Below are 130,951 nucleotides of genomic sequence, written 5' to 3'. Positions count from 1 at the left end.
AGTGGGTAGAGACTGGGAGCTGGGAAGGACTAGGAAGTGAAGGGGGTGCCTCTCCATCGTCCTTTCAATTGATGTGAGGGCAGGCAGTTTCTCCCCTCACTGTCCCTCACAGGAGGAGATTTCCCTTTTTCCTGCAGTTGTGGGATGACCAAGCAAGACTGGAGAGCCTAAAAGCAACCATGCAGATCAAAAGGTAAGGCTGGGGGCTTCCCTGGTGGTACAGTGGTTGAGAATCCGCCTGCCAATGCAGGGGACATGAGTTCGAGCCCTGGTCCAGGAAGATCCCACATGCCGTGGAGCAACTAAGCCAGTGCACCACGACTACTGAGCCTGCACTCTAGAGCCCGCGAGCCACAACTACTGAGCCTGCATGCCACAACTACTGAAGCCCGCGCGCCTAGAGCCCGTGCTCCACAACAAGAGAAGCCACTGCAATGAGAAGCCCGCACACTGCAACGAAGAGTAGCCCCCACTCGCTGCAACTAGAGAAAGCCCGTGCACAGCAATGAAGTCCCAACGCAGCCAAAAATAAATTAAATAAATAAATAAATTTTTTTTTAAAAAAAGGTAAGGCTGTCACAGGGGAGGGCGAGGAGGGATAAAGATGGTCCCTCACAGCCCACGGCTCACCGACTCTCCGTCCTGCAGACAACACAGGCATGCTCTCCTCTGCTTCAAACACAGATTTCACAAGTTCTTGAACACAGCATCACTACAGTGGCGTGTGCAAGGAGTCTGCTTCCACTGCAAAAACGAAACACAGAGGCATCCAGGTTTAGCAGAGCAGAGCCCTGGGGGAGGCCCTGACCCCTCTCTCCACCTGGGTGTTTGCCTCCACCTCTGGGCATCCCTAAGGATGAGGGACCAAAACCAAAACCAAAACATGCTTTTGTTAGTTCCCCTTGAATAAAAAGAGTCATTTGTCCAAAGCTCAGGTTGATGATCTTACAATCCAAATACAAGGAATGAAGAGCTTTACCAAGTCCCAAAACTCCCCTTGCCTAAGAAAACTAGCCTCTTCCCCAAAGGGTTTGCCGAACTGTTCAGGCACCTTCATCTGGCTCTCTTTCCTCTAAGTTCCCTGCCTCTCTCCAGCTTCTGGCTTCTGGGAACTCTCTTGTCTTTAGCTCCTCCGCCTTGTCTCCTCAAGGACACATACCAGCAATGCCTACTTGAGGAAGGAGACACCCTCAAGTGCTCCCAAAGCCATTCTGATGTCAGGCATGAGCTGCTGGCCTAGTTCACAACTCATTAATAAGGGTATTGTCACCCTTGAGCCACAGTGAATGATCTGGCCCCATGCTTCTCAGTCTTGGATGCACATTAGCTGGGGTGCTTGTGAAACCACAGATGCTCAGACCCCACTCCCAGAGATTCTTTTTTAATTGATCCAAGGTAGAACCTAGGCATCTTTGGCGGGGGTGGGGGTGGGGATAGTGAAGCCTCTCGGACGACTACGGTGTGCAGCTAGGATGGAGAACCACTAATGCAGGCCTTCTAGGTTTGAGGTACCCACTCTACCCACCTCTAGAGCATTCTATGGCAGTTAGGTTAAAGTGTTCCCTAACTATGCAATCACCGATACAAACACTGAGAATCAGCACAGTCTCACAAAATGACTTTAAGGGACAAAAATAGATTCCTGAAAAAGGTGTCTGTGAATTGAAGCTGTACAAATGGAATCATTTTAAACAAATCATTTGCTGTCTCACAGACTCCCTGACATTTGAATAGTATGCACACATGTGAAACAAATTCTTTGAAGAATGAAATAGCTGCTCACCAGGTTATCTATATAACTTTGGATTTTGGTGTCCTGAGTTCTCTAAAAAACAAAGTATCTCTATATTATATGAATATAATGTGCAGTGGTTTTTGCAGAGTACAGTATTAATGGTTATACTGAATTATAACAGCTTATATTCATGGTAACCCTATTTTATGGGCAGTACACTGGTCCTGAAAAATCACGTGATACTTCTTGATGAAGCAAATTTCATTCCCTGTTTGATTTTTACTCCCTTCCTTTTTTCCCCTGCTCCCCAGGATAGGCAAGCCAGAGGACTGTGCGGGCATCGTATCTTTCCTTTGCTCCGAAGACGCCAGCTATATCACTGGGGAGACAGTGGTGGTGGCTGGAGGGATGCCATCCCGCCTCTGAGGACCTGGAGAACATCCACGAGGGCAGAGATTGGGCTCCATCTCCTGGGTCCTGTTCCAGCATCCATCTACTGGCCTTTCGCACCTCTGCCTAGCGTACTGCTCACCTTACACCCTAACCCCACCCCCCCATATCAATTCTGCCCTGTGAAAAGCTCCAGCATTCTCTGCTGTCAAGGTGTGGTCTTATGAGGATTCTCACTGTTGCTGTGGCCTTGGATAAAGACTTCCCTTGAGAGCACAGGGCAGGCCTGCTGAGAGGGCCTAGTCTACCGCGGCAAAGACCAACTAATATTTTTTTTCTGGGCATCAGGGGAATTTGAGGGAGATGGGAGAGAAGGAACCTGGAGTGGAAGGAACAGGGTTGGAAATTAACAACTCGCAAATGAGGTCCAAATAAAATACAGATGATCATGATGCTTTGAATCAATGTGTTCGTTTTTCAGTGTACGGTGCAGAGGTGTGGTAGCCGAGCAGAAAGCATAAATCTGAGCGGACTGGATTCCCCTAAGATCCCCCCAGATACTAAGTCTGGATCCTCCTAACCCTCCTCCCTGTCTCCAGGACCTGAGCGTAATGCTGGGTGTGGAGGTGTTTGCAGAGCTGCCAGCTGGGAGGAGGCGGCACGGGAATTCCCAGGTGCTGCTCTCGGCCTCACACCCGCGGGGATAGCGCCAAGAACACCGCAGGGATCCCCGAGGCTGGGCAAGCGGAAAACGAAGGACGAACTCCCTCACATTCAACCATGTCCTCTGCCGGCATCGCCCTCGGCCTAGAGTTCCTTCCTTCGAGGATCAGCGAGGACGCGCTGGACCGGTCCCGAGCAAGCAGTGAAAAGGGAGGAGCCTTGCAAGGATGACCCGGCGAGGGGTACCCAGGCCTACGAACAAAAGAAGTGGGTTCTGCTCACGGTGTCCGAGGAGTGGGTCACACGGAAAGTGGGGACGCTGCCCCCCTTCCGGGAGATGGCCCGGGCTGCAGGCGACACGCACAGGGCGTAGCACGCTAGAGCCGGCGGGAGGGGTGGGCGCGAGCGCTCTCAGGGTCTCACGCGGCTCGGAGGCGCGGCGCGCATGCTCAGTCCGGCACCTCTCCGGGCGGGGCGGGAGACCCGGCTCTCCGAGGCGGGGTTGGGGGGGAGGAGCGCTCGCGCAGACGCCCCTCACAGGAGCGGGCTCAGCGGCTGCTGCAGCGCTCAGCGCCGGGGCCCTGCCGGAGCCGGGTCTAGCATGTGCCGCGTCTCCCCGGCGGTGGCGACGGCGGCTCCTCTGCAGCAACAGCGGCAGCAACGGCCGCCATGGCCAAGTCCAGCGCGGAGCTCACCCGCGAGCTGCAAGGTACGAGGCTGCGGTGGTCTCCGGGACGCCCCGTCCGGGAGCCTCCCAGACCCAGTGCGTTCCTCCCCGCGGTACACCCCGGTGCCTCCCGCCCCTCATGCATCCGGTTCCAAGGCAGCTCCCTGCCCCTGCATCCCAGCTCAGGGCATCACTGTCCCAGAGCATCCTCCGCTGCCCCGCTCGCCTCACCCCGTCAGGACCTACGTGTCCCAGAGCCGCCCGTCCCGATCTTCAGTGACAGGTGCAGTCCCTTCACGCTCCCTGGGGCTGACTCTCAGCGATTCTGGCCCACCCCTCGGCGAAGCATCCAGTGTCCCCTCCGGAGAATCCCCGTTTCCCCGCCGGGCGGGGCCAGGCCAACCCTGCCGGGTGATGGGAGCTGCCCCAGGTCCTGACCTCCTCTGGCCTCAACACCCTCCCTCCTCTGGGCCCGGCGCCGGAACTGGCTCGAGAGCCCCGCTAGCGCCCCGGCCACTGGGGCAAAGAAGGGAGTCAGGGAAAAGGGCCTGGACCGGAGCTAAAACCAGGAGCAGGGTCTACTGAAGCTTATCTACCACAACCCGCATCCCAGCCTGCCCCCTTCTCTCTACCCCACACCCACACCTCATGGCCTCTCCTGTTTGCCTGGTTCTCAGACTCAGACCAAACCAAGGCCCGACCCCCCAGCACTGCCAACCCTGACCCCCAGAGGCGGCAGCACAGGCTAGCCCACGCAGAGACCAGGACGCTCAAGGATACTCAGAGACATGCTGCACCGTGGCGATTTCCCACAGCTCCACAGGCACACAAGCACAATCGTGAGATGTGTGTACACACATCTTTACAGAAACTGCACACACACGCACGCACGCACACACACTGGGATATCTGGATGATTCTGCCAGCAGATGGGTATGGAACTCATTTAAACACTAACTCCTTCCTACCCCGCAGCTCCCACCCACACCAGAGCTGGCTGGCTCTGTGCCCCTTTCACAACTGCAGACACAGCATACTCATTCACACTTACCCATCCCCACCAATGCCACACACGGGCTCCCTGGCATCTTCTTTACATGCGTAGTAAAAGGTAGACACTCACACCCAGACCACCTAGAGTGCAGCCGAAGGGATACCCCCCACGCCCCTACACACTGACTCACTCTGTATGTGTTGACAGCTGCTGGAGTGCACGGGTTGGAAAAATCCTTCACACTCTCCCACGGTGTCACTCAGCTACTGTCCCCCGACTCGGGAACATCAGGAGCCAGAGTTTTCTCCACACCCCACTGCCTTTCTAATAGAAAGAGAAAAGTCACCCAAGAAGGAAAGGTCTCGGGCCCTGTCCTTCTCGGTCTCTCTCTGATTCTCTCTCCTCTCCTCTGCCCCTGCCCCTGGAGAGCCTCGGGTTTGCGGGGGCGGCCAGGGTCAGGGGAGCTCTGAGCAGCCCACCACCCACCTGCAGACAGCATCCGGAGGTGCCTGAGCCAAGCGGCTGTGCTCCAACAACATCGTGTCAAGCTGGAGACGAAGCCCAAGAAGTTCGAGGACCGAGTGCTGGTGAGGACACTGGGCTGGGGGAGGGGAGGGGGGATCAAGAGCACCTGGGCTGGTGAGGGCAAGGAGCCTGGGGGGACAGGGGAGACAGAGGCGGGGGGAGAGCTGAGAAGACATAGCCTGGGGGCAGGGGGAGGCTGAACTGCATGGATGTCTAGGAGCCTAGGGTGGGGCATGTGAGAGAGGGGGGACTTCCAGAGCAGAGGGTCAGCTGGCAGGGGGTGCACACAGGCTGAGGGGGCTAACAGAGAGCAGGGTGACTAGGGCCCAGGAAGCTGCCGTTTGTTGCTGATGTTCTTTTCCCCTCTCTGAAGGCCCTGACCTCCTGGCGCCTCCACCTTTTCCCCCTTAAAGTCCCAGCCAAGGTGAGTTGGGCCGATGATCCGGAGAGCACCTGGCGTGCTCCCCTCTGAGCCTGGCAGCCAGGCCCTGACCATGAGCTGGGCATCCCCGTGTCCCCTCCCCCCAGGTGGAGAGCTCCTTCAATGTCCTGGAGATCCGCACCTTCAACACGCTCAGTCAGAACCAGGTGAGCACCAGGGCTTGGGCCCCACTCCTGGGCCAGCGGGAGGAGGGAGCCCGCATCTGAGGCCCTGCTGCTCCCTCTCCCCCAGATCCTAGTGGAGACAGAGCGTGGCATGGTGAGCATGCGGCTGCCATCAGCTGAGAGTGTGGACCAGGTGACACGACATGTGAGCTCTGCCCTCTCCAAGGTCTGCCCTGGCCCTGGGTGAGTGGCAAAGGAGGAGTCTCTCAGGGGTCAGACAAGGAGACCTCCTTCCTCCCTCCCTCCTTCCCCTGGGCCCCCCGAGACATCAAGGAAAAGAGCTCTTGTGTCCCTATTCCTGCTTTTCCTGGGGATCCAGAAGCTATAATAGGGTAAGAATTGAGAGCCTCTTTCCACCCACCTTGGGATGGATTTGTTCATTTTCCAGGAGTCTGATCCGGCGTGGAAATGCAGACACCCCAGAAGGGCCCCGAGACACGTCCCCCAACTCTGAGACTTCCACGTCCACCGCTCACAGTGTCTGCGGTGAGCAGGGGCAGACTTGAGGAAAGTGGGGCCTACACCACCCTGCCCCTTGCTCAGAGTCCTCTGTGTACGGGGCTTTGCCTGCCCTGAGACTCCACGGCTCCCAGACCTCAGAGGTTCATGAACCCAGGACACTGGTGCATAAAGTGACCTTGACCTTTCCTTGAACTCCAAGCCTGTTCCCCACCCCCTTACCGCTCAAGGAGCCAGCCCATCTCCTGCCCCACAGGTGGCTTCTCCGAGACCTACGCCGCCCTGTGCGACTACAATGGGCTGCACTGCCGTGAGGAGGTGCAATGGGTGCGTTGGGCCAGGACCGGCAGGCGGGCAGGTGGGACCCAGAGGGATGGGGCAGAGGAGGAGGAGGAGGGAAGCAGGTGTGAGCCACTTCCACCTCTCCAAGGATGTGGACACCATCTATCATGCCGAGGATAACCGGGAGTTCAATCTTTTGGATTTCAGCCACTTGGAGAGCCAGTAAGCAGATGGGGTAGAGACTCAAGCCCCCATTCCAGCCCCAGCCCAGCCCTGGCCCTTCTAGGCTCTCCCTTCTGGTCCCACCCACAGCCCCGGCTCTGTCTCCCAGCCCCCACCACCCCTGCCTTCCACCCATCTAGGCTTTCCCCAGCCCAACCACCCCAGCCCTAGTCTCTTCTTCCCAGCCCTAGCCACCTGCTCACCACTTTCCTGCCGCCCTGAATCTCCCCACAGAGACTTGGCCCTAATGGTGGCAGCCCTGGCCTACAACCAATGGTTCACCAAACTCTACTGCAAGGACCTGCGGCTGGTAGGGTCTAGGAGGGGCAGTGGGGAGGGGAGAGTACTGCCCTCTCTGGCTCCTGATCACATGACCCCCTCTGTCCTCAGGGCTCTGAAGTGCTAGAACAGGTGCTACACACCCTGAGCAAGTCGGGGAGCCTCGAAGAGCTGGTGCTGGACAACGCCGGGCTTAAGACGTGAGGCCAGCCTCCTCCTTGGGCAGTGGTACCCCCTTGATGTAGTCTTAGGATCCCAGAGCCTCAGAGCATGATATGGGCCTCTGAACCGTCTCATCCAGCTCCTCACCGTACAGAAGAGGCCCAAAGAGGGCACAAAGCAAGTCACGCCTAAGCCTCCTGACCCCCAGCTCCACAGCCTTCCCCCGTATCTCCATGCCCCGTCCCCTTCTGCCATCAGCCACCGAGCAGGGTGCGCTGCTCCGGTCTCGAGGACCCTAAGCTGGGCTTTGTCTCAGCACAACTTCCCAGGTATTCCGGAGGGACGGCAAGCTCCCTGGCAGGCCCCGAGCTGCTCCCCACCTGCGGGGGCCTCCGACCACTGTAGCCCCAGCCAGGCAGGCAGGTGGAGGAGGAGGGGAAGCCCAGGGCCTGGGACAAACACATCCTTCCTCCCCTTCCCCAAAGGGACTTTGTCCAGAAGCTGGCCGGGGTATTTGGGGAGAACGGGAGCTGTGTGCTGCATGCCCTCACTCTGTCCCACAACCCCATCGAGGACAAGGGTGAGCCCCAGCCCTGAATCCTACCCCCCATCGCAACACAGACCCCTATCCCAGCCCAGAGCCCAACCCGGTCTGAACAGGGGCTCTCCGACCTGATGCCAGCCCCTGCCCCAATATGCCATCCTTGACCCCAGGCCCATAACCCAGTCAAGCGCCCAGTCTGACTCTGCACCACCTGCCCCCACTGCCCACCTCTCAGTGGGCCCCTTTCTCTCTCCACTCCCCAGGTTTCCTCAGCCTGAGCCAGCAGCTCCTCTGCTTCCCCACTGGCCTCACCAAACTGTGCCTGGCCAAGACTGCCATTTCCCCTCGAGGTACTTGCCCCGGGACCCCTGACCTCTGACTCTGACCCTCCCCCAGCACTGCCTGGGTGTCGAGTCCCAGAGGTGTACCCATACACTCACACAGCATCCCAGGGATCAAAGAAGGGAAAGGAGCCACATTTGGAGAGTGGGGAAGAGTTGTATGCAAGGGGAAGAGTTCGGCGGGGGGGTGGCCAACCCAGCCCAGTGCCCGCTGTGCTCAGGGCTCCAGGCGCTGGGCCAGACCTTCGGGGCCAACCCGGCCTTTGCCAGCTCCCTTCAGTACCTGGACCTGAGCAAGAACCCTGGGCTGCTCGCCACAGATGAGGCCAACGTGAGTCCACGAATATAGCCTCAGGCCCCTGCAGAGGCCCACCCGGGCTTCAGGGCCTGGGGTCTCTGCCCTTTAGCCCTGGGGAGGGGAGGGGTTCTGTCACCCCTTCACCCGCAACCCCTCTGTCCTTCCTTCCCAGGCCCTCTACAGTTTCCTGGCCCAGCCCAATGCCCTGGTGCACCTGGACCTGGCGGGGACTGACTGCGCCATCGACTTGGTGAGGGGTTGGTGATGGGGGAGCCAGCCTGTGATCTGGGGAGACTGGGGTGGGTCACCCTCTCCTTGAGTACAGCGGTGGGCAGAGCTGGCAGGATGGCTTCAGGTTCAGCTGAATTACAAATCAACGCCAAAGCTCACACCTGTGCAGCACTTTATCCGTGTGCCGCCAAGGCTGTGCTAGCTGTGCCTAAAAGCCAGCCCGGATCCGTTCCTCGGCCATGAGCCCCAGCGCAGCGCTGCGTCCACTGGAGGAAAGGACTCCTTCCCTAACTTGAACCAGGCACCTCACGAGCCTGTGGGCGCCCTGGCTTTACACATCCACTGCCTATGAGCCTCTCACCCCCTGGGGGCCAGGCAGGTGGGAGTAGACCCACTTTCCACAGAGGGGAAACTGAGGCTTGAAGAGGCTAAGTGGGCAGGCACAGCGGGACTCGCACAGACTGACTGCAGAGGGCGAAGCGCCAGGGCCTTGGTGGGGAGGGAGGAGGGAGTCCTCGTCGCCCCTCCCGGCAGCCCTCCCAGCCCCGTGAGACGCACCCTGTCTCCACCCCACAGCTTCTGGGCGCCCTGCTCCACGGCTGCTGCTCCCACCTCACCTACCTCAACCTGGCGCGCAACAGCTGCTCCCACAGGTGGGAGCACAGGGGTGCAGCGAGGGGCGGGGCAAGTCGTGGGCGCCCCCTCCCTTGCTGACCCCAGGCATCTCCGCAGGAAGGGCCGGGAGGCCCCGCCTGCCTTCAAGCAGTTCTTCAGCAGCACCTACACTCTGAGCCACATCAACCTGTCGGCCACGAGGCTGCCCCTGGAGGCCCTCAGGTCGGGTGGGTGCAGGGTTGGGGGGCGTCCGAGGGGGAACCCTGGGAGAAGGGGGTGAGGGGTAAAGGCGGGCCTGCTGACCTTCCTCCCACAGGGCGCTGCTCCAGGGCCTCTCCCTCAACAGTCACCTCAGCGATCTGCACCTGGACCTCAGCAGCTGTGAGGTGAGCCCTCAGTCCCCCACCCATCACCCCACCGTTCACTTCCCTAAGTCAAGCTCTGGCTCCGTCTTGCCTCCGCGCTACCCCTCAGCGACCCCCCGCCCTAACCTCACCCCCACTTTCCCCTCTCCGTCTGTGGTCTGCGGCCCTCTTTCTAGAGGTCATTTTCAGTCTCCAGGATCTCCTCGCTGACCGCTTTGGGGTGGGAGATACCAAGCTTTCCCACCAGATGGCAGGAGCAAGCTGTCTCCAGAGCAGCGGCCTGGAGATTTTTCTGGCTGAAGGGAGGGGAGAGAGCCCTAGGGAAGGATCTGGTATAGAGAAGGGGCCTCCAGATTTCACACCCGAGAAGACCTGGTATGACCTTGAATCCTGGCATGACTCCTCTTATCTCTAAGCATTAAAGGTGCCCTGTCTTCCACCCACACCCCGTCCCTGCAGCTCCGCTCAGCTGGAGCCCAGGCTTTGCAGGAGCAGCTGTGGGCTGTCACCTGTGTGGGCAGCCTGGATCTGTCAGACAATGGTGAGTGGGGGCACTTCCCTTCCTGGGGGCCAGGTGGGGACAGGGGCCTAGAGCACGGGGGAGAAGCCCTAAGGAGACTCCAGTGAGCCTCGGGCCTCAAGGCCAGGCCTCTCCCATCTACTGGCCAGGGTTCGACTCGGACCTCCTGACACTGGTGCCTGCACTTGGCAAGAACAAGTCCCTCAAGCACCTGTTCCTGGGCAAGAACTTCAACGTCAAGGCCAAGTGAGCCCCCCCTCCTATACCCACAGACCCTCACTCCATCATCCGCCTATCCTTGTGGCTCACTGTGTTACCCTTGACCGCCTCTCCGCTGCTCCACTAACATGACCCCAGCCCCCTCCCCTCCTACTCTGAGCCCCGACTCCCCACAGGACCCTGGAGGAGATCCTCCACAAGCTGGTGCAGCTGATCCAAGAAGAGGACTGTGTGAGTGCCGGGGCCTGGGAGGGGACCTGCAGTGACAGGGGCTGCAGGGACTGGGCCAAACCCCCCACTTGCCCACACAGTCCTTGCAGTCACTGTCAGTGGCAGACTCCCGGCTGAAGCTTCGCACCAGCATCCTCATCAACGCCCTGGGCAGCAACACCTGCCTGGCGAAGGTGGATCTGAGCGGCAATGGCATGGAGGACATCGGGGCCAAGATGCTCTCTAAGGCCCTGCAGATAAACTCCTCCCTCAGGTGGGGCCCACACCTGGACCCTCTCACCTGGAGCCCCAGCCCTCCCCCACACACATACATGCCCTCCCTGCTGCCTCACTGCTCTGTACCCCAGCTTCCAGGAGACCCTTAGTGCCAGGACCATCTCTGAGTCAGCCTCATTACCCAGGAAAGGAGGGAAGGCTCCCGAGGGGGATGTGTCCCCTCCCCCTAAGAGAGACCCCGAGGGAGGGGTAATACGCTGATGCTCACCCTTTCCCCAGAACTATCCTATGGGATCGGAACAATACATCTGCCCTAGGCTTTCTGGACATTGCAAGGGCCCTGGAGAGGTGAGTAGACCAGGGCCCTGCCCTGATCCTAGCCCCCAGCTTCCCTGTACCTGGACCAGGCCTGAACTACACCAGCCCCACCCCAGTCCACCTGACCTAGTTGCATAGAAATGTTAGGAAGGACCACAGAAGAGGGAAATGGTCAGCAAGAGGTGGGGTCTGGGGAGCAGGAGCCTCTCCTGCCCGCCTTTATCCCACCCAGCTGTGCCACTCTGTCCCACAGCAACCATACGCTGCGCTTCATGTCCTTCCCTGTGAGCGACATCTCCCAAGCCTACCGCAGCGCCCCTGAGCGTACCGAGGACGTCTGGCAGAAGGTGGCGGCCTGAGCAGGGTGGAACCCAAGGGGCAGGGGCCAGCCCACATCCCCTGGCCCTCACCCCACCCACCCATCGTCATCTCCAGATCCAGTGGTGCCTGGTGAGGAACAACCATTCTCAGACGTGCCCGCAGGAACAGGCTTTCAGGCTGCAGCAGGGCCTGGTGACCAGCAGCGCCGAGCAAGTAAACGTTTCCCTCCGAGACACAGGGGGCACACGTGGGGCACGCAGGGCACAGGGCTGATGTGATGGAGCGCAGGTCGGGGCGGGAGGGGTCATGAGAGAGGCATCGTGTGGTGCCCATAAGTGGATTGAGCATGTGGGAGAGCAAAAAGACAGGACGTGCAGAATGTGGGCCCCAAACATGAGAGGACACGTGGGCAAACAGCAGGGCTCCCAGACAAGGGGTCCCAGGACTGTGGGAGCTCCACTGAGTGTTCAAGAGGGCATCCCAAGAAGAAGAGGGAACAGGCCATCGGGAGACATCACCCTTACCCCTGTCAGTGCCAGCACCAGTAGCACTGCCCAAGGGGGCCCAGAAATGGGGTGCCTGGGGGCCCACCTGGGAAGGTGAAGATGCGAGAGTCCCCCCTAACACTCCCGCCACCTGTGCTGCAGATGCTGCAGCGGCTGTGCGGACGGGTGCAAGAGGAGGTTCGGGCCCTGAGGCTGTGCCCCCTGGAGCCCGTGCAGGATGAGTTGCTCTATGCTCGGGACCTCATCAAGGACGCCAAGAACTCCCGGGCGGTGAGCCCTCCGCAGCCCCGCCCTCCCCTGACAGTCTAGGGAGCCCAGGAAGGCCAGCGTGCCGGCCCAGGAGCGTCCAGGCCCAGGAGTGCCCACGGACGGCACTGCTTATCCCCCAACGTTTTCACAGCCTCCTAGGCCAGGGACCCAGCGAAGCCAGATTCTGACCTTCTGATCAGAACCCCTTTCTTTCCCAGCTGTTTCCCAGCCTCTATGAGCTGGGCCACATGCTGGCCAACGACGGACCCGTGAGGCAGAGGCTGGAGTCAGTAGCCAGTGAGGTGTCCAAGGCTGTGGACAAGGAGCTGCAGGCAAGTCCTGGGGAGGGAGCCCAGTGCTGACCAAGGCCCTAAGCCGAGGGCCGAGGCCAGCACGGGAAGATTACCGTGGGCAAGAAGGAGTTACAGAGCTGAGACCACCTACACTCCCACTGTGCCAAGGCATTGCTAGAGAACCGGCCTCGGATATTTGCTGCTCGTTTCAACCTTAGCCCCTGAACTCTGAGCTCTCCCTCTGGACTCTGATCCTTGGACTGACTCTCCCCTGTCCTTGTGTCCATGTGGTAGGATGAAAAGGACACTGACCAGGATGTGGGGAAGCCTGAGTGTCCAAGGCTCTGCTGCTAACCGGCCCTGTGACCTTGGCTGGCCCCTCAGTCTCCCCACGGGGGGCTGGAATAGACAGGCTGGAGTCTCTTCCGCTGTGGTGCCAGCCCTGACCCTGCCCTCCTTGGGGTTCTGGCCTCCTTTCCCCACATACTAGGTGATCCTGGAGTCCATGGTCAGCCTAACGCAAGAGTTATGCCCCGTGGCCATGCGGGTGGCTGAAGGGCACAACAAGATGCTGAGCAATGTGGCTGAGCGCGTCACTGTGCCCCGGAACTTCATCCGAGGGGCGCTGCTGGAGCAGGCGGGGCAGGACATTCAGAACAAGCTGGAGTGAGAGGCGGCGGGGGGGGGGGCTGGAGGGGGGCTGGACTTGGCCTGGAGCACTTAGGGACTCGGGTGGGGGGGGCGCCCAGCCATCAGCAATGAATAATGAATGACACAATCTACGCTACAAGGGATGAATCTTTAACCAACTGCAACCTTGCTATTTAAGGTCTGACTCGTCCTTGCCCTAGCAGTCTAAATGCTGAGCTGGGGTTAGGAGTCCGAACGGTGCACACACGTGTACACGTACACACAGCCGCGCACATACCCCCAGGAACTGACCTCTAGAAACAGAGCACAGCCTCCTCGGAGGTGTGGACAAAGAATAGGGGTGCATGGACTGCGCTGCCCATCCCCCCAAGTTTTCATGGCCCCTAGAGCTCTCCCTCATTCCAGTCTGGGTGCCACCTCTCACTAAAATGAAGGAAAATTATTACACAAACCCATGAAATGGCCAAGCTCAAGAAGTGCTGGTTCCTGCTCTTACAGCAGAGACGGGCAGAATTCACTCAACACCTCAGTTTACCTCGCTCTGTTCCACTGGAGCTCCAGGGGCCGGACCCAGAGCCCCTCTGCCCCTCCTTCCCCTCAGTTCCTCTCCGTCCCCCTCCCCCTCCACACACCCCTAGGCTGGAAGGGCTGTGGGTGGAGCTGGGTGGTGGATCCCAGGTGCCTCGTACAGCAGCTGTGTTCCCCGTGGGCAGCCAGGGCGGCCGGCCCGCTCCCTCAGGCGTCTGGGGAAGGCTGGGGCAGAGGCTCAGGGGCAGGGAAGGAGGAGCTGAGCCGCCCCCCTGTGCCCACAGTGAAGTGAAGCTCTCAGTCGTCACCTACTTGACCAACTCCATAGTAGATGAGATCCTGCAGGAGCTGTACCACTCCCACAAGAGCCTGGTAAAACTTCTGAGCCTCAGCCCGGCCCAGACCTGTCCTCCACCCCGCATCACCCGCGTCTGCCCCCACCAGCCCTCCCCGTCAAGGTCCTGGGCGGTGGGCGGCTTCCTTGGGATCCTGTTCACACCTGTCCTTCCCTAGGCCCGACACCTGGCCCAGCTAAAGACACTGTCAGATCCGCCAGGGGGGCTGTGCCAAGGACAGGATCTGTCCTCCCGGGGCCGAGGACGGAACCATGACCGTGACGAGACCACAGATGATGAACTTGGGACCAACATCGTGAGCACCCCCACTCCCCTCCTTAACCTTGGTCCTGCCCCTGACCCTGCAAAACGCTGTCCCCTTCTACGTCCCTGGACTCCACTCTCTGCCCCTCGCCGGGTCTCGTCCCCTCGCCCCGATCCCGCCCAGCCTCTTCCCTTGTCCCATTGCCTCAGCCGCCTAAGGACAGGGAAGCGGGATGCACCCTAAAGAGAAGGCTTTATGAGGAATGGGAGGCTCCAGGCGAGGCTCCTGGGGTTTGCCACCTGGCCCCACCGCATGCCTCCGTCTCTGCAGGACACCATGGCCATCAAAAAGCAGAAGCGCTGCCGCAAGATCCGGCCCGTGTCTGCCTTCATTAGTGAGTCTTCCAGCCTCCGCGCTGATGGCCCTGATTCCCTTTCTTTTATCTCTGCCTCTCCAGCCTGCTTTCTCCCTGCCCCTCATGCTGGTCCCTCTAACGCTGCTCTCCCCACAGGTGGGAGCCCTCAGGACGTGGAAAGCCAGCTGGGGAGTCTGGGGATCCCCCCTGGCTGGTTCTCAGGACTCGGGAGCAGCCAGCCCACAGCTAGTGGCTCCTGGGAAGGTCTATCTGAGCTGCCCACTTATGGCTACAAACTAAGGCATCAAACACAAGGGAGGCCCCGGCCCCCCAGGACCACCCCTCCAGGACCTGGTCGGCCCAGCGTGAGTCCCTAAGGCCTCACAAGAGGACCAACTTCACTTAGCAGTGCCAGAGCCAGAGATTCTAGCTCTAGGACACCAATGCCAGAGGTACTAGCCTTGGGGGATCGGGCAGGGGCCCAGGCAGGCCATGGAACAGAAGAGGAGTTATCCGGATTGGATGGAGCTAGACCTTGTCACAGATAGGAAATCTCTGTCTGCTAGACAGTGGCAGTTCTCATTTTGGTGACAGAGAGAGTCAAGAGCCACCAAGTTTAAGAAATGCCCAGGTATCCTGAAGTCTAAGTTTCCATGGGGCCAAGAAGAGGCAAGTCCAAGTCCAAAGGGGAAGGCCTTGAGTGGATGGGAGGAGGGCTTCCTCACCCAGATGGTATATCCTACAGGACTTTCCTCCCAGCAGGCGCCAGTACCTGGGACCCGTCAGGAGAACGGGACAGCCACCCGCCTGGATGAGGGGCTGGAGGACTTCTTCAGCCGAAGGGTTATGGATGAAAGCTCCAGGTGTGGTGCCCAGGCACACCCCCCAACTTCAGCAGGCCCCGAGGCCCTGGAGGGCTCCCGTGTCCACCCACCTCCCAGAGAGGCCTCTCCAATGGCAGTGCCCCAAAGCCAGTCTCTCTGGGAGATTTCCCCCACATTCTCTTTCCTCCACACCGAGCCCTTAGTTGCCATGTTCTCTGAATCCCCTCAGGACAGCAGGAAAGAACGGGGCCAGAGTGAACCACCACAGTGGGATTGGGGTTCGGGGGATAGCAGGCCCTGGAATGGGGTGACGGTTAGTGGTACCAGGCCTGGAGGGTGTGTTCTGTCACTGTCCTGCACAGGCTCCCCGGCATCTCTCCACAAGGAACTGGGTCACTTGGAGAGGCTGAGAGGAGATGGGGGGAGGGGTGCCTGCGAGGGAGGAGGCTGCTGGAGGGTTGTGACAGGGAAGGTGAGGACACCATCCCCTGAGAATAGGTGGAAAGGGTTATGGAACGGCAGGAAAGACTAGATGAGACAGGACAGCTGGAGGTCCCGGAGAGCCAGGACTGGCCTAACGCCAGCACCACCCTGGGCCCTGAACGACCTCGGCATCTGACCTGGGTATCTCCCCACGACTTTGTCCTAACTCACGCCGACCCTGCCCAGCTACCCCCGGACTCTGAGGACCCTGCGGCCAGGCCTCTCGGAGCCGCCACTCCCTCCACTCCAGAAGAAGAGGCGCCGAGGCTTGTTTCACTTTCGCCGGCCCCAGAGCTTCAAGGGGGACAGGGGGCCAGGGTCCCCCACCACCGGGCTCCTCCTCCCTCCGCCCCCGCCCCCGCCCCCGACTCAGGAGAGCCCCCCCAGCCCAGGTCCCCGCAGCCTCGGCAATAACTCCTCCCCCTGCTGGAGCCCAGAGGAGGAGAGCAGGCTCCTTCCTGCATTTGGCGGGGGCCGGGGGCCTTCCTTCCGCAGGAAGATGGTAAGTGAGGCAGGGGTGCCGAGTCCTGGTTTGCTGCCCCACTCGTAGCCCATCCACGCACCCCACCCTAGGCACTTAACGGGAGACTGTTAGGACTCGGGAACTTGGTCATCCCAGTTCCTCGCTCCTGGGCCCCTTGGGCTAAGCCTGGTTACCCAGCGTATGCTGGGAGTCCACCATGCAAATGAGGGCAGTGGAAGGACTCCTCAGAGGGTCTGGGTAGGGCTTCCCCAGGCAGGGGGCTCTGAGGGGTTGGGGCCCTCCCCTGCTCCCTTGCTGCCTGTGGAGCCCCTTCTCCATCGGGAACTGATTCTAAACCCGAAACCTTGTTCCAGGGCACCGACGGGGCAGAGCCTGGGGAGGGGGGCCAGGCCCCTGGGACAGCACAGCAGCCAAGGGTCCACAGTGTCGCCCTCCCTGGGTTGGGAGGAGCCAAGGGTTGGAGCTTCGATGGGAAACGAGAGGTGAGCGGAACCTGGGGAGGCGAACTGAGGGTCCCGTGGGTCCCTGCATACCACCCTCCCCTCCCCACGGCCCTGCGGTTGGTAGGTCAGTGGAGAGAGCCATGCTCTGGAGTAGAAGGTGTCAGCTGCAGTTCTGCCCCTACACTTGCTGCGCAACCCTGGACAAGTCACGCTGGAGCCTCTGCTTCCTCATAAAGTGTGTGGCCCTAAAAATACTTACCTCTAGAGCTGTTTCCCAAATTTTGGTGACTTGATTACCACCTTTATGACGGCTTTTTACCTTCTCCACATACCACGGCATTATTTACATAATATTTTTATTTAGATCAACTCACCTTTTTTTTTTTAATAAATTTATTTATTTACTTATTTATTTATAGCTGCGTTGGGTCTTCGTTGCTGCGCACGGGCTTTCTCTAGTTGTGGCGAGCATGGGCTACTCTTCGTTGCGGTGCGCGGGCTTCTCATTGCGGTGGCTTCTCTTTTTGCGGAGCACGGGCTCTAGGCGCGTGGGCTTCAGTAGTTGTGGCTCGCAGGCTCTAGAGTGCAGGCTCAGTAGTTGTGGCGCACGGGCTTAGTTTCTCCGCGGCATGTGGGATCTTCCCGGACCAGGGCTCAAACCTGTGTCCCCTGCATTGGCAGGCGGATTCTTAACCACCGCCACCAGGGAAGCCCTCAACTCACCTTTTTAAACTCAGTCTGGACCTAAGCATTATCATCTTTAGAATCACAGGCTTGTTGTACTAGTCATGTTTTTTCTACTACACATAAAATAAACACATATTAAAATAACCGTATGTTCATTCGTGTAAACCATTTCTTATGCCCCTAGGGGTGGTATGAGTGCCACTCTTTGGGGAAAACAGTCCGAATGTCTAGGGACTAATGACATGAGATGCTACAGCAGAAGCCCCTTGCTAACTGCAGTTCCCACACAGAAGGGACTTTTTTAATGACCTGACTCAGCTGTCCTTTCAGGGCCCAGGCCCAGACCTGGAGGGCAGCATCCAGCCTTGGCAGAAACGGCGCTCCTCGGACGATGCAGGTGAGAATGATCGCCCTCACGTCCTTCCTTTGCCCCGTCTCTCAGGGCCCCTGCTAACATGCCTTTTCCCTTTTCCCCTTTCCCATCTCCTCCCTCCACTCCAGGGCCTGGAGCCTGGAAGCCCCCACCACCACCCCAAAGCACCAAGCCGAGCTTCAGTGCCATGCGCCGAGCAGAGGCCACGTGGCACATAGGTATGGAAAGCCTCTTCTCTGGCAGCAGCTCTGAAGGCCCGGGTTATGTCCAAAGAGACAGAAGCCAACTAAGGCGGGGCAGTAAAATGTCAACACTGTGCAAATGCTTCAGGATAGTTACAAAACTACATCCAAAAGAAACAAACAACCCAATCCAAAGAAAGGTCCCACGGAACAGAAGTGGCTTTGCCAGGCTTAGCCTACAAGGAACAACACTTTGTGGGTGGTTTGGGGAATTCTGTAGAGCGGGGGCCATCAGCAGAATGGCACCCTCTATAAAGAAGGACTCTCTCTGCACCCCAGCTGGGGAAAGGGTGGGCAGTACCAGCCATACCAGGCCCACCTCCAACACTCCAGTCTCCCCCCAAAATAGTTCACCAGGCCATCCTCCGCTCACGCAGAAAGGTACCACACAGCAGGGGCAAGAGCCCCCTGCCTCAGAGGTCAGACACCCTGGGTGTTAGTGTCGGCTCAGTCACCACCCACAGTGTTGACAGGTTATTCACCTTCCAGAATAAAGGGCGGCGGGGGGGGGATCATAGTATGACACCGCCCTTCTGCTGGGTTCAGAGCACCTTTCACTTAGGGAGCAGCTAAAGGAAAGCCGGTCAGCTCGGCATCAGCCTCAGTTCCCCCAGGTCTGGAATGTGACCCTCCAACAACAGTGACAGGGACAAATCTCCCTGGAGAGGTTGACGCTCCCTTCCCTCCTCCACTCCCACCCCAGAGCTAGGGCATAAGGGCGCGGTGCAGAGCCAGGCTGGCCCGAGGCTTGGCAGTGCCTGTGCTCCTGCCGCGTCCTCCAAGGCCGACCCAGCGCTGGGGTCACCTTCGCTGATGATCCCATCCCACACACAGACTAGTTAAGACACCGGAAGAGGGGCTCCACCCTTCATTTAGGAGGCGGTGATTGTCGGGTGCTCCCTGCGCACACCCTAACTGCCGGCACCCTCCTGGGCTTCCTCACCCACACCTCACAGATACACACACAGGCAACCCCAAACACGTGGCACATCCTTGGGTCCAGGGTGCCTAAAGCCACGGAGGCAGGGTAGGGGGAATGGTGAGGGTGCCAGGCACTTCTCCTCCAGACTCACCATCTAAATCAGACTGGCAGAGAGTTCTAGGAGTGCCAGGTTGCAGCCTTGGCAGGGCGCCGGGGCACTGCAGCCCTGGATGGGCAGCCATGCCTGTGGACCCGGCTGGCCGCGGGCCCTGGCTCTGTCCCTGCTCTTCAAGAGGGTCAGCCAGAGCCCCCTGCAGAGGTGACAGGCTCAGGAGGATCCTGGGGACTGTGAGAGCAGAAGGGGACATCCGAGGCAGAGACATGGGAGCAAATGGGCTTGGAGGGGAAAGTCCTGGCCTCCAGGGCTTCACAGAGACAAGGGACAGGGAGGGCTGTGCAACAATGTCTTTTCCTGCAGTTTCTTCTCTCTTCCCATCCCCCAGCTGAGGAGAGCGCCCCCAACCACAGCTGCCAGAGCCCCAGCCCAGCATCCCAAGATGGGGAGGAGGAGAAGGAGGGGGCCCTATTCCCAGAGAGGACGGTTCCCGCCAGGAACGCCAAGGTGAGAGCCAGCGAGGCGGCGGGGAGGGCACTTTGAGGAGGCAAAAGGGCAAACTAACCGACTGAGCATCTTCCTTCTGTGCCAGCTGCAGGACCCTGCTTTAGCTCTGCGGCCCCCCAAGCCGGTGGCTGTGCACAGGGGCCGCTGGCTCCCTCAGGAGCCAGGGGGCAGGGAGGAGGCTGAGACCGGGGGTGCGGCCCCAGGAATGAACAAACCCCGACTGAGGCTGGGCTCCCAGCAGGACCAAGAGGAGCCTGAGGTCCAAGGTCTGCCACCTGGCTAAAGGGGGTGTGGGGCACCTCTGGGGCCTTGTTGCCCACATCGGGTCCCTTCCTGGGCACAGGATGAGTGACAGACAGCCAGAAGTCATAGCCTGGATGAGTGCGCAGCCTGTGAGCCCCACTCATGGGCCAGGCCTGCCTTGACTGTCATTTCAGGGCCCCCGGATCCGGGCCGCCGGACTGCCCCCCTGAAGCCCAAGAGGACACGGCGGGCACAGTCCTGTGACAAGCTGGAGCCTGATAGAAGACAGCCCCCTGACCCCACAGGTGCCAGAGGGGTGGGCTAGAGGGTGGTCCCCCTTCCCACCCATCCATGTGACGAGGCCGCCCACACAGCGTGGCTGGCTCTCCCTGCCTGGGAAACAGGACTCCCTGGATTTCCCCCAGCAGGAGCCAGTGAGCCAGGAACAGGGTGACAGCCGCTGCAGCACCCCGCCAGCCCTCCTCTTGACATGTGCCTCACAAGGACTCAGACCCCCACCCATCCCCGCACCTCCAGGCCCTTCTGCCAACCCCTGTCCCACGGGCGCAGTACAGCAGGACGAGGCCTGGGGGACAGGACGTGGGGGACAGGAAGGGAGGGAGCAGCCTGGAGAGAGAGGCTCTGCTTGCTCTGCAGACCTGGGGGGTGGGGGGTGTCTCCTCACCTGGGAGGGCAGATCTGTCCCTCTGTCCCCAGGGGCTCTCTCTCCACTTGTATAGAATAAAAAAACCAAAATCACCGCCTGCCCGAGTCTCTGCTGTTTTCCCCGTTCTCTGCTCCCATCCCCACCAGCTGCTCCCCTTCCCTCAAGGCCCACAGTGGGGAAAAGTGGGGAACATCCCCCCAGAGATGGGGCTAGAGCTCTAAGGGGAGAGGTAGGAAAGACTGGAGAGCTGCTGGATGGGAGGGGACTCAGAAGTCCCCAAGCAGGGTGGCTGTTATGTGCAGGGTCTTGGCTGAGCTGGCTGGAGAAGGGGGGGGAACCAACACCAGTGTGTGTTGGGCTTTGGGGAGGTGCAGTGGGATTGGAGAGATCCCAGTGTCCCAGGAAGAGACTGGGAGCAGTGTGCTCTGTGTGTGTGTGTGTGTGTGTGTGTGTGTGTGTGTGTGTTTACGCACAGACAGGCTCACTAATGGTGGAATTAAATGGTGTTGTGTCATCCTGGGGGCACCATCAGTAGTCAGAAATCTCAACAGTAGAGTGGCCTGCAGGTGAGCAGAAGTGCCTAGGGCAGGAGAAGATCAATGATTAAAATTAATCGTTTCTCATCAGTGTACTAACAAACACCAGCTTGGCATTCAAGACTGGGCTCAAGGACTTCCCTGGCGGCGCAGTGGTTAAGAATCCGCCTGCCAATGCAGGGGACACGGGTTCGAGCCCTGGTCGGGGAAGATCCCACATGCCGCGGAGCAACTAAGCCCGTGCACCACAACTACTGAGCCCGCATGCCACAACTACTGAAGCCCGCGTGCCTAGAGCCCGTGCTCCGCAAAAAGAGAAGCCACCGAAATGAGAAGCCCGCACACCGCAACGAAGAGTAGCCCCCGCTCACCGCAACAGAGAAAGCCCGCGTGCAGCAGTGAAGACCCAATGCAGCCAAAAATAAATAAATAAATAAATTTATATTAAAAAAAAAAGACTGGGCTCAATAGCCTCTTCCTCTGTGAAGCCCTTCCTGATGCCTTCCCCTGACTCATCCAAATTGAGCCCTCCCTCTTTGTGGCCCACTGCATCCTGAATAGGTCCGTATTTTGCACCTGTCATACCTCATTTCATTTGTGCATTGGCTGATCATCTCTGTCTGTGTGATTTTTGTTCCATATACACACACCTCCCCCAGGGGCAGGAGCTGGGTCTTAATTACCTGTGTAGCCCCAACCTCTGGCACAGTGCCTGGCACCCAGGAGATGCTCAGTAAATGGCTGCTACCTTAGTACACAAGCAGCTTCGGGGATGGCGGGTGAGGACGTCTTGGTGACCCCTCTGTCATACTCATCCCAGATCACCATGTACCCAAATGTCTTCATGCGTGGCGTGCAGCTTCCCGGGCAATTGCTCACTTCCCCTGGCCTCACTAGAGAATGATTGTCTTGTTTCCTCGAGATCTGTATGTGGCATGGCCCATCCCACAAGGATGTGGCCGTATGAGTTGAATCTCGGGGTTTAGGGTTGAGTTGTGGGTACCAGGAAGATACCTCAGGAATCAGTCCAGCACATCTCCCCCCTATCTTCAGGGGGCTTCGTGACCAGGATGTGACACTGTGTGCCCTTAAGCAATTGTGTCCATTTCCTCGTCTCCCTGTTAAAAGGTGGCTAGGGAACTTTGAATTCTCAAAGCTATGAGCCTTAGCCTGGTACAGGATGGTTTTTAAGAAGCACGTGAAGATCTCCATTCTGTCGTATTCGGGTTGGTTGGCGTGAATGAGTGCGTGTTGTGTGTGACAAGTATAGCCCAGTGTTCTTTTATATGTGACTGTGAATGTCCTTAACAAATGTGATACAGAGAGTGTTGTGAGACTGGGTGTGTTTCCCTGTGTGTATCCGTAAGGCTGTAACTGTCATGGTGTCACGGTGAGTTTATGTACTGGCACCTGTTTGTGTCAAGATATGTGTGAGCCTGTGAGTCGTGTGTGCATATGTCTCCATCATTTCCCGGCGTGAATGTGTGTGTGTGCACGCACCACTGCAACGTGTGCATCTCTGTGATACTGAGTGTGGGTGTGGCATGAAGGGGAGGATGTGTGTCACTGTGTCTGCAGGGGTCCTGCGTCTGAGCCACCCCCAGCCCGCCCTCCTCCTCCGGCTCTGTGGCTCCTCCTAGGCAGTGGCCCTGCCCCTCCCCTCTTCTCCCTCCCAACCGGTCTGTGCGGGGGGAGCTGGTGCTGCGGCCCCCCCCACCCCTCCCCATCCAGGCCCCATAAATAGCTGCAGAGCCGGAGTCGGAGCCTGCGCCAGCGGCTGGAACAGCAAGGGAGTCAGGGCCAGGGCCAGAGAGCTGGAGAGAGGAGCCCCCGACTAGAGCCCAGGTGAGCCCACCCTTCCTCCCTAGCCCAGCCCCAGCCCGGCCCAGCCTGGCCCAGTCTCCATAACAACATCGCCCCCAGCCTCCAGAGAGGTCTCTAGTCCTGCCCAATACCCTCGCCATCACATGCCCCTGCCCAACTCAGGGGACCTGTGAGAGCTGGGAGACTTGTGGCTGGAATGCAGAGGACCCCTTCAACTCAGACCCTCCCTCACGTATCCAGAAAGGCACACGCTGTGGGGAGGGGGTACCCAGCCAGGGAAGGGTCCCAGTTCTGAGGGAGGTACGGGAACTGTCACACCCTCCTGAAGACAGACACCCGACTAGGGGAGAGACACGGGGTGGGGGCATTCAGACACACCAACGGACACTCACTGGGGAAGCACGACATGGGATCAGACAGCCTCACCCTGAGATGTGGACAGACAAAGATAGATGGATGGCCCCGCCATGAACTCAGGCCAGCGGACCCCTGCCTGCTGCTGCCCGAAGCTTGGTGCCTCTGCTGGGGGAGGGTGGCGTGCGTGCATCCCACGGGCTGCATGGAGGGGGCCGAGGCGCCCCAAAAATCCTGTCGCTAAGAGACAGTGCCAGTGCTGCCAAGAAGTGTGAGAACAGGGGAGGTGGGGAGGAAAGCCAGCGTTGTCATAGTGGGAGCCACTGCCAGGAACCTGGAGGAGATTTCAGCAGGGACCGGGCTCTGCTTCTCACTCTGCAAGCCCACCATCCCTCCCTTTCCGTCAGCCAACCAGAAGGTGAGTCGGGGGAGGTGGATGGGGACAGCCCCGCAGGGTACCTTCCAATCTGCCTCCTCCTGCCCACTGCAGCCTCCATTCCTGACCATCCTCTTCAGACTGGCAGGGACCCCTTGCCCCAGTTCAGCTCCTTCGAGCCAGGACTGAGTGCAGCGCTGACTCAGACATCAGTCAGGAAATAGCAGAAGGTGCTGAGGTAGCAGAAAGTGTGGATCAATTGATGGCCTAGGAGCAAAGCTGCCAGGAACCCCCCAAGCCCTCTAGCCCTCTCCAGCCCCATCCACGCATATGAGGCCAGCAGGGGTGACAGGGGCACTGGGCTATGTAGGAGTGGGGGGCTCGGGTCCTCCACCCTCCCCAGCTCAGTGCTCAGGGGAAGCTGAGCGAGGTCACTGGGAAGCAGGTCCATGAGATGCCAGGACCTCAGGGAGAAGGGCAAGGGGGTGGGCCCCTGGCTCCCAGAGACAGACCCCTCCCCTGGCAGGTGTTCCCCTTCCAGCGTCCAGGCCATCTGCTCTGTCCCCACAGGGACATGTCCGGCCCGGAGATGGCATGGGTGCCTGAGCCCCCAGCCATGACGCTGGGGGCCTCGAGAGTGGAGCTGCGGGTGTCCTGCCACGGCCTCCTAGACCGAGACACGCTCACCAAGCCTCACCCCTGTGTGCTGCTCAAGCTCCACTCTGATGAGCAGTGGGTGGAGGTGAGAGCGGCTGGGATCTCCTTCACTCACCTCCGGGACTGAGAGGGAGGAGGCTGGTGGGGGCAGTGAAAGCCTCATGGGGGACTGTCAGGACTCCCAGGGGCCTCTTCCAGGCTGTGTGGGTAACCCTGCAGATGGGGGTGCCATCATTACACACACAAACCATTTTACAGATTCCAAAGCCCACAGAGTCCCGTCGGGTCCTGAGATCGCCCCCGAAGTCAGTGGCACCACTCCCAAATACGAGAGCCCCAGCAGGCTGATGGTCCTGGGGGCTGGCAGCCCCCTGAGCTTGGGGTTCAGCCCAGGGAGAGAAGAGCTAGTCGCTGGGGTGCGGAAGCCTGAGGAAGGCGGGCAAGACCGGGGCGGTCCAGGGCAAGGCAAAGCAGCCCGGGTTCCCAGAAGGCACGCTCCCCTCTGCTGCAGGTGGAGCGCACAGAGGTGTTGCGCTCCTGCTCCAGCCCTGTCTTCTCCCGGGTGCTGGCCCTCGAGTACTTCTTTGAGGAGAAGCAACCCCTGCAGTTCCACGTGTTTGACGCCGAGGACGGAGCCACCAGCCCCCGCAATGACACCTTCCTTGGCTCTACCGAGTGCACCTTGGGCCAGGTCTGCATTCCCACCCCACCCCCACCCCCATCGCTCTGCCTCTGGAAGCCAGAAGAAGACAGAGGATAAGCTCTGGAGCTAGTTCAGTCGGGGCCTGGACCCCCGTCTCCACCATCCACCAGCTGTGCAGCCTTGGGCTAGATAGTTAACCTCTCTGAGTCTTAGTTTCCTCATCTAAACAATGCGGGTCACAGTGCCTACCCGTTAAGGTTGCTGCGGAAATTAAGTCCAATCCTAGCCCAAGTGCAGCCCCTGTGAGAGCTCAAAGGGCACTTACTACCCTGTCCCTTGTACCCTGGCCAAAGCAGGTGGGGGCGTCACAGCTGGGTCCCCCTCCACCTCCATCCCCAGGTTGTGTCACAGACCAAGGTCACTAAGCCGCTGCTACTGGAGAATGGGAAGAACGCGGGCAAGTCCACTATCACGGTAGGCAAAGTCACCTGTACTCACCCTCTGGCAGGGCATTAATGCCCCTGCATGGACATCCATGGTGACATCATGCCCAGGGCTAGCTCCCATCTAAGGGAAAGGGCCTTGTGGGAGTGGGTTGGGGGAATCCTGTCATTTGTGTCCGCCTTGCAGATCGTGGCCGAAGAGGTATCTGGCACCAATGACTATGTGCAGCTCACCTTCAGAGCCCACAAGCTGGACAACAAGGTTGGAAACCCAGAGTCCAGGTCCCCATCTCTACTGTTAGGGAGCCTAGCCCCCCTACTCAGGACAAAGCCCAGGTCCCAGCGCTGCTCCCTTCTTGGTGTTAGCCACTTCCCCCTCAGACCTCACCAGACTCATGGACGCTCTCCCCCATGTCCCCAGGATCTGTTCAGCAAGTCTGACCCCTTCATGGAGATCTATAAGACCAACGGGGACCAGAGCGACCAGCTGGTCTGGAGGACAGAGGTTGGTGCCTGGGGCTGGGGGGAAGGAGGGAGGAAGGGGAGAGCAGGGGAAACTAGATCGGGGGTGACCAGCTCTCTGTGCCTCTTCAAGGTGGTGAAGAACAATCTGAACCCCAGCTGGGAGCCGTTCCGTCTGTCCCTGCACTCCCTGTGCAGCTGCGATGTCCACCGGCCTCTCAAGGTGAGGCCCCCGCAAACAAGGGCAGCCTGTTGGAGCATCCGGCCTCTGCCAGAGACCGTTCCCCCACCCACACCCCTGAGTGTGGCAAGCCCCTCCCTCTCCCCCATGTGATACCCCTTCCCACTGCGGGTAAAGAACCAGTCACAGCTCAATGTTGCTATGTGTGTGCCTTCTAGCAGAGGCCAAAGTCCCTGCCAGACTGAGCCAAAGGATGAAGTTCAACAAGTGGCTTCTCTAGGCAGGTTGAGGACATCTGTTTGGGCCTAGCGACTGTTGGGCCCCTACCACCCTGAGTCCCTCCTCCTGCCCCCAGGAACCTCTGCAAAGCCTCCCCGACCCTGACCGCCCCACCCCCCTTGCCTTCTCAGTTCCTGGTGTATGACTATGACTCCAGTGGGAAGCATGACTTCATTGGCGAGTTCACCAGCACCTTCCAGGAGATGCAGGAAGGAACAGCAAACCCTGGGCAGGAGGTACCAAAAAGACCCTCAGCCAGAATCCCACCAAGATCCCTGGGAGAATCCTGAGGGTGATGCTGAAGAGCCCCCCCACACGTGATAGGAGGTGGAGAGGGTGGAAAGCCCTGGGCTCAGCCTGAGGACTGAGCCATGGGGGTCTCACTCTGGGAGGCTCCGCTGGAAGGGGGAGGAAGGGTCACGTGATGTGACCCTGGGCTTGTGGGGTATGTGGGGTCTAGATGCAGTGGGACTGTATCAACCCCAAGTACCGGGACAAGAAGAAGAATTACAAGAGCTCAGGGACCGTAGTGCTGGCCCAATGCACGGTAAATTCCAGTGCCCGCCTCAAGCCCTGCCCCACCCCGACCCCCGAGGCAACCTCAGATTCAACCCTGCCCTCATTTCAAAGATCATTTCCCTGCTCCTGGGAACTGAGAACCCTTCCCTATCCACCACCAGCTTCAACCTCAAAAACTCCGGCCCTTCCCTTTCCCCTACAGAAGCCCCACCCAGCTTCCTCCTCAAGGGACCATCCCTCCACCTTACTCCCCCCTTCCCACCAGGTGGAGAAGGTGCACACCTTCCTGGATTACATCATGGGCGGCTGCCAGATCAACTTCACGGTAAAGGCCCAGGGGACGGGGACATGGCCAAGGGGGAGGGGCTAGGCCCATAGTGAACAGAAGAGCCCAGAATCCCCGCTGCCCCTACTTGGACCTCTCGTGAGCCTTAGCGTGGTCAGCTTGTTCCCCTCACCCGACTCTATGATGAGACTACCTGTGGGCTTGTTTAGATTCACCTTAGGCCTCCCTACAGGCCCTAGCTCTGGCCCAGCCTCTCTGTTGGCGCTCACGGATGAACCATAACACTTTCCCCATCTCCACCAGGTGGCCATTGACTTCACCGCCTCCAATGGGGACCCGAGGAGCAGCCAGTCCCTGCACTGCCTGAGCCCCCGCCAGCCCAACCACTACCTGCAGGCCCTGCGTGCAGTGGGAGGCATCTGCCAGGACTACGACAGGTAGCAGGGGGTCGGGGTGTTGGACAGGCAGGGGCACCTTGCCCAATGGGGCCCCACAGACTTTTCTTCTCCCCAGTGACAAACGGTTCCCAGCGTTTGGCTTTGGGGCTCGAATCCCCCCCAACTTTGAGGTAGGCTGGGTGCGAGCGGAAGGGAGCAGATGTTGGGAGGGTCAGACAAGAAGGAAAAACATCCCCTGGCTGGCCTCACCCTACCCTCACAGGTGTCCCATGACTTTGCTATCAACTTTGACCCGGAAAATCCTGAATGTGAAGGTAAGAGAGGAGATTCCCACCAGCCCCGCCTCCCTGCATGCAGCTTGCTGCCTACTCCTGTACACCCCATGCAGGAGCACAGACTCCATTCCCCTGGGCCCTGCTCCCTGCCCCTTCACCCATCCAACACCTGCCTTCGTTTGATAAGAGTTCCAGCCCCTGGCCCATTATCTGCCCACCCAACTCTGCCAGCACCTGGACCATCCAACTCTCCTGCTTAGTGAAGAACTTGGTGGCAGGGCAGTCCTCAGACAGAGAAGCACCTCCTGGCTTTAAGGGCGTTCAGGAAGGGCTCCCTGCTAATCTCTGCCCTCCTCACCTCTTTGCCCACAGAGATCTCGGGGGTCATCACCTCCTATCGCCGTTGCCTGCCCCAGATCCAGCTCTATGGCCCCACCAACGTGGCCCCCATCATCAACCGCGTGGCGGGGCCAGCCCAGCGGGAGCAGAGCACTGGCCAAGCCACGGTGAGGAGCCCCAGCTGAAGCGGGCAACCTGGTGTCCTCGGGTGAGGCCCGGGCCCGGGCTTGGGGCCGGTGCCAAGGCCGCAGAGCTGACCCTTCCTCCCCCTCTGCCTGCCCTCAGAAGTACTCGGTGCTGCTGGTGCTCACGGACGGTGTGGTGAGCGACATGGCCGAGACCCGCGCCGCCATCGTGCGCGCCTCCCGCCTGCCCATGTCCATCATCATCGTGGGCGTGGGCAACGCCGATTTCTCCGACATGCGGCTGCTGGACGGCGATGACGGTCCACTGCGCTGCCCCCGAGGGGTGCCCGCGGCTCGCGACATCGTCCAGTTCGTGCCCTTCCGGGACTTCAAGGACGTGAGTGCCCGGAGGCCCCTCCCGGCTGAAGGACTCCTCAGCTCCCCCTGCCGCCCAAATCTGACCCGCCTCCCTCACTTGATTGATGTCCTGCGAAGGACGCTGGAGCTCAGCTGGCCACCCGAAGCCCCGCCTCTTACCTGAGCCCCTCCTTCCCCCACTCTCCCGCCCCTAACCACATCCCCGTCCCCGTCCCCATCCCAGGCCGCACCCTCTGCGCTAGCTAAGTGCGTCCTGGCCGAGGTGCCCCGGCAGGTGGTGGAGTACTACGCCAGCCAGGGCATCAGCCCCGGGCCTCCCAGGTCCTGCACGCCAGCCACGACGCCCAGCCCTAGCCTGTGACAGCTGACAACCGGACCGACACTCCCTCAGTCTCTCAGTGAGTCCTGGGACGCTAGGGGGGTGGATCTTGGTGGAGTCCATCTCAGCTGGGTGTGGTGTAGACGAGGGTGCTTATGACTATCCCACTCTCCCCCAGGTGCCTGTCCTGACCCTTGTGACTCAAGTGACCAGTGCCTCTCCCTCTTGGACCAGCTGTGCCCCCTGGGTACTGGAAGTGAGTGGTGAGCCCTGCTCCATCTCTCCAGGCCCCGTACCCCTCAGCCTTGTGGCCCCTCGGTGACTTTCTTCAGTGATCCTGACTTTCTAGCCGTTAATAAAGGGAACCACTCCTAGCACCTCAGCCTCTACCCATCATGCCTCAGATGCCCGTTGGGCAGTCCATAGCACCACACACACACCATTAAGAAATGAGGACCAGCACCTTTTGAATTCTGAGCCAGAGCTCCCCAGACAGCCTGGTGGCTCTGCAGTTTCACCCCAACTATGTGCCAGTGAGATCTGAGGAGTCCCTACCGTCAACTCCCAACCCCAGGGGGGCCCAGGCCCCCTGGGGGTTAATTACCAGAGATAGAGGGGTAATAAGGGGCTGTCAAGGGGGCAAGTTGATGCCCTCTTAAGGTGTCTTCAGAGAAGCTCAGCTGAGCCCCCCAGGGGCTGAACTCCAGCCCTCACACAGCTGTGAGGCAGCCTGAGAAGAGGTGGGGGGGATGGGGTGCGGGACTGAAGGAGGGCAGCAGGTCTGCTAGTGAATTATGAATACAGAGGGGGTATCTAAGGTCTTTGCAGCCTGGTTTTCCTGGTGTGTGAATGTGTGTGTGTAAGTGTGTGTGTGTGTGTGTGTGTGTGTGTGTGTTCATGTTCTGCATATCCCTGACTCTCCAGAGTATGGCCTTTAGTGGTTCAGAAGTCCAGCTGTGTACTTTGTTGTTTGTTTTTTTTTTTTTGGCCGCACCTTGCGGCTTGTGGGATCTTAGTTCCCTGACCAAGGATTGAACCCGGGCCCCTGCAGTGAAAGCTCTGAGTCCTAACCACTGGACCACCAGGGAACTCCCTGTGTACTCTTAATAACATTGACAACAATAGCAAACATTGCCATTTAGCATGTGTGAAGCTTTGTACTTAGTGTGTTTTAAATGCGTTCACTCTCACTAGGTAGTTACCGTTATTTTCCCCATTTTCCTGACAAAGCAAATGAAGCTTGATTGAAGCTCACCCATGGTCAAAGAAGAACTGATAAGCCTGGAACTTGAGTCCAGGCCCATCTGACTAAAGGGCCCACATTTAATCATGAGTGTGCAACTTCTGTTTGAGGTGAATCCATGTGACCCTCAGCTTGTGACCCAAGTGTGTGTAAACATGGCCCGGTTGTGTGTACGGGTGTAGGTGGGTATGGATGGGCGTCTCTGCCCATATGTGTGCCGTGCAGAGCCTCAGCCAGTTAAGGAAGGCAGGCAAGAACAGTAGCGGGTCTGGATCACAGCTGTAGAGAGCAGGTGAAGATCTGAGGGATATCCAGAGTGAGGGAAGAAGAGCTGGGCTCCTAGAAGGACCTTCCCTGCCCCAGCCTCTCCCTTCAATGATGCACGTGGAAGGGGATGGAGGAGGAGAGGCTAAAGGTGCCGTGAGCCACTCAGAGAGAGGAGCCAGAGCCAAAGAGGGTGGCCAGTAGCCAGCAGTGGGAAAGGGAGAGGAGAAGAGAAAGAAATCCTGGTGGAGATAGAGGAGAGGACTCCCATGGCAGGCTCCTGAGGGGAGGAGGGACGAGCTCGGCTAGAGGAGGGGGAGGAGGGAACAAGAATGGGGATGGGAAGAGACAGCTGGGGAGGGGGTGGGTAGAGGGGGCAGAAAGGAAGAGAGACATATGGGAGCCTCTTCCCCCACACCCAACTCCTTCTCCCCATTTATTATTTCCCTTAGAGGACCTACAACAGAGGCTGCTCCCAGGTAACTGCTCCCAGCCCAATGCCTCTGTTCTGCCCAGAGCCCCCGCCCACTCTCTCTGTAGGCTGCTGAACTAGAGGGCTGGGTTACCATGGCAACTGTGAGCCGCCAGGATAGCCACAGGCAGGCCTGGCCGGGTCACTACTCTTCCTGGGCTTCTATGCAGTGGAGGTGGGAGGGGGAGGCTCCACCTGGCCCAATCCCCGCCCCTCCCCCCCATTTTCATTGGGGCTTCAGAACTGAGATGCTCCACTCCGCCCAGGTGGGGGCTATCCAGCCTCTCTCCTTCTCCCTCTCCCTCTCCCTCTCTCTCTCTTTCTCTCTGTCATACACACACACACACACACACACACACACACACACACACACACACACGCCTGGAGCAAGGACATAGAATAAACACTTCTTAAATTGCAAGAACATCTAGCCAATAGCGTACAGTTGTGCCTAGACTTCAAGTTTAATTCACAAAAGCTGCATTCTCTCAGCTCCTTGTCAGGCTGGGGAAAGTCTCACCTCAGCCCTCAGAGAGACAGGAGGGAGCAGGGGCACCCTATGCAGGTCTGGAGGCCAAGGCAGCATGGAGGGAGCAACAGAGGACCAGTGCATGGGCCTATGCTGCAGTCAGGAAGCTGGAGCAGGACAGAAAGTCCCTTTGGTGAGGCTGAATTCGGGGCTTCTTGGGGAGACCATTGGGGCTCCCACACTAAGGAGAGGCCAGAACTGGAAAGGTGTCAGAAGTCATCCAATCCAAATGAGGATTAGATGAGGTAATCGAGACCCAGGGAGCAAGTGATTTGCTCAAGGTGACCACGAGGTATCCTGTGGCAGAGCTGAGACTAGCACCCCTGGCTTCAGACTACTGCCCAGGGTTCTCTCCCAGCCCACACCAACCACCCCCAGAGCTCCTCAGGCCTTTGCTGCTCTGGGCCCTGCAGGCCACGGGCTTTCTTCAAGAAAGCCTCTTGAATAGAGTTCCTGGTCTGTCTTGATATGGGGAATTGAAATCTTGAAAATGCAGTAGTCCTAAAATGGGGAGGTTACAAGCCTTGGAATGAAAACATAGCCTCATTGCTAATTACCACCTTAGTGCACTACAGGTTGAAAACCTTGAATTAAAATCTAAGCTGAGCCGGGAGCTGCACCATTCCCTTACCTCCCATTCACTGTGCATCATCCACACCTCCTTGCGCCCCGCCCCCCGCCCAGTGCCTCGCACTGACTCCTGCGACTTCAGTGACCTGGTCATGTAGAGTGGGGCAGAAGGTGAAGGGTTTCTGTGCACGTCCTGCGTGAGGGAAGGGGACCCCTCTTCCAGAAAATGACCGGCATCTAACCTTGGAGCATGCCTTGAGGGTCCAGGAAGTTTGGGGATATTTGTGTGGTCATCCAAAGGAGTGCCTGGCACCAGAAGGCGCTCAGTAACCATCTAGTGAATGGTACAGCCGCCTCCCGGGTGGTGCGCGCCACCCGCCCACCGACTCCACCACTCCGCGGCCAGTGGCTCAGAGGAAGAAGTGGGCGTGGCCTCCGGCCCTGGGCCGCTCGGGGCCAGCCGGTCACAGCGAGCCTTGTAGAGGTCGCGCTCCCTGGCCAGGCGGGTCACCTCGGCCCGCAGCGCGTCCAGCTGGGCGGCCAGGCGGGCGCGCTCGGCCTCCAGCCCGCGCCGCTGTTGTAGCCGCTTGGAGCGACAGGCCTGCGCGTACCCGCGGTTCTTCAGCGTGCGGCGCCTCTGCTTCAGCCGCAGCGCCTCGTCGCGCCCACAGCCCCGCAGCTGCCGGTTTAGCTCCCGCACAGACATCGACACCAGCGCCGCGTCCGAAAACCGCTCGGTCAGCTGCAGAGGGAACGGGCAGGGCCCGAGTCAGCGCCGGCTCCCGCCCTGCTCCAAGCTCGGGTGGCCCCGCCCACCCGGCCCCGCCCTCGGGAATGCTCCGCCCCCGGCTCCCACCTTTACCTGAACGTGCGCCTTCCCCTGAATCTGTCCCACAGTCTAGATCCCGTTCCAGGTCCCAACACGCCCTCCCCTGCCCCGCACCCCCGCCATGGGTCCCTGGCCCCTTTGGGTGGTCCCCGCGTGTCCCACCCACCGTCGGGCGAACCAGTCGCGCCCCTGAACCCCACATTGACCTAGAGGGGTCATGAGCATCCAGCTCCTGGCCCACGTGTGTCCCGTGGGCTCGGGCCAGACAGACCCTTCCCCTCCAACACACCTCGCTCCCCTGTCCTGAAGGCTCCAACCCTGTGACCCTCAAAGGATTTGGATTACATCTTAATGCCCTCAACACCCCTGTCTGTGTCTATAATTAATAGGATGAGTCCCAATCCTTCCTGAGAAGGTTGGGGGCTGGGGCAGCACGAAGTCTTGAAAAGGCCAACTTCGTTCCGGTTCCCACAGTCTCAGCTCTGCTCCATTCCACGCACAACCCTTTCCGTGGTTCCCCAGACTGAGTATCTATATACCTCCCTTGATCAACCATTCCTGACGCCCTTTAATTCTCAACTCTCCCCTTTTGGTCGATCCTCTTCTAACCTTGTCTTCTCCCTCTTCCTCCTGATTCAGGCTACTCATTTCTCTCTATTTGGAAAAAAGAAAAAAAGAAGGGCCAGAAAATAGTTGTCTCTACCTGATATCTTTTAAAAGTCCTTCTTCCCTTCTCCTGTCCTCTACCCCTTTCCCAATCGGTAACCCTCTCCGGGGACTCTCCTTCCTCTCTGGGCTGGCCTCCTCCTTCACCCTGCCCTCCCTCGGACCAGCTCGCTGATCACTCACCTGGGCATGCTGGGCTCCGGTCTCCTCTGGGCTCCCTGGGTAGTAGGGGTGGGACCCTTCAACAGGGACTGGGCCTTGACCCTGCAGCAGCTCCACGGCCTCCTCAGGACTCAGCCCCAGCACCTCCCCAGCCCCCAATTGCTGTTGCAGGGTGGCCAGCCAGTACAGCTCCTCCAGGCCTGGCCGGGTGCCCTCAGTGGCCCCCACCGTGCCTGGCTCACTGAAGGTGGGTGATGGAGGCACTGAGCTGTAGGGTGTGGAGCCCAGTGAGGCTGTCGGGGGGCCAGATCGCCCCTCCAAGGGTTCCCGCTTTACCTCGAACTTCATCAAGTCAAAGTCATTGACATATTCCATGGCCAGGGGACTGGGAGGCAGTGCCATTCTGGGGCTGGATTAGGAGGGGTGCACCTGCAAAAAAGAGGACAGGTTTGGAGCACCTGGAGGCTGTCTGCCAGCCTCCTTGACCAAAATCCGCTTCCCCCAAAGCCCAAGCGCCCTGGGGACAGAGTTCTGGAAAGCTGGGGTGATGGCGCAGCCTGTTCCCTGCACAGTCACCTCCGGGCTGAGGGACAACTTCTTAGGTGGCAGGGGCTCCTGACCAGGGGGAAAGCAGCTTAAAGCCTGAGTGAAGAAGAGGATAGCAGAGGCTCTGGCCCACTGGTGCCTCTGGGATCTACGAAAAACAAGAAGACTGTGGCAGCACTCCCAACTCTAGTGCTGGGACATGCTGAGCATCTCTGTCATCTCAAGAGGCATCATTTCATTTCCAAGCAATTAAAAAGTGTTGCTTAATTAAATGTGACAGAGTATGTGTATATTTTAGGGCAATGGAAAGGCACATATGCTGTGGATTTTAAAATAGATGGATAACATGCTGTAATCTCTCTCTCAGAACACCCAGGCCAATGCCTTGCACATAGTAGACCCTCAATGCACATTCATTCTATGGATTAATCGATGAATCCCTTTTCTAGAAGCAAGAGACTTTTCAAGGAAAACAAGTAAGTCCCCAGAATCAGTTCTAGAAAGATCAGGACAGAGTGGTGACCATCTTTCCCCAAGGCTAATCTCTCCAAGGGAAACCAACCGAGACTGGTTTTCCTCCTTCCATCCAGGACCTGCGATGTTGTATGAACTTGATCAGGTCACCTTCCCCTTCTGACCCTCGTTTCCCCTTCTGTTCAAGGAAGGTAGTTGGACTTTAACATTTCTCAGAGAGTGTTCTGTGAAACATGAAGTCTGAGAAGTATCCAAGAAGGGGTCTGTGAGCAGATCATTCTGAGAAATGCTGCCTCCCATCCCTGTGAACCTCTTGCAGGTTCACAGAGCACCGCAGCATAGTAATCTGAGAAGTCCTTCGGTAAACCATCTGTTCAACTTCAAGAGTGTCCCAAACTTATGTCACCCAGGAACCCTCGTCCCTGTTATCAACCACGGAGCATGTGCCCACCTGAGTCACCTCTGGCTAGGTGACCTCGGAGAGCCTTCCCAGCCTGGAAGTCCCAAGCTTGAGCCCAGCTCCCAGTTCCAACAGCCCCAGGAGGGACAAGGCAGAAAGTGCTCATCCCCAGGGCTTAGAGTTTGGCTCCATCTCCATGTCCAAACCTAGGTAACCCACTTTCCAACCATATCTCAGGCCCCCAGGCTCTGCCCAGAGAGGTGGCAGGAGGGACAAGTCCTCTCTCTCTTCCTGTCCCAGGTGTTGCCCTATTTATTGAGCCCCTCACCCTTGAGAAGGCAGAGGGGATGGGAACAAAAACACAGATTGAAGGAATTGATCTTTGGCAGGGAGGAGAAGGTGAGACATAGAGAGAGGTGTCCAGAAAGAATTGGATGAAAAGCTAAGTGAGGAGGGCTGTTTATCTTTCTGATGTGATAGCGGTGAGGGACATAAAGCCAGTCAGGGTGGGAGTAGAGCAGGGGACAGAAGTGTGAAGATTCCTGAAAACAAACAACAGAAAGAGGACAGCAGGTGTCAGAGGAGGGGGCTCTAGGTGAGAGGCCTGGCACCCAAGTAGGCCTCAGACATACTCACTTTAGGGATGGCAGAGATGATTGGTCAGTGTCAAAGCCAGGCAGGCACAGCTTCCCCAGAGACTGGAGGCCCCATTGAGCAGGGCCTGGTGCCTCTGTGCTCAGAACAAGGGGCTGTGGGCACAGAGCCCACTGGGTACTCTTAAAGGGCCAGCTCTCTGAGGTCATCCATGGTTTTCAGGCCTCCAACCAATGAGGTAAGGGGATCATTTGCATATCTCATTGGCCTGAGGGGTTGCAGGAAATGAGAGGAGAGGACAAGTCTGCCTGTTCTCAAGGAAGGGAAGGGGGCATCTTCCCCAACAAAGCGCCTCACTGATGGTCTGACTCACTGTTCTCAGTTCCCCAGTACAGAGTGCCACGTTGGCCTCCGCCAGCACCCTCGTGAGGACACAACCCTCAGTCCTTGGTGACTGAAAGCCCGGGACTGGAAAAGAGGGCCAGACAAGCTTCCAGCACCTTTACCGTCCAAGGCTCTGCAGCATCCTGTGGGTGTTTTAGGGGAGTATAAGCTCTCCCAAGCCCACTCTCACCTGGCCTGTTGGGTCTGTTTCCTGTTTTCAGGAACGCTCACATTTCTGCTCCCTGCCTCACTCCCACCTTATTTGGCCTCATGCCCCTCACAGTTATGGCCTCAGAAAGATAAACAACCCTCCAGGACTTGCCCATCCTAGTCTCAGCCTCTCCAATTCCTGCGGACCCAGCCCCAGGACAGGCAGGCCAGCTTGGGAGCAGGAACGGAAGAGGGAATGAGGAACCCTTTTCCTTCCTTCCAGGACACCTCGGGACACTGAAATCCAATCACCACCAATCCGTCAGAGACACTTTTGTAACTGCCCTCATTTGCCCTCTGCTTCCCCTCACCTTTTCCTTGCGTGTGTCTCTGTCCCTCTTTCTTCCTCTCTCACTCCTCCTGGTTCCCAGATGGCTGGGAGGTGACCTACATTTTCAGCCTAATCCCCTAACACTTCTTAGAGCTATCATCCCCAAGTAGAAGTTGGAACAGAGATACTAGGAATTAGCCAAGGAGATGTTTAAACCTGTCTGAAGCTGTTTAAATAGGGTCTGTACTAGAATAGAACTCCAGGAGTTAAAAGCTACTTCCTACTTTCTAAGGACTTCCAAACACTCCCCTGGGGTTAACAGGTCCTCTTTCCCAACCCAGAGAGAGACCTGGGTGTCCATCAGCCCCAAGGATCAATTATAAAAATTAACCTGGTCCCAGCCTTAGGTGTTAGGTAAAGAGCTGGTAGATTCAGGTGATCTAAGACAGTGGTTCTCAGACCGGGGTCCCCAGACCAGCAGCACCACCTGGGAACTTGTTAGAAATGCAATTCTCTAGCCTCACCTCGAACTTACTGAATCAGACACTCTGGGGATGGGACCAAAAAAAATCTATGTTTTAATAAGCTCTCCAGGTAATTTGGATGAACACTGAAGTTTGAGAACCCCTGATCTACAGAGTGCCTATAGTCAACTCAGATTCCTTTGGGGTGTGTGTGTGTGTGTGTGTGTTTGGTCTCTCCTATCATGCTCTCTACACACATATAAGAAGACCAACATCAGAGGACATCTCTCTTCCCGCACTTGGCCTCCATTTTATAGAGCAGAGACCATTGTCATCATTCAAGTGGAAAGGCTTCTCGGTGTGATTGCCTGAATCTAGTGCTGTTTTCGCAGAAGAATCGAAAAGCCCAAGGCCTAGGAACAAGGCCACAAAATGGGAATGGGGACCATGGAGACCAGAGCCCAACACATGTGCATGGAATGTGGTTCTAAGGTAAATACCCAGGAAAGAGACCTCAGAATTTCCCTGGTGAAGAAGGAATAGCAAGTGTTGACTGCAGCCCCTTTTGCAGGCCTGGTCTGGTCTAGCCAGACACTTGCCCCCCAGCAGCTGTCAGGTCTGCGCTGATCCTCTTGTTTACTGGAGCGCTCAGAGGAGAGGTGGGAGGGCTAAGCTGCTAATGGGCTGAAGGAGTCAGACTAAACAAGCTCAGGCGAGTTGAGCCGCTCGGGGCTCAGACCAGGCACCACTGACCAGGGAAAGGAGTCTGAGGGGTGAGGGCTGGACCAGGGGAAAGGACCAAGGGCACAGAGAGGAGAAGCACATTGGTCAGTGAGGACCCAGGAGGTGGTTCATGGGTTTTCCTGGCAGGAGGGGGACGCAGGCTGAGACTGACTGGCTCAAGGACATTTGGGGACAGAGAAATGGGGATGAAAAAGTTGAAACCAGGTGGACTCTGCAAAGAACAAAACAGAGGAAGGGAGGCAAGAAGACTTAGCTAAGGAGGCTGTAGGTGTAGACCTAGGAGAGAGGGCAAACTAGTCAGGGGCTCCCCAGGAATCTGGATTGAGGGAGACAGAGGGCCGTAGGCACATGGAAGAGATGGGCAAAGGCCCATGGAGAACTAAAAGAGAAGAAAGCTTCTGGGAGGGGATCAGGAGGGAGTAAGAGGTGATGGGAACAAGTGACTAGAAGAGCAAAAGTGGTAGAAGAAGGGAGAGAGGAAAGTAAGATTGGGGACCGAGGGCTTCCCTGGTGGCACAGTGGTTAAGAATCCACCTGCCAGTACAGGGGACATGGGTTCGAGCCCTGGCCCGGGAAGATCCCACATACTGCAGAGCAACTAAGCCCATGCGCCACAGCTACTGAGCCTGCGTGCCAAAACTACTGAAACCCACATGCCACAACTACTGAAGCCCACGCGCCTAGAGCCTGTGCTCTGCAATAAGAGAAGCCACTGCAATGAGAAGCCGGCGCACCACAACGAAGAGTAGCCTGTGCTCGCCACAACCAGACAAAGCCCGCGTACAGCAATGAAGACCCAATGCAGCCAAAAATAAAAATAAATTAATTAAATAAATTAAAAAAAAAACAAGATTGGGGACCGAGAACTAGAAACAAATACAGAAGAACAGGCAGATAGATGGTCAGGCCATAGAGAAAGAGCAATGGACAAAGGACAAAAAAGTCAAAGGATATGGACAGAGGGATGCTGGATCATGGGGAGAGAGGGCCAGGCAGGTAAAGGGCCTGGAGAAGTGGGGTAGAAAACAAAGAGGAAGGAGAGGACGGGAGACAGAGTCAGTAATCCAGGATTCCATTCTCCTCTGTCCTGCACCCCCATTTTTGCAGCCCTGTACCACCCGTTCTCATTTCTAGTTCTGGCTTATGGAATCCAGATCTTCAGTAATGGATCCAAATCCTCAAACCTCTTCCTGGTCTACCTCATACATTCATTCATTTGACAAATATTGATTAAACACCTACTCCGCACCAGACACTGTGCTGGGCGTTAGGGACACCTCAGTAAATCAGACTGACGCCAGCCCTGTCTTCATGGAGCTTATAGACTGACAAACCAGAGAAAAGTCAATTTGTTGCCCTTAGGCCCAGGCAGGAGTGGCCCGTGCCCTAGGCCCTGTGCTTTGAAAGGCTGTGCTTTGAAAGACTCTGGCCCTCTTCTGGCTGTGTCCCTTGGAGTGAGGGGGTCCAGGCGTCCCCTGCCCACACCCCAAACCCCTTCTGGACCGCACTCCAGATACTTAGGAATTCCTTGTCCAAAGAGCCCCAAGCCCACTTCTAGGGCCCACGTGGACCTCTTTCCTGGGTTTGCCCTCCTAAGGGTAGATCACACTACTCGTGCACACATTTCTAGACCCAGTGGGTGGCCAAGGGGTGGCTGTTTGCAGGAGGCAATGGACAGAATTGGGATGTATAGACAGGAGGTCCACGTGCATGCACATGAGGTGTAGAAGTAGAATATGGTGTCAGAGGTGGGAAAAGAAGTGGGCCCAAAGGCCAGTGGCTGAAAGCTGCTTCTCTCCACACCACCACATTCTGCTGTGGAATCTTGAGGATTCCAAACAAAATCCAAATTTGAACCAAATTCCAGACCATTGTGTGTATATTTGTCAAGGTAGAAGGGTAGAATATATTTTATTTAATAGTTTGTTAGCTTGAATCATACATTTAAAATATTTAAACACAAGGTTTGTGAGCCTCTATCTGTACTCTTGCCCCAGGCCCTACATATGCTAGGGATGGGCCTACATAAAAACAAACCATTAGAACTTCCATGGTGGCGCAGTGGTAAAGAATCCACTTGCCAATGCAGGGGACATGGGTTCGAGCCCTGGTCCAGGAAGATCCCACATGTCTTGGAGCAACTAAGCCCGTGAGCCACAACTACTGAGCCTGTGTGCCTAGAGCCTGTGCTCTGCAACAAGAGAAGCCACCGCAATGAGAAGCCCTCACACCACAACGAACAGTAGCCCCCACTCCCCACAACTAGAGAAAGCCCGCATGCAGCAACGAAGACCCAACGCAGCCAATAAATAAATAAATAAATAAAATCTATTTAAAAAAACACAAAAAACCATTATAACTGTTGCAAGAAGAGGGACCCCTTCCAGGGCCCAAGAATGGGCTCTTGTCTAACACTTGGGAATGAATTGTCCAAGGAGACACACATGCTGACAAAGCAAGAGACTTTATTGGGAAGGGGTACCTGGGTGGAGAACAGGAGGGTAAGGGAACCCAGGAGGACCACTCTGCCACGTGGCTTGCAGTCTCGAGTTTTATGGTGATGGGATTAGTTTCTGGGCTGTCTCTGGCCAATCATTCTGACTCAGGGTCCTTCCTGGTGGTGCACGCATCGCTCAGCCAAGATGGATTCCAGCTAGGAGGATTCTGGGAGGTTGGTAGGACATATGGACTGGCATCACCTTTTCACCTTTCCCAAAATCTTCTGGTTGGTGATGGCTTGTTTGTTCCATGTTCCTTACCAGGACCTCCTGTCATAAAACAGCTCATGCAAATGGGTTAGTGTGGTGCCTGGCCAGGGTGGGCAGTTTCGGTCAGTGGTTCCCCTAACATAATGAGATGGGTGCTATGCAGGAGAAGGTCAGGGGGCTATGAGACTTTATTTCATGAGGACCTAATCTAACGTGGGGGCAGGGGAGAGGGTAGCATTGCAGGGACAGCTCGCCTAAGAAGTCACATTAAACTGAGACTGGTCAGGGGAGTAAGAAGTGACCATGCCTGGTGGTGTGGAGAAGATGGAGATTCCAAGCCACAGGAATAATGTATGCAAAGGCTCTGGGCAGGGAAGAGGTAGACACATTCATGAAACTGAAAAAAACCCAGTGTAACCAGAAAGCAGATACCAAGGAAAGTGGGAAGAATGGCAGTAGCTGAGGGTGGGGCCAGATCATGCAGAGCCTTGTAGGCCAAGTTTAGGACGTGAGCTCTACTCGAAGAGCAATGAGAAGCTACTAAAGGATTTTCAGCAAGGATGTGGAATGATCAGGTTGTGTCTGAAAAGATCACTTTGGATCTATGGTGGAGGATGGCGAAAATGGAATCAGAGTCAGATTAGGGGGTTAATGCAGTTATCCAAGTCAAGTTGGGGGGATATCTTAAGCTGGAAAAAAACCCAAAGAACAAAAAAAATCTCCGAGATGGAAACTTGTGTACAGGTGATTTGTTGGGAGGATTTTCCAAGTCAGTGAGAGAAGTGGGACTGGGCAGAGGGAAGAGTTGAAAACCATTACAGCTGAAACAGAGGCTTCAGCTGACCCCATAGGAGCTCTGGAGCTAGGATGGACCTTCAGAGTGTCCCAAATTGAGGCAAGGGGGCCAGGACTTTGGAGCCCTGCATCAACCAGTCATTGGACACCAGCTGCCCCAGGAAAGGGGGCATTTGGCAAGACAGCTCCCTTCAGCCATAGGTGGTGCTCGGGGAAGTGCTCAGCTTTGCACCATCAGCAGCCAACACTCAGCGGCTGGGACATGATCCTGAAGGGGGCATCTGGGCAGCACGCCACAGCACCCACTGCAGGGGGTCTGTGAGACGTCCAATGGCTGGGCCCAGAAGGCCCTGGGGAGGACAAAACGCAAACTAAGGCAAAACTGGTCACACCCTGCCCCTGTTACTGAACACACGTTCGCGTGCCCAACAACGCACAGTGAGGCCAAACAAACTGAAACGTTGGAGTTTGGAGTAGAGAAAGGTTTATTGCAGGGCCAAGCAAGGAGAACGGGTGGCTTGTGCTCAAAAACCTCAAACTTCCCAGTGGTTTTCCGGGAGTTTTTATGGGCAAAATCTGGGGTGGGAGCTGCAGGGTATGTGACTTTTCTTCTGACTGGTTGGTGGTGAGATAACCGGGCAGTGTTCCAAGGATCTTGTGCTCAGCCTGAAGTTACCATTCTCCACCTGGGTGGGGGCGTTAGTTCCTGCAGAAGAGCTCAAAGATATAGTTATGTATATCCCTTGAGGAGGAACCAGGACCCTGCTTTATCGCCGCACTATTGTTTCTTGACTGTTCCTCCTCTGTTTCTGCCTTACCTCCCCTCCCTGATTAGTAACTGTTTGAATCTGCCCTTTGGTACTCGGGGAAGGTCTACGAGGCTGAAGCCTTTTTCCTACAACTAAGAAACCGGGGACACAAAAAGGATTTGTACCTGGGAGGGCCCCACGGGGTCCTGCTCAGTTTCAATGAATGCCATGATCCTGAAGGGGGTTCTGGGCCACACTCCCCAGCATCCACTGCAGCGGGTCTGTGAGACATCCAAGGGCTGATCCAGAGGGCCCTGGGGATCAGAAAATGCAGACCAAGGCAAGGCTGGTCACACCCTGCCCCCTGGTGGTGGCCGCGGACACTAGGCCAGCTCGTGGACCAGGCTAGGAGGAGGGCTAGAGAACTGAGCGAAACTGTGAGGCGGATAAGGGGAATCGGATAAGGAAACCCTCAAGGGAGCCCCTTGCTCAGTCTGCCTAAAGCTAAGGAAGAATGGCGGGGGATTAGAAATGTGGGATTCGGGCATCCCTGGTGGCGCAGTGGTTGAGAATCTGCCTGCTAATGCAGGGGACACGGGTTCGAGCCCTGGTCTGGTAAGAGCCCACATGCCGCGGAGCAGCTAGGCCCATGAGCCACAACTACTGAGCCTGCGTGTCTGGAGCCTGTGCTCCGCAACAAAAGAGGCCACGATAGTGAGAGGCCTGCGCACCGCGATGAAGAGTGGCCCCGCTTGCCGCAACTAGAGAAAGCCCTCGCACAGAAACGAAGACCCAACAGAGCCAAAAAAATAAATTAATTAATTAATAATAATTTAAAAAAAAAAAAAAAAGAAATGTGGGATTCATTCATTCTTTCACTACACCAATGTTGATTAAGTGCCTAATTATTATGGGCCAGATTCTGCTAGGAGCTAGAATAAAAAGAAGACTAAAATTTGGGTCCTTTTGGAACTTCCCTGGTGGTCCAGTGGTTAAGAATCCGCCTTCCAATGCAGGGGATGTGGATTCGATCCCAGATCGATCGGGGAACTAAGATCCCACGTGCCGTGGGGCAACTAAGCCCTTGTGCCACAACTAGTGAGCCTGCATGCCGCAACTACAGAGCCCACACACTCTGGAGCCCGTGTGCCACAACCAAAGAGAAGCCTGCTCACCACAACGAAGAGCCCGCATGCCGCAACTAAGACCCGACACAGCCAAAAATAAATAAATAAATATTTAAAAAATAAAATGAAATTTGGGTCCTTTTTTCAAGTAGCTAACACTCCCGTGAGGATTACAGAGATACAAAAACAACTACAAAAAAGTGTGATTAATTTAAAAATATAGGTATGTACACAGTATTGAACCAACACAGATGAGACAGATGTTAATTCTAAGGGGCACACTGACCTTCACACAGAAGGTGATGTTTAATTTAAATCTGAAGGGCAGAAAGGTTCACAGAAGTGCTCTGGGAACTGCAGAGTTTGGTATATAGGAGAGAAGGCAGCAAGTAGGGAGGTGGGGGTGATACCATTGGATAAATGGGAACCAGGTTATGAAGGACATCAGTTGCCATGTAGTAGGAAGCCTTGAAGGAATTTTAAGCCTAAGAGTGATATGATCTCATTTTTTCCTTAAGGACAAATCAAGGAGACAGTATAGGATTGCAGGGGGGAAAAGAAAACTTGGTAACTAGAGTCAGAAAGACTTGGATTCAGATTCCATCTCTCCTGCTGATCAGCTGTGTGACTTTGAAGAAATGACAACCTCTAAGCCTCAGTGTCCACATTGGTAAAACAGGGCTATTGTGAAACTGAATGAGATTATGCATGTAAAGCTACTGGCTCAGAGCCTGGCACCTGGTGTCCATACAATAAATATTCCTCTCTCTTAATTTTCCAAAGTGAACTTATGCACCGAGTTTGGAGAATAACTTGGTGGGAGGGAGAGGGGGTGGCATTTGGAGAGGTGGGAGGCCAAGAAGGTGCTTGGAAGCTATTGTTTGAAGCCAAGTGAGAGATAAACCCTGAACTAAGGCAGTGGCCAGGGGAAACAGACACAGACTTGAGAGCTAATTGTGAAATACAAATCCAAAGTTCCTGGTGTCTGACTGGACGATAAGAAAGGAATAGTCTAGACTGATTCAGGTTCCTCTAGGGCAATGGCTAGATAGTGGTGCCATTTGCTGAGATAGGGAACCATGAGAGCAGGTGCAGGATCACAGAAGAGATGATGACCTTCAATAGCTTGGCCATGATGCCACCAGTGTGCACATCTTTAGGCCCAGAGAGTGACCAAAGAGGAGCTGTTTGCAGTGGAGTGGGTATGAACAGAGTTTGGATGTAGGGACTGGAGGGAAGAGTCCCAGATACATACACATGAGGTTGAGTCCAGGATGGAGCCTGGGTGGAAGAGATGAGGGTCAGCAGCAAGCCCAAGGCTGGAGGCCAGCTCTTTTGTCCCATTATGTTCCAGTAGAGAACTCTGAGAAATCTGAGAATTAGGGTTGTTTCTGTTGCAAATAGCAGAAGTCCACTTGAAATTAGCTTGAGCAAGAGAAGAAATCTATTGACTCCTATACCCAGAATTAGGAATCTGTCACTCTCCATCCCTCAGCCTGCTTCCTCTAGGCTGGTTTCCATCTCAGACAGGTTCCTGCTTTGCAGGGCCAAGCTGACACCCAGCAGCATCAGGCTTGGGTTCTACCAGCCCAGCAACCCCAGCAGGAGACCTCATTTTGAAAGTTGACAGAAAAAGCCCCAGAGAGAGACCTCATGCCCATTCCTGAACATTTCCACTGGCTGTGGCCAGAGTGACGGACACACAAATTGGCCAAGCTGAGAGCGCACTGGTAGGAGACCCACAAGACCACACAGACTGAGGAGGTGGTTCCCCAAAGGAACATCAGGGTGCTATTACCAGAAAGGGGGAGTGGATGTTGGGCCGATGCTTACCATAGCCACGTTGAGTTTGAGGTGCTATGGCCTTTGGCGTGATACCCATGGTCTCAAGCTGAAGAGAGATGTCTGGCTGGAGACGTAACTTGAGAAATTACCAGAGGACTTTGTGGTGGTGGTTGGGTGGGGCAGATGCATTCTCCAGGGGAATGTGGAGAGAATGACCAGGCCAGAGGCCCAAAGAAGAGATTCTGGGGTGGAGAGACATCACCACTTCACGGTAAGGCAGAAGAGAGCCCTCATCACGGGGAGAAGAAACAGGGATTTGGGAGTTGGGGACTGAGGGAACCATGGCATTAGGGCCCTGGACAACAGAAGAGCCTGGGCTCAGAGCGCCCAAGCCCCGGGAAGAAGGGGGAGGCAATGCCCAGCCCCCGGCTTCTAGACTTCCAGCGCCCCGTGGGCTCCAGCCCATGGCCCCTCCCCTTGTTCTTAGCTTGTTTGTCACCCAAAGTCTCCCAGTCGCTCTCTCCCGGGAGCAAGAGTCCTCAAAGTTACATCATGTGCAGGGGGGCGAGGCGTAGCGGTGGGGCGGGGCCTCGGGGAGGAGGGAGCCGAGGAGAGGACCCAATCCTCCAATGGGAGACAAGGGTTTGGGGGCTAAGATGCAGGAGGTGGGGCCATGGCTGGGCTGACCTGGGGCTGGAGCACCCGGCGGAGAGAGGGTCGCGCCGGCCCTGCTGGGTCCCGCCCCTTCGCCCGCCCTCCTCCTTTTTAAGCGCCTCCTGCCTAGCCTGAGCTCCCGCTCTCTGCGCCGCGCTCCCTCCTTCCCCGCCTCCCTTGTCTCCCCGGCTCCGCTCCGTTCGCGCGGCCACCCCGCAACCCCCGCCCAGGTGCCATGGCCGCTGTGTACCGCCCCGGCCTGCGGTGAGTGACCCCCAATCCGGGGCCGACCCGCACCTTCCGCCGCGCTTGCCCCCTCGGGGCTGCCATTTGCGTTCTCCTGCTCGCCCTCCTCTGCCTGGTTTCGCCTCCGAGGAGGAGGAGGCGGGCAGGTGGCGAGTGCGTCTGGATCCACGGCCTCTCGGGTCGTGCGTCTCGCTGGAGATCGGGGCGGCCTCAGCCGCTCCGGGTCTCTCGGTTTCCGTCCCCACCCCACCCCTACCCCCCGCTTTGCTGGTCTCTGACCACACCGTCTCTCTCTGCCACCCTCAGAACTTCCTTTCCCCTCCTCGCTCGTCCTCGCTGGGCCCGCTTTCCGTGTCTCCTCTTTTGCTTTACAGATGTAGCGCTTGTGCCCCAGGTTGCGGTGAGGAGCAGTAGGGCCTTGGGGTCAAGGGTGCATGAGCCCCTGGGGATTGAGCTCAGAGCTCCCTAAAGAAGGTAGAAGGTAAACAGCCATTCCGCAGCCTCCCCACGACTGGATCCTGGCAGACGAACCTGGCGGGAAGCCCAGCACAGCCAGAGGGGCCTGGGGCCCGGGAAAGGAGGGCGGCAAGGTGGAAGAGGGGGCCAAGTTGCCTTCATCCTTACCTGGCTGGCTTCATCCCCTGTCCAGGACGGGAACCCCTAGGTCCTGCTTGTCTGCCCTCTCCCCGTTTTCACAGCTTCCTGTCTTCCCTCTGTAGCCTCCCTTTTCAGCTTTTGTCCCAGGGTCTGAGCTGACCCTCTGTCTCTCCCACAGCTGGTTCCACTTGGCCAGCCCTTGTGGGTGGTCTCTGGAGAAGGGGAAAAGGAGAAGGTCCTACTCAGGAGGCTGGGGTGGGGGGAGTGGGGGAGGGAGCTTCCCAGGAGACTTCCTGAGCCAGCCTCCCTGCGGAGACAGGTTCTCCCCAAGGCTGTCTGCCTTTAAAATTAATGCTCGGGGGAAATTCCTCTCTGAGGGGGAACAGAACCAGGCCCCAGGAGGCTTCCACCTCTGCCCCTGGGGCCACACTGGGTTTCCACCCTGCCCTGCCCAGTGAAGCCACCCAGCTCCCACATTCACGGTCTGAGCGTCCTCCCTTCCCCAGGCTTATTCCCTGTGAGTCTGAGCGCCCTGCAGTCTAATGTTCCACCCCACCACCAAGAGCCAAAGTTCTAGGCATGTGTTCTCTAGGAAAGAGAGCCAAGGGAGGGACAGGGTCATGCAGTGCTGGGCATGTGGAGCACAGTTTCTGACCGGCAAGGCCCTGGCGTTAAGAGGAAGACAGCTTCTCTCTCTTGGCCTTTGCTCTCTCTGGGTCACTCCATCCTGGGTCCAGGCCAACTGGAGCAGACCTTACTTTTCCCTCTCCTAGGGGTGTGAAGGGACGGACTCCAGGGACCCTGTTCTAAGAATTGGGGCATGCACCCCAGCCAGTGACATTCTCCAACAGTCAGCCTTCCACACAGTTCAAAAATACCTACCCAGTGGCAGCACTTTATGCAATCCTTGTTGGCCCAGGTGGGCAACCGCAGATCCAGTGCCTGGAACCCTGACATCCAGTCACCCACTCTCTGTGCAAGGGCCCAAATCTAGAAACCTGGGACTTACCATCTCAAAGACCTAGTCCTCTGCTTGAGGCTTTCACAGTCTTAACAGCATGCACATCAGAAGAAAAGAATGAAAACAGCTGCCTTTTTGACTTATAAAAACTATACTTGAGAATGAAAAGGACACCAGACACATGAAGCTGTCAACTGGGCACAGTTTACTGACATTTGGGCCATAGGACACCAGCTCACTTCCAAACATTGACCAGACATAGTAAAAAATTGGCATGAGCTAAGCCTACAATAACATCAGCATGCCTTATACGTACAGCCACACAGCCAGGCATGTGTCGTTATGCTCATTTGGTGATACCTGTCCCTTGCTAATCAGGAGACACCCTCACTAAGCCTCATAAAGGCCACAAGACAGACATGGCCTGAACCCATCTTCCTTACCTATTCCGACCTCATCATGGTGCCTGTTCAGACCTACTTTAGCACATCCCCAGCAGCCCAGCTTTCTGTCCCCTTGACTTGCCCATCTTCCACGAGAACACCTGGCCCATTACTTCTCTGTTTCTTCTCTCGCAGGCTTAGATGGCATGGGCTGAGCCCCTGGGGCTGGCCCTCACGGCGCAGTATCCAGACCCTGCGAGTACTGAGTGGAGACCTGGGCCAGCTGCCTGCTAGGGTTCGAGACTTCGTGGAAAACAGTGCCCGCCTGTGCCAACCAGAGAGCATCCACATCTGTGATGGGACCGAGGCAGAAAACACTGCCACACTAACCCTGCTGGAACAGCAGGGACTCATCCGAAAGCTCCCAAAGTACAACAACTGGTAAGCCCTGAGCCCAGCAACCTGCGAGATGGGGGCAGCTGTGGGGACGGAGGCCACCTTGGGTTTACCGAGACGAAATCAAATTTAAGTAGACCATCCCAATGGAATGAGCGAGAATGGGAGCTTTGGAGGAAACAATCAGGAATTATTGGGATTGGCCTGTATTTTTATGTTAAGTGAATAAGCTGATACAAATAAAAGCCTTTGCTTTTTTTTTTTTTTTAACTTAAAAGTTCAGTGAGTTTTTGCCAGGACTGGGGCCAAGGGAACTACCCCTTAGACTGGGACAAAATCTGGAGGAAGCAACTGAGATGCAAATGGATGGGAAAAAATAAGGCCAACGGAAGACCTAGAGACAAAGTTGGACTTGAAAGAGTGGGTCTGGGATGAGGGAGATCTACTGGCCACTATCTTCTTGATATCCGCTCTCCCCCAGCTGGCTGGCCCGCACAGACCCCAAGGATGTGGCACGAGTAGAGAGCAAGACGGTGATTGTAACTCCTTCTCAACGGGACACGGTGCCCCTCCCGGCTGGCGGGGCCCGTGGGCAGCTGGGCAACTGGATGTCCCCAGCTGAGTTCCAGCAAGCCGTGGATGAGAGGTTTCCAGGCTGCATGCAAGGTAACCAGGGCAGGGACACAGAGGCAGGGGCACTGAAGGAATAAACAGGTTGGAACCCTTCAGCCAGGTGGCGTTTTCCTCCACAGGCCGAACCATGTATGTGCTGCCGTTCAGCATGGGTCCCGTGGGCTCCCCACTGTCCCGCATCGGAGTGCAGCTCACGGACTCCGCCTACGTGGTGGCAAGCATGCGGATTATGACCCGGCTGGGGACGCCCGTGCTTCAGGCCCTGGGAGATGGCGACTTTGTCAAGTGTCTGCACTCCGTGGGCCAGCCCCTGACTGGGCAAGGTGAGCACCTGCTCTGCCCGGGGCGGGGGTGGGGGTACACAGAGGCCTGCTTGTACTCAGAGGGAATCCCGCATCCTACCTATCCTGATTAGTGAGATACTGAATTCCCAAGAGCTAGGGCAGCAGTGCGCTGGGGGTGAGGCTGAGTTGGCAAAGCAGTTTGCTCAAGATTGAGAAGAGTGAATTATCCATGTCCAAGAATAGGGGCATGGGAGCTGATACATATTATGAGGTAGGAGGCCTTAGCTACGCATTGACACCACCACTGCTGCCGAGTGTCTTTCCTGCCACCCCCTGATCCCTCCGGCCCCTGACACCCCAGTGCCTGATGCCCCTGCCAGCAGCTCCATGACCCCATTGTCCCCAGGGGAGCCGGTGAGCCAGTGGCCATGCAACCCAGAGAAAACCCTGATTGGCCACGTGCCCGACGAGCGGGAGATCGTCTCCTTCGGCAGCGGCTATGGTGGCAACTCCCTGCTGGGCAAGAAGTGCTTTGCCCTTCGCATCGCCTCTCGGCTGGCCCGGGATGAGGGCTGGCTGGCGGAGCACATGCTGGTGAGGGCCTGGTGAGGATCTGGGCAGCTTCGGGGGGCAGGCCAAGGGCGGGGCCTGGCCAGTCAGCCTCAGCCTCGCCTCTCCACTGCCAGGTGCCCAACTGGCGGACCAGGGACTCTGCGCAAATGCCCGAAGCTTTGGCCCGAGGCTGCTGAATGTCGGGGGCGGGGGTGGGCTTCCCCTTGCTGCCACCCCAGGCCCTGTAGCAAGGCAGTGCACCTGTTTCATGAATAAACATTGGTCCTCCCTGTTGACCCCTAGCTGTCCTTCCCATGCAGACCATGCCTAACCTCTGGTGACCTCTTCTTTGCTCCCTCTCCCCACCTGGCAGATCCTGGGTATCACCAACCCCGCGGGGAAGAAGCGCTATGTGGCAGCTGCCTTCCCCAGCGCCTGTGGCAAGACAAACCTGGCCATGATGCGGCCGGCACTGCCAGGCTGGAGAGTGGAGTGTGTGGGGGATGACATCGCCTGGATGAGGTTTGACAGTGATGGTGAGAGGCCCTTGGATCGTACTCGCTGCTCTGGTTCTTACCAGAGTGTAGGATTCTCGCCTCCGCTGCTCAGGGTGCACTTTGTCAGTGAGAACCTTCTCCTGAACAACCACCCCTCCCCCATGCCTCCTGGCAGCCCAGCCGCCCTGGAGACGCCAAAACCTTTCCCCTCAGATCTAGGGTCCAGCTCAGGGCAGGGAGGGGCTGAGCAGGACCTTCCGAGGCTGAACCTCTCAACTCTTCCTGGTTAGTCCTTCCGTTTTTTCACTTTTCCTCCTGACAGGTCGACTCCGGGCCATCAACCCCGAGAATGGCTTCTTTGGGGTGGCCCCTGGCACCTCTGCCACCACCAATCCCAATGCCATGGCCACAATCCAGAGTAACACCCTTTTCACCAACGTGGCTGAGACCAGCGATGGCGGCGTATACTGGGAGGGCATTGACCAGCCTCTTTCACCCGGCGTCACCGTGACCTCCTGGCTGGGCAAACCCTGGAAACCTGGTATGGGGCCGGGGGGGGGGGGGCGGGGTGTAAGTCAGCCCCCAGGGCTCAGCACCTTGATGATGTAAAACCCTTTTCCTCAACCTGCAGCCATCTGCCAGGACCTCTGGGACTCAAAGGGAGTTATGCAACCCTAAGCAAAATCTCAGTTCACGTCCCAGTTCAGTTTGTGGCCTGGCTGAGTCGCTTAACCTCCTGAGCTTCAGTTTCCCCATCACATGAATGGGGGTAGTTATCATAGTACCTATCTCATAAGGTGTTGGAGGGTTAAATTAAATAATGCATGCAAAGGATTCAACATAGTGCCGAATACGTAGTAAATTCTCAATTAATATAAGCTGGATATTTTTAAAGGGGGAGTGTCTTGGAAATTATTACAGAAAGAATTGGACTCAAAGCACAGTCATAAAGTTTGACCCATTAGGAAGGAAGAAGCCTGCCCCTACCCCTGCCACTTGGACCCTCACCCCACCCCGACTCCCCATGTAATAACCATTGTCTAAAGGTCAGTATTGTTACCCTCACCCTTCCCCTGCCCCTCCAACACATACACCCCAATCTTTCCGAACAAAATCAGACCAGCTCTTTAGCCTCTCCTAGAAGCTAGTTTCTCAACCCTGTCATTACTCCCTTGTGCCCTGCAGCCCTGCCCCTTCCTCCAGCCCTGCACTCTGGACCTTCAGCTTTCAGTGGCCTTTGGCATTCCGCGAGCCCAGACCTAGGGGTGGAAGCAAAGAGGAGCCTAGCAGGGGAGGGTGGCCTGTGGTCACTGAAGCCTACATTCAAGTTTTTCAGGCTGGCTTAGCAGTCACCCCCCTCATTTAATCATCCTTCGTTTTCTCTAACACCATCATTAAGCCCTCCTTAGCCTCCCCACCCAACTGAGAAATCCAAGAAACTTTCGTATTTCGCCACAGGCTAGTTGCCCAACCCTTTCGTCACCTCTGGATTCAGGGGTGTAACGAGGGCATGTTGTGCCCAGCTTCAGTTCTCAGAATAATACCTTGTGCTAGGTCCTCAACTGGGGGCTGATGAAAGTGCAAGAGAGAGGCATAACGATGGTTCTCACATGAAAGTGGAGGCAGGAGCTGGGGGTCAGAGGGGGGCGGGGGCGCTGGCTCCGTGACTTCCTTGCCCTCCAGGTCCAACCAGTAACCACTGGCAGAGAAAGCACTGTGTCCATTCAGGGCCCCCGTGATGGTGCTTTATATATATGCCACTGACTCGGTCCCAACTCCTCTCCAGACACCTGAAGGGGCCAAATGACCTGGGCTCCTCAGGTTATGACTGCCCAGGTTATGTCCTCATCTGAATTCTTCAAGCCCTATCACTCCAGCCGGGTCTGAGCAGACCCAGGGAAACCACCAAAACCCCGCTAGCTTTAAAATCAGTTCCTGTTCGCATTCTGATAGCTCAGGAGATTCTGTCTTCCGCTATTTGCTGATGGAAAGTCAGTTGTCTGTAAACTGAAGAAACAACACAACGACAACAAAGACAATAGCAAAGAAGAAAGTCGGTTGTCTGAAATACTGACCTGTCTCAGTTTTTGCTTTAGGTTTGAGTGTTTATTTAAATAATAATCCCATAAATTAAAAGAAGAGTTCCTGGGGGGAAATTTCCATTATAACCCTATGCCAATATTTAACCCCATTCCCTTGAGCACTGCTCAGTGCCAAGTGGCTGTAGCTTGGCATAAACATTAGTGTCCTGCTAAACACCAATTCCTCTCTCGCTCTTTTCTCCCATAGCTCAGCTGGCAGTACCATTATGGATAAATAACCTGATCTTCAGGGGAGATGTCCTGGCTCCCTTCTCCCTGCTCCTTACCAACCTCCAACCGGAGATTGTGGGGAGCTGATGAGGCAAAAAGAAACTGTGCAAGAGTGTCTGCAAATGTCTGTGTGTATTGGGGGTGGATGTGCCCTTGGAAGTGATAGTATTTGTATTTGCTCTGCCAGGTGACAAGGAGCCCTGTGCACATCCCAATTCTCGCTTTTGTGCCCCGGCTCGCCAGTGCCCCATCATAGACCCCGCCTGGGAGGCCCCTGAGGGTGTCCCCATTGACGCCATCATCTTTGGAGGCCGCAGACCCAAAGGTAAACATCGTGTGGGCTCCATGCCATCTGGGTTAAGGGTTGGGCTCTCTGTCAGGGCCCGCCTCCCTCTTGTACTTAAAGCTCAGAGAGCCTAAGCCTGGATCGCCAACTACAGCTGTCTGCCTCTAGAGCACCCGCCTGGAGAATGCAAAATCGAGGTGGAGTGGGGAGGCATGGGGTTTGAACATGGGCAGCTGAGGTCCTAGGAGAGAGATAGTAAGAGTCAAGATCACCAGAAGGGATGGAGTGATCGTACAAAGATAATGGCTGCCTTTGACCATGTGCACTGGTGTCCCAGGAGTCCCCCTGGTATATGAGGCCTTCAACTGGCGCCATGGGGTGTTTGTGGGCAGCGCCATGCGCTCGGAGGCCACTGCCGCGGCTGAACACAAAGGTGAGTTCCACTCCTGTGTGCCCAGCTTGCCTCTTCTCTCCCTTCCTGAACCAGACCTTCCTCCTGCCCACCCCTTCCCACATGTATCTTTTCCCCATTCCCTTCCCCTCACCCTGTCTCGAGGATGTTCCAGAACCGCCAACATTTCACAGCTTCCTCCGGCTGGAGGCGGGGTACCTTTCTCTTCTCCAGTAAGAAGGGAGGTTCCTTACCCTTCCTGCTCCCCTCCCCAGGGAAGGTCATCATGCACGACCCATTTGCCATGCGGCCCTTTTTTGGCTACAACTTTGGGCGCTACCTTGAACACTGGCTGAGCATGGAGGGCCTCAAAGGGGCCCGGCTGCCCCGCATCTTCCATGTCAACTGGTTCCGGCGCAATGAGGCAGGCCACTTCCTGTGGCCAGGCTTTGGAGAGAATGCTCGGGTGCTAGACTGGATCTGCCGGCGGCTAGAGGGGGAGGACAGTGCCCAAGAAACGCCCATTGGGCTGGTGCCAAAGGAAGGTGCCTTGGATCTCAGCGGCCTGGGAGCCATAAACACCACCCAGCTGTTCTCGCTCCCCAAGGACTTCTGGGAACAGGAGGTTCGTGACATTCGGAGCTACCTGACAGAGCAGGTCAACCAGGATCTGCCCAAGGAGGTGGTGGCTGAGCTGGAGGCCCTGGAGGGACGTGTGCGCAGAATGTGACCTGAGGCTACAGCTAGCGAGAGAGCATGCCCCCCACCACCACCACACCCGCTCCAACCCTCCCAGGAATAAGCGAGCTACCAGACTTGCGGAAAATATGAGCAACTTGACATAACTATCATCTTCTGGGTGCCATGAGACCAGGCCACAGACCTTCCCCCACATGCTGCCCAATAATGAGATGCTCATTTATTTAATATAACATCTGTGCTGTTTTCATTTCCTGCCTGTCTTCACAGGCTTCCCTTTAACACCAATCTCACCATCTTCTTCCAACCCTTCCAAGTAGCTGGTGTCCCAGTGCAGCCTGGCCTGGCACAGCCTGGTGGTATGAGGACCTGTCTCACAGGCATCTCTACCACCGAGCCACTGAGTAGGAATTGCTGGGAGAAAGCAGTAACTACTCATGTCCTGAGGTCTTAAAAAGGTGGGGCCTCTGTGAGCTGCTCAGTACAGCCTCCAGGCCTAAAATTCCCAGTCTCCCATCAGAGACACAGAAGCCTCTATAACCCCACTCACCAGTGAAGCAGTTCCATTGTCAAACCTGTTCTTCCTCCTGCCTGACCTGAAATTGAGACCCACAAAGTATTCATGAAAGCTTATTCAATATTAAGGCAGCTTCCATAGTACCTTCTGTGTGCCAGGTGCTGTTCAGGGGTGTCAGCTGAGAATAACTTCACCCGTGATCTGGATCAGGCTGAGTGAATGTATAAACTGAGATGGGTACGAGGGAAGTATGTACCCAGAAAATCAGGACAAATTTTAACAAAATAAAAATTACCATTTTAAAAATGGGAATAATAAAACGGGGAATTCCCTCAGAAGAAAACACTGGAGGAGGAAACACCAAGTGTTCTCATAGAAAACAGCCAATAACCAGTTATAATGTGTAAGAGCAGAAAAGAATCTAAAGGTCAGAGTGGATCACATGCTAAAACACAGCAGTGGAGTCCACTGCACTTAAAAATATCTAGCCAAATCCTCAGCTTCATAAATAGCATGTGATAACTGAAACAATATGATCAGAGGCAGCATAGTATAGATGTTAGGCACCTAGTAGACTCAGGCCAGGGGTGCCTCTCAGTTTCTTCAGCTGTAAAATGGGGATGTGCCTACATCTAACAGTGTTGTTTGGATTAAGAGTCAGTGAAGCCAGGCACTCAGAACTATGCCTGACAAGGAATAACCATTTAATATATGTTAGCTGTCCTCACCTTTCCGCTCTACACTGATTAGAGTGGGCCCCGTAGGCATATGTTATACATTGCTGGCTCCACAGTTGAAAAGGAAAACAAGCAATGTAAATACAATTTAGAGGAGAAAGAAAAATAGGTTTGGAAATAAGTCCTTCCTGGTAAGAGGCAGGGAACTGGGGTTCCAGACACCTCTCTGGTAAGTAAATGCACAGGGGGCAGGAAGGTGTTAGCCTTAAAAATGATTTTGGGGACTTCCCTGGCGGTCCAGTCGTTAAGACTCCGCGCTTCCACGGCAGGGGGCACAGGTTCGATCCTTGGTCGGAGAACTAAGGTCCTGCATGCCGCATGGCACAACCAAAAAAAAAAAAAGAAAAGATTTTGTTTCTCCAAAGAAGACATACAGCTTACAGCTGGCCAACAGGCACATGAAAAAGTGCTCAACTTCACTAATTATTAGAGAAATGCAAACGAAACTACAATGGGGTAACACCTCATACCGGTTAGAATGGCTATTATCAAAAAGTCTACAAACAATAAATGCTGGAGAGGGTGTGGAGAAAAAAGAACCCTCCTACACTATTGGTAGGAATATAAATTGGTGCAGCCACTATGGAGAACAGTATGGAAGCTCCTTAAAAAACTAAAAATAGAGTTACCATATGATCCAGCAATCCCACTCCTGGGCATATATCCAGAGAAAACTAGAATTCAAAAAGATACAGGCACCCCAATGTTCATTGCAGCACTATTTACAATAGCCAAGACATGGAAGCAGGGGCTTCCCTGGTGGTGCAGTGGCTGAGAGTCCGCCTGCCAATGCAGGGGACACGGGTTCGAGCCCTGGTCTGGGAAGATCCCACATGCCGCGGAGCAACTAGGCCCGTGAGACACAACTACTGAGCCTGTGCATCTGGAGCCTGTGCTCCAACGAGAGGCCGCGATAGTGAGAGGCCCGCGCACCGCGATGAAGAGTGGCCCCACTTGCCGCAATTAGAGAAAGCCCTCGCACAGAAACGAAGACCCAACACAGCCAAAAATAAATAAACAAATAAATAAAAAATTTAAAAAAAAAAACAAAAACATGGAAGCAACCTAAATGTCCATCGACAGATGAATGGAGAAAAGATGTGGCACATATATACAATGGAATATTAGCCATAAAAAAGAATGAAATAATGCCATTTGCAGCAACATGGATGGACCTAGAGATTATCATACTAAGTGAAGTAAGTCAGACAGAGAAACACAAACATCGTATAATACCGCTTATATGTGGAATCTGAAAAAAAAAAAAAAAAAGATACAAATGAACTTATTTACAAAACAGAAATAGACCCACACACAGAAAACTTATGGTTACCAAAGGGTAAGGTTGGGGAGTAGGGGGGAAGGGATAAATAAGGAGGATGGGATTAACATATACACACTACTATATACAAAATACATAACCAACAAGGACCTACTGTATAGCACAGGGAACTATACTCAATATTTTGTAATAACCTATAAAAGAAAAGAGTCTGAAAAAGAATACACACACACGTATCTGAATCGCTGTGCTGTACACCTGAAACTAACACAACATTGTAAATCAACTACACCTCAATTTAAAAATTTAAAAAAAAAAAAAGTCTGGAAAAACCCCAGTAAAAATGATTCTGTCAGTTAGAATAAAACTGGGCTCCATGCCCTGCAGCTCCAGATAAATGATAAAATATAGTTAACACATTTTAGTTAACCTTTTTATTTCAAAATAAAACACAGATAAAGAAGACCATACAAAACAGAAGTATAGCTTAATAAGCTAATATAAATGGAACAACCTTGAAACCATTACCCAGAAAAAGAAACAATTTGCCAAACAAACACTAAAAGCCCCCCCCCCCCGCCCCCTTGCCATGCTCCTCATCTTCATCACAGCCCCTCCTTCCTGGTGGAAATGGACACCATGGTTCATGATAGTCACATCCTTGTTTTTTTTTTTCTTTTCCCCTGGAGTTGTATTACCCAAATCCAGATCCCTAGACGTTATAGTTTAGTCTTACACATTTAAGAAAAATTTATATGCCCTTTAAGTCACTTTCAATCTACAGGTTCCCCCTCCACTCTTTAATTTTCCTTCAGTTTAACCATTGAAGAATCCAGGCCTAGATGCTCAATGCCTAGATTCATTCATTTATTAGGGATTTCAAAACAGCTCTACTCAAACTCTGTCATAATAGTTGGAATAATTTTACAAAGGGACACTCCTTTTATCTTCTATTTCATTACTCAAAGGTACAGTTTATATAAGAACAGCAAGTAACTGCTTGATTCTTTTCCTTTATTTACCATCTTCAAAATAATGATTTGGCTTCATATCATTCTTCAAAAAGATGACCAATTAGTAACACACACACACACCCATTATGAACTCATGGCTTTAAACATACTTAATGTTTATTAAATTATCCTTATAATGCTCAAATTATCCCATCTTTGGCCATAAGCTTGGCTCCTGAGTCCTTTTGACATTACCCTGATAATGTTTACTGGCTTCTTTGCAACCTGGAATGGTAAGTTGTTCCATGCTCATCTTGTACATTTCCTACCCCAGACCTGGAATCAACCATTACCCCAAGCTCTGGTTTCTTTCCATGGGAAATGGTATTTTAAGATTTAGGTGGTAGGAGTGTTTATTGCTACTAGATTGTTTCTAGATCTTTTCAGTGAATAGGGGTAGGAAGATAAAACACCTCATGAGTTCATACTGATAGTTCCTATTCAAACTCAGGGCTAAAGGGTTTTTAAATTCTATATCACATCTGTAACTCCTATCACCACACAAAAAAATCTGGTTCCCAAGGACATAGGAGACAAGAGTATTAGAAATCCCATAATCACTCAATTTCTTTATAGTCAACACATTTTAAGTCCTGGGCAAATTAGCATACTTCCCCCGTTCCTTCTACATCGAACATGCTGCAAGAAGATAAGTTATAAACACACGTCATCCGTCACTTCGGAAGACAGAACTTTCCCTTGTGTTGCCTGAAGCTGTACACGTGTCCCAGGAGCTCTGTGCAGTCACCAGGCTGGGAGCTGGGACTGGGGAGAGAGAGCACAGGAGTAGCCAGAGAAAGAAATATTTGCTTTCCTTCTCTCCTCTCAAGCTCAGCCCGCCCCCTGGTGGAGATGCTAATGAGCTGGGAACAGCCCAAGGCAGGTCAGATGGGAAGTCAACTAGCTGACATGTACAGAGCAGTTACTAGAACCAGTCCTAAAATGGGTGCTAAAGGTAGAAAACCTCTCTGTGGCTTCAAGTGGCTTTAAGTGTAGCCGGGGAGAGTGGAGGCTGCCCAAATGAAAAGCACTTACAAACTGTCACCAAGCAACATGCCGAATTTCAAAATCATGAGAGGGAAGGCCAATAAAGTTTATCAAAATGACTTCATTATTTTTAAAGAAACGCCATTGTCTTTCAATGAAACACATAGTATAGCCTAACATATAAAAGCTCATATACATTTTTTAAATAATGTAAGTCACAAGTGATATATCAACTTCATAGGCTTAAAAATCTTTTTTACATTCAAAAATCAACCAATGGGTCCAGAGATGAAATCCTATATTCTTTAGCATTTGATGTTAAAGACTCGCTTTGGCCATAAAACCTTAGATTTTTCTTTTTAACACTTACCATGACTTTTAAATGTCTTATTCAATAGTATACAAATTCCATGTTTCAAAGGCTTGAATTTAGATTTTATTCAGTTTTAAACTGCATTTGTAAAGTAAAAGGATTTGTAAGCTAAGGAGGAGAAGAGGAAAGAGGTTAATTTAAAAATGAGTTAAGGGCTTCCATGGTGGCACAGTGGTTAAGAATCCGCCTGCCAATGCAAGGGACACGGGTTCGAGCCCTGGTCTGGGAAGATCCCACATGCTGCAGAGTAACTAAGCCCGTGTGCCACAACTACCGAGCCTGAGCTCTAGAGCCTGCAAGCCACAACGACTGAGCCCACGTGCCACAACTACTGAGCCCACTTGCCACAACGACTGAGCCCACGTGCCACAACTACTGAGCCCACTTGCCACAACTACTGAAGCCCACGCGCCTAGAGCCCGTGCTCTGCAACAAGAGAAGCCACGACAATGAGAAGCCCGCGCACTGCAACGAAGAGTAGACCCCGCTAGCCGTAACTAGCGAAAACCTGCGTGCAGCAATGAAGACCCAACGCAGCCAAAAATAAATAATTTATTTTAAAATTTTTAAAATAAATAATAAAAATGAGTTAAGATGAGTTTAACAGAAGTTTTTGTTTTCTGTGGACTTCAGGTGGTCGAATTGTGTTAACCATGATGCTTTGTTCATACTGTATCTTTGTCATTAGTTCATGCAAGGCCTTCTCCATTTTATTATTTGTTTAATGATGTAATGAGCCCAGGTATTTTTATACTTTTTAAATGCAAATTTAAACCATATTGTTTTTGCATCCACCACATGTCACCAGAAGAACTACCACCTTTTTTAAACCTAAAAATGTAACTTGCACAATTTCCCACGGTGTAAAAATAGAAGACTACATCATTTTAATGGCTACCTGGCATTTTTGTCTACCATATGGACCATCATTTATTTAACCAATCCCATCCCGTAGCAGTGTGTTTGGATCTATTTTGTTTCCAGTGTTTTACTACTATCAATAATTGCTCTGCTGAACATAAACATTTATGCTAGACTTAGCATAGAGGTCAGGGCTAGATTTCTTAGAAGTGACACCACTGGGTCATAAGGAAGGGAGTCTGACTGGTAGAGATAAAGCTTCCCCCAGATAAGAAATTCTCCTGCGAAGGTGCAGAGGGGGAAACAAGCAAGGAATTTATGGCCATATTTGCTTGGCAGAAGTAAAAAAAAATGAGGCTAGCAAAAAAGACAACCAGGTTTGGAAGTTTGTATTTGAAACAATAAACAATAGTGAACCATTTGTAGGTTCTTAAGTACTAAATGCTATTAGAGAAGAATACTTCTAGCAGATCAACTAACTAGGAGAGGCGTGAAATAATGAAAATTTGTTGTTGGGTGATGACCCTGAAAAACCACCTCAACAAATCAGCTAAGAATCCATAGGACTTGAAGAACTGAATTAAAAGGGCAAAGAGGAGGGAAAGATCATTTTGTAAAATGATTCCAGATTTTCCAGGCTGGACAACCCAGAAACCAGAGTCCTAAGATTCTGTGATTTATAATTTACAATTATTTTATAATTTATAAATTTAGAATTCATTTATTTCTAAATAAAGCTAAGATTTATTGAGACAATACTATAGGGCAGATACTAAGTAACCTGGCAATAGGAGATGGCTGACTGGCAGAGCCGGCTACATAATTAGTAGAGCCCAGAGCAAGAGGAAAATGTGGGGCGCTTGCTCAAAGACTTTTAAGAATTTCAAAGGGTGACAGCAGAATATTAAGGCAAGTGTGGGCCCCTGAAGCCGCCCTGGTGACCACAGATACTAAGGTCCGATCTAGCGATCTAGAAACCAGGAGGCATCACCCGAAGGACTAACCACAACCTCTCCCTCCGAGGGAGAGCGAGCCCCAGAAGGAGATGCCAGGGAATCCAAGGGCCCCCGCTCCCCTGCGCAGCACTTCTAGGAGAGTGCGGGCTGGGGGCGCTGAGGTGAAGCTTGGACCCTGGGCCTATGCTCCCGGCACGGTCGCTCGACCCACCCCCGCCACCCCACCCAGCACGGGCGAGGATCCCCAGGTACACAAGTCCTGGCCTTGGACTCAGCCGGGTTACTCATAAACCCGGAGGAGGGGGTAGGAGGCGCCGTGCGTGCACACCCTGGACCAGCGGCCCGGAGAGGAGAAGCACCCCAAGGACAGATGGTCTAAGAAAAGTCCGCAAATCCCTGAAGGCCCAGGAGGCGTCTGAGTGGAGCAGACGAAAGACGGGCGGAGACCCGTGGGGCTGCTAGGGAGCGTCTGCAAAGAACGCCGAGGGACGCCAGGGGTCATCTAAAAAGCTGCCAAAGCGGCTAATGGGCGGTCCCCACAAGAACAAGGCTTCCGGAAGCTAAGCCCGGAAGGGCGGGTGCGAAGGCCTGTGACTTGAGCACATTCCAAAAGCGCCGGGCACCCCTTAGGGCAAGGACGGTTGTAGCTGCAGCCGGCGAAAAGAGAAAAGCTAAAGCCGGACAGGGACCAGGGGAGGAAAGAGTACGCCCTTAGAGATCGTCTGAAAAGTGCGAAGCCCAATTAACCTAAGGGACCGACAGCAAATTGTACCCCTTGCTAAGACACCTCTCGGAAGCAAACCAACTTCTTTTGTAAGCCCCGCCCCTCGTCCATTAAGTCTAGTTCCGTTGTCTCTGATTCAGGAAGCAGCCGGTTCCCTACTTACTCCTCCCACAACAAGGAGCTACTGCCCCTACTGAGTCTCGCGCTTTCTCCTCCCCTCAAACCCCTTGCGCACTTTCTCCCGCCCATCTGTCAATCACCGCGCTCAGCTGTCCAGTGAGCGGGCCAAGAGGGCGGGGCCATCAGGGGCGTCGCGTGACGTCTGCAGTCCGCCAGCCGCGGAGCCAGGAGATGAGTGTCGAAGGAGGCGCGTGACGGAGAAGCGGTTGGCCGACGCCGCGGCGGCAGTCGTTGTAAACAAGGCCTCGCGCCGCTCGGGGCCCTGCGACCGCTCCTGGCTGGTGGGTGGTCTCGCGCGGGGCGGTAACCGCCGGCTTTGTGGGAGGTGCTTCTCGGCTTCCTCCCTGCCTACCCCCGCTTAGTGTACACACCCCCGGTACACCACGTGGGCGTGAGGCAAGGAAGGAGGGGGGTGTAGGCCGAATTTTAACCTCATTGGTTGTTGCTGCCGCCGGCTTTCGCAAGGGAGTGCTCTGATTGGCCGGTAAGGGAGGGGGGCTTCGGGGGTGGGGGGTCTCTGACTCCTAATGCTTCTGATTGGTTAGATGGGGTAAGCTAATGAGACGCTTTCTTCCGCGAGGGGTTTTGATTGGCCGGCCAGAGAGGTTACCTGGGAATCCACCCCCACCCCAGGGACTTTGATAGGTGAGTTTGAGGTAGAAAACTGAGAAATTCCTCTTCAAAGGATTCTCACTGGTGAGCTAGGGTCGTGCCCTAGGCTTCACTCTGCTTTTTTTGCTTCACAGGATCGGGAAAGGTTTGTGTTCCCGAAGCCTTAGGAGTTGTTACAGGCTAAGGAGAAGGGATCTCAGTCTCTAGGAAGGGTCGCTCTCCTAGAGACAGCTACTGTCGTATCTCAGGAGACTCTGGTGTTTCTAGAGCAGGCTTTGCTTTCACCAAATCCAAGGAGGTGACAGGAGGAGTCCCTGCACAGGACTTAAGGATGCTGTGACCAAAAGATGGGATCACGGAACAGCAGCAGCGCAGGAACTGGGTCCGGAGACCCCTCCGAGGGCTTGCCCCGAAGAGGGACTGGCCTGCGTAGGAGTGAGGAAGAGGAAGAGGAGGATGAAGATGTGGATCTGGCCCAGGTACTGGCCTATCTCCTACGCAGGTAACTTACCCCCTGGTGTGTCCCCACCAGGTGCCACCACAGCCCCTTGATCCCAGCTCCAGTCAGGGAAGTTACAGAGAATAGGGAATGAGATTAGCCCAGGACAGCTGTTCTGTTTGAGCAGAACCGCTTTCCCTGGTGGACACTCACCGCACTCAGCTTCATACCCAGTAAGAGTGGTTCTTGCCTAGGGAGGGTCAACAGGATGACTGGCTCTTGTGTTTGAGGGGACTTTTCAGGGGAGTCTCTCTATCTATGACTACACAAATGTAACCTATTTTCCAAGTAAGTAAAAAAAAAGGGGGTGGGTGGGGGGGTTCCCTGGTGGGAAGGGAGTGATGTGAAGGGTGAAGAAAAGAGTTAGGGAGGTGGGTGTTGAACTTAAGAGAAGTTATTGACACATGATATGAAGCCATGTGGATTTCCTTGAAAAACAAGTTTAAATTAACCTAACTCTAATCCTGTTCTTGAGGAAAGAATGCTTTGAGGGAAGTGACCACCAGGAATTGACTGGAAAGGGGGGCAGTTGGCTTTGGTTCTTAGCTATGGCTCCCTGGGGAGAAGACGAGCTTGGGAATCCCTTCAGAAAACCACGTTCTATGCTGGACTCCTTGGGCAGAGGCTCAGAAGGAAATGCTCTCAGAATTTTTAGCTCGCTGGGAAGTCAATTTAGTAGATCTGTCAACATCCATGCAATGTTGGGGTTTTCTACTCCTGCTGTAAGAGTGAGAATTAGTTTCCCAGTGTGTCTTATAGGAGACAAAATAACAGCCAAGGTCTAGTCAGCCTCAAACCTCAAAATGGGGACAGTATGAGGGTTTGAGGACAAGGTGGTCTAAGAACTACATAGCTATTGACTCTGAATTTGGTTGATTTGGGGAAGGGATCCTCCCCTTTATCATGGGGGGTCTCTCCACAGAGGCCAAGTGAGGTTGGTGCAGGGAGGAGGTGCAGCAAATTTACAGCTCATCCAGGCCCTCTCGGACTCGGAGGAAGAGCATGACAGTGCCTGGGATGGTCGTCTTGGAGACCGATACAACCCACCCGGTAAGAGGAAAGGCAGACTGAGACCTAATATCAGAGGACTTCCATTAGAAAGCCTTTTTTTGAAACTAACTTCGGCAAAAATTGAAAGAAAAAGATGAGATAATTCAGGGAACGAGGGAGTCTTTGCAGCCCCAGTATATTCAGCCACATTGAGTAGACTGAGCACAGCTCTGCTAACTGTCCTCTGAGGCTGGAAAAGACCTAGGATGAAACTTCTGTTTGGTACTCACAGTGGATGCAACCCCTGACACACGGGAGCTGGAATGCAATGAGATCAAGACACAAGTGGAATTGGCCACAGGGCGGCTGGGGCTTAGGCGGGCAGCCCGGGAGCACAGCTTTCCTCAAATGCTGCACCAGGTAGGCCTCTCTACTTCCAGCCAGCCTGGCAGCAGGCCTATCAATGCAGCCAGAAGCTACAATCCCAGAGAAGAGGGAAGTAAACTTCCCAAGGACGCCTCAAATGCTGGAGCTGGAGAGCTCTTAGCCAGCCTGAGCTGGAGTTTGGTGGGACATACTACTGTGTGTGGGGTTCGTTTCTGTAGCAAGAGCAATATTTTTGGAGGACGGGGGTTGGTGTGGCTGAAGTGGCCCTCTGTTTCTGCTAGCAATATTCCCCAATCCCTTCCTTTAGAGAGAACGGGGCCTCTGCCACCAGGGAAGCTTCTCCCTTGGAGAACGGTCTCGAATGATGTCTCAGTGAGTATGGGGCTTGGTGGAGAGGTTCCAAGGGCCAGATAGGTCTTATTTCCTAAACTGTGAAGGGATCGGTGTTAAAGGATCCTCAGGGATATTAATTTTAGGTTATGTGGGGTTGAGGCTTTGAGAGTGAAGAAGGTGGAAAAGTATAGCAATCGAGAGGATGATAGAATGATTCAAAGAAAGGGGTTTATACCCAAAGCTGAAGGGAAGAATGCCCTTGTACTCACATCCAGCTCTGTTAGGATTCTGCAAACTGGGACATTCCCCTTCCTGAGCTCCCCTTACCCTCACTTTTCCTCTGCTTCCCAGCTTCTTGCCCAATGATCTGGGCTTTACTGATACCTACTCTCAGAAGGCTTTCTGTGGCATCTACAGCAAAGATGGTCAAATCTTCATGTCTGCTTGCCAAGGTACCAGACCCTAGTCCTACCAACTGCCCTAGAACAACAGACATTCTCCCTGACTGAGGCTAGAAAGCCCCAGACCCAGGGAGCTCAGACCCTGGCTTAGGGATGCTTAGCGAGAACACATGTCCCATGATCAAGGGAAGATTCCACAGATCAGTGATGAGTGAGGGAGGTCTGATCTAGGGAGGATTCCAGGAGGGTGTTCCCTAATTCTGCCTGATCCCCACTCACACAGACCAGACAATCCGACTGTATGACTGCCGGTATGGCCGCTTTCATAAATTCAAGAGCATCAAGGCCCGGGATGTAGGCTGGAGCGTCTTGGATGTGGCCTTCACCCCTGATGGGAACCATTTCCTTTACTCCAGCTGGTCTGATTACAGTGAGTGTGCCCCAGACCACCATCATCTCTTCAGCCTGGGACCTGAGGTCTCCAAATGCCCATCTCCTCCATGCCATGACTCCACGCCTTCTCCTGGGCAGATCACTCCCAGGGTCCAACATCCTTCCCCTTTGTTCCGTCTCCTCCCTAGCTTCACTTTCACCCTCCTAACCTCAGCCCTGAAAGATTCTTGTTTCTCTTGCTTCTCTTAGTTCATATCTGCAACATCTACGGGGAGGGAGACACACATACTGCCCTGGATCTAAGGTACTGGCTTCCTTTCCTGGTTAGACACATCAGAAACTTCTCAAGGAAGGCTCTCCAGGAGCAAACCTCTTGAACTGGAACTCCTGCTTAGAGGGAAAAGTACACTGGTTGCAAGTTTCTCTTTGTGGATTCCTGGGAGGGGACCACCCAGCCTGTCAGCCAGAGGACCAGAGTAAAATAGATGGCTGCAGGATTCTTCCCGGCTTCTCACTGAGGTGCTCCACGTTCTGGCACGTGCTGGCACGACTTCTTTTTCTCTCAGCAGTGTGCCCCATGGCCCTCATCAGATTCTGTAGAGATTAACCAGGGCTAAAGGGAAGTCCACTTAACGCAGCTCCTCCTTTGCTCTTTTCAGGCCAGATGAGCGTCGCTTTGCTGTCTTCTCCATCGCTGTCTCCTCAGATGGGCGAGAAGTGCTAGGAGGGTGAGTGTTTGTGGGGATGCCTCTGTCACTTGATGAGATAGGAGTTCTCCCAGAGACCAGCTCTGCCATTACAGAGACTGCACTGGCCACCGTACCCAGGCAGCTGTGGAGAGCAACCAGGCCTTCTCTGGGGCCAAGGTTTATGAGTTGCTTCCCTTCTCACTCACCATTTCTGCAGCATGAGATGGGAGGTCTCAAACCTCCTTGCAAACACAGCTAACTCTTCTCCCACCTCCTGTATAAGAAGAGAGAAGGGCTCTCCCCTCAGCAGGACTTCGAGACAACAGTCGAGCAGAGCACACGTAGCATGGGTCCTCTCGGTCCTGGCTCCAGAACCCTCTTTTTCCCTTCCCTTTCAGGGCCAATGATGGCTGCCTGTACGTCTTTGATCGAGAACAGAACCGACGTACCCTTCAGGTATTGCTCCCAAGACTTCAAGCCTCTGCCTCCTGGTCCTTGACCTATTGGAAGACCTAGAAAGACCTGGCCCCCTTCTCCCCTAGATTGAGTCCCATGAGGATGATGTGAATGCGGTGGCCTTTGCTGACATCAGCTCCCAAATCCTGTTCTCCGGGGGGGACGATGCCATCTGCAAAGTGTGGGATCGACGCACCATGCGGGAGGATGACCCCAAGCCCGTGGGTGCGCTGGCTGGACATCAAGACGGCATCACCTTCATTGACAGCAAGGTGGGCGTGGAGTCAGACCGCACAGCCAGGCGACTGAGGTTGTGGTTGTCCAGGAGGGCGTCAGAGTGGACGGGTGTGGGAACTCGCCAAGCTCCTCATTAGCCAAGGTTTGCAAGAGCTGGAGTTTAGGGAAGAGGCCTAAGCCACAAGACGTGAGGTCCATCGGTACCCACCATTCCTCAAGGAGCAGGGCTTTCTGTACAAGAAAAGTAGAAGACGATCTGACCCAATATAGAACAGGAGCCCAGCCAGCGCCCTAGGCAAAGAAGGGGAAACCTAGCCAGGGTGTGGGGTCTGTGGTAGGAAACCAATGGTAAGGCCCACCTGGATGAAGAAAGAGGCAACCAAAGTCAAAGGACCAGGGTTCATACTCCTCAACTGGGGAGGGGGAGTTGGACTGACAGACCTTGACATCTGCAAGCTCTGATGCTTCATTATCCATCTTGGGATTCACAGGGAGATGCCCGGTATCTCATCTCCAACTCCAAAGACCAGACCATCAAGCTCTGGGATATCCGACGCTTTTCTAGCCGGGAAGGCATGGAAGCCTCTCGCCAGGCTGCCACACAGCAAAACTGGGACTACCGCTGGCAGCAGGTGCCCAAAAAAGGTGAGAGCAGAAGTAGAACCAGAGATCTGGAGAGTGAAGGGTTGGGGGTGATAGTTAAAACATTTAACCCCTGGCAAGGCCTGGCATGGGCACCGTGGATGGGCCAAAGCCTGGAGCCCTCCCCCTTGCCAGGCATTAACTCTTTGTTTGCTGAACCATGGGAGAGCCAGGGGTTCCCAGTGTAGGGGCTGGGGATCCCTCCAAACCTACGAATGCAAAAGTATTTCAGCGTCTTAACCATCAGCAGAGCCATATTGGTGTGTATCAGCTGACCGTTAGATGGGGAAAGAGCCACCAGTTGGGAATCAGAAAGGCGATTGTCTTTGAGCATCAGTCTTTGCTGAGGACCAGTGATACAGGGGAATCCAGACTCCCTAACCCAGGGCTCACCCTGCATCCCTCCCCAGCCTGGCGGAAGCTGAAGCTCCCAGGGGACAGCTCCTTGATGACCTACCGGGGCCATGGGGTGCTGCATACCCTCATCCGCTGCCGATTCTCCCCCACCCATAGCACCGGCCAGCGATTCATCTACAGTGGCTGCTCCACTGGCAAAGTGGTCGGTAAGGACTGTGTCCGAACAGGGGGCCTCGGGAAGGGCAGCAGTATTCCCCTGGCATTCTGCCTGTAACTACCAGTGACCACCTTAAGAAACCCAGTGACAATTACAAGTGAAATTTCATTTAGCCTGGAGCAGGGAGGCTTAAACGGAGAAAGAGAAAACATTCTATTCATCAGCATTTTAAATTAAGGAAAGGAACACAGAATTCTAGTCAGTAAATATACTAGATTACCAAAAATATACTCAGTTCTGTTTTTCAGCCAGTCAAGGGAAGAGATTGCAGATGAAAGGTAGGAGGGAGCAGAGACAAAAAGAATGACACAAAAAGACAGCAGCAAGTAGTAAAAGATGTACAGCCACTGAAGTAGGAGGAATGCACAAAAAGAAACACACAGTCACAAACACACAGTCACAGGAGCCTAAGACAGTGCCAAACCTAGGGAGGCCCTGAGATGGAGGCCTATCCAGGGAGAGAGAAAGGTGCACCCACGTCCAGAAAAGGAACAGCACGTTCACATGTCTGTGGAGACAGCCCATTGTTCACTTTTGTGGTGTCTTCCATATCTTGTGGGCTTTTAAGAAAATGGCTACTTTAAAGCCACATTTCATTTTCTTAACTGTAGACCCTGTGACATTTAGCTAAGGGCCAGAGATGCCCAAGCTCTGCTAGACCATACCCTCAACCTGAGGTAGGGAAAAGAAACTAACACCATCCTCGGGTGTGGGCTTTGCTCCCCTGGGAAAATGGGAAGTTGCCTGAGAGGCAGGTAAGTGGTGCTGCTCAGAGAGAGAGATGAGGGGTGGCTCGAAGGTCTTCTGGCAGCCGCTCTCCACTCTGGCCTTTCCTGCACAGTGTACGACCTCCTCAGCGGCCACATCGTGAAGAAGCTGACCAACCACAAGGCCTGTGTGCGTGACGTCAGCTGGCACCCCTACGAGGAGAAGATTGTCAGCAGTTCGGTGAGGATGTTGGGGTTAGGGGGGCCAGTGTGTGTCTGGGACTTGGACCCAGGAGGGGGCAGTGCCCCCTGACTACTTGCCACCTTCTGCCCCGCAGTGGGACGGGAACCTGCGTCTGTGGCAGTACCGCCAGGCTGAGTACTTCCAGGATGACATGCCAGAGTCTGAGGAACACCTGAGCACCCCTGCCCCAATGTCCCACCCCTCTACAGCCTTTTCCTCGCCCCAGTAGATCTGACTTCCAGCCCCATTCATGGGTGAGCCTCTTGACATCTCTCCGCCTCCTCCCTCTCTCCCTTCTGGGGGATCTTTGGGGAATCACTGGCATTGGGTGGGGAGAAACAGAAGCCCAGGCTTCGGCCCCCTAGCTAAGCCCCGGGAGGGAGATCCTCCCCTTGGGGCAGAGTGGTCTTCTCACATGCTCACACCCATCAGCTTGGGTCTCTGTCTCTGGTCAGGGTCTGGCAGGACTGCCATTATCTGGTCAGCAGGAGTAACGTCCTGAGTGTTTTTAATCATGTTTGGATGTTAAGTCTTAGCTCCTAGAGTAGATGCCTGGGGCCAGGTCTGAACTGAACCAGGCCCATTGCCCAGGCCTTCACGTTGAGGACTAAACTGGTCAATCAGGGCCAGGTGTCCTGGCCTTTCTTCCAGAGGTCCTAATGGCTAGAGCTCTAGCCCCTCAGGGGAGGGGGGGGGATGGGTAAGGTGTGTCCTCAGCACCCTCCCTGGCTGGGAATTACGGCTTCTCTCTCACGTGTCTGGGTCTTTGGGGTAGGCAGGCTGTGGTGTGAGAGGCTCCGTGTGACCCCACACAGGGCGGGCCCTCCCTTCCCCGAGTGTTCCCTCGTGCAGGAGGCCAGCAGCTTCGAGGAGGGATGTTGAAGTAGGACTCCGTCCTCTCACTGGCTTTGGCTCCCTCAATAAACTCTCTGTGGGAACCTAGCTCAGTGTCCGTCTGTCTCTCTCTTTTTCCTGTCTGAGATCTTCTATCCTCTCACTTCAAGAAAACAGTTTCAACAGAGCCTTCAGATATGCTCATCTGTGGGAGAAAACACTGCTTTGATGCCCCAAGATGAACGGAAATAGCAAAATCATTAGTTAACTGAGCTTTGCAACAGGGAGTCCCTCACCAACCTCAGAGACTTCCCAGCAAGTAGAAATCGAGATAACAGGAAATAAACACATTTTAGATGAGAACCTGTAACACCCACATCAGCTCTGCCCTGGAACTGGTCCAGTCTATGGAAGGAAGTAGCCCAGAGCCAGAGAGCACGTGGTGGGCAGTGATGCCAGATCCCATCTTGGCACTTCACACTTAGAACCTTATCCACCTCACAGCCACCCTTTTTTACAGGTGAGGAAATGGAGGTGTGCAGAGGTCAAGCACCATGGCCCAGGGCAGACCCATGGTATGGTCAGTAGGGGAGCAGCTCGGATTGATCTTCCCCATTATCTCTAAGGAACCTGGATGCACACCTCCAGGGGGTCTTAAAGACACAGCAAGGGGTTAAAAGATGTACCTATTCAGCAGCAAAGCAGGTAGTTTTAAAAGAATAAAGGGACTTCCCTGGCGGTCCAGTGGTTAGGACTCTGAGCTTCCACTGCAGGGGGCACGGGTTCGATCCCTTGTAGGGGAACTAAGATCCCAGATGCCTCGCGGTGTGGCCTAAATAAATACATAAATAAATTTTAAAAATTTTTAAATAAAAGAATAAATTGTCCAGATGCTTGGCCTCCGTATGCTCTCTTTCCTCCAGTTGATCCGCTTCCATGAAACTGTCCTTTTCGTTCCCCCTCTGCCTCTTCACCCAGAGATGCCAACCCGTCTCACCCAGAACTGTTTTACCTCCAGCATGACAAAGGTAGAGGCCAATTGAAATTATTAGTGTCCTCAAAGCCTCATTTAGTCAAGGCCCCAAGGGCTGTCTATTCTTCTCATTAAGAAATGCACTTCCGGGCTTCCCCGGTGGCACAGTGGTTAAGAATCCGCCTGCCAACGCAGGGGACACGGCTTCGAGCCCTGGTCCAGGAAGATCCCACATGCCATGGAGCAACTAAGCCCGTGAGCCGCAACTACTGAGCCTGTGCTCTAGAGCCCGCGAGCCACAACTGCTGAGCCCGCGAGCCACAACTACTGAAGCCCGTGCACCTAGAGCCCATGCTCCGCAACAAGAGAAGCCACCGCATTGAGAAGCCCGCGCACCGCAACGAAGAGTAGCCCCCGCTCACCACTACTAGAGAAAAGCCCGCGCGCAGCAACGAAGACCCAACGCAGCCAAAAATAAATAAATTTTTTAAAAAAGAAAACTTTATAAATTCCATTTGAAAATAAATGCATTTCCAATACAATTTTAGTTTATTATTAATTATCAAACTGTGTGAAATGTTTGTTGTACAAATAATACATTTTGTACTACTAACAATTTTGAAATTTGTACTAGTAAAAAGTAGGAAATTCAGGACAGAAAAAAAAGTTTAACCTTGTGATCACAGGAAATGTGTAAAAATTGTTTCAAATTATCTACTTTTGGCAGAGAAATGTGATCAAAGACTTTCAGGCATAAAAACATTAGGATAATTTCAGTGGGGAAAGAATGGAAATGTTATTTCTGACTCTTAAGATCTTGTCACATGTTTTTAAGTGAAAAACGGTGAGGTATATAATCACTGTAGTGTTTAGATTCCATTGGATATATTTAAAAGAGTGATAAAGATAGCTTTACTTTTGAAATGTCAACATATACGATACACTGGAAATTATGTCCTTTGCAACTATTTAAAATTACAATGAAAAATGTTGTGTCAACTTAAAAATGTGTGAGTGCTTCTGTAGGTCTTCAGGTATAGGATCCCTGAGCACAGACTATGTCAAGGTATGGGCTGTAGGATCTGGAAGGATCCTGATTGGTTAATCCATCTCGGTCAGTTTGCAGATGATGGCACTGAGGACCAAGGATGGTTAGTTGATTTTCTCAAAGTCACAGAGTTGGGCCAGAACCCAGGTGCCCTTTCTTGCTCATTCCTTTCACTACTTCATGGGCCTCCACTGTGCTCTGAGATCCCACCACCAGTTTTGAGGAATGAGGAAGGAAGACAGAAAGGGATCTCAAAACAGTTACTGAATATCAGGGACTTCCCTTGGGTAGGTTGCTCACCGCCCTATGGGTCCAGCCTCAGTGGTCAGGCTGGGAGGCCAAGTCCCAGGGTAATTGGTTGGGGGACACAACCTAAGGATTTGATGGACTCCAGGCTGGGGATCTTCCTTCTAGGGTCTCCACCACCCATCACCTGGGAGTGAACTTGATCTTCGGGGCTCTGAGAGTCCAACCTGGGCCGGGTGGGGGTGACTTTGGCTGACCAAACAGAGACAGGCAGACCCAAACAGGCCATGGCCAAAAACATCCCATGTTTTGGGCGTGGCCCTGAAACATGAACTAGGACATGGTTCCAGCCAAGAGGGTCAAGGAGGCACAGGACTAACAGGGAAGGACACAGGCTGCTGTCAGGACACACACCCAAGGCGAGAACACTGCTGACGTGGCAGCCCTCCGCCTCAGCCCCTTACTGCCCCCCGCCCCTCTCCCCCGCCTGCCAGCTGCCAACAGGGCTCTGCCCTGTGTCTGCCACACCTGTCACTGCCTGTCCTTGTCCAGGGGGAGCCCCGTCAGCCCCTCCTCAGCTGCCCAGCAGAGCAAGCGGTTAGTGGGGAGGGGAGGGAACATGGAGCGGGGGCCAGTGGTGGGGGCAGGGCGGGGGGCCGGGGCCCAGATCTGGGCACTGCTGGGCCGCTTGGTCAGGGTGCTGCTCTGGGTGGCCTCTGCTTTGCTGTACTTTGGAAGCGAACAGGCTGCCCGCCTCCTGGGCAGCCCCTGCTTACGGCGCCTCTACCATGCCTGGTTGGCAGCAGTGGTCATCTTCGGGCCCCTTCTGCAGTTCCATGTCAACCCTCGGACCATCTTTGCCAGCCATGGCAACTTCTTCAACATGTGAGTCCACTAGAGGCCGTGGGCGCTGGCGGCCTGGGCTCTGGGATCCCAGCTCCCTCCTCCAGCTTTCTGTGCTCCTGCCAGTCCAGGACACTAAAAATAGGCTAGGAGGTTGAGGAGAAGGTCAGAGGGGGAGGGGAACAGAGTCATGGGGGTACAGGAGCAGCGCCGAAGAGGAAACATGGGCCCTAGAAGGCTGAGTGGGCCGCTAAGGAGATGGCCAAGTTCAAGGGGATGGGGGGAGAGGGGGGAGAGGGCCCAGGAAACAGAGAACCGGGAACGACAGATGCGACTGGAGGCAGAGCCGTGATTGGGAACGTAGAGCAGGGTGGGGAGGTGGGGCTGAGGGGTCTCAGCAGCCTTCCCTCTTCTCTGCCACAGAAAGTTTGTGAATTCGGCGTGGGGCTGGACGTGCACCTTCCTGGGGGGCTTCGTGTTGCTGGTGGTGTTCCTGGCTACACGGCGCGTGGCAGTGACTGCCCGGCACCTGAGCCGCTTGGTGGTTGGGGCAGCCGTGTGGCGGGGTGCCGGCCGGGCCTTCCTGCTCATCGAGGACCTGACGGGCTCCTGCTTCGAGCCTCTGCCCCAGGGCCTGCTGCTCCGCGAGCTGCCGGACCGCCGCAGCTGCCTGGCAGCCGGCCACCAGTGGCGGGGCTACACCGTCTCCTCCCACACCTTCCTGCTCACCTTCTGCTGCCTGCTCATGGCCGAGGAAGCAGCAGTGTTCGCCAAGTACCTGGCCCACGGGCTGCCCGCCGGCGCACCGCTGCGCCTTGTCTTCCTGCTCAACGTGCTGCTGCTGGGCCTCTGGAACTTCTTGCTGCTCTGCACCGTCATCTATTTCCACCAATATACTCACAAGGTGGTGGGCGCCGCGGTGGGCACCTTTGCCTGGTACCTCACCTACGGCAGCTGGTATCATCAGCCCTGGTCTCCAGGGATCCCGGGCCATGGGCTCTTCCCTCACCCCCACTCCAGCCACAAGCATAACTGAAAGAAATAAAGGCACTTCGGGCCTGGATCTGGCTCCGGCTCCGCTCATCATTGGGCTGGTGGGACCTGCAAAGGGCGGGAAGGGTAAGAAAAGAGTGTGATGGTCGCCAGGTTTCCTCAGCCAGACCTTGCTGTCACTGACCTTGAATGTCCTTGTGCTTGATCACTATCCCTCCTGTTCTTTCAGTCTCCTAGTCCCTGCAGACATCAAGCTCTTTGGGGCTCTGATGTCAAGGACTGGCACTGCCAGGTCAGGTAGCAGTGCCCTTAGGTATGGGCGGCATTCCCACTGAGCAGATGCTCCATCTCCAGCCTGGTTGATTCGTTTTCCCTGCCGCCAGTCCTGAATCCCCCTCCGCCATCCTCAGGGGCCTGCCTATCTGGGCACCCTACTCACGGACCCTTCCTACCCTGTCTTCCCGTAGGGGGTCTATATGTGCTCATTTACTTAAAAGATGTTCATTAAGCCAAGCATAGTTCCTTGCCATGTGAATAAGAAAGACAAGGTTTCTGCTGTTTGGGGGCCCATGGGTTACTGCCTGATGATAAACTCACAAATAATAATAGCAAACACTTGTGCTTACTCTGTGTCGGGCACCATTCTAAGTGTCTATAAATTCACGTATTTAGCCCCCACAACAACACTATGTGCTAGGGCTGGTAGCGTTCCCATTGTACACTTGTGAAAATGGAGGCACAGAGTTTAAGTAACTTTTTCACAACTAGTAAATATCGGAGCCAGAATTATTAACCCAGGCAGTATGGGTCTGTTGTCTGTGTTCTAAGTCAGGGATCAGCAAACTACAGCCCTCCTGTGGCCAGTGTTTGAATGGCCTGAGAGCTAAGAAATGGTTTCACATTTTCTAATGGTTGAAAAAAAATCAAAGAAGAATATTTCATGACAGGTGAACATTACATGAAGTTCAAATGCCAGTGTCCATAAATAAACTTTTATGGGAACTAGCCACGCTAATCCATTTAACTGTTTACCTGCTACAATGGCAGAGTTGAGTAGTTGCTACTGGCACTACAAAGTCTAAAATATTTACTATCTGGCCTTTTACGGAAAAGGTTTGCCAGCCCCTGGTCTAAACCACACTATACCCCCAAAATAAACTGGCTAATATCAGAGAGATAGTGCTATGAAGGTACTAAAACAGGCTGCTTTCTAATAGACTTGGAGGGAGTTACTTTATAAGGAAGATAGAGTTCTCTCTGAAGAAGTGACATTTAAGCTGAGAATGGAATGACATCCTGAGGCAGGGGAAGGGGTGTGTCAGGCAAAGGGATTAGCAAGGACAAAGGCCCTGAGGCAGGAATGAACACATTGCAGACAGGTTCGAGAAACAGCTGGAAAGTCCAGGTATTTATAACTGAAATGAAAGAGGGAGAAAGCAGTGGAGAGTGAAGTTGAAGGGGAACAGGTGCCAGACAGGCCTTTTGGGCCAGGAAAGTCCTTTGGATTTCATTCTGAGGACAACAGGTAGCTGAGAAAGTTTTAAGCAAGAGCAAGGTGGAATCCTGCTGCTGTGTGGAGAGTGGGTTACAGAGGAATAGCGCCCACAAAGGTAATAAGAGAGCTGACCCTCTCTTATGACCCTGTGATGGGGCGATGCCAGAGTCTGAATGTCATTGAGCCAGACGATGCCCGTGGAGCCAGGGGTCCACGCTGCCAGGGCAAAGGAAGGGAGGCCAGGTCTTGCTCCAGCACCGAGAAAAGAAGGAAGAGAGCCAAATAAGCCTAATCACTGTCCCAGGACGAGCAGGAAAAGAAGAGAGCCAGAAGGCTGTCAGGAGGCAGTGAGATGGGAGGCGGGGAGTTCAGAGGCGGGCACTGGCCTTGGGGCCGGGGAGGCGGGGGCGTAGAAAGCAGGGCGGGGAGGGAGGAGGTGGGGTGGGCGGAGCCGGTAGGCGGGGAGTCGAAAGAGTGGCAGCGGCGGGGAGGCGGGGAGGCGGGGAGGCGGGGAGGCGGGGAGGCGGGGAGGCGGGGCGGCGGGGAGGCGGGGCGCTGGAAACGCGCCTCTCGGGCTCTAGGGCGAGCCGCGGCTGGGCCGCCTCCCTGAGCCCTTCCGCTCCTCGCCTCTTTCTGGTCTGTCCCCGCCTCCTCCAGTGCCTCCAGTCCCACTACCCAGGAGGGCAGCGCGGGGAGCGAGCGCTGCTTTCGCTTTCCCTTCCCCGTGCCCGTCCTCGCTCCGCGTGCGGCCCTAGGCCGCCGCCCCGGCTATGACCACGCTCAGGGTCCTGCCCGAAGCCCAAGCCAAGGTGAGCGCTGCGGGTTCGAGGAAGGGCCCATCAAGGAGGCGTGGCTCCGAGAGGCTGAGGGCGTCTGTGACCCGCCCCCCCCACCCAGCCCCCCGATTCGAGTCGGGGTCAGTCATCCGAACCCTCGTGAGCCTCCGTGCCCAGAGCACCTGAGCCCGGGGAGCCCGGCCAGGTCTGCCTGCCGGGAGAGAGAGAGGCGAGGCGGCCGAGGTTCAGCGGGGTGAGGTGAAGCGGAGCGCTGGCGTGGAGGGGAAGTCCGCTGGCCCCGGGCCCAGGCCCACACACAGACGGGGAGCGGACCCTGCCCTGCCACCACGGGAGGCCCCGGGGCCCACTCCACAGGGCGCTCCGACTCTTCCCCAGTCGCAGCGGCTCTCTTTACATCCCTCCTCCCACAGCCCTGGAGACCCTAGGGATCTGTTTCCGCTTGAACCCTTCGCCCTTCACCTCCAGGAATGTTCTCATTTCCCAAATCCCGCCCCACCTGGGTCCACTCCACCCTTCCCCAAGTCAGACCCTATACAACCCTAAGGGTCCTTGAATAGACTGGCCATAAAGCCAGCTGTCTGAAGGGCCGCCTGTGTCCCACAGGTGGATGTGTTCCGTGAAGACCTATGTACTAAGGTAAGACCTGCCCATTCATCACCCCACCCCTCCCTACCCAGTCCCACTGCTCAGCCCTTACTTGCTGGGCAGTGGCAGCCCTGCTTCACTGCCTAGGAGGGGCATTTGATTCTGACCGCCGTCCTCCCCTCCCCTTACCCTACGCACAGACAGAGAACCTGCTCGGGAGCTATTTCCCCAAGAAGATTTCTGAGTTGGATGCATTTTTAAAGGTACTGGGGCTGGGCAGGGAGTAGAGAGTAGGGACCAAAGGGAGAGCCTGGTGGGCCATGAGAGTGAGGAGGTGAGAGGTCGCCCCTGCCTCCAGCCCTTTCCCCCCCACTGCACCAGGAGCCAGCTCTCAATGAAGCCAACCTGAGCAATCTGAAGGCCCTGCTGGACATCCCAGTGCCTGATCCAGTCAAGGAGAAAGAGAAGGAGGAGCGGAAGAAACAACAGGAGGCAAGTTGGCAAGAGCTGGGAGGAGGGACCCAATACGGAGAAAATCAGCCTTAGGCCTGCCTAAGAGACACCCTCTCCCTACAGAAGGAAGACAAGGATGAAAAGAAGAAAGGGGAAGATGAAGACAAAGGTATCACTATGGTGAAAGGGACTTGTGTCTCACCTCCCAGGAGCTCCTCCCTAAGGACGCCTCTTCCCTGCCCTGCACAGTCCCAGTCATGTGACTGACCCATTGCCCACCTCCTAGGTCCTCCTTGTGGCCCAGTGAACTGCAATGAGAAGATCGTGGTCCTCCTGCAGCGCCTGAAGCCTGAGATCAAGGATGTCATTGAGAAGCTCAACCTGGTGAGCCCTCCCACTTCCACCCCCACCCTTTGTCCTCCTTCGTCCCTGCCAGTTGGGCATGGCATCTGCCAGGTCTTAGCAGGAGAGGGCACGGCAAGTAAAGCCAGAATTCCAGGCCCTGGGGTTCAGGACAGACGTGGCATACTTCCACCCACTGTGGGCAGGGAAACCAAGGAGGACAGGAACCTGGGAATTGGGTTGGGAGCTGATGGGGTTTCAATGCCGTTCCCTCCTCCCAGGTCACCACCTGGTTGCAACTGCAGATACCTCGGATTGAGGATGGGAACAATTTTGGAGTGGCCGTCCAGGTGAGGACACTGCTCCACTCCTGTGCCTTCCTTATTTCTCCTGTCCATGCTGCTTTTCCACTTTCCCCCTTCCTTTCTTTCCCCAGGAGAAGGTGTTTGAGCTGATGACCACCCTTCACACCAAGCTGGAAGGCTTCCACACTCAAATCTCCAAGTGAGTGATTGCCCACTGCTCTGCCTTCGGCTGGGACTGAGGCCTGTGCTCCCTCCTCCTCCTACTCCACACCCTTCTACTTCCCACAGGTATTTCTCTGAGCGAGGTGATGCTGTGACCAAAGCGGCTAAGCAGCCCCACGTGGTAGGTGAGGCCCAGGTCAGGGTGCATGTGGGAGGGGGACACCTTTGAAGTCAGGCCTGACCCGAGTCTCCCACAGGGTGATTATCGGCAGCTGGTGCACGAACTGGATGAGGCAGAGTACCGGGATATCCGGCTGATGGTCATGGAGATCCGCAACGCTTACGTGAGGAGGCGAGGGCAGGGGTGGGCAGAGGCAGCTTTCCCAGGCCACCCACTCCCTGACCCTGCGGGCTGGGGGTGAAGGGTAACAAAGCTCGACCTCTCCACAAGGCTAGAAATGGGGCACAGAGCCACTGGGGACCTGCGGCTGACCCCCACTCCTCCCTGGCCCCATAGGCTGTGTTATATGACATCATCCTGAAGAACTTCGAGAAGCTCAAGAAGCCCAGGGGAGAAACAAAGGGAATGATCTATTGAGAGCCTCCTCTCATTCTGTGATGGGTCCAGCAGAGACCTTCCTGACTTTCACAGGGGACTCCAGACTTTCCCCACCTTCTGTCTGTTGAGGTTTCTCCCTCACCTTGCCTCCCAGGCACAATAAATATAGTCATACCATCGCCCAACAGCCCAAGTTTCTTTATTGGATCCTGAGCCTCCCCTCTGGCCCTGGCTCAGGTATTTCCATTTGTGGGACCAACCCACTGGGTGATTTGGGCGTTGAGCTTCTGGTTGGTCCAGTCCTCCCGGATGTCGTCAAGGTGGCAGTCAAAGTCCACAAGGTGCTGGTGGGCCCGGCCCTCTAGTAATGCTCCCACCATCTGCCGTGACTCTTCCCAGTCCCTCCACATCACTCTGAAATAATAACCCCCATGGAGGTCAAACTCAGCAGGCAGAGGGACCAGACACTTGGCAGAGGTTAGCTTCTAGAGAAGGACGCTTAGGGCAGAACCAACAACAGAGGAGGCTCAGGAGCTGTGGGCTTCCAAGAAGAGGTGGAGGGAGTGGGGCACTCACAAGTTCTTGTCCTTGGGGACCCAGCAGAGACCATGGCTCTCCAGGACAATAACTGGGGGCACGTGAGGCTGTGGCACCAGTTTCTGATTATCCAACTGTGTGGACAAGGAAGGGCAGGTGAGGGTTTCGAGGATTCCCCCTTCCTACTTTCTTTCCAACTCCCCAGTCTGAAACACAAGCCTCACCATAATAAGTACTGCATCAGGGAAGAATTCTGCAATCCGCCCAGCGATTTTCAAGGCCAAGGGCCCAGGGCTGTGTAGAAGGAAGATCAGAGTTGTGAAGAGCCTCCTGTGGGCAGACCCCGTCCATCTGAGCTGGGCCTCCCAGGGCCCATAGACGTGGAGGCAGTGATTGCCTTTCCCTGTAGTTGGCCTGGGGGCGTCAGGCCTGCTTGACGCTTCATACAAGACTTATGCTTGAGCGCTGTGGGAAACAGGTGCTCAGACACTGCTGGTGAGAGTGGAAATCTAAGATGGTCTTTTTGGAGAGTAATTTGGCATAACCATCCAGATTTATATTGTATGTTAACCCAGAAACCCTACTTAACGAAGAATTTACTGTAATAATAGGACAGTGTCTGTAATAACAAAAAAAAAAAATTGGAAACAACCTCAATGTTTAATGTAAGGCACTAAATAAATTATGGTACCTCCATGTTCATACTATATAGCTGATAGGGTAAGGTAGATATTAGTGTAGGGATGGAAAGATGTCAAATATTTATTAAGGAGAGAAAAGCAAATTACAAAACAGTATAATTTGCTCCAAATACATGATTACTGTATAAGTAGATAACTTTTTCTGTATACAGTTGACCCTTGAACAATGAGGGGGTTAGGGGCCACAGAGCCTCCCGCAGTTGAAAATCTGCAGGTAACTTTACAGTGGGCCCTTCCTATTCTGGATTCTGCACCGGGATTCAACCAACCTCAGATCCTGTAGTACTGGAGTACCTATTCAGTGAAAAAATTTCGCCTATTTGTGGCCCCAGGTAGTTGAAACCCATGTTGTTAAAACGGTGAACTGTATATATAAAAAGAAACTTCCTTTTTTTAGAAGCTGCTGGTTGGGCTTCCTTTGTGTTTTCAGCACTTGGGGGGCATCTCAGTTACAGCAGGTGTCAGCCTGTTATTGTCCTTGCCACCCCACCGCAGCTCCTCCAGGAAAATAACATTTCTTTATATTTTCTCACTGCCTACCCAGCCTAGTAGGTACCTTAGCTCTACAGTGGCTAAGCCTTGGATGAAGGAAAGATGGAAGGAATGACCAAGAGGGGCTCTTTTGACATCCCCCACCCCATAACCCTTAGCCCTCTGCCTCTGGCTTCCCCACTCACCTCTGGTCGTCCAAAGCTGCATTGGCATGGTAGTACCCTGCCAGTACCAGCCCGGCTTGCGCGCCCCACACATCCACCTGCCATGGGAAAGCGCCATCAGTAACTAAATCGTGCCGCCCGCCCTATGGGTGCGCACTACTGCCAAGAGGCCAGGGATGGCCTTGGGCTAGGGGTGTTGGGGGGTTTCGCGGTGGTCGGTGGGCGTCCAGCGGCGGCACCTGGTTGAGGGCGACCTCCAGCATGACAGACAGGGCCAGGTGGCTGTGGAACAGGGGCACACAGTCGGTGAGGCACAGGCATTCTCTCGACCGCGGCGCTGGCGCCAGCAATAGCCCGTTGACAGCGGCGTGCGGGTAACGGGCGGCGTGCAGGCACATCTTCACGTAGGCCCGGGCCGAGATCTCCACCTCCCCCATGGCGAGCGGGGCCCCAGCTCGCGTCCGCGAAGCCCCCTCCAGGGCCCCCAAGCCCTCCTGGGCCCTTCCCCGTGCCCCCTCACTTAGGTTCGACGGTGACGCTGACTTGACTCGAAGGCAGCCCGCCGGCTCCGGCCGACCTCAGCCCGGCGCCCGGCCCCCGGCCCCCACCCGGCCCGAATGCCGGCGGCCGGGATTGCATGTTGCAGCACAGAGCTCCGCCTCCCCCGCCCCCAAGCGGTGGCAGGAGAGCTGCGCCTGCCTTGGGGACACATAACCAGGGCTCGAAGTCGGACCGGCTTCTGGAGTCCCGCCCACGTGGTGCTCTTTGATAGGCTTAGAGGGTCTCGTTTTGCCAAATCAGCATCCAATATTGTCCCGCCATTGACTGTAAAGAGAGCTACCCGCACGCTGATTGGCTAGGCTACCCCCACTTCGGCTCTTGATTGCAAGATGGCTGCGTCTGTTACCTCTGCCTCCCGCCCCTATAGGCCCCGCTGAGCCACCTGGGTGGGGCCCGCGCCCCTCATCTGGTGTCTCCTCGAGCCGCGGAGCTTCGAATGTTGGTACGTAGCGGACAGCTCGGCTCCAACTATGGAATGAGTGGATTTGTACTCTAGAGCGGCTTTGCCACTTACTAATAAGCCGTGTCACTTTTGCAACTACAGGTTATCTGGCCCTTGCCTTCCTCAGTGTAATGACTGCAGAAATAAAGATGGCATTGGCTGAAGGAGGAGGGTAAAGGTCAAAAAGAATTTTATTGAACCATCCTTCCCATAATGTCCTGTAGCATAATTTCCTTCGCCTTAGTGCCTTGGGAGCGTTTTTCCCCCTCCCAGCCCTTGAGAAGGAGTCCAACCATTTACCCATAATTTTCCCAGTGAAACCTAATTCTCCCATTCTCCCTCCAGGCTTGCTCTGAGCTGAAGAAAGGGTTGTGCCTTTCTTCATTCCCTGACCTCAGCGGCAGAGCTTTCCCCCAGTCTGTCCAAAGCCTGATTATTCCTATAAGGGCTCTGCCCAGATGCCATCTCTTCCAGGAAGCACTCATGACACCTCCAGATGGAAATAATCTTGTGAAATTCCCCAATACAGGTTATTTTCATGGCTGTCATGGCATGTAACAGTTCCCACCCTGTTCTTTAGGATGACTTCCTAAGAACAGGATGGACCTTTAATTCATCTTCGTCTTCCTGGCACCCCTCCCTTTCTCATCACCACATTCACATTTAGTCTCTGGATATAGGTGACACTCAGTAAATGTTTTTGAATGAATGACACACACCAGAGGTTATCCACACAAAGTATAGGTCATTTATTTCCCCTCTAACCCTGGGCTCAGTACATAGATGGCTTCTCTTCACCCTTTGGGTTGACAATTTTCTCCTGGTTGCTGCTTATAATATGGTAAAGCTCAGCCTGGAAGAAGGCCAGAGGGCAACAGTCAGGTTCTTGGCCTTTCCCCTGCCCCCCTCATCCACCTCCCTTAGGGGCTTACTCCACACTCACATAGAAGGCCCTGAGGTCCAGCACCATGGCCCTGAGCTCTCCATAGGCTGCCTCGTCTCGCTCGTGCACCAGGGCCCGGTAATCCATCTGGGATGTGGAAGGCAAGGCTGAGTCAGCCCCATGGGAGGTTGGGACATTAGTCTGTTCCTCATACAGGGAATAGGTAACTTGAGGAATGAGCCCCTTCTCAGCCAAGAAATGGGATCCCAGAGGATCAAACAGAGAAAGGGGTCAAGGTTTTTGAAGCCTAAATCAGTTTTCCTGGGCTTAATATTCTCCACATTGGGAAGGTCACAAATGAGACAAGGAGGACCTCTATCCCCCACTTTCTCATCACCCCCCATCCCCAGCAGCCTCAGCTAAAAGGCTGGTGGACTGTCCACTTACTACGTGGGTCTCCTTAGAGGCCTTGGCCACAGCATCCCCACGTTCTGAGAAGTACCTGCCGGAAGCAAAAGGAGTAACCACAGGAATGGATGTTCAGCGAGAGATACTCTCTCAGACCCTTCCCAAAGCCCCGCTTCATCCCGATAGGCATGCCCAGCTTTGGGAGTCCCAAAGAAATGTCCCTGCAGACCCCGGTGCTGGCCTTCCAGCTGCCCTCACTTGGAAATGGTTGTCTGGAAGGCTTCCACTTTGGTCTTGACTGCATTTACCCTCTCCAGCACCTTCTCCTGTGGTGACAAAAGAGTGGAAAGCAAAGAAAAGCCTTCCTCTCCTCCCTCCTTCACTCACCGTCTCTCTCCTCCTCCCAGTTCTCGTCTAGCTCCTATCCCTTATTCCCCAAGTCTCTCCTTGCTGTCAGCATCCTCACACACCCTTTCTCACCTGGATTGCCACCCCAAAGTCATTTCCATCCTCAATTTTGGGGATGAGATGCTGGATCCATGTGATCACCTACATTAAGAGATATCGTGTAGGAATCATTCAACAAATCCTCTATTCTGATTACTGCTACTTCCTAATAATAGCTACATTTAACTGAGTACTTATTATATGGCAGGCACTGTGCTATGTATTATATATCTCATTTAATCTTCACAACAACCTTTCAAGGTATATATTCTTTTTTTTTTTATGCTTGTTTCAAGGTATATATTCTTATTGTACCCACTTAACAGATGAAAAAACTGAGTCACAGGATGTCTAAGTTACTTACTTAAAGTAACCAGTTAGGTAAGTGATAGAGTCAGGATTTGAACCAAGGCAGTCTCCCTCTAGGGCCCAAGCTCTTAAACCAACTCACTGTATCATAGTATTTGTGCTCTGTACCTGGTACAGCAGTAGGTTCTCAGGTTACAGAAGTGGATGCAGCACAGTCTGATTTGGGGATACCATTGTGATAGAGAACAAAAGGTATCTAAACCCAAGGCACAGAAGGAAGCTTCCTATTTGGGGAATAGTTTCCTAAATGAAGGAATTGAATCTCTGAAGGAGACCAGGGCCTGGCCTTGCTCGTTTTCTCTGTCCCCCAGTACCCAAGCTTACCAGAATGCATTTTTCTTTGAGAGTCCAGACTTCTGGCTTAACCAGGGCAAGCAAGGCCAGGACCTTCTCATTCCCAGGGAGAAAGCCGCACTTAGGGACTGTGAGAAAGAGGGGACTTAGACCCTTTCTCATCCAGTAGTCAGTGTGCCATTTCCCTTTTCCTAGCCACCCCTTCCTCTCTTACCTTCTTTCTTCTCCTGCTTATCCGTTTCCATCTAAGGAAAAAAAGGGGAAAGTAGCTTTAGAAAAGTCATGGAGGTTGGAGGGCCATCATTTACACTGGGTTTATAGCCCGAGCCCTACACCATGAGTGCCTCACCTCATCATCCTTGGGTGGAGGGTCTGGGATGGGGATGTCCAGCGGGGCCCGGAGAGAAGTCATGTCAGTCACGTTGAGGGAGTCCTCCTGCACAGAGCTCACTGTCAGGGGCTGCCCAGCCTCTTCCCCTCATCCTGAATCAGAGCCTTCCCTCCACACATCCCACCCACCCTCTGCCTCCCAACCTAGGCTCAGGTCTCACACTATCCTAATGTTCCCAGTCCACCATTTGCGACTGTTCTCTGCATTCGGAACCCAGTTGTTAGCTAGAGAGGGTGGATGGAGAGCAGAGAGGCCATGGGATGGGGCAGGAGGGGTCCACACTACTCACTTGCAAGAGCTGATTCAGGTATATGATTTTCTGAGGTAAGAATCTGTAGAGGAATTCCTCAGCCTGTGGGTTACATTGCAAGGGTCGGAATCACAGAAGACGTTCAGTGAGATGTCTGAGAAGTGGGACTGGAAGGGCCCTTGGAAATCATTGACTCCAGTACTTATAAATGAGGGAACTGGAGCCCTGAAAATTGAAGGGACTTCCCCTAGCTGGGACGCAGCAGAACCAAGGTTAGAACTGTGGTATTCCTGCTTTGGGGCCATGGCTTTTCCCTCCACACCAAAAGAGGGGAGAGGAAGTGGTGGAAGTGCGGAAGGTATTAAGAGGGGTACAAGTAAAAGTAGAGATTAATTAAGAGCTTGTCTTGGGTGGAGGCTTGATAAGTGAAGTAGGGCGCAGGTGGAGGGTGGGTTTGGGGATCAGTCTGAGAAGTTGCAACCCTCAAGTATTGGCCTAAGATTCTGGGTCAAATCGCTTGAATCCAGAAGACTTACCTCCTGGAAAAGATTTTGCCTGAAGACGTCCACCTGCACAGAGAGCGGTACCCGGATGTTGGTTAAGGGTCTCAGTTGTCCAGAGTAAGATCCCACCCCCCAGTAGGATGCCCTCCAACTTGTCCCAGTCCTTTCCCACCACAAGCCAGATTTCCCTGGAAGCCCATGCTCAGTGCAGAGATTGTCCGGAGGGCAGGAATTTGGTAATCCCCGGGCAGAAGTGAAAGCACTTAGAGAGGTTGGGAGATTTCTCTGGCACGGCCTTGGTCCCTCGGAGCACCCAGTTTGGCCTCCATTCAGGAGGGCTCCTCGGCCCCTTCCTGGCCTCCCGGCCCCCCGTTACCTGTTTGCGGGCTTCCCCGCTCAGGCGCACCCCACAAGGCTTGGCCATGCTGCTCCAGTTGCTGCTAGGTCTCCGGTCTCCCTGTTCACCGCCTGGGCTTTCGCTTTCACTCCCCACGTCCAGGCCCGCCCCCCTCAGCCCCACCCCCTTCCTTCTTTTCCCCCTCCCCCTGGAAGGCCGCAAACCGTAGGGAGCCCCTCTGCCATTCTCGGCCTGTGAGACTCGGAGAGGCGGTGCTGACTTGGTCACAAACCCAGGGGCTGTCCGGGGGAGGGGCTTGGACAAGTGGGACCGGCGGAGATGGAACAGGGGCTGTCCCTCGGAGAAGGGGAGGGGCTTAGAGAGAGGGGGAAAGAACCGTCCAAGGACAGTCAGGGTTGGGGTGAGAAGGGTGGGAGAGTGGGAAAGGGGGTGTTCAGTGGTGGGGCTCCCCCAGGAAGGCTTGACTGCGGGGAAGGGCCAGAGAGGGATCAGAGTGGGCGGGAGAGGTAGTAGGAGGGAGAAGGGACAGAGAATATGGGAGGGAGAAGGGACAGAGAATATGGAAGGGAGAAGGCGCGGGGGCTTCCTCCCGGAGGGGGCCCTATCTTCAAGACTGACTGGAGAAGGGGCTTGAGTGGGGCTCAGGCCGGCCAGAGTTGAGTCCCCAGCTGACTGGGATTTCCCCTGTGGGATCCCGGATAGAGCGGAGGGCTTTGAGGGGAATAAAGTAACCCCACACCGGGGTCTATCCGGAGAGGGGTGGGACCAGCCTGGACCAAGGAGGGGAAGAGCGCCAGAACAGGGTTTGCAGCCTAGGCGCTCTGGGGGAGGAGCCATGGATTATTTATCATTATCATTGGCTGGGACCCTGGCCACGCCCACGATCACTTGGCCCCCGCCCTTCCTCAAGCTTAGACCCCGCCCCTTCCCCTGAATCTGGGTCGCAGTCCCGCCCTCTTTCCTAGTACTTCCTGTTCCCGCTAACCCTGGCGTTGGGCCCGGGGCCGAAGAGTGACCGTACCCTGAGTGACCCGGGGCGTCCGAGCCGACCGGGTCGGGCCGCGAAGCCAGACCCCAGGCGTTCCTGGCGGCGCTCGGGCCGCGCACAGCCTGAGCCGGGTCCCGTCGGGCAGCGGGCTGGGGCTGACTCTTGTCTCAGGATGCCGGGGGAGGAGGAGGAGCGGGCCTTCCTGGCGGCCCGCGAGGAGCTGGCGAGCGCCCTGAGGAGGGATTCCGGGCAGGCGTTTTCGCTGGAGCAGCTCCGGCAGCTACTGGTCACCTCTCTGCCGCCAGCAGCCCGCTACCTGCAGCTGGATGCTGCACGCCTGGTCCGCTGCAACGCTCATGGGGAGGTGAGGCCCGGCCCGGGTTGGGAGGAGGGCAGAGGACCGGAGGCCGGGCCGGGGCTCACTGCTCTCTGCTCTCTGACTGCTCCCAGCCCCGAAACTACCTCAACACCCTCTCCACGGCCCTGAACATCCTGGAGAAATATGGCCGCAACCTCCTCAGCCCTCAGCGGCCCCGGTACTGGCGCGGGGTCAAGTTTAATAACCCTGTCTTTCGCAGTACGGTGGATGCTGTTCAGGTGAAGCCCCTGGGCCCCTAATGGGAGAAGGGAACTTAGCCTGGGCTGGGGGTTGACTAGAAAGGGCCTGAGGCTGTGCTGAATGGGTTGAGGTCCAGCCCTGGTGGGAAGGGGACCTGCTGGGCGGTGACTGGTTTGAATGTGTGGCAGGGGGGCCGGGATGTTCTGCGATTGTATGGCTACACAGAGGAGCAGCCAGATGGGTTGAGCTTCCCTGAGGGCCAGAAGGAGCCGGATGAGCGACAAGTTGCTACAGTCACACTGGAAGTACTGCTGCTTCGGACAGAGCTCAGCCTGCTGTTACAGGTGAGGTATCTCTAGTCCTGAGGACTTAAGCATCAGGGCTGGGAATCCCAGCCTAACAACAAAGCCAGTGTGGGGACTCCCATGCTGCTGAACCATAGGCATAGTCCCCGCAGTAACTTAGGATCTCTCTGTACTTTTCACCATTTGAACGTTGGGGGACCAGGGCTTTGAGGGAGGGCCTTGTTCCAGGGCTCTAGGTGGGAACTCTTCTTATCTTGTTTGCAGAATACTCATCCAGAACCACAAACACTGGAGCAGCTGCTGAAAGACAAGGTTGAAGATGATGTAAGGAAGGCAGGAATGGGGCTCTGGGGCCTGGCGAACAAAGGGAACCTGTTGTGGGCCTCTGTCCCCAAGCCTTTGCTCATTCCCTGTCCTTTTTCCTCAGATACTGCAGCTCTCAGAGTTTGCCCCCTTACTGAGAGAGATTGCTCCTGACCCCCTCACCACACCCTCTGCCCCAGGTATTATTGTCCTATATTGGGGGGTGGGAGTGCTAGTAGATCATACTGATGGAAATTTCCTCTGTCTTCTTGGTTATTTTCCTTTCTTTTTAAAAAGAGATTAAAATTGTTTCCTTGGGTTGAAAAGATATGCTGAAAAGTTGTCTGTGATTTGTCCCCTTCCACAGCAGATTCAAATGTAACCTGGTCATTTTTAGAAAGATGTTCTATTTTTTCCTGTTCTCCAGCCTCCATTCCTGGTCCCTGCTTCCTCTGTGGTTCTGCCCCAGGCACATTGCACTGCTCAGCTTGTAAACAGGCCTTGTGCCCAACTTGTGATCGCCTCTTCCATGGACACCCAGACCGTGCACATCACCTCCGCCAGACCCTGCCTGGGGTCCCCCAGGCCACCCACCTGACCTCCAGGTGAGAGGCCTTTTCTTCTGAGTGGGAGCGAAATTGAGAGAACTTAAAATTATTTGAGTATCTACTATGTGCTGGATTCTGTGCTAAAGACTGTCTCATAGAGAGCAAGCAACCAGTTACTGCCCTCCAGGAGATCATAGATATACATGTCAAGCAAGTAGCAGTCATAGCAAAATAGATTATTTGAGTGTGCAAATAGGTAGTAGGAGGATGCAGCTTAGTCAGAAGGATCAGCTCAATCAGTTGGTAGTATTTTAAGCACCTAATAGGGGTCAGGCCCTATGTTAGGGATATTTACCAGCCAGCTACGGACTTTAAGCTGTCATTTAAATGTTGAACAGGCTATGGGTATGGCAGTGTTCCAGACATGTGCAAAGGCCAGAGCCATGTGTTGTCCTGCAGGGAATGAGGGATGCCCATGGGTAAGGGTCCCAGGCACCCCCTCAGCAGGCCGTGTCTGCTTTTCCATTACAGCTTACCTGCCTCAGCTCCACCACAGTCTCAGTCAACCTCCCTGCTGGCCCTGGGAGACAGCTCTCTTTCTTCCCCTGATCCTGCAAGTGCCCGTCTTCCCTGGCACTGTTCTGCCTGCGCCATGCTGAATGAACCTTGGGCAGTACTCTGTGTGGCCTGTGATCGGCCCCGAGGCTGTAAAGGGTTGGGGCTGGGGATTGAGGGTCCCCAAGGAGCTGGGGGCCTAGAACCCGAGCTTGCACGGGGTCACTGGGCCTGCCAGAGCTGCACCTTTGAGAATGAGGCTGCGGCTGTGCTGTGTGCCGTATGTGAGCGACCTCGGCTGGCTCAGCCTCCCAGCTTGGTAGTGGATTCTCAGGATGCCGGCGTTTGCCTACAGCCCCTTCAGGTAACCTGTTCCTGGCCTTCTCAGCTCTTTATTTGCACCCGTTACCACAGACCATTCTCTACTTCTTCATCCCCTATTTTCCTTCAGTTCCCCAGTATCTTCCCCCTAGCTTTCTATATTTCCATCTTGAGCCTCAACCAACCTTCAGTGGGATAATTCTTTCTGCCTTCCCAGCAGGAGGATACTTTGCTCTCCTCTGCCCAGACTCCAGTGTGGTACTGTATTCACTGTACCTTCTGCAACTCGGGCCCTGGCTGGGTGTGTGCTATGTGCAACCGGACCAGCAGCCCCATCCCAATACAGCGTACCCCCCGGCCCCTTGCCAGCTCTTTGGAAGAGCGACTCCCTGAACCAGGGCCTCCACGACGCCTCAGTGCCCCCCTGGCCAGTTCCTGTGGGGACCTTGAGAAGCAACGCCAAGACAAGATGCGGGAGGAAGGTCTCCAGCTAGTGCTCAAGATCCGGGTGAGGATTTGGGCCTGGGATAAGCTTGTGGGGGAAGGGAGAGGCTGCAGTTGATTGATGCAGGTTCTCAAAACCTGTCATTGTTAGCAGCAGCTGCCTCTTATTGAACCCTTCCCCCAGGGCAGGTATCATGCTGTGTCCTGCTCAGGTGATCCATGATCTGAGCTCCAGCACTGTCAGCATTTTGGTTCGGGCTAAGGGTGGGTGGAGTGTGCCCTTCCTGATGGGCACTCTGTCTGGGCGGGACTGTGCCTTAGGAAGGGGAAGCCGGAGGCGCCTGTCCAGAGGAGGTCTTCTCAGCTCTGCAGTACTCGGGCACCGAGGTGCCCCTGCAGTGGCTGCGCTCAGAGCTGCCCTACGTGCTGGAGATGGTGGCTGAGCTGGCTGGACAGCAGGACCCAAGGCTGGGTGCCTTTTCCTGTCAGGAGGCCCGGAATGCCTGGCTGGATCGTCACGGCAACCTGGATGAAGCTGTGGAAGAGTGTGTGAGGGCCCGGCGGAGGAAGGTAGTAGCAGCTGTGCTGGGGCGGGGTGCAGGATTGAGGGCTATGGATTTCAGAGCCTCTCACATTCTTCTTTACTTCTTCTCACCCCTCCCAACTCACAGGTGCAGGAGCTCCGGTCCCTGGGCTTTGAGCCTGAGGAGGGGTCTCTTCAAGCCTTGTTCCAACACGGGGGTGACGTGGCACGAGCCCTGACTGAGCTACAGCGCCAGCGCCTAGAGCCCTTCCATCAGCGCCTCTGGGACAGTGGTCCTGAGCCCACCCCTTCCTGGGATGGGCCAGATAAGCAGGTGCTGGAAGGAGGTGAAGAGCCCACTTAGTAGGGCTGAGGGCAGGCTGAGGGGTAGGCTCTCTGCGGTCTGACAGCCACTTCTTCCCTCTCCACCCGAATCGCCTTGCAGAGCCTGGTCAGACGGCTTTTGGCAGTCCACGCACTCCCCAGCTGGGGCCGGGCAGAGCTGGCACTGGCGCTACTGCAGGAAACACCCAGGAACTATGAGTTGGGGGACGTGGTAGAAGCTGTGAGGCAGAGCCAGGACCGGGCCTTCCTGCGCCGCTTGCTTGCCCAGGAGTGTGCCGTGTGCAGCTGGGCCCTGCCCCGCAACCGGGTAAGTCCCTCCCCACTGCCCCTGGCCTTAGAATTGCTCTGTTCCCTTTGGACCCCCACTCTACCCCAGCCCCTGTCTCCGATCTTGTCTTTTGCTCTGCAGTTGCCCATGTGCCCCTGAAGCCTTCTGGGAAGGGGAGGGCAGGAATAGGCCACCTCCCTCTCTTTTTTTAAATGTTCTATTATGGGAAATTTCGAACGTGCAATAGTAGAGAAAACTGTATTACGGATTCCACTCTCCTTCCCCGCACCATGTATTCATCATCAAGCTTCAACCGTTATTAATGTATGACCAATCTTCACTTCATCTACACATACATAGGATTATTTTGAAGCAAATCTCAGATGTCAGATAGTTTATCTGTAATATTTCAATATGTATCTCTAAAAGATAAAACTCTTTGAAAATATAGCCACAAATACCAGTGTCACACCAAAAAAATTACCAGTAATTCTTTAATGTGACCATCAAATACCCAGTTGGTAGGAATAGGCCCCTCTTATCTCCTGAGCCCCTTCTGACTTACTCTAGGTCAGAAGTGGCAGTTCTTTGGCAAAATACAGCCCAGTTTAGTTAGGCTGGCTCTGTATGTTTTTTGTTTTTACTCTTTATTTTAAAATAATTGTAGAGTCACAGGCAGTTATAAAAATAGTACAGAATCCTGTGTGCTCTTCATCCACCTCCTCCCAATGGTGACATCTTGTATAATCATAGTGCAATATCAAGACCAAGAAATAGATATTGGCACAATGTTAGCAAGACCGCAGGCTTTGTTCATTTTGTGCATCAGTGTGTATGTGTGTAGTTGTATGCAGTTTGATCCCACATGTAGATTCATGTAACCGTCACCACAATCAAGATACCACAATGCAACCCCCTTGTGCTACCGCTTTATAGTTGTAACCTTCTTCCCCTCCTCCTGTCATATGGCAACCACTAGTCTGTTCTCCATTGCTATAGTTTTGTCATTTCAAGGATGTTGTTTGTGTTTGCTTTTTTTTTGGCCGTGCCACACAGCTTGCAGGATCTTAGTTCCCCAACCAGGGATTGAACCCAGGCCCTCGTCAGTGAAAGTGTGGAGTCCTACCCACTGGACCACCAGGGAATCCACGCCACCCCCCCCTCCCCCGCAGCTGCTTTTTCCTTTTTAAATTAACTTTTTAAAAAATTTTATTTTCTATTGGAGTACAGTTGATCTACAGTGCTGTGTTAGTTTCAGGTGTACAGCAAAGTGATTCAGTTATTGTGTGTTTGCTTTTAATTGAATGTGGATGCCTTTGGAGGGCATTCTTCCATTTACCTTAGGTCTCACCATTGTCTGTTTTTTTCCATCTGAAGGTCTTCAGACATTTAGGTTGCCTGCCCAGTTGTTAATTAGACCCCAGTTTCATAGCAGACACCTGGCTACTGCTCCTTCCCCCGGCTGGCAACTGTAGCTTCTTACCCCCTTCCCTCCCTTCCCTTCCCTTCCCTTCCCCTCCACCAGATGCAGGCTCTGACCTCCTGTGAGTGCACTATCTGTCCCGACTGCTTCCGCCAGCACTTCACCATTGCCTTGAAGGAGAAACACATCACAGACATGGTGTGCCCTGCCTGTGGCCGCCCTGACCTCACCGATGACGCACAGCTGCTCAGCTACTTTTCCACCCTTGATATCCAGGTACTGCAGTCCCTAGGACTCAGGGTGCCCTGGGCTTTGAAAGGAGCCTTGCCCACCCGCCACTTCCACATCCTGTTCCCAGCTTCGAGAGAGCCTAGAGCCAGATGCCTATGCGCTGTTCCACAAGAAGCTGACTGAGGGCGTGCTCATGCGAGATCCCAAGTTCTTGTGGTGTGCCCAGGTCAGAGGCCTGCCCAGAGCTGCTGACCGGAGGGAGGAGTGGGGAGTGGTGCCTGGTCAGGCCTCAGACAGCTTTATGCTCTTGCACCCACAGTGCTCCTTTGGCTTCATATACGAGCGTGAGCAGCTGGAGGCAACATGTCCCCAGTGTCACCAGACCTTCTGCGTGCGCTGTAAGCGCCAGGTGAGGCACATCCGTCCTTTTAGAAATACCTGCTGAGCCACCGCAGGTACTGTTAGATGCGGGGTGTGCTGGAGAACAGAACAGACGTGAGCTCTGGGCTCAAAGAGTTACAGGCTAGCCAGGGAGGGAGGGAGGAGGGGTGAGGGAAGGAGAGAGAGCAGAATTATACATCGCCATGGGTTCTATGAAGAAAACAAATAGGAATCTGAGGTTAGGAATAACAGAATGGACCTACCTAGTACATAGGATCGAGAGGTTAGACAAGTGTTCTCTAAAATGGCTGGATTTAAGCTCAGGCATGAAAGTTAAGAAGAAGCCAACTATGCAAAGAGTATTTGGGAGAGAAAGAACAACACATGGAAAGACCAAAGTCAGAAAAAGTGTTGTGTGGCTGGAGCCTCAAGAGCAAGGGTGAGAGTGGCTGGCAGTCGGAGAGGAGCTAGGTGTCAGGTCAGGAGAGGCCGTGAGGCCAATCAAGCAAGGGATCGGCCTTTCGTTCTAAGACTGAGCAAGGGGTGATGCTCTCTCATTTACCTTTAGAAAGTTTAATATTTGATACCAAAAAGACGCATCTGTCTTTTTTTAAAATTTATTTTAATTAATTAATTTATTTATTTATTTATTTATTGTTGGCTGTGTTGGGTCTTCGTTGCTGCGTGCGGGCTTTCTCTAGTTGAGGCGAGCAGGGGCTACTCTTCGTTGCCGCGTGCGGACTTCTCATCGTGGTGGCTTCTCTTGTTGCGGAGCATGGGCTCTAGGTGCATGGGCTTCAGCAGTTGTGGCACGTGGGCTCAGTAGTTGTGGCTCGCGGGCTCTAGAGCGCAGGCTCAGTAGTTGTGGCACACGGGCTTAGTTGCTCCGCGGCATGTAGGATCTTCCTGGACCAGGGCTCGAACCCATGTCCTCTACATTGGCAGGCGGATTCTTAACCCCTGTGCCACCGGAGAAGTCCCTGGTGGCACATCTGTCTTATAAAACACAATAATAAAATGAACACCTGCGACCCTACCACCAAACCTCCAAGCTAGAACACTCCCAGTGCAGTTGGTTACACGTTCAAAGGCACACTGGCTGCAAGGTGTAGGCTGAACCATAGGGGAGCAGGAGTGGAGGCATAGAGAGTAGGAATCGAGACGAGACCTGACCTGGCCCGGAGTAAAGGTGGTCAGAGTAGGGATGAAGAAAAGGACAGGGTTGAGCTAGGCTTGGGTGGTGGAAACAAGACTTGCTGGTGAATGTTTCGGGTGTGAAGAGATGAGAGAACCAAGGCTGGCCCTTTGGTTTGGGATTTGAGCAAATGGTGGATGGCAGTGCCATACACTAAGCCAGGAACCGCTGGATCTGAGTGGAGGGGCCAGCAAGAAGGGCCTGGGATAGAGCTTTCATGGGAAGCTTGTTTCCTTCTGGCAGTGGGAGGAGCAGCATCGAGGCCGGAGCTGTGAAGATTTCCAGAACTGGAAACGCACCAATGACCCGGAATATCAGGCCCAGGGCTTGGCGATGTACCTTCAGGAAAATGGCATAGGTAAGGTTGCCTGTTTGCCCAGTAATCTCTCATTGCCCATTGCAGCGGCTCTCTTCCTGAGGGCCTGAGGAGCAGTGGCAGCCCGAACCCTGACCTGCTGTCCCTTGCAGACTGCCCCAAGTGCAAGTTCTCGTACGCACTGGCCCGAGGAGGCTGCATGCACTTTCACTGCACCCAGTGCCGCCACCAGTTCTGCAGTGGCTGCTACAATGCCTTTTACGCCAAGAATGTGAGCCCAGAGAACGGGGATGGAAGGGCTAGCTGGGTGGGGCTGCTGTCGGGAGTGAGGGGTGGAGGCCACTGAGGAACAGCCCAGGGGAAGAGGAGAACAGTGGGGGGTAAAGCACCTCTCTCTGTCCTCTCTCCCCTTCTGCTTGCTCCAGACCCTCCAATGTCTCATCTCCCCCACCCCTACACCCCTCACGCAGGGGTTCCTGAGAGGCCAGGACCCCAACAGTCTCCAACTTCCCCTCTCCCATCTGGGTTTCCGCCAGAAATGTCCAGACCCTAACTGCAGGGTGAAGAAGTCCCTGCATGGCCACCACCCCCGCGACTGCCTCTTCTACCTGCGGGACTGGACGGCTCTCCGGCTCCAGAAGCTGCTTCAGGTCAGGGGCAGCCAGCCTGGCTGGCTTGCCAGTCGCCCAGGAGAGGAAGCAGGGCACAGGGTGGCAGGAAGGGAAAGGCCTGGATGCCGAGAAATCCAGCAGGCTGGCATCAAGGGAAGCTAACGCCCATCCTTCTGCCTTCCTCAGGACAATAACGTCATGTTCAACACAGAGCCCCCAGCGGGGGCCCGGGCAGTGCCTGGAGGTGAGTGTCGGGACAGGCCTAGGAGAAGGCAAGAGGAGGGGCTGGGCTCCCCCTGTGTGATGGATGAAGGCGAGGCTTGGGTCTGGGGTTGGACCAGGACGCAGGGCCCATCCTGTGCTTGCTTGGTGTGCTCTTTGGTGACTCAGCCTCCCCAGGCTTGTTTCTTCCTCTGTAAAGTGAGGACCATATCTACCTTGCAGCCAAGCTGTTTTATGTAAGGCCACATTCAAGCGCCTGGCACCTCGATGCTAATTTTATTCTCCCATTCCCAAAGGATAGTGATTCAATAGTTAATTCAATGACTATTTAATTAAAGACTTACTAGTTGCACTGTTTTAGGTTCCATGAGGGCAACAGAAAGATGTTGTGTATGATTCTAATCTGCCCCACTTCTTACCATCTGTGTAGAGTAAGACCTTCACAGGATAAGCTAATCTCGCAAGAGCTAAATCACAACCAAAAGAGCTGTCTCAAGGGAGTATATGATTATGGGCCAGAAGTCAGCTTGGCTAAAAGCAGGGACACCAAGGTCCCTGCTTCTGTGTCGGAAGTGGTCTGCATGGTGGCATCTCTGGCACAGCTGTTAGAGCAGGGGCTCCTGTCCTCAGTCCCCTCCCTAGAGGCTGCCTCCCGTGCCTCCATCCATATCCTAGTTCTCCTGGGCCTTTGTGGTCAGTGGCCCCCTCCGGACAAAGGGTCCCTTCCTTCCCTTACCCCTAGGTGGCTGCCGAGTGATGGAGCAGAAGGAAGTTCCCGATGGGTTCCGGGACGAAGCCTGCGGCAAGGAGACTCCTGCTGGCTATGCCGGCCTCTGCCAGTGAGTGCCAGGCAGGGCGTGGAGCACGGCGTCGGGGGCACAGGAGCACTGGGGGTGTGCCTGGGCAGAAGAGTGGGTCTCTGCGAGCAGTAGGTCCTGCAAGAAGTGGGAGGGAGGGGCCTATCTAGGCAAGGGCACAGAAAGGTGGTGTGCACAGGTTGGCAAGGGCCTACAAGAGCAACTGGCGACGAGTGTCGGTCTTGTTCATCTGAGTATGCTAGTGCCCAGCACAGTGCTGGACACACTCAGTTGATATCAGCCAAACTTCAGAAGAACAAATATTCCGCCCTCTCATCTCCCCAGGGCGCACTACAAAGAGTACCTTGTGAGCCTCATCAATGCCCACTCGCTGGACCCAGCCACCCTGTATGAGGTGGAGGAGCTGGAGACGGCTGCCGAGCGCTACCTGCATGTGCGCCCACAGCCGCTGCCTGGGGAGGATGCCGCCACCTACCACGCCCGCTTGTTACAGGTAAAGCCTCCCCCCAGCCTCACCTCTGACCCCACTCTCTAGAAGTCCCCTGTCCCCTGACTGTGTCTGAGCCCCAGGCTTCCAGTATCATCATCTTCTCTCTCCTTCTACAGAAGCTGATAGAAGAGGTGCCCTTGGGACAGAGTATCCCCCGCAGGAGGAAGTAGCTGAGGGCAAGGGTCCCAATGAAGGTCCTGTGATCTGACTCCCCGGGAACACTTCCAGCACCAATAAAGAGGCATTTCCTTGCCCAGGCTTCTTGGTGGTCCTTCTTCCTTCCTGACCCCACCATCTGGGGGCACCGGGGAAACAGGGGGCAGTGGACAGAGCTTTGCTAAAGGCCCCCTGCAGCCTGCCACCTGACCCTCTCTGGACTCAGGCAGAAGGAATTGACGCTGTGGGAGGCCAAGGGCAGCCCTCCCCATCCAGCCACCTGGCCTGGGCTTCCTCCTTCCCTGCCTCCTTTCTTTCTTTCATTGAATTCAGCTGATATTTGGGGTGACCTAGTAGGTACCAAGCAGGCACCGTGGGGGAACACAGATGCACAAGTGGTACAGAGCTATCCAGAGGCCCCAGGCCTGACTCCGGGACACTGCGGCCTCCCTGGGGAAGCAGCAGTGTCATAGAGGTGGTCTGATGCAAGCAAGGAGTATCTTGAGGGAGGAAAGGGAATGAGCCTGAGGCAGTAGGGTCCCTCATCCAGACTCTGACCGCAGGATTCCTACGATAAGATTCTCAGATGCTGCTTCCCCCTGGTGGTAACCAGTTACCCTGCAACTCGGAGACCACGTGATTTCGGGGAAAAGGACCTCCCTGGAGGAGAACTGAAACTTAGGGTGGGGACTGTAGAAAGGGGCGGAGAGATCCAGGAGCTGCCTAGCCGGGAGCTGAGCTGAGGTCGGCTGAGCCCTGGGACAGCCTGCACAGCAGCTCAGGTAAGATTAACCAAAAATAGGTGTCAGCCTGGGTCTAGGCGGGAAGGCCCGGCTAGATTGGAGGTGGTGGGTAGAGGCTCCTGGAGACCCCTCTGCTAGACTGAGGAATAGACAGAAGGCCTGTGAGCTGGGGAGCTGGAATTTGGCATGAGTGAAAGACTTATGGGGGGGCCTGCATCCCAAGCCTTGTAGGCGAAGGACAGGAGGACCTGCTACCGGGTTGTTTGGAGAAGAAGACTCTGCTGCTCTCCCCTGATTGTTTTCTTGCCTCCTGGTCCTGCCCACTTCCGCCCGCCCACAGCTCTGCCCCTGCCCCCAGCTCACTGCCCCACCTACCCCTGGGACAAGCAGAGGGAGGGGAAGGTTGGGGGGCATCGAAGGATAGGTTGTGGGGGTGGTGAGTGAAGAGGGTTGATGAGGCATCACAAGCAGCCACGTGTCTGTAAATACTTGGGGATCCAGACAGGGTCTCTCACCAGGAGCAGGACACCAGGGGAACAATAGATTCCTGAAAAACCTTAAAATTAAGACCAATGCCTAAGGTTCCCTTCCAGATGTCACAGCTCGGGATGTTAAAAAGAAAGTATTTTTGGTCATCGCTAGTGACAGCAGAAATAATTCGGCCTCAGAAGTTTGAGATTATGTCTATAGAGGCAAAAGATGGATGAGATCTCTAGGGGCCCTTGCCGGAATCCAACCCCAAGGGCCAGGATCTCACTCTTCCCAAAGTATCAGTTCCCCTGACACTTCCTGCTGCTTTTATCCCCAGGATGGCATCAGGCAGGGCACGTTGCACCCGAAAGCTCCGGAGCTGGGTGGTGGAGCAAGTGGAGAGCGGGCAGTTCCCAGGAGTGTGCTGGGAAGATGCGGCCAAGACCATGTTCCGCATTCCCTGGAAGCACGCAGGCAAGCAGGACTTCCGGGAGGATCAGGATGCCGCCTTCTTCAAGGTGAAAGGCCCGGAAACTGGCCCCTTGGAGGGAGGGATGGAATATACACTGGCACTGTCACCCTCAAGCGGTTGCGTCCACCTGGGTTTCAGATAAAGGGGAGGTTGCAGGGTAGAACCAGCTACATTACGTAATTGTCAGAGTCCCATGCAAGATGAAAATGCAAACCTTAGTAAGGATCTCAAGGTGGCAATAGCTGAGCATAAACCTAGCATAGGCCCTTCCGTGTGAGCGCTCAGGCCACACATCCGTGAAGCCAGCCTCAGTAAAGGATCTGCGGTCCAGAACATGCTGCCTCTTCTTTACTTCTGCTGTGTCCTAGGCCTGGGCGATATTTAAGGGAAAGTACAAGGACGGGGACTCGGAAGGCCCTGCCATCTGGAAGACTCGTCTGCGCTGTGCTCTGAACAAGAGTTCTGAGTTCCAGGAGGTTCCTGAGAATGGCCACAGGGATGGGGCTGAGCCCTACAAGGTGTACCGGCTGCTGCCACCCGGAACCCTCCCCGGTGGGTGTCCCTTTGCCCCGCCACTCCTAGAATCAGCAGCCTGGGGAGGAAGGATGGAGCCCTGCGCCTCCTGGGAAGGTGGTGGCCTCCCTCAAGGCCCCTCGGTCAGAGTTCTGCCCTGTCCTTGGGGAGCAGGTTCCCTGCCAGTCCTGCCCATCCTTTCACTGCCTCCTATCTCTCCCCTTCCCTCTGTGCCCACTTAAGGCTCTGACCTTCCTCTCCCTCTCAACGTTCCACAGCTCAGCCAGGGACCCAGAAATCACCATCAAAGCGACACCACAGTTCTGTGTCCTCTGAGAGGAAGGAGGACGAGGTTACCACGAAGAACTGCATACTCAGCCCCTCCTTGCTCCAGGACCCCCTCAAAAATGTGAGAGCTGGTGGGGGAACCAGGTGGGTCTGAGAGCAGAACAGTAACTGGGGGAGAGGTGGGCCAACGATAGAAACTGTGTCTGTAGGAGCTGGTGGAGACCAGTGGGGGAGCAGCCTACTCAGACTCCGGGAGCAGCAGCAGCGGCAACAGCCCTGAGCCTCAGGAAGGTACCACGTGCCCTGCCTCTTGTGTTATCCTCCATGCCACACCCTCTGGCCCTTGGACTCCCCAGTCTGCTCTGAATGACCAGTGCCTCTGCCTCCCACCCAGGTAGGGACACAGCTGAGGCCCCTCTCCAAGGAGATCTGGTGTCCCCAGAGCTTCTGCCCCCTCCAGGTTCAGGTACTTGGCATTTCTGACTCACCCCTGCCCCCATCCTCCCCTGTCCTCCTGTGGCTATGCGTGTGTTACCTAATCTGTCAGGGCTTGCAGCAAACTGGGGCCACCTTACTCAGAGGCACTGGTTTCTAGGCAGTGCACCTGCCACCACTCCAAACAGCTCACTTCTCAAAAATACCCCCTACACACTGTGTTCCCTGGAAATCCACTTTGAGACATTGATTCTGTGGGTTAAGTAGAGGACCGATCTCTGGGACCCTCTTGTAAACTGTAAGGCCCTGGCCATTAAGGCCTCAGTGGGAATCTGTGTATTAGCTCCTCTCCTGAGTGATGGGAAAGTATGATGGGAAGCCCTCTGGGCTGCCGAGGGTTGGCGGTGAGGATGAGGAGGGAGGGCGCCTTCTCTATCCTTAAAAGGTGTGGCTACCGCCCCCACCTTGCGGCCTGCTTGGTCCTCACCAGCCCTTACCTGGTTTCTCTCTCTGAGCCTCACGTTCCTCGCCAGCAAAATGAGGGTGCTGGATTTGCAGGAAGCCCCTCTTCATTTCTCCAGAGCCTCTTGCTGGCCAGTGGGCCCCTGGGGAGGGGCGCCGGTGCAGCTGGCCTTTCTTTGTCCGCAGACTACTCTCTGCTGCTCACCTTCATCTACGATGGACGTGTGGTGGGTGAGGCCCAGGTGCAGAGCCTGGACTGCCGCCTCGTGGCTGAGCCCTCGAGCACCCAGTACGGCATGGAGCAGGTGATATTTCCCAAACCCGGCCCACGAGAGCCCACCCAGCGCTTGCTGAGCCAGCTCAAGAGAGGGGTCCTGGTGGCCAGCAACTCCCGAGGCCTCTTTGTGCAGCGCCTTTGCCCCATCCCCATCTCCTGGAATGCGCCCCAGGCTCCACCTGGTCCAGGCCCGCACCTGCTGCCCAGCAACGAGTGCGTGGAGCTCTTCAGAACCGCCTATTTCTGCAGAGGTGAGGCTGCTCCCTCCAAGCACCTGAGCCCCTTCCCCCACCTCTGTTCCCCCTCCATGGGCCCGGCCACCGCCCTGCGCTCCCTCCAGCACATCCCCCATCACAGCCCCGGCATGGCCCCTGCACTCGTGCAGTGCTCAGCCCTGGCAGCCCCCCTTCCCCAGCCAAGGCCGCAGAAGATGAGGACCAGGTAAGCCCAGCACCAGGGTGTCACGCCTCGTGAGCACCGCCACGTGGGAACGTACAGTAATCATGGGAAGGTGCGCCTCGCGGCACCCCCACCGGACACACCTGCACAGCGACCACGCACACATTCGCGAGAGCTGCGCGCATCACGTGCCCTCGCCCACCGCTCAGCCGCCCCTCAGCTTGCCCCTCTCCCATCCACGCTTGGAATCCCACTTCCTGCCTCCATTCCACTCTCAACTGGACTTCGGGAGTGGGGGCCCGGAGTACACGGGACCCAGGGCCACAGGGTGCCCTAGTGCAGGGAGGCTGTGAGCAGGCAACAGAGGTGTGGCCCAGCTGTGTTAGCAGCCAGGGCTGCCGCCGAGAGGACTGTAAGCTCCCCCAGCTCCCCCAGGTTTCAGGTTGTGTGATGACTGGCTACCTCTAAAAGGGGGCCCCTTTCCCTATTTGTCCACAGGCGAGCAGCAGCTTAGTTCCTAGCGTTTCCCCTGGCACCAGGCAATAGCCTCACCACCCCGAGGCTCCTGCTCTGGCCTTGGTCTCTGAGTGGCCCCACTGCCACCCCTCTTTCTCCATTATGGGATCCTCCCCAATCCCTCCCTGCCTGAGACCCTCTGTCTTCTCTTTCTTCCAACTCTTGACCTTTTCTCTCAGACCTGGCCAGGTACTTCCAGGGCCTGGGCCCCGCACCCGAGTTCCAGGTGACACTGAACTTCTGGGAGGAGAGCCCTGGCCCCAACCACACCCCACAGAGTCTTATCACAGTGCAGGTGAGTCGGGATAGGGCAAGAACAGCCTGCCTGCATGGGAGTGGGGTGTTCAGGAGGAAGCGGGCCTCCCGGGGAAAGAGCCCCTGGGCGTAGTGTCCGGCCCTGCCTGCCGTGCTCACAACCCCCTCTCCCCACCTCTTCGTGCAGATGGAGCAGGCCTTTGCCCGACATTTACTGGAGAAGACTCCAGAGGATCAGGCAGCCATCCTGTCCCTGGTGCAGAGCGTGGAGGACCCGGCCTCCTTCTCCTCTCTCTGTTCCTCCTATCTGCTTTGAGAGAGCCTCTTCCTCCACACTCTTGACCTGCCTCCCACGGTGATCATTCTCATGGGTTGTCTGTGGTGATTTAGTCCTTGAACTCCTCATAGACCCTGGTTGGTGGGGAACTCAAGGATGACTTTTTTTTTTTTTTTTTAATTTTGAGATATACCCTCTTTCGTCTCTGAGGAACTGAACTGGGCAAGTCCAGATGGCGTGAACTCAGGGGACCTTTCCCTCTGCCCGCAACCCTAAAACCTAGCACTTTATATTTTCTTAGATCTTCACTAAGGATTGAAAATAAAATTTTATTGAAAAGGAATCAGCATCGGATTTGTTGAGAGAAGAAGGCAGCAGGGTCACAGAGAGATGATGGGGATGTAACCTGAGGGCAGGCCACTCGGGTTCTCTTCCTGCTGGCATCTCTGGGCCCCTTTCCTCTCCTCCAACCACAGGTTCGGGCTAGCAAGCTGTCTGGGCTAGGAAGCTTTGGGTTCTGGGCCTGGCTCTCTGTACCCTCTAGGCAACCAGGATTAGGGAGAGGGTTGGGGTCAGCCAAAAAGTGGGGCACTGAGCCTATGGCCACCGTAGCCGCCTTCGTAAGGGAAATCCGGTGTCCACAGTCCTTGGCTAGAGGCCTCCGATTCAGCCTAGGGTTGGACTCTGGCCTGGAGGTCTCAATGAACAGACCTGAAACGATGAGCTAGAGGCCCTGGGGCCTGGCAGGGGAGGAAATCAGAGGGAAGAGTGGCCGAGCCTCCTGTGCCCTGGTGCCTCTTCTCCCAGTACCTGGGGCACTGTCACCCCAACTGAAGGCTGCTCCCAAACAGGTCTCCTCACTCTACCTGAGCGCCACGACAGACAACATGGCCTAGACTGCCACATCACCAGCACTCTGTCTGCTGGGATCCCAGGGGTCCAAATCCACCAACACCACTCTCCCTTGCCCCGTGTTTATCTTGCTCCCAAACTGGTAGTTCTTCTTCACAAGGCCACCGGTCATCCTACCTCATCCTACACTAATCTCCACCAGACTAGTTCACCGCTTAATCCGACTGCCACAGCCTCCAGCTTCCCGCTTCCCGTACATGACACCAAATTGGCGGAGAGGTAGCCTCCCAGACCAGCTCCTTCCTGCCATGTCACTTTTATAAGCTTTGAGTGGCTCACTGACATGATCAAATCTGGATGTCTAGATTCTTGAGGAATTTCTTGCTGTCTCACCTGACAAACTTCACTGCTTTTGAGCCTTTCTGCCTCCTTGGACCTTCCTTGTCTTCAGTCTCTCTCATCGTCATCCTGAGAAGCCAGGAACCCCAACAGGCATCTGCATAGGCAGTGAGGAAATTGGATACTGAGTGTGGAGGTGCACAGGCTCTGCTGAAATCCCTCCTGGACCTTCACTTCGTTTTTCTGTTATACCCCCACATCCAACCCATCAGCAAATCCTATCATTCCTCCCTTCAAAATCTATCCTGAATCTGACTCTGCTTCCCTCACCAAGACTGGTTCAAACACCATCATCTCTCACACCTCTTCTTTCTGCTTCCTTCCACATCTTTTCTGCTTCCACTCTTGTCCACCTTCAGCCCATTCTCAACACAGAAGAGATCCTCTTAACACATAAATCTTATCATGTCATTCCTCTGCTTGAAATCCTCCATTGGCTTTCAATTCACTCAGGGTAAGAGCCCAAATCCTTACAATGGCCTTCAAGGTGATATGGCCCCTATTCTCCTTTCTAACCTCACCCCTTGCTATTCTCCTCAGTTACTTTGCTCCAGGCTCCCTGAACCCACCAGACATTTCTGCCTCAGGACCTTTGCACTTGCTGGTTCTTTTGTCTAGAACACTCTTCCTTCAGGTAAGCACATGACTTGCCCCCTCTCTTCAGAGAGGGCTTCCCTGAGCACCCAACCCAAATAGCAGCCCTCACTATTTTCTGTTCTCTTATGCTGCCTCATTTTTCTTCATAACACTTATTTACCACTTCACACATTTCTATTTGTCTACTTGTTTATCATCACTCCTTCCCTATTCCATGAGAACAGGGACTTGTTTCGTTCATTGCTATATCCCCAGTGTCTAGAGTAGTGCCTGGCACATGGTAGGCATGTAATAAATACTTGTTGAATGAATGGACAGATGAATGAGCAAATTACTGTGTCCTTTATCTCTTAAACTAGGTCCTAAGCACCTTAAGGGTAGGTGGCCCCACTTTATCATATTTGTGCCTCAGCGTGAACACTTATGAACACTGACAATATACGTACAGTGATCGAAACAATTTGTAAGTATCATGTAGAACCCAATTTAGCCAAGCACCGTGGAATAGGGATTGGGAACACTGGAATTCAAAAGAGCAGAGTTCCCAACCAGGCTGCCACTAAGGAGCTGTGTGGTCTGGAACAAACAGTCCATATGGGCCTCTGTTTTCTCATCTGTAGAGGCAAGATCTTGGACTAGATTTTGAAATCCCGTTCAGCCTTGATATTCTGTGGTTGTAAATTTAGGGCAGTTGCTCATTCCTCTGACAAACATTTGCTGAGCTAAGTTTCAGGCACTAATGGAAAAAACATGAACCTCTCAAGAGTTCCCGGATTGAAGGAACAAAATAAAATAGGGTCAGCTTGGCTGCAATAAGAGCTGAGTCTTTTTTTTTTTTTTTAATTAAACTATAGTTGACTTACAATATTGTGTTACTTTCAAATGTATAGCAAAGTGGTTCAGTTATATATTTTTCCAAATTCTTTACATCATAGGTTATTACAAGATATTGAATATAGTTCCTTGTGCTATACAGTAGGTCCTTGTTGGTTATCTATTTTATATATAGTGGTGTGTATCTGTTAATCCCAAACTCCTAATTTATCCCTCCCTCCCCTTTCCCCTTTGGTAACTGTAAGTTTTTTTCCTATGTTTGTGAGTCTGTTCCTGTTTTGTAAATAAGTTCATTTGTATTCTTTTTTAGATTCTACATATAAGTGATATCATATAATATTTGTCTTTCTCAGTCTGACTTCACTTAGTATGATAATCTCTAGGTCCATCCATGTTGCTGCAAAAGGATTATTTTGTTCTTTTTTATGGCTGAGTAGTGTTCTATTGTATATATGTACCATGTCTTCTTTAGCCATTCATCTGTTGATGGACACTTAGGTTGCTTCCACATCTTGCCTGTTGCAGATAATGCTGTTATGAACATTGGGGTGCACATGTCTTTTCAAATTAGAGTTTTCGTCTTTTCCGGATATATGCCCAGGAGCAGGATTGCTGGATCATAGGTAGCTCTATTTTTAGTTTTGTTTTTTTTTTTAATAAATTTATTTATTTATTTATTTTTGGCCACGTTGGGTCTTCCCTGCTGCGCGCGGGTTTTCTCTAGTTGTGGCGAGTGGGGGCTACTCTTCGTTGTGGTGCGTGGGCTTCTCATTGCGGTGGCTTCTCTTGTTGCGGAGCACGGGCTCTAGGCGCACGGGCTTCAGTAGTTGTGGCACCCAGGCTCAGCAGTTGTGGCTCACGGGCTCTAGAGTGCAAGCTCAGTGTTTGTGGCGCACAACTTAGTTGTTCTGCGGCGTGTGGCTTAGTTGTTCTGCAGGGCTTGGTTGTTCTGCGGCATGTGGGATCTTCCCGGACCAGGGATCAAACCTGTGCCCCCTGCATTGGCAGGCGGATTCTTAACCACTGAGCCAGCAGGGAAGTCCCTATTTTTAGTTTTTTAAGGAACCTCCATACTTTTTTCCATTATGGCTATGCCAATTTACATTCCCACCAACAGTGTAGGAGGGTTCCCTTTTCTCTACACCCTCTCCAGCATTTATTGTTCGTAGACTTTTTAATGATGGCCATTCTGATCGAAGTGAGGTGATACCTTATTGTATTAATAGTTTGGGGAGACTTCCCTGGTGGTCCAGTGGGTAGGACTCCGTGCTCCCAACGCAGGGAGCCCGGGTTTGATCCCTGGTCAGGGAACTAGATCCCGCATGCATGCCCCAACTAAGAGTCTGCATGCCACAACTAAGAAGTCTGCATGCCTCAACTAAGAAGTCTGCATGCTGCAACTAAGAGATTCTGCATGCAGCCAAAGTAAATATTTTAAAATAAAGTAAAATAAATAGTTTTGACTTGCATTTCTCTAATAATTAGAGATGTTGAGCATCTTTTCATGTGCCTGTTAGCCATCAGTATGTCTTCTTTGGAGAAATGACTATTTAGGTCTTCTGCCCATTTTTTGATTGGGTTTTTTGTCTTTTTTGATATTGAGTTGTATGTGCCGTTTGTATATTTTGGAAATTAAGCCTGTGTCTGTCGCATTGTTTGCAAATATTTTCTCCCATTCGGTAGGTTTTTTCCTTTTGTTTATGGTTTCCTTTGCTGTGCAAAAGCTTCTAAGTTTGATTAGGTCCCATTTGTTAATTTTTGGCTTTATTTCTTTTGCCTTGGGAGACTGATCTAAGAAAATATCGCTGCAGTCTATGTCTGAGAATGTTTTGCCTATGTTCTCTTCCAGGAGTTTTATGGTGTCATGTCTTATTTAAGTCTTTAAGCCATTTTGAATTTATTTTTGTGTATGGTGTGAAGAGCTGAGTCTTAATAAAGAGGCAGAAGCATGCCCTGGCGTCAAGACTGGGAAGGATATTCTAGGCCAAAGAAATGGCTGTGCAAAGGCAGGAGGCATGGGGAATGGGATATTTGTAACTACAACCATACAACTTACATTACACAAAGAATTTTTGAGACAAAACAGCTTTTGTACGCTGAGAAGTATGCCCTGCATCCAGCAAAACTAAAGTCTCAGCCAGGAAAACATTCACAACTGGAAAACAGCCAGGTGAGGAATGCCACAACCTAAACTGTTCAAATTTAGGAAATGACCCGGCCAGTGCCCTCGTTGCTCCCTGTGAGGTCTTTCTTCCCCAGCGACCTGGGGCGGCTCCAAGGCCACCTCACACCCGTTTCTACCTCCCTAGCTCACCATAGGCCCTAGGCTGGGAACAAAGGCGGACCAACCAATTGCTACTAGGTGGGATTTGGGGAAAAGGGCAAGGTCTAACCGCAGGTCAGGCGCCCCAAACAGGGCGTGGCGGTTGCCCTTGGCATGACGCAACCTCCCCGGTAGCTGAAGCACCCTTGTTACCAGGCTCGCCGCAGGTGAGGCTGGGGTCTGCTCCCCGCTCATTGGTCCAAAGAGAAGCACCTCTGAGGAACCCCTGTTGCCCAGGCGAGGACGAGAGCCCATTGGTCGGGACACCTCACAATGCCCCCCCCCGCCCCGCCCCACCCCACCCCACCCCACCCCACCCCCCGCGCGTGTGCAGGGTTCTTCCCATTGGTTCGCTGCCTGCCTCGGGAGCCCCCTGTGGCCTCCAACCAGGCAGCCTACTTGGCACACCGCAGCTAGTGCCCCCAAGCTGACCCTGTTCCCCATTGGCTGCTCTGGGGGCCGCCGCCATCTAATGAGGAGAGAGGCGCAGAGCACGAGCTCCCTGCGGCGGGATCTAGCCTTGCAGCAGCGGGACCGGGCAGGGGCCGAAGCTGTGCAAAGGCCGAGAGACCGGCTTCTCTGCGGAGGACACCCGTTCTCTCTCCGGACCTGGTCTGGGTCGCAGCTTGGGCTTCCCGTCGCGGAGCTGAGCATCTCCAATCTGGAACCCAACCCGCGAGGCTCCAGTAAGTACGAAGCACCCACGCAGCGTGCGAACCGGCTCAGGGCGGACGGAGAGGGTGTCCCTGCTCCTGTGTATCCAGTGTGCGTCTCCATTTACTTATCCCCTTAATCGTTTATCCACCCATCGTTTATCGGTTCATTTATTTGGCATTCTGGGTGCACTCGCTGCGCCGCTTGTCCACATCCTTCTCTCCGACGGTGTTGGAAAATCCTGTGCCCTGAAGAATTCGGACTGAGATCCCAACGGAAGAGTGGTGTAGACGAGGGTGCAACCCCAGAGGGACCATGTTCTACTATCCCAGCGTGCTTCAGCGCCACACGGGCTGCTTCGCCACCATCTGGTAAGGGAGGGCTGAGCCAGGGTGGGCGCACCGGGAGGGGCGCCCAGGGATCCCAGCCTGAGGGCTTCTCCTCCATCCTCGCTCCTCGTCCTTCTTCCAGGCTGGCAGCAACGCGCGGCACCCGGTTGGTGAAGCGCGAATACCTGAAGGTGAACGTGGTGAAGACCTGGTAAGGCCCAGAAAAGGCCAAGAGTGGCCTGGGGCCATTGTGGGTTAGGGGATGGATTACGCTGGGCTGTGGGGCTGGTCTTTGGCGCAGCGGTGATGATCAGGGCGCGTCGTTCCCCCAGCGAGGAAATCCTCAGTTACGTGCTGGTACGAGTGCAGCCCCCGCTGCCAGGTCTGCCGCGGCCCCGCTTCTCCCTTTACCTCTCAGCCCAGCTCCAGATCGGCGTCATTCGGGTCTACTCTCAACAATGCCAGTACCTTGTAGGTAAGGCTAGAAGGCTCTGAGGTGGGGCAGAGCTGAGTGGTCCTCCCATGGGCTGGCGCCATATCTTGCCCTCCCTGCCCGCAGAGGACATCCAGCACATCCTGGAGCGCCTGCACCGGGCCCAGCTGCGGATCCGCATTGATATGGTGGAGACTGAGCTGTGAGTGTGTCCCTGGGACTGGGACCACCCAGTCTTTGGAAGGGAACCTCCCTGCTTGGCCTACAGTCCTTGACAGCCCCCGTTCTCCCTCAGACCCAGCCTGCTACTGCCTAATCACCTGGCCAGGATGGAGACTCTGGAAGCTGCTCCAGACCCCTTTTTTGGGATGATGTCTGTGGAACCCAGACTGCCCAGTCCCTTGAATATCCCTCAGGTAGGTCTCATTCCCCCTGGACACCTCAGACTGATGAGTTGCCAGTCTGACACTAGGGTGGGGGTGGGATGGGAGCCTGCTACAGCTCTGCCCCACGGAAGTCATTGCAGTGCAGCTGCCGTGGTGGACCCATCCAGACAAGCCTGCTGCACTTACCTATGCAGGACCAACCTAGAGGCAGCTCTTGTCTCCACACCATTCCAAGAACCAAGCCCCCAATCCACGCCCTCAGTGTCCCTCGGCACTGGGTTTCCCATGTCCTTGTCCGTCCATTCCTAACACCCCTACAGCTTAGAAAGTATTACTTCCTTCCTTCAAAGACACCTCCAGTGGCTCCCCACTGCCACCAGAATACTAGCATTTAGGGCTCTCCATACCCTGGTCCAGAGGTAGCCATCCCTAGACATCTCTCAGCACATCCCCTGGGCATCTTTGGCTCCCAGACACCAGCCTGGCCCCTATGCCGCAAAGATGCCACATTTACTTCTTTGCTTTTGCTGTTTCCCTAGGCCATAATGGTCACCCCTTGTTCTCTTACAGTCCTCGCTCAATTGCTACTCTTTTCCATCAAGTCTTTATACCACTGCTGGCCAGAACCAAACGTTGTTCTAGAACTCAGCACATCACTAGGGCTTTGTTTATCCTTTGTGTTGACTCTTTTTTTTTAAAATTAATTTATTTTGTTTTTCAAAACAACTTTTATTGAAGTGTAGTTGATTTACAGTGTTGTGCTAGTTTCGGGTGTACAGCATCCTTTGGCTGGCTCTTGCTGGGGTCGTATACAAACTCGTCTCCCCACTAGACCATATAGTCCTTAAGATCAAGAATCTTTTCTGTTCCCTCTGTGCCCAACACTTGACATAAGGATGCAGTACTTCTTTCACAGACAAATTAACACAGTCTAGATGATTGGGTGGGGGCAGGAATGGGAGGAAAAGAAACCGGATGGTGAGTGGGTTCACTGCATGCTGCTGTCAGTGCCACAGAATTTAGGCATAAAGGGCTATCACTGTCCATTGTTTGAATAAGGTTGTGAAAGTGGGGAAGCAGGGCGCTGAAGCTGAACCCTATCTTTTGTCCCCAATCCCTCCGCAAAGATTCGACACCTCCTAGAAGCTGTGATCCCAGAGAGAGTTCTTGAAGAGATCCCTCCTGAAGTTCCTATAGAGCCAGGTGAGCAGTGAGAGCCTTCTTTTTGGTGAGAGGCAGAGGAACGTCCAAGAGCTGAGGAAATCACTGTCTTTGAGCTTCTTTCAGGAGCGAGGCCCTGTGAGGGGCACTGTATGTGTATAATGTCGTCACTGCTCACAAGAGTCCTATGAGATCAGAATTATCCCCAGTTTACAGATAAGGAAAGTGAAGCCCATAGTGGTTAAGCGATGTGTCCTGGGTCAGCTTGCCAGTGACTAGCCGGGGCCTGACTAGAACTCAGGTGGACTTGACTCCAGAGTCCATGCTTTTGCCTTACCACATGGGTGGTGGGACTTGGAAAGAAACAGGGGCTGGTGTGACTTCCCTCCCCTCCAGAAAGGATTCTGATCACTGCACCGTCTCCTGAGGCCATCACGCTCCTGGAGGCGGAGCCCATACGTATGCTAAAGATTGAGGTGAGCTGACCCCCTGCACATGGAGCCTGAGGCCCGAGTCCTGCTTCTGATGGCCCAGCCCCGCTGCATCTGCTTCCTTCTGCCCCCAGAGTCCTGCCTTCTCCACCTCCGTTTCCCCACCTCTGCCCCCAGCGCCGTAGCACCCACGGGCTTCCTCGGTCTGGCCCAGCCCTGTGGCATGTCTCTCAGACAGAAATGGAATTGAGTCCCCTCGCCTTGGTTCTCCCTCTCCTGACAGGGTGAACGGGAACTCCCAGAGGTCAGCCGCCGGGAATTGGACCTGCTGATCGCAGAGGAGGAGGAAGCCATCTTGTTAGAGGAACGTCGGCTAGGCAGGTCCATCCGGCCGCGTAGGGCCCGCCCGGTGCTGGATGGTCAGACCCCCGGCACGGGCAGTCTGGGCTGCGCAGTGTTCCCATCTCTTCTGTGTTCTGAGCGCTGACCTTCTCTTCGCAGAGTACAAAGAGGAGCTCCTGGCCCCAGAGAGGGAGATCACAGTCCCCCCGCCCTCACCTCTAGCTCTTGCAGAGTAAGGGCAGGAACCCCTGGGCCAGGTACCCCTGGGCCAGGTAGGGGTCATTGCTGGGAGGGTATCTTCATTCTCTTGCCCATTTCCCCTCAGGGTGGAGGAGGCTGCAGAGCTACTTCCGGCTGAGGTCCTGGCCCCTGAAGAGCTGAAGCCACCAGGCTGGGAGCCCGAGGTCCTACTTCCTGGTGAGTACCTGGCGTGCCAGGGTCCTTCCCGGGGGTCCCTGCACAGCTGCTGCAGACAGTGGCCCCGTATTCTAACTTGCTGAAGGGAGGACTCTCTAGCATCTCGCCTGGGTGGCTCTGAGGGCAAAGGGTGTGGGGCAGAGCTGGGACCTCGAGTGTTTTTGCAGAGATAACCCCCCCGCCGGAGCTGCGTCTGCCAGCCCCACCTAGCCCAGAGGTGAGTAATGCTCCTCCAAGCCGCCTCCTTTTCGCCCTCCTCTGCCAGAACTGCTCACCCCTTTTCAGTTTCCCCAAGCCGAAGGCCACTGCTAGCTTCCACAGGCCTTTGAGCAAATTAGTAAAAGGTGCCCCTGTCCACACCCCATTTTATCCGGATGGGCACCTCATACAGGGTGGGAGCTGCACCCGCTCCCAGAGGCCCCACCCAAGCCCCCTCCCGGGGCACCACCAGGGACGGCAGGCTGGGACCTGTCTGCAGTCCACGAGGACCACAGGGAAAGGAGTAACGGGTAGCCTTGCTCCCACCTCCCCTCCCCCCTCAGCGGAGGAGGCCCCCAGTCCCCCCACCTGCTCGCCGCCGCCGTCGCCGCCGGTTATTATTCTGGGACCGGGAGACCCAGATCCCCCGGAAGGAATTCCAGGAACAAATGCAGACCAGAGCCCACTGCCGGGAGTGTGTGAGTACAGCCCAGGCTCTGGAGGGATGGAGGGAGGCAGGTGCACGTCGGGCCTCCTAAACTCCTGGGGGGAGCCTTGAGAACAGTCCCCAAAGTGCACGTGTTGGGGGTTTGCCCACATACCACTTCATTACCCCGCCTAGCACATCCCAGGGCATCAGTTGAAAGTCCTTTTAGCAACGAGCAGAGCAGGCAGGAGCATGAGCCTGAAAGAGCTAGAAGGCCAGAGGCCCTGGAACAAGGCACTGCAGGTGGATGAGGGGCAGTGGCTCCTTCCTAACCGGGCTTCCGGCCTTTCCCACCACACAGCCAATGGTGCAGCCTCCTGAGAGGATGATCACGAGCCCCGCAGAGCTGTTCCGAACCCCGACTCACTGTGAGGAATGGTGGGAGCTGGTGTGTGGGATCCTCTGAACCCCTATCCCTCACTCTTGGTGTTCCTCACGCCTCAAACCCTCTCCCTGCTGCCCCGTCCTCAGCTGGCCGGCTACCCCAAGAACTGCTGGCTTTCTGGACCCACTGTGCCCAGCCACTCCCGCTAGCACTCCGGAGAAGGCCGCCCCCGGAGCTTGAGGAGGAGGAAGCTGAGAGGGAGGCGGCAGCTGAGGAGGAAAGGAGAAAGGCTGAAACTCCGAGCGCTATCGAGGTAACGGCACCCTCACTCCTTCCTGCCTTGCCTGAGCTCCAACAGGCTGCTTTTTTCTGCCCACGTGAGCCATGGGCACCAGGTCCCAGCCAGGCTGGTTCAGGGCTAGGCCTGCTTCACCCCTGCCCCCGGTGCTTCTGTGATGCTTGGGGTCTTAGTTCTCTTTCTCTCATCTCCAGGTCCTGAGGGAGGCCCTGGAGCCCAGTGGGCCCCTCATGCTGCCTTCAGGTAAGTACCTGGAGAAGGGACGGCGGAGACCACCACCCTGACCACTGTGCCAGGAACCTGGTGCCCCCACTGCTGACAGTTCTTGTCAGCGCACTTAACATAGGGAAGCACAGACCGAGACTCTTCATCCCCTCCCCCCACCCCCTGGGTGCTTTTTAACAAGTCACTGCCAGCTCGGGCACCCAGGTGGACCAGGTGGCCCCAAAATCCCAACCGCTCAGATGCAAACAAACCCACTCAGGACCTTGCCCTCTCCCTGACAGAGATCTCCCTAGAAGCGGCTGAGGAGGAGAAGCCCCGCATCAGCCTCGTCCCCCTGGAAGAACGGTGGTAAGCAGCAGCCCCTGCTAGGATGGGTGTGCCCCTCGTCACTGTCACAGCTGCCACCTTCCCTGCTCCACCCAACTCCCCGTGTTCTCCTAGGCCCTGGGCTGAGGCGGAGCTGCCAGAAGCCCCTGCGTTGCCCGTGGTGCCTGAGCTCCCTGAGGTGCCTGTGGAGCTGCCTGTGGAGCTGCCCCCAGAGCCTGAGCCGCTCTCGCTGGAGGCTGTGCACAGGTACCAGGAAGGGCGTGCCTCCGTGGGTGGCCTGCGCTGCAGCCTCAGCTCACAGTTCTTGACCCCCACAGGGCAGTGGCACGGGAGCTGCAGGCCAACAGGGAGCCTGACTTCAGCAGCCTGGTGCCACCTCTCAGTCCCCGCAGGGTGGCCGCCCGGGTCTTCTACCTGCTCCTGGGTGAGCGAGGAACGTGTGTGCCTGTGTGGGGGGCGGGGAGTGGACACACAGGCCAGAGGCTGCTGTAGGGACCCTCTCCTCTGACCAGCCCTCTCCTCCCCTCTTGACCAGTGCTTGCTGCACAGCAGATCCTTTGTGTGAAACAAGAGGAGCCATATGGGCGCCTCCTGATCCAGCCAGGGCCCCGATTCCACTGCGGTTAGAGCCAATTTACAAAGCTGCCAGGGAACCCGCTATGTTAAACAATGTCCTGCCGCACTGCTGAACACGGATCTCTATCCTTCCTGCTCCCAGCGCTACTGTTCAAGCAGAAAATAAACTGCCTTTATTACAGAATGGTGTCATGACTCCGTTTGTATTGTCCCACGGCACGACAGACCCAGCCCTAGGGGACACCCCCGTAAGGCAGCAGGTAGGGCTGAGACTCCAAGTGGGTATGAGGCCCAGGCCCAGAATCTTTGGTAAGGCGTGAGCTGGAACTGGGCTGAGAGCTGGTCTCGGGCGTGGGCAGGCTCTGTTCTCCCTGGCCCAGCGGCAGCCCGCAGTCTAGGTGAGGCCCAGGATGGCCTGGAGCTCCTGGGCCTTGTTGCCAGGCAGGGAGCCCAGTGCTGAATGGAAGCTGTCAGCGTGCTGTCTGGCCAAGAACGTGAGGAGCAGCAGCAGCGACGCCTTGGTGTCTGGGTGGAGAGTGAAGGGGGAGGAGTCTGGGGAGGGCTGGCCCCCCATCCCTAGCTGCCCCCGGCCCCCTGAGCCCTGCTGCTCCCCGCCTCCCCCCAGCCCTGCCCACAGCTGCCACCCTCACCTGGTGGGACCTTGTTCTCGGCCAGGATGAGGCTGCAAACGCGCAGGAGCTCTGGAGCCACATCTACAACCTGTGGGGAGAGCAGGGCTGACTCGGGGGCAGAAGCACCCCTGGGCCCCAGCACTGGGGTGGGTGGTAGGAGCCCCAGAGAGGCAGTCTCCCACCTGGGCTGTTTGAGCGATGCTGATTAACACACACGCCAAACAACTGTGAACCATGAGAAGAACCCTGAAACAGGGTGGTAGTAATGTTTTTTGTTTTTTGGTTTTTTTTGGACAGCATGAGACTGTGACCAAAGGTATTTGAAATCAGGGCCTCAAGACCAAAAGAAGCCCAGACACTCAGGAGCTCCACCCACACAGTAGTCTGCGAAGATGCAAGACAAAGGTGATGGACACAAGAGCACTGGGACATGAGTCCCAAAGCTAGCCACTTGATGCAGACAAATCTCATTCAGAAAGCAGAGCTGCTCTGACTGGAAAGGATGGTGGGGTGGCCCAAAGGACCCAGGCTCCATGGAGCACAGTCTGAAAGAGCCTGGTCTAGGAAATCAGCCTAGGAAAGCTGTGACTTCTGGCTCAGACCACAGGGTGGAAATGAAACCTCCCTGAGGAAAAATGCTACGTGGTGAGAGGAAGCCCCTCCTCTCCCATTAAACGCCTTGGCTGCCAATCCTTGCACACCAACAAGAAAGCCGAGAAGAGCAGCTTAAACTGATGCCAACCCTGCCTGTCAATGAGAGTGGAGCATCAAGCCCCCTCTAAGGGCCCCAGCATTGGGGTTACCTGGTCAGGGCTGCTCTGGTACAGGAAGCTGAAGAGGTGCCCTAAGGTGACCCACTCCTCCAAATCCTCCTTCAGTGGCAGGGCGTGCAGCAGGGCAGCCAGCACCTGAACACAAAGACGACTCTGGCCTCCAGCCCTGCACCCTCCTCAGCTCCCCGGCCCTGCCTGATGCCCCCACCCCTCACCTGGGGCTCTGGTTTCCTCGTGGGGCTGGCCATCAGCAGGCGGGCAAGTGCCCCACAGATGTTGTCATGGACACGATCGTGGCGCTCCCTCGCCAGGAGGGGCAGCAGGAGCCCCAGCAGCTTGGGGAAGTGTCTGGTCCACAGTCAAGGAACAGGCACGCGGGGAGACTGCTCCCATCCCGAACCCCAGGGACACCCTCCCAACCCCATCTGGGCCCCCTCCTGCAAGCCGAGGATACTCCTGGGCAGGGCGACCCCCGTGCTCTGCCAGCACGCCCAGCCCAAAGACGGCATTGCTCCGCACCTCGGGGTCCGCCTCCCGGGCAGTGCTCAACAGCACGGGGAGCAGCCTGGACACAAACTGGGCCGAGGCGGCACCCAGGCCCTGAATGGACTCCGCCAGCGTCCCCACCGCAAAGGACTTCTCTGCCACCGTGCAGCCCTGTTTCTGGTGGGGGGAGGAGTGCGAGTCAGCCTGGGACTGGGACAAAGTGGGGAACTGGGCACAGGGGGCACAGGCGGAATGGGGCTCGAAGCCAGAGGACAGAGCACTCACCGTCTTGCAGAGCAATAATGGCAGGAAGCCGGCAAAGAAGGGGGCAAAGGCATCTCCCCCGGCCGCAGTGGCCAGGGCAGGGATGGCCTCACCAGCATGCTCCAGCAACATGGCGTCGTATTCAGCCTGCAGGGCCAGGTCAGAGGCTGGACACCAGGGCCAGCTCTAACACTGGGGGCACCTCCCACCATACTCCTCCACGGCTGCAGGTGGTCTCCCTGAGGGCTGCCCTTGGTTGACAGGACTGGCCCCTTCCAGGCTGGGTTTGTTTGCAGCCCAGCTTTCCCTCCTGGTCGTCCTACTCCCACTATCAATCCAAGCCTACCCCGAATCCCCACCTCCAGGAAGCCTTCCTTGAACACCCACTGCCTTAGTGGGAGTGGGGTTGGTTGTTCCGAGCCACTACCAATCTTTTAGCAAGCCCCGTACCCCCAAGCCACGCCAAGCACGCTGTCCACCCCGCCCCGTGGAGACCAACTGGGCTGCCTGGTCCCAGTCTGCACCCGTAGCTCTTACCTGGTCCTCATCCTCCTCCTGGTCGGTGTCCTGACAAGCTGTCTGCAGAAAGAGGGCGCTCAGCTCAGTCTGGGCTCTCCTGCCCCTTCTCCTTTCCATGGGTGGAAGGAGGGGGAAGCTGGACTGGTAGCCTCTGGCTAGCCCCACCCAAGGCTGGGCCACCTCCTCACCCTGCAGCCCGCCGGCCCCTCACCTTCCTCTGCAGCACAGCCTTGAGTGCGTGGCAGAGCTCAGCAAGCCGCCCGGGGGGCTGCAACGCCACGCTCCCAGAGCCGCGCAACACTGCCGTCAGGGCTGACAGCACGGCCATCACCACCTGGCGCTCCCGCTCCCCGTTCACTGCCCGCACGTAGGATGGCACCACCCGGGCCAGCGCGGCCTGCAGAGCTGGGGACACGATTGGCTGAAGCCTTGGTCAGCCCCTGCCCCCTCCCCACCCACCCCCTGCTTCCAGAGGCCCCAGCCTGGACCCGGCCTCGCCTTCTCACCAGCAGTGTTGGGTTCCGAGGGGCTGCTTTGACAGGCTTTGTGCAGCGCACAGCAAAACTGACCCAGGGCCTCATGGGCTGCCTTCCGCACGTTCAGGTGAGGGCACTGCAGCACGAGAAGGGGCAGGACGTGTGTGCTGCATGCAGGGCCGGCACAGCTCCTAGCCCCCAGACCTCACCCGCCCCGCCCCCCGCCCCACTCACCTCCAGCAGTGTGAACACTTCTTCAAAGACAGTCTCCATGTACGGAAGGAAGGCCACACTGTGGACAGACACACCACCATGGGGCAGGGGCTCCCAGGAGAGGTTCCCAGTGCCAAGGAGAGGCCAATGCTCACCTGGCATTCACAGAGATCTCCCCCAGCGCAGCACAGGCGTCTTCCTTCTCATCGAAGAAGGCGTTTTCCACGCTGTACCTAGAGTAAGGTGGGGAGGCAGCAGCAATCAGGCGCCAGTAGAAGCAGAGCTGGCCCTGGGCCCTTGTCCAAGCCAGGATCCCCCAGACCAGAATGGCACCCTCCGCACCCTGAGATCTCTGAGTCATCCTCCTCTTCCTCGTCCTCCTCCGCGAGCTCCTCCTCTTCCTCCCCACCGCGCTCGTCGTCAAACAGAAGGAAGGTGCTGCTTCCATTGTACTGAGGCTGGAATGGGGAGGCACAGCAGGGACTTTGGCTCAGCTGGGCCCAGGAGAGAGATCCCATCCCAGCCCTGGCCGTCCCCAACTGGCCCAGCCCACCCTGTGTGCTCACCACAATGCCCTCGGTGGAACGCAGTGACAACAGCATGAGTGTGGTGATTCGTGGCAGGTGGGGAGCGAGGCTCTCACCCATCAGCCCCGATAAGGCTGCAAACAGGCTGTACCTGGCGGAGACAGGCGGAAGCTTTATAGTCCTACCTGCTGTAGCCAGACAGGACGGGGGAACCCGGGGAACCCATGGTCCAGAAACGGAGGACTGGGGTCTGGGTGGGGGCGGGGTGAGGGCTCACTCACGTGCAGCGCCGCAAGTCAGGGTCATCTACCTGGTCACACAGGCCCAGCCCCAGCTGGCAGCACTCCTCAGCCAGGGGCCTCATGGGCTCCCCTACTGCTCGCGCCAGCACCCCAAGTGTCTCTGCAGAGGCAAGGGCTCGGTTAGCACCAGGATGAGGCACTAGGCCAGAGGTGTGCAGGGCCAAGGCCTAAGGGACCAGAGATAGCTGGGCGGCGGTGGGGGGGGGGGGAATTCAGAAATCCCTTCTACTCCTGGGTACGGTGCGAGCGCAGGAAGACACCTGTGCTGCCCCGGGGCGATCTCGAGAACGACAGGTGAGCATCGGCCCTTCCCCAGCACTGGGAAGCCCGCCTAGGAGTCCCTCGCTCACCCAGGCTCTGGATCCGCACAGGCTGAAGGTCCTCATGGCCTGTCAACAGGAATTCCCGCAGGTGCTCCACGATGGTGGGGACGTAGGGCAGCATGGAGGCCTGGGCAGCCGTGGCTGCAGCATGGAAGGACAGAATCAGAGCTGGAGAGTGAGCAGGGACCACCTGCCGCAGGCACCCGGAGTGAACCCATGCTCCCGCCTCCTGCCTCTGACTCACCAATGGCCCCCAGGGCGCTCACAGCCAGCTCCTTGGCCCGGGAGCTGCTGGGGTTCCTCAGAGGCTGCAACATACACTCCATGAGCTCCGTAAGGTAGTGCTGCACTTCAGGCCCTGTGGGAACGGGCACCCCTCTACCAACCAACCCAGGCCTCCTACCTGCCTCCAGGCCGACCCTCCTTGTGGCCCTGCCACATCCCTCTCCCCACCACGGGCAGTGGTTCGTGGAGCTGCACTTCCTGCCCCCTTCAGCCAAAGCGACAGCCCCGTCCCCTCCCTCATACCCCCAAAGGGCATCGCCACCTAGGTTCTCCACGAAGTTCTCCAGAGCATAGCAGGCCTTGGCTAGGTGACGTGTGCACCCAGGAGGCACGGACTTTAGGTAGGCGAGGAGCAGTGGCATCACCTCCCCGGAATAGCTGCGAATGTGGGGCTGGGGAAAGGAGAAAGGCGGCCGGAGTCAGCTCAACTGCAAGGCACGCACCTAAGTACTGATGGCAGCAGAGATGCCTGAGGGATGGGGCTGAGGGGAAGCTGGTCTCTGGGACAGGTGGGGACTCTGAAACAGTGGCTGCCCACACCGGCCTTGCTGACCTGTAGGTTCTCTGAGAACTGGCCCAGGGCAAAGAGCGCAGCATTGCGCACAACCTGTGACGGATCCTCCAGGCTCCTGCACACGATCTGTAGCAGTGGGGACAGCAGTCTGGATGGGGCAGGATAAGAGGATGGAGTCTGAGGGGCAGGACCTGAGATCCCTGGGCTGAGCCATTCTGCTGTTTCCCCTGGGAAAACCAAGGCTTTCTGCCACCAGATGGTGAGCACCACCCGCTGACCCTGACAGCTGGGGTATCTTCCAAACCAGGACACTTGAGTGTGGGAGCAGACACTAGTGATGACTAGGCTCAAAGGACAAGCGGAGACCAGGACTGCCGTGGGCAGTGTGGTCCTCCTCCCCATGGCCCACCCTCACTCCGAGACAGGGGAACAAATACCTCTGCCTGATGTGGTCCCCGGCTCCATCCGAGAGCACCGCCAGCACCAGGAGGCCAGCCTTGCGCTGGTATGGGCTCTGGCTCCGCAAAGCCTCTTCCAGCATGGGCATCTAGGGGAGCAGATGGCACTCTCCTGAAACCCCAGCACGAGCCTGCCTGTTCCTGCGGCAACAGGCCTTCCACACCTACCAGGGCCCAGACATCCTCAGGCTCGGGAGGCTAGGCAAACCCGGGGGTAGAAGCACTGGAAGGACAAAGCCACACTTACCAGCAGGGGACAGAGCTTCTCAGGGGGCAAATGGAGTGCCAGCATGTCCACGACCTGGAAAAGGACAGGGAGACTTTGATGGACTCCATCTCTGCCCCCCAACCTCCCCCAACGACCTAACACCCCTGCCCCCGGCCCCTGTCCCACATCCCACCTGAACGGCAAAGTGCTTGGGCGTCTCCCCCACCAGCTCAACATCCAGCTCTTCCTCCTCTGAATCCTGGTCCTCAGGATCCAGCTGACCCAGGGGGGGCTCGGCAGCCATGATGGGGAAAAGGGTGTGCAGCAAGGGTGGCAGGAGGCGATTCTTCAGTAAGGCCTTAAAAGGGAGAATGGAACGGTGTCCCTGAGAATCTGTTCCCAAGATGGACTCACATTAGAAATTCCAGCCTTCCAGGCCACAGGGGGTCCAGCAGGAGATTCCCAATCTCCCAGCCAAGAGCTGGGCTGAGTCCAGGCCCAGCCTGGAACATCTTAGCCATGGTACTTTACATATCCCCAGATGGACAGAAAGCTCCAAGAGTGAGATGGAGAAGAAGATGGAAGTGGGGCGATGTGTGTCAGAAGGCACTCACCTTGCTCTTGACTTTGACCAAGAAAGTGAGGCAGCAGAGAATACGCACACGTATTGCATCACCCAGGGCCACGTTTCTAGCCACCTGCCCAGAGACCAACTCGAATCAGAAACCGGCAAGGAAACTCCCAGCAGAACAAGCAGCAGGGACAGTGCCGACCCCAGGCTCACCTCCAGGCAGAATGTGAGGACCTCTGAAAGGTGGGAGGTGATGATGGGCAACTCTGACTCCAGCAATTCATCCAGGGCCTCCAAGGCCTCACAGGCCTTTGCCTGCCAGACAGAGAAGTCACGGGGTTACTATGCTCTTCTTCAGTGGACCAGGCTGAATGCTCCTGCACCCTCCTTCCAAAAGAGCTCCTACCCGAATGTCCTCACCTCGTCTACAGGGATCAGAATCTGCACGGCGACGATGAGCTTGGGCACCAACATCCGCACGAGAGGCTGGAGGACACAAGATGAGCTAAATCACAGAGAGCACGATGCAGCCTAATCTCCAGCCCCAGAAGCTGGCAGCTTCCTCGAAGCCTGCACATAGCAGGAGCCTAGGCAAAGCCACCCACAGGATCCCCTCTCAACTGTTAGGCAAGACAAAAAGCAGAGAAAGAATCTTAAGTAGCTCTGCATCCCGCAAGGGTGAGGACACGAAAGCCCGAGGGTAGGAAGCCAGGAAGGTGAGGGCCCACATCTCACCACATCATCAGTGCCAAGGTAAGGGGCCATGGTGGTCAGAGTGCGCAGGGAATAGAAGAGGAGCCCAGGAGAGCCCACGTCACCAAGGGTCTCATTCAGAAGCCGAAGAAGCTCCCGGTGGTGGGGTCGGAAGGCCTCAGGCCGGGAGGTCACCACCACACTTAGCAGCAAAAGCCCCATCTGCCCAGGAAGAGGGGTTGAGAGGGAAAAGCTTACATGGTCTATCCAGCCTCTGGGTCCCTTCCTCCCACCAACCATGTGGTAGTACCTCTCTCTCAGGGACGTGGAGGCTGTGGATACTGTGCTGAAGAAGCTGCATGAGCTGAGGCCAGGCCTCCAGGCCTTCTTTTCGAAAAATGGTAGCTGAGAGCTGGGCCAAGCTAAGACTCACAGAATGCCTGCAAACAAGAGAGATTCCCCACCCCCAATCACCCTCCAGTACCCTTCCCTGTATGCGATGGCCCTGCCTCCATGGGGTGGCCAGGAGAGAAACCTCCAGGTGTGCGAACAGGGCCTCTGCCAAGTTGGGACACAGAAGACAACGTCTCAGAGGGACACTAGCAGCACAGTGGGTGTGCAGTGTGGTGAGGGTGACCTCACTCATGCTGAATTTCAGTTCTGTCTTCCAACTCGGCTTTGGCAGACCATCACAGCCCACGCTCAAGAAGTTTCATCTTTAATACAGCTTGAGAGTCGTTCCTCCACCCTTGGTCTAGAACCTAAGTCCCTGCCCTCCAAGAGCCAGCCTGGAGCTGAAAAAGAAGGCAGAAACCCTGAGAAGCTCTCAGCCTAGAGTCAGTTAGGGCCCTGAGAGGAGGCAGGTAGGCACTTACTCTGTCTCTCTCTGGAGGACCGTCAGGATCAGAGACTTGATGCTGGAACACAGGTGGCAAGTATTTGGTACCCAAGAACCGCCTCAGCCCGGCCCCGCCCCACCCCTGGCCCCGCCCACCTCTCCTGTTGCTCGGCTGCCAGCCGTCGCCAGCCGGTGCTCAGTCGTCTGCGGGTCAGTACGGCCGCGAACTGGCGGATCTGGGACGAGGAAGCAGGTACGTGAGGGTCCGGGCAAGAAGGTGCTGAGAGAGTTGCCGAGGGCAGGAGCTGGGGCTTGACATGTGGCGTACTATGGGAAACTCAGCAGGAAGGGGTAGGAACCTTACCTGAGGGTCGCCCGCCGAGGCCAGCAGTTCGCAGAGCGCGGGCAGGGAGGCGGGGTCCCTAAGAGCGATCTGGAGCTGCTCGGTGGCCTGGGGAGAGCCGGGGGTCAGAGTCGGGCCGTTACCGCAACGCCCCCGCTCGCCCTGGCCCGGTCCCGCCGGCCCCATACCCGGCGGATGCGCTCGGTGTCCGGCAGCAGCAGCTCCCGGAGGATCTGTTCCAGGCCGGCGGGCTCCATGACAGCAGGGGAGCCGCCGCTGCGGGGCCGGAGTTGGGGGAGGGACAGCACGTGGAGGCTCCGAAACCCGTTTCCGGCGGAAAGGGCGTTGCTCCGCGCCCCTCCCGTCACCAGGGTGATTCAATTCGCTTCGCGCAGAGCTCGGGCTCCGCCACTTCCGTTGGGCGGAGCGCCGGCTGAGCCGCGGAAACAGGGCCCTGGTAATGAAGGTTCCGCTAGCCGACAGTTCCTCAGCTCCATGAAGAATTCGAGTTCCGTTCATTTCGCGGCCGACCCGCCTTCCTAGGGGACAGTGCCCTTAACGGCAGGGCACGAGTTCCTATATCCAGACCAAACCCTCCAACTACAGGATCCTGTTTCTTAATAAATTTTATTTTGGTATTGTAAAAAGAAAAATTAGGACCAAAAAAAGGCAACTTAAAAAGTTCAAATATATACTCCTTATATAATAGAGATTTATAATTTCCCGGCCCTCTCTGGGGAAGGGAGGCCCAAAGGGCAAAGGGGAAGGCAACAAAACCATCACACAACTCAGTCACTCAATCAGAAGAGATGTTGGTAAGAGATCAATAGGGCATGAAGAAAGGGAAAGAAGAGTGATAGTTTTGCCACCCAAAACTCAGTCCATCTTGAGGTTAACATAGATATAACGGATGAACTTTAGGGAAGAAAAAAAGGAGATGGTGCCCAGCATGAGGAAGAAGACATATCCAGTGAGTAAGGAGTAGCCAAAGAACTCTACTGTCTGTACCACCCCTGACATGTTGGAGCGCCGGGCATAGTAGAAAACTGAGTAGAAGAAGATGAAGAGCCCAGTGGAGCCAACACTCAGCACAGATCGCCACCACCAGCGGTAATCCTCCCCAGACAACTGGAAGTAGGTGAGCGCGATGGAGATGCAAGCCCCCACGCTCAGCAGGATGGCGAAGACGAAGAAGAGGATGCCATACAAAGTGTACTGCTCCCGACCCCAGACTGTGGCAAAGATGTAGTACAGCTCCACAGAGATGGCACTGTGAAGAGAAGAAACGATACACAGCATTAAAGGGCTGTGCACTGCCAGCACAGTGGCCAGGCCAAAATCCAGCCACCACCCCTCCATGTTACTGGGTCACTGTGGAAAGTGGGCCCCCTCTACTCCCTGCCCTGGAGTTCCTGGCTTGATGGGGATTCTTTTACCTATGATTAGCTGCTCTCATTTCAAGAACATCTTCTTTGGTAGGTTGAGAGCAGGGATCTTGTCTGTTCTATTTTCCACTGTATTTGTCTGGCACTAAAAGGTACTTGATAAATTGGATGAGTAATCAAATGGGTTTTAAGCCCCACGTGGTGTCGCCAAAGTCAGAAACTAGGAAGACAGTGAAAGGAGCAATGTCTCTGGAGAGCTTCACAAGTGAGACACCCTCATATTTGAACTGATTCAAGCTCAGTCCTGGTTGGAGAAAGTAGGAACCATTTAGTGAACTCTTAATGGTACAGCTGAACCAGGGATTATCACTGACAATGGGTTACGGTACAGGGTGAGTAGGGAAGGGGAAAGTTAAGGTCAGGATCCTGAGAGTGATGGCCATGGAATAAAGGGAGGATACCTGAAAGGCAGGAAGCCTCCAACAGTCATGTGGATGAGAGTAGACTTGTACCAGGGCTGGGGCGGGATTTCCCGAGCTATGTTCTTGGTGCGACAAGGTGCATCAAAGGGGCTAGCGTTGTTCTTCCCGAAGATACCTCCAATGACAGTGAGGGGAAAGCCCACCAGCAGCCAAACCGTCAGAAGCAGCAGGATGGTGGTGGCTGGCAGAGCCTGTGTTGAACCATTGGCCCAATGCACGGAGTTCACCACACTCCACGTCAGGAAGAAAGGCACTGCAGGGATGGGCCCCAGAGGGAGAGTTAGCACTAGGAGCTACATCCCTGGGAGCACCCAATCAGACTGGACCTAAAGGCGTGAGGAGTGAAACATCCTGCTCCCAGGCTGACTCCACCCTTTCATGTCTTGTTCTTTGTTCCTTAGCTTACCAACACTCCCTCCCCTCCCCATTATCATTAAGGATCTAAGCAAGCCGTTACATAATGATCTAAGAGTGACACAAATCCACCTGCCTCCAAGGGCCTGTCCTGCTGTGGCACTGGTGATTCCTAGTATGAGACATTCACTTGATTAAGGCTCTGTTTTCAGAAAGCCCTGGTTCAAATGTAAATGTGGTAGAACAGAAATCAGACACTTAACAGTTGGAAACACAAGAGGTTCAGAATGCAAACTACTACTGCCTTTGAAAGGACAAGCTGGCTTGAAAGGCTAGAGTGGGGAGGCCCACTTTCAAAATTAAAAAAGCTTGGGGAGGGACTTCCCTGGTGGTACAGTGGTTAAGACTCCGCGCCTCCAATGCAGTGGGCACAGGTTCAATCCCTGATCAGGGAATTGGGATCCCACATGCTGTGTAGCGTGGCCAAAAAAAAAACATGGGGGGACAAAAAGGGAGTCTCAAAAGATAAATTCAAGAGTGTTATTTCAGTGTAATGGTTGAGAATACAGGCTCTAGAGTTTGACTGCCTAGGTCTGAAACCTGATTCTCTGCTTTTTAGGAGTATAATCTCAGGCAAGTTACCTAACCAGCCTGAAGTTCAATTTCCTCATCTGTAAAATGGGGACAATATTACCTATTTCATAAAGTCAGTGTGAGAATTAAATGAGATGAAGGCATGTCAAGTGCTTATCACGTTGCCTAAAACATTTCAAGGGCTTAATATTTAACTATGCAAAAAAAAAGAAATGAAGTTTTTGTCTTTTGAATGGTTTCCTTAGTGTTTCTTTTACCTATTTTCATTCCCTTAAAAGCCTTACTCTGACTCTATCTCAGGTTCCATGATGTGTTCTAAGTTCCTAAATTGGCCCACCGCGGAAAGGGCAGTCCTCACCAGAGAAGAGACTGGTGGTGAGAATGATGTTCCACACCCAACGCTCGCCTCCAATCTGCCGGTAGAAGTGGCTGGACACGTAGCCAGAGATGCAGCAAGTCAGGGCATACAACAAGATGGCTGCTGAGTTAATAGCCCCGTGACGGTGCACATTGAACATGCCCAGCAGTGCCATGACAATAATGCCTGCAGCGTGGTAGTGGAAAGTCTGTGTTAGGTCTCACCTATCCCTCTTCCGGCAAATTCAGAGAAATCAGCCAGCCCCCTTTCTCCCAGACCCAGGGCTTCCATCAAAACAATATCCCCCAGTTCTGTTGTCCAGAAAACCCGCAACAGAATATACACATCCTTGCTAGAGCCATTCCACCCCTTAGGTCTGCCCCTCACCTTGGACAGAAGAGAAGATCTGTAGATCTTTTTCTGAACAAACTACCTACTTAGTTCTACCCCTTGAGAGAAATCCCTAATTAATTTTTATCACCTTACCAGTGCCAAGGGCCAGGAACTGGGCACCCACACCAAGCACAGCACAGAGCAGACCACGGTATGGAGGGAAGCGGAAGACATCTGTATGGATAATTTTCCAGCCATTGTCACCTTGGTCAAAGTCATCACCAGAACCTCCAGAGGTTGTCTCTTCATCCAAGTTGTACCGAGCCAGGTCATTTCGAAGCACACGCATGAGAATGACAGCCACAAAACCCACCAGTAAAAACACAAGCACCATGGAATTAATGATGGACAACCAATGGATTTCCAGTGTTCGGGGAAAGAAACCACCATCATCACCACGGCGCCTGTCACTCCGATGCTCGACTGAAGTCTCAGACCAGCGCACACTGTAGGTGTGGGTGAGGCCTAGGAACTCATCAGGTCGTAACCCATCTAAACTGTGGGGCTTGACGTCCCGCACTGAGACATTGGCAAATATAATACGATCTCCGTGGAATTCTAGGTGGAAGTCCAAATGGGTCCAGAGTCCTATCTTGTGGCTGTGAGGCAGGAAGCCACTCTCCTCCATGTAGCCCACAAAGCCACGGATTGGCAAGTCGTCCACCACAAATTCAAAGTAGTATAGTTCCTCAATGGCCTGGCGCAGCTGTTCCACCTAAAAAGAGCAAGTTAGGAGTCAGACAAGGCCTCCCCAGGCATTGGATTAGAGCAGGGTTTCAACCTCAGCACTAATGACATTTTTTTTTAAATTAATTATTTATTTATTTTTGGCTGCATTGGGTCTTCATTGCTGCGCGTGGGCTTTTCTCTAGTTGCGGAGAGCAGGGGCTACTCTTCGTTGTGGTGCGTGGGCTTCTCATTGCGGTGGCTTCTCTTGTTGTGGAGCACGGGCTCTAGGTGCACGGGCTTCAGTAGTTGTGGCTCACGGGCTCTAGAGCGCAGGCTCAGTAGTTGTGGCACACGGGCTTAGTTGCTCTGCGGCTTGTGGGATCTTCCCGGACCAGGGCTCGAACCCATTGGCAGGTGGATTCTCAACCACTGCGCCACCAGGGCAGCCCCACTAATGGCATTTTGAGCTGGAAAATGCTTTGTTGTGGGGGGCTGCCCTATGAATTGTCAGGTGCTCCGTTCCTGGCTTCTTCTCACTAGATGTCAGTAGCATCCCCCGGTAGTGACAATCAAAAATATCTTCAGAGGACTTCCCTGGTGGCGCAGTGGTTAAGAATCCACCTGCCAATGCAGGGGACACGGGTTCAAGCCCTGGTCCGGGAAGATCCCACATGCCGCGGAGCAACTAAGCCCGTGCGCCGCAACAAGAGAAGCCACCGCAACGAGAGGCCCGTGCACTGCAGCAAAGACCCAACGCAGCCAAACATAAATAAATTAATTAATTAAAAAAGAATCTCCAAACATTGCCAGATGTCTCGAGAGACAAAAGCCCCCTGCTGAGAAACACTGGTAGACCCTAGTATGTTGGGATTCTCCGAAATGAGCAAGCATGACTTGACAGGATGAAGGCCTAGAAGGAGAGGGAGGTGTAGGAAGGTCTGGAGTAGACTAAGGAAAAGTGCCCTAAGATAGGAATTGCTGAAGAAAAAAGCACGATAGGGAAAATTAGGTAGCGTGTAAAGGAGCCAGTTAAAGAAGCCAAGAGGTAGGAATGGCAAAAAATGACTACGGGGGCTTCCCTGGTGGCGCAGTGGTTGAGAGTCTGCCTGCCAGTGCAGGGGACACGGGTTCGAGCCCTGGTCTGGGAGGATCCCACATGCTGCGGAGCAACTGGGCCCGTGAGCCACAATTGCTGAGCCTGCGCGTCTGGAGCCTGTGCTCCGCAACAGGGGGGGCCGCGATAATGAGAGGCCCGCGCACCGCGATGAAGAGCGGCCCCCACTTGCCGCAACTAGAGAAAGCCCTTGCACAGAAACGAAGACCCAACACAGCCATAAATAAATAAATAAAAATTAAAAAAAAAAAAAATGACTACTTAGGTGTGATAGTTGGGACCTTATTACCAACAGAGAAGCTTCGAGTCAGGAGCCCTGGGCTCTAATGTCAACTCTGCAATCCACTATCCATGTAGTCTTGAAGAAGTTACTTCTGAGCAAGTATGTTCATCAACCAAATGCAAATAATAAATACTACCTTCCCTGCCTGCCACATGAGGTTGTACTTAGAATCAAATCAGATCATTTCCATAAAGGTGCTTTGAAAACCATAAGCCTAAGGCACTGTTATTAGGTCCTGGGAGGGAGGGCTAAGTTCTAGTCAGTGTGGAGAGGCTGACCTGTGCGGAACTGAGCTGCATGTGGCACAGAATTCTCTTCTCCACATTCTCCCGAAAGCGGATCTCGTACAAAGACTCAGCCATCCGGTCCCCATCCAGCACTTCACCCAGGCTAAGGCTTTTGTGGCGTATCTTCTCAGGACAGCAGACTGGAAGCTGATAGTAGTGGTAAGTCTCCTGAGGGTTATGGTAAGGTCCCACTTTGTTGACATACAGAATGACGGGGTCGCCGGCCTTGTAGTGTGTCACACCTTCCACCCCTGGATCTCGACCTGTGCCCAGCAACAGCAGCAGCAGGAGTGGCAACCACCGGCAGCTCCAACTTCCAGGGTGGCCTAGGACTGTCATCCTTAAGGCAGCGGAACCTGTTTGGGGGAGTCCTGCAGTTATGGGAACCAGGGATCGAATGACTCCCCAGGTCAGGTTCTTTGAACTGAAGCCAATGGCTCCAATTCCTCCCCTTGGCCTTTCCGACCCTCCCTCAGGAGGCCACCTCCCCACCGCCACACCACAGCATGTCCCTCTAGCTCGAACACTGGGCTCCGCCTCTGCTATGTAGTCCTCCCAACCTGGGGTTCCCCCCCCCCCCTCCGGCAGCCCGCCTGCCCGGGACCTCCCCACGCGCCCCAGCCCGTTTCCATGGCAACGCCACGCGACCCCGCACGTCCGGCACCTTCCCGCCGCAGCCCCGGGGTGCTCTCCGCGCGGGAAGGGCTGGCCGAGGCGGCGCCAGCGGCCTCTGCGGCCCTGCAGCCGCCCTCGCGCTCCTGCCGGGGTCTCCCCCAGAGCCGCGCGCTAGCGGGGGGCCTGGAGAGGACTTGACAACCGACCTCCACGGGGCTGGCCGCCGCGGTGCCTGATCGCAGCGGCTGCGGCCGCACCGCAAAACATCGCGCCCGGATCACTTCAGTGCTCCCTGGGGAACCTTTCTACGGTTGGAGGCCCGGCCCAGCTCTGGAGACCCCGCGAGTCTCGGGCTAGCCCGTCGCCCGGCAAGGAGCGGGGTGGGGGGCCCTCCCGGCGATCTGAGGGCAGCTCAGGACACGTCAGTCTTCCCTCTTCCGCCTTCACCCGAGGGGACCTCAGCCCGGCGGAAAGCTCCTTTCCTGGAGCTTGGAGTGGGCCACTCCCCCCAGGCCGAGGCCGCTCCGAAGCTCCCAGGTTTTTCCAGGGCGGGTTGCGGTTGAGACCTGGCTACGAGGACACAAACGCCCTTTTTGGATAAGCGTTGCCGCGGGTCCGGCCGCCTATCCCCGGGAAGGTTTGGGTTGGGCGCCCGAGAGCAGTGCCCACTGCTCGCGCCCAGTGACTGCCCGGGACCCGCGGCCCGGCCGGCGGCTGCGCCCACACCTAGGGGACGCCCGAAGCGTTTGCCGGCTGAACCAATGGGACTCGCCACCGACTGCTGAGGCCGAGCCCCGAGAGGCGGTTCAAGGTCCTCAACCCGGGCGGGGGTGAGGCTTTGGGCGTCGCTGTGGAAGGACAGCAGAGGACACAGCCCATACAAGGGTCCTAGAATCGGATCTCACCGCACTGCTGCTCTGCCATCCGTCCTGAATGGCCTCTCGCCAAAAACCAAATGCCGTAAATAAAAGTCTTACCAAGGCTGTACTGGAGGCCTCCCTGACCGTATAGCGACCGTCCCGTGTCCGACGATAGGCAAGCCTGGGCTAGGTTTGGTGCAGAGGCACGCAAAGAGATCGGGTATTTGCTCTTTTACCCCGTGAACTGGGCAGCCTGACGCTTGTTGTTGTTTTTTGTTTTTTTAATGTTATTTACTTATTTTTACTTTTGGGTGTGTTGGGTCTTCGTTTCTGTTTGAGGGCTTTCTCTAGTTGCGGCGAGCGGGGGCCTCTGACTGTCGCGGCCTCTCTTGTTGCGGAGCACAGGCTCCAGACGCGCAGGCTCCGTAGCTGTGGCTCACGGGCCTAGTTGCTCCGCGGCATGTGGGATCTTCCCAGACCGGGGCTCGAACCCATGTCCCCTGCATTGGCAGGCGGATTCTCAACCACTGCGCCACCAGGGAAGCCCAGCCGCACCCCCCCCCCCCCGCCCGCCCGCCCCCGACGCTTGTTGTTAATTGCAGGTAAAGAACCTTGACATGCTTGCTTCGGTCTCTCTGTTTTTATTCTTTATTTATCTCTGTATATGTGTTTGAGCATCTCTTAATTTTGTATTGCAGATTATTCTGGAAAAGTTTATCCTGTCAAGGGATCTGCCATTAGGGAAATTCCTCTGGAGATCAGACCCAGGGGCCGTGACTTCGTTTTGGCCACCTGGGAGCAACTTAAGGTTTCCTTTCCTCGAGTAAAGAAAGTGGAAAATCTCAAGCGGTTTCTGGCTTGCAAAGCCCTTCATTTACTCACTTCTGCCCTCTCTGACCCAGCCCTCCTCCCTGCAGGAGGAGGTGAGGTTCCAGGAAGTAGGGGGTTGAGTTTTTTAGAGAATCAATGAATTTTGTAATCAGAAAAGTAACTTAGAGTGGCTTTGGAATAATCTTTTAAGTGACAACCCCCTGGTCTCTAAACCTGGACCTCCTTCACAATTAACAGCCGCCCCCCATAAGATCAGTGCCACCAAGCCTCCTCTGCTTTTCTCTTGAATATCTTCCAAATTGCCCTCCATGCTGCCTTGGTTCAGGCCCCATCCCCTCACCTAAATTACCATGACAGCCACCTTGCTAGTCTCTTGGTCATCTCTCCCCTTGGATCCATTTTCCATACCGCTGCTGCAAGGATTTTTTCTTTTTTTAGTCTTAAAGATGTCCTATTTCCTGCAACAGTGGTTCTTTTTTTAAAAAAAATTTTAATACAATTTTTAAAGGTAACTTTCCATTTACAGTTATTACAAAATATTGGCTATATTCCCCGTGTTGTGCAATACATCCTTGAGCCCATCTTACTCCCAATAGTTTGTACCTCCCACTCCTCCACCCCTATATTGCCCCCTCCCCCTTCTCACTGGTAACCACTAGTTTGTTCCCTATATCTGTGAGTGTGTTTCTTTTCATTAAATTCACTAGTTTGCAACAGTGGTTCTCAAATCTTGGTGTGCATCAGATTCAGCTGGAGACTTATTAAAAACATAGATACCGGGACTTCCCTGGTGCCACAGCGGTTAAGAATCTGCCTGCCAATGCAAGGGACATGAGTTCAAGCCTTGGTCCAGGAAGATCCCACATGCCGCGGAGCAACTAAGCCCGTGCGCCACAACTACTGAGCCTGCGCTCTAGAGCCTGTGAGCCACAACTACTGAGCCCGCGTGCCTAGAGCCTGTGCTCAGCAACAAGAGAAGCCACCGCAGGGAGAAGCCCACACACCGCAAGAAAGAGTAGCCCCCGCTTGCCGCAACTACAGAAAGCCCGCGCACGGCAACGAAGACCCAATGCAGCCAAAAATATAAATAAATAAATAAATAAATAAATTTATAAAAAACAACATAGATATCTGGGTTCCACCAAATCAGGATCTTGGGGAAGGAGGTGACTGGGCATCAGCATTTTTTAACAAGCTCTGACTTTGATGCACAGCAAAATTTAACCATGAGTACGTAGGATAGAGTCAAAAAAAGCTTGGCATATTAGGCCTCTCAGACCTGCATTTAAATTACTTCTCCAGGTACATTCCCCTCTAGAACCCTATCCTGTATTTAAATTGAAATCTTGAATGTCATATTTTCTCAAGCTTGCAAGCTTCATATATAGTTCCTTCTGCCTAGACTGTTCAATCTACCATTCCCTACTTAACCTGCCTGGAGACTTCTTTTGAACAGTGCAAATGCCACCTTCTCTATAAAGCCTTCCCTTACATCTCCTTACAGGCTTTGTTTATAGAACTTTATCTCACCGTACTGTTATTTTAACTTCTTATGTGTCTGTCTCCCTTGCTAATTGCTAACTCCTCACAGGAGGATTATAATTTATCCATCTTGGTATCCTCAGAACCTAACATGCTTTTGTATACAGTAGGCAGCTTAATACACATTCCTTGAATAAACTGGTTTACCTGCTGTACGTGATGAGAACAGAGGTGCCACCA

General features: G+C 55.0%; 15 protein-coding genes and 2 long non-coding RNA genes across 39 annotated transcripts in view; 11 read left to right on the top strand and 6 right to left on the bottom strand.

The window, feature by feature from the left end:
- The window catches only part of LOC137766732 (dehydrogenase/reductase SDR family member 4), a 12,111-nt gene extending 9,525 nt beyond the window's left edge, over positions 1-2,586 (top strand). For 4 of the 5 annotated variants that reach the window (XM_068547331.1, XM_068547349.1, XM_068547343.1 and 1 more), the window contains 2 exons: positions 113-193; positions 2,047-2,586. In XM_068547331.1, the coding sequence (XP_068403432.1) occupies positions 113-193; positions 2,047-2,161 (196 nt within the window). In that variant the 3' untranslated portion in view covers positions 2,162-2,586. The remainder of the gene's footprint in view (positions 1-112; positions 194-2,046) is intronic. The other variant, XM_068547337.1, reaches the window with a different exon arrangement.
- Positions 2,587-3,308: 722 nt separating this feature from the next.
- CARMIL3 (capping protein regulator and myosin 1 linker 3) lies at positions 3,309-20,287 on the top strand. The gene is made up of 40 exons (XM_068534750.1): positions 3,309-3,497; positions 4,942-5,036; positions 5,348-5,398; positions 5,503-5,562; positions 5,648-5,763; positions 5,969-6,066; positions 6,296-6,366; positions 6,470-6,543; positions 6,778-6,853; positions 6,934-7,022; positions 7,470-7,564; positions 7,792-7,878; positions 8,091-8,200; positions 8,340-8,417; positions 8,975-9,051; positions 9,131-9,235; positions 9,330-9,399; positions 9,838-9,919; positions 10,048-10,144; positions 10,294-10,348; positions 10,429-10,601; positions 10,844-10,912; positions 11,136-11,229; positions 11,318-11,416; positions 11,851-11,979; positions 12,177-12,290; positions 12,742-12,917; positions 13,715-13,802; positions 13,944-14,081; positions 14,361-14,424; positions 14,542-14,750; positions 15,148-15,248; positions 15,879-16,194; positions 16,530-16,658; positions 17,637-17,703; positions 17,808-17,897; positions 19,347-19,465; positions 19,551-19,731; positions 19,903-20,013; positions 20,134-20,287. Exons 1-40 carry the CDS (start codon positions 3,458-3,460, stop codon positions 20,160-20,162), a joined length of 4,122 nt encoding a protein of 1,373 aa, XP_068390851.1. The 5' UTR covers positions 3,309-3,457; the 3' UTR covers positions 20,163-20,287.
- Positions 20,288-24,035: 3,748 nt separating this feature from the next.
- On the top strand, positions 24,036-29,035 carry CPNE6 (copine 6). Its single transcript, XM_068534737.1, has 16 exons — positions 24,036-24,207; positions 24,634-24,813; positions 25,165-25,239; positions 25,396-25,470; positions 25,630-25,713; positions 25,804-25,893; positions 26,262-26,366; positions 26,591-26,677; positions 26,915-26,974; positions 27,239-27,372; positions 27,449-27,503; positions 27,596-27,647; positions 27,981-28,114; positions 28,233-28,469; positions 28,674-28,848; positions 28,948-29,035. Exons 1-15 carry the CDS (start codon positions 24,040-24,042, stop codon positions 28,809-28,811), a joined length of 1,674 nt encoding a protein of 557 aa, XP_068390838.1. The 5' UTR covers positions 24,036-24,039; the 3' UTR covers positions 28,812-28,848; positions 28,948-29,035.
- A 3,222-nt stretch (positions 29,036-32,257) lies between these two features.
- On the bottom strand, positions 32,258-33,906 carry NRL (neural retina leucine zipper). The gene is given in 3 exon segments (XM_068534726.1): positions 32,258-32,286; positions 32,289-32,589; positions 33,526-33,906. Coding segments are annotated over 3 exon segments (711 nt in total).
- A 7,667-nt stretch (positions 33,907-41,573) lies between these two features.
- Positions 41,574-46,493, bottom strand: LOC137766721 (uncharacterized). Of its 2 annotated transcripts, none has more exons than XR_011074362.1 (3): positions 46,280-46,493; positions 42,029-42,157; positions 41,574-41,800 (listed from the first exon to the last, which is right to left on the bottom strand). It is a non-coding gene; the product is annotated as an uncharacterized lncRNA (long non-coding RNA). The 2 variants fall into 2 exon arrangements; XR_011074364.1 differs by lacking the exon at positions 46,280-46,493 and adding an exon at positions 45,707-45,883.
- On the top strand, positions 45,529-53,879 carry PCK2 (phosphoenolpyruvate carboxykinase 2, mitochondrial). The gene is made up of 10 exons (XM_068547308.1): positions 45,529-45,673; positions 47,792-48,037; positions 48,474-48,658; positions 48,745-48,948; positions 49,316-49,503; positions 49,835-49,997; positions 50,281-50,499; positions 52,458-52,595; positions 52,894-52,989; positions 53,223-53,879. Exons 1-10 carry the CDS (start codon positions 45,645-45,647, stop codon positions 53,675-53,677), a joined length of 1,923 nt encoding a protein of 640 aa, XP_068403409.1. The 5' UTR covers positions 45,529-45,644; the 3' UTR covers positions 53,678-53,879.
- A 7,521-nt stretch (positions 53,880-61,400) lies between these two features.
- Positions 61,401-69,382, top strand: DCAF11 (DDB1 and CUL4 associated factor 11). Of its 8 annotated transcripts, none has more exons than XM_068547286.1 (15): positions 61,401-61,557; positions 62,211-62,390; positions 63,310-63,437; positions 63,670-63,797; positions 64,072-64,136; positions 64,449-64,549; positions 64,782-64,928; positions 65,141-65,195; positions 65,551-65,619; positions 65,979-66,036; positions 66,123-66,308; positions 66,765-66,918; positions 67,326-67,478; positions 68,331-68,437; positions 68,535-69,382. In XM_068547286.1, exons 2-15 carry the CDS (start codon positions 62,236-62,238, stop codon positions 68,667-68,669), a joined length of 1,641 nt encoding a protein of 546 aa, XP_068403387.1. In that variant the 5' UTR covers positions 61,401-61,557; positions 62,211-62,235; the 3' UTR covers positions 68,670-69,382. The 8 variants fall into 8 exon arrangements, with proteins under 8 accessions (XP_068403387.1, XP_068403400.1, XP_068403384.1 ...); XM_068547299.1 differs by having other exon boundaries at positions 62,184-62,367; XM_068547283.1 differs by having other exon boundaries at positions 62,184-62,390.
- Positions 69,383-72,160: 2,778 nt separating this feature from the next.
- On the top strand, positions 72,161-73,420 carry FITM1 (fat storage inducing transmembrane protein 1). Its single transcript, XM_068534715.1, has 2 exons — positions 72,161-72,426; positions 72,808-73,420. Exons 1-2 carry the CDS (start codon positions 72,161-72,163, stop codon positions 73,418-73,420), a joined length of 879 nt encoding a protein of 292 aa, XP_068390816.1.
- A 2,020-nt stretch (positions 73,421-75,440) lies between these two features.
- On the top strand, positions 75,441-78,254 carry PSME1 (proteasome activator subunit 1). Its single transcript, XM_068547264.1, has 11 exons — positions 75,441-75,681; positions 76,273-76,305; positions 76,455-76,517; positions 76,636-76,746; positions 76,831-76,876; positions 76,994-77,091; positions 77,331-77,399; positions 77,486-77,553; positions 77,643-77,697; positions 77,774-77,860; positions 78,034-78,254. Exons 1-11 carry the CDS (start codon positions 75,643-75,645, stop codon positions 78,112-78,114), a joined length of 750 nt encoding a protein of 249 aa, XP_068403365.1. The 5' UTR covers positions 75,441-75,642; the 3' UTR covers positions 78,115-78,254.
- Positions 78,255-78,257: 3 nt separating this feature from the next.
- On the bottom strand, positions 78,258-80,483 carry EMC9 (ER membrane protein complex subunit 9). Its single transcript, XM_068547267.1, has 5 exons — positions 80,209-80,483; positions 79,991-80,067; positions 78,837-78,906; positions 78,652-78,746; positions 78,258-78,489 (listed from the first exon to the last, which is right to left on the bottom strand). The coding sequence occupies exons 1-5, from the start codon at positions 80,404-80,406 to the stop codon at positions 78,309-78,311; spliced, it is 621 nt and encodes a 206-aa protein (XP_068403368.1). The 5' UTR covers positions 80,407-80,483; the 3' UTR covers positions 78,258-78,308.
- Positions 80,484-81,697: 1,214 nt separating this feature from the next.
- PSME2 (proteasome activator subunit 2) lies at positions 81,698-85,020 on the bottom strand. Its single transcript, XM_068534709.1, has 11 exons — positions 84,894-85,020; positions 84,551-84,583; positions 84,054-84,116; positions 83,723-83,809; positions 83,588-83,618; positions 83,404-83,501; positions 82,744-82,812; positions 82,522-82,589; positions 82,303-82,357; positions 81,916-82,002; positions 81,698-81,825 (listed from the first exon to the last, which is right to left on the bottom strand). Exons 1-11 carry the CDS (start codon positions 84,939-84,941, stop codon positions 81,745-81,747), a joined length of 720 nt encoding a protein of 239 aa, XP_068390810.1. The 5' UTR covers positions 84,942-85,020; the 3' UTR covers positions 81,698-81,744.
- A 655-nt stretch (positions 85,021-85,675) lies between these two features.
- On the top strand, positions 85,676-95,963 carry RNF31 (ring finger protein 31). 3 transcript variants are annotated; one of them, XM_068547200.1, is made up of 21 exons: positions 85,676-86,227; positions 86,314-86,460; positions 86,611-86,766; positions 86,992-87,051; positions 87,155-87,230; positions 87,458-87,635; positions 88,110-88,497; positions 88,672-88,962; positions 89,220-89,468; positions 89,570-89,755; positions 89,867-90,073; positions 91,560-91,733; positions 91,816-91,914; positions 92,008-92,097; positions 93,508-93,622; positions 93,733-93,851; positions 94,006-94,230; positions 94,378-94,435; positions 95,156-95,252; positions 95,556-95,724; positions 95,838-95,963. In XM_068547200.1, exons 1-21 carry the CDS (start codon positions 86,036-86,038, stop codon positions 95,889-95,891), a joined length of 3,330 nt encoding a protein of 1,109 aa, XP_068403301.1. In that variant the 5' UTR covers positions 85,676-86,035; the 3' UTR covers positions 95,892-95,963. The 3 variants fall into 3 exon arrangements, with proteins under 3 accessions (XP_068403301.1, XP_068403321.1, XP_068403311.1); XM_068547220.1 differs by having other exon boundaries at positions 85,677-86,227; positions 89,388-89,468; positions 94,117-94,230; XM_068547210.1 differs by having other exon boundaries at positions 85,677-86,227; positions 94,117-94,230.
- A 608-nt stretch (positions 95,964-96,571) lies between these two features.
- On the top strand, positions 96,572-101,328 carry IRF9 (interferon regulatory factor 9). Of its 3 annotated transcripts, XM_068547242.1 has the most exons (10): positions 96,572-96,659; positions 97,429-97,609; positions 97,932-98,115; positions 98,355-98,485; positions 98,574-98,655; positions 98,759-98,830; positions 99,448-99,789; positions 100,633-100,748; positions 100,896-101,063; positions 101,173-101,328. In XM_068547242.1, exons 2-9 carry the CDS (start codon positions 97,430-97,432, stop codon positions 101,022-101,024), a joined length of 1,236 nt encoding a protein of 411 aa, XP_068403343.1. In that variant the 5' UTR covers positions 96,572-96,659; position 97,429; the 3' UTR covers positions 101,025-101,063; positions 101,173-101,328. The 3 variants fall into 3 exon arrangements, with proteins under 3 accessions (XP_068403343.1, XP_068403333.1, XP_068403353.1); XM_068547232.1 differs by having other exon boundaries at positions 100,896-101,328; XM_068547252.1 differs by lacking the exon at positions 98,759-98,830 and having other exon boundaries at positions 100,896-101,328.
- A 5,024-nt stretch (positions 101,329-106,352) lies between these two features.
- On the top strand, positions 106,353-112,763 carry REC8 (REC8 meiotic recombination protein). 6 transcript variants are annotated; one of them, XM_068547404.1, is made up of 19 exons: positions 106,353-107,015; positions 107,116-107,184; positions 107,306-107,448; positions 107,533-107,608; positions 107,702-107,822; positions 108,920-108,995; positions 109,350-109,429; positions 109,668-109,803; positions 109,886-109,958; positions 110,052-110,143; positions 110,311-110,360; positions 110,686-110,820; positions 111,130-111,196; positions 111,300-111,466; positions 111,646-111,694; positions 111,958-112,024; positions 112,118-112,249; positions 112,321-112,427; positions 112,539-112,763. In XM_068547404.1, the coding sequence occupies exons 1-19, from the start codon at positions 106,960-106,962 to the stop codon at positions 112,628-112,630; spliced, it is 1,788 nt and encodes a 595-aa protein (XP_068403505.1). In that variant the 5' UTR covers positions 106,353-106,959; the 3' UTR covers positions 112,631-112,763. The 6 variants fall into 6 exon arrangements, with proteins under 6 accessions (XP_068403505.1, XP_068403511.1, XP_068403496.1 ...); XM_068547410.1 differs by having other exon boundaries at positions 109,668-109,761; positions 112,118-112,427; XM_068547395.1 differs by having other exon boundaries at positions 112,118-112,427.
- On the bottom strand, positions 112,730-121,508 carry IPO4 (importin 4). Its single transcript, XM_068547356.1, has 30 exons — positions 121,193-121,508; positions 121,026-121,112; positions 120,818-120,897; positions 120,699-120,740; positions 120,134-120,263; positions 119,866-120,045; positions 119,551-119,616; positions 119,344-119,445; positions 119,174-119,257; positions 118,753-118,917; positions 118,599-118,652; positions 118,331-118,440; positions 117,933-118,041; positions 117,642-117,771; positions 117,339-117,452; positions 117,122-117,235; positions 116,751-116,871; positions 116,509-116,620; positions 116,285-116,400; positions 116,098-116,175; positions 115,964-116,021; positions 115,760-115,865; positions 115,465-115,658; positions 115,272-115,313; positions 114,756-114,881; positions 114,439-114,647; positions 114,200-114,332; positions 114,015-114,119; positions 113,230-113,299; positions 112,730-113,104 (listed from the first exon to the last, which is right to left on the bottom strand). Exons 1-30 carry the CDS (start codon positions 121,259-121,261, stop codon positions 112,974-112,976), a joined length of 3,237 nt encoding a protein of 1,078 aa, XP_068403457.1. The 5' UTR covers positions 121,262-121,508; the 3' UTR covers positions 112,730-112,973.
- LOC137766885 (uncharacterized) lies at positions 120,839-129,055 on the top strand. The gene is made up of 3 exons (XR_011074417.1): positions 120,839-120,914; positions 124,120-128,618; positions 128,911-129,055. It is a non-coding gene; the product is annotated as an uncharacterized lncRNA (long non-coding RNA).
- TM9SF1 (transmembrane 9 superfamily member 1) lies at positions 121,613-127,970 on the bottom strand. Of its 2 annotated transcripts, none has more exons than XM_068547365.1 (6): positions 127,745-127,970; positions 126,915-127,279; positions 124,664-125,285; positions 124,178-124,363; positions 122,851-123,124; positions 121,613-122,274 (listed from the first exon to the last, which is right to left on the bottom strand). In XM_068547365.1, exons 1-6 carry the CDS (start codon positions 127,803-127,805, stop codon positions 121,881-121,883), a joined length of 1,902 nt encoding a protein of 633 aa, XP_068403466.1. In that variant the 5' UTR covers positions 127,806-127,970; the 3' UTR covers positions 121,613-121,880. The 2 variants fall into 2 exon arrangements, with proteins under 2 accessions (XP_068403466.1, XP_068403470.1); XM_068547369.1 differs by lacking the exon at positions 127,745-127,970 and adding an exon at positions 127,588-127,729.
- Positions 129,056-130,951: the final 1,896 nt, after the last annotated feature.

Source organism: Eschrichtius robustus, chromosome 1 (genome assembly GCF_028021215.1).
Source record: "Eschrichtius robustus isolate mEscRob2 chromosome 1, mEscRob2.pri, whole genome shotgun sequence".
Taxonomy (NCBI): domain Eukaryota; kingdom Metazoa; phylum Chordata; class Mammalia; order Artiodactyla; family Eschrichtiidae; genus Eschrichtius; species Eschrichtius robustus.
Note: the sequence above shows the minus strand (reverse complement) of the source record. Positions and strands in the feature narration are given on the sequence as shown.

Excerpts from the sequence above, each read along its gene's own strand:
- TM9SF1 (XM_068547365.1), bottom strand. The coding sequence starts at position 127,805 with ATGTTTTGCGGTGCGGCCGCAGCCGCTGCGATCAGGCACCGCGGCGGC. Across the intron at positions 125,286-126,914 it reads TGCAGCTCAGTTCCGCACAG|GTGGAACAGCTGCGCCAGGC; the intron begins GTCAGCCTCTCC and ends TGCTCTTTTTAG. Across the intron at positions 122,275-122,850 it reads GGAGGCTTCCTGCCTTTCAG|TGCCATCTCTGTGGAGCTGT; the intron begins GTATCCTCCCTT and ends TTCTCTTCACAG.
- IRF9 (XM_068547242.1), top strand. The coding sequence starts at position 97,430 with ATGGCATCAGGCAGGGCACGTTGCACCCGAAAGCTCCGGAGCTGGGTG. Across the intron at positions 97,610-97,931 it reads AGGATGCCGCCTTCTTCAAG|GCCTGGGCGATATTTAAGGG; the intron begins GTGAAAGGCCCG and ends GCTGTGTCCTAG. Across the intron at positions 98,656-98,758 it reads CAGCCCTGAGCCTCAGGAAG|GTAGGGACACAGCTGAGGCC; the intron begins GTACCACGTGCC and ends CCTCCCACCCAG.
- EMC9 (XM_068547267.1), bottom strand. The coding sequence starts at position 80,406 with ATGGGGGAGGTGGAGATCTCGGCCCGGGCCTACGTGAAGATGTGCCTG. Across the intron at positions 78,907-79,990 it reads GCAGCTTTGGACGACCAGAG|CCCTGGGCCCTTGGCCTTGA; the intron begins GTGAGTGGGGAA and ends CCTTCTACACAG. Across the intron at positions 78,747-78,836 it reads CTGATGCAGTACTTATTATG|TTGGATAATCAGAAACTGGT; the intron begins GTGAGGCTTGTG and ends TTGTCCACACAG.
- REC8 (XM_068547381.1), top strand. The coding sequence starts at position 106,960 with ATGTTCTACTATCCCAGCGTGCTTCAGCGCCACACGGGCTGCTTCGCC. Across the intron at positions 107,823-108,919 it reads GTCCCTTGAATATCCCTCAG|ATTCGACACCTCCTAGAAGC; the intron begins GTAGGTCTCATT and ends CCCTCCGCAAAG. Across the intron at positions 109,804-109,885 it reads GGCCCGCCCGGTGCTGGATG|AGTACAAAGAGGAGCTCCTG; the intron begins GTCAGACCCCCG and ends TTCTCTTCGCAG.
- CARMIL3 (XM_068534750.1), top strand. The coding sequence starts at position 3,458 with ATGGCCAAGTCCAGCGCGGAGCTCACCCGCGAGCTGCAAG. Across the intron at positions 6,067-6,295 it reads CACCGCTCACAGTGTCTGCG|GTGGCTTCTCCGAGACCTAC; the intron begins GTGAGCAGGGGC and ends CCTGCCCCACAG. Across the intron at positions 17,898-19,346 it reads AGAGGCCACGTGGCACATAG|CTGAGGAGAGCGCCCCCAAC; the intron begins GTATGGAAAGCC and ends CCCATCCCCCAG.
- PCK2 (XM_068547308.1), top strand. The coding sequence starts at position 45,645 with ATGGCCGCTGTGTACCGCCCCGGCCTGCG. Across the intron at positions 48,949-49,315 it reads CCAGCCCCTGACTGGGCAAG|GGGAGCCGGTGAGCCAGTGG; the intron begins GTGAGCACCTGC and ends CATTGTCCCCAG. Across the intron at positions 50,500-52,457 it reads GGGCAAACCCTGGAAACCTG|GTGACAAGGAGCCCTGTGCA; the intron begins GTATGGGGCCGG and ends TTGCTCTGCCAG.
- PSME2 (XM_068534709.1), bottom strand. The coding sequence starts at position 84,941 with ATGGCCAAGCCTTGTGGGGTGCGCCTGAGCGGGGAAGCCCGCAAACAG. Across the intron at positions 84,584-84,893 it reads GCGGGGAAGCCCGCAAACAG|GTGGACGTCTTCAGGCAAAA; the intron begins GTAACGGGGGGC and ends CTCTCTGTGCAG. Across the intron at positions 81,826-81,915 it reads TGGACCTCAGGGCCTTCTAT|GCTGAGCTTTACCATATTAT; the intron begins GTGAGTGTGGAG and ends GCCTTCTTCCAG.
- RNF31 (XM_068547200.1), top strand. The coding sequence starts at position 86,036 with ATGCCGGGGGAGGAGGAGGAGCGGGCCTTCCTGGCGGCCCGCGAGGAG. Across the intron at positions 89,469-89,569 it reads TGAGGGCCCGGCGGAGGAAG|GTGCAGGAGCTCCGGTCCCT; the intron begins GTAGTAGCAGCT and ends CCCAACTCACAG. Across the intron at positions 93,852-94,005 it reads ATGCCTTTTACGCCAAGAAT|ACCCTCCAATGTCTCATCTC; the intron begins GTGAGCCCAGAG and ends TGCTTGCTCCAG.
- PSME1 (XM_068547264.1), top strand. The coding sequence starts at position 75,643 with ATGACCACGCTCAGGGTCCTGCCCGAAGCCCAAGCCAAG. Across the intron at positions 76,518-76,635 it reads AGTTGGATGCATTTTTAAAG|GAGCCAGCTCTCAATGAAGC; the intron begins GTACTGGGGCTG and ends CCACTGCACCAG. Across the intron at positions 77,400-77,485 it reads ATTTTGGAGTGGCCGTCCAG|GAGAAGGTGTTTGAGCTGAT; the intron begins GTGAGGACACTG and ends TTCTTTCCCCAG.
- DCAF11 (XM_068547286.1), top strand. The coding sequence starts at position 62,236 with ATGGGATCACGGAACAGCAGCAGCGCAGGAACTGGGTCCGGAGACCCC. Across the intron at positions 64,137-64,448 it reads CGGTCTCGAATGATGTCTCA|CTTCTTGCCCAATGATCTGG; the intron begins GTGAGTATGGGG and ends TCTGCTTCCCAG. Across the intron at positions 68,438-68,534 it reads AGAAGATTGTCAGCAGTTCG|TGGGACGGGAACCTGCGTCT; the intron begins GTGAGGATGTTG and ends TCTGCCCCGCAG.
- FITM1 (XM_068534715.1), top strand. The coding sequence starts at position 72,161 with ATGGAGCGGGGGCCAGTGGTGGGGGCAGGGCGGGGGGCCGGGGCCCAG. Across the intron at positions 72,427-72,807 it reads CATGGCAACTTCTTCAACAT|AAAGTTTGTGAATTCGGCGT; the intron begins GTGAGTCCACTA and ends TCTCTGCCACAG.
- IPO4 (XM_068547356.1), bottom strand. The coding sequence starts at position 121,261 with ATGGAGCCCGCCGGCCTGGAACAGATCCTCCGGGAGCTGCTGCTGCCG. Across the intron at positions 114,648-114,755 it reads CATTATTGCTCTGCAAGACG|AAACAGGGCTGCACGGTGGC; the intron begins GTGAGTGCTCTG and ends TCCCCCCACCAG. Across the intron at positions 114,333-114,438 it reads GGGGGTCGCCCTGCCCAGGA|ACACTTCCCCAAGCTGCTGG; the intron begins GTATCCTCGGCT and ends ACTGTGGACCAG.
- CPNE6 (XM_068534737.1), top strand. The coding sequence starts at position 24,040 with ATGTCCGGCCCGGAGATGGCATGGGTGCCTGAGCCCCCAGCCATGACG. Across the intron at positions 25,894-26,261 it reads ATGTCCACCGGCCTCTCAAG|TTCCTGGTGTATGACTATGA; the intron begins GTGAGGCCCCCG and ends TTGCCTTCTCAG. Across the intron at positions 26,975-27,238 it reads GCTGCCAGATCAACTTCACG|GTGGCCATTGACTTCACCGC; the intron begins GTAAAGGCCCAG and ends CATCTCCACCAG.